The sequence below is a fragment of the Perissodus microlepis genome, chromosome 7 (assembly GCF_051167445.1).
Source record: "Perissodus microlepis isolate ML-2025 ecotype Zambia chromosome 7, ASM5116744v1, whole genome shotgun sequence".
Classification (NCBI taxonomy): domain Eukaryota; kingdom Metazoa; phylum Chordata; class Actinopteri; order Cichliformes; family Cichlidae; genus Perissodus; species Perissodus microlepis.
This window is the reverse complement of record NC_140467.1, coordinates 5,977,514-6,121,692: the sequence shown is the minus strand read 5'-3', so window position 1 is coordinate 6,121,692 and position 144,179 is coordinate 5,977,514. Positions and strand designations below refer to the sequence as shown.

The following is a 144,179-nucleotide window of genomic DNA, read 5'->3' as shown; positions in this document are numbered from 1 at the left end:
GCACCAGCCCTTCAAGGTTATGCAGCAATTTTCTTGCACTACCCTAGCGGCTAACTATCCACTGCTTTCTACATCAGAATTGCAATTAAGCTTCGAAGGAAAGATGATTGGACAGTAAAGCACAAAGATGAAGCTTAATTTCCTTCAAAGAACATTGCAAGAGGAGTGCCCACACTACAAAGTCCAAAACTTCCACCACACAGTGTTGAGATGGGTCTGCTTCAATCATGAAGAGGGCTGAGATGAGGTACTTTTAAGGGTTTTGGTAGGCAACCTTTTCCCTAAGGGATCTTTTTCTAACTTTCAGGAATTGTAGGCTAGCACAATTAGAGGTGCCGGTAAGGAATTTCTTAAGCTGTTTACACGTGACAGGGCCTAGCTACTCAGTTACTGTTTGTTTTTACACTGTCTAGGTCTATATTTGGCTGTCCCTTGATAAAGATGAGAGCCAGGAATGAAAGAGATTTTACATTTCTTCACGTTGACATACAGAATGAAATCTTGGGTGCCCAAATGCATTACTAGATATCTCAAGTGTTCTGGAATACTAAAAACCATCTTCCACTTATCTTCTTCTGGAATTTTTAAGGAAGGGGTTTTAAAGCATGGCTTCTTGAGGAGATGTAAAAGTACAGTTAATTAGTGATGATGGGTACTTGTTCTTTACCATAATGTTGTCGGGGCCTCTGAAGTTGATGAACAGTCAGAGGGTCTTGGACAGATAATCCCTGTCTTTGACATATTTTTCATGGCCACCTGTTCATGTTTGGAAAGGCTTTAGAGGCAGCTGCTAGGGAGGAGTGCATCAGACATAAGGTCAGTGGTACAGTCAGAAGGACTATGGGGAGAAGCACAGTTCTTGAAAGGTACACTATAAAGAACAGGGTGCTAATCCCCAGACTTGCACTTGACTGAGCACAGATTGAGGCATAGCAGACTAAAGACAAAAGTGGCTACAACAATTTCAACAAAGAACCAAACAGTTAGGACATTTTGTTTAATGCCACAGTTGACCAAGGACTACGGCAATAAAAGGTGACTGCACAATAAAGAAACTTTATTTCTCAGGTGCAGTGCTGGAGGTTATTCTAACATGCACACACCCAGATTTGATTACACTAAGATGGCTCACATGAGTGAAAGTTTTCATAAGTTGTCCAATTCTTTAACTACAACAGTATCCAAAAGGATCAGAGCTGCACCCTGGGCTCTCTCAACCACCCTTCTAAACAACAGAGGATGCATGTGGGTTTACAGCCAATGGGAAGGTTGCTTGACTCATCAGTATCCAACAATCCCACTCTTTTTAGGAGGCCAATTAATTTTCCCAGAAGGCCACTGAGACTGTTGTGGTGGGCTGCACCAATGAACTAAACTCAATTCTGCCCTCGACAACATTCTCACTTGATTCAGCAGAGGCAGGGGTAGCTGAGCAAGAAGGCACAACTGTTTTTCACCTCTCTTCTCCCCCCAAAATATTTATCCATGAAGATGGTTTGCAACGTGTTGGCTGACAGACATAGTTGGAACACCCATAATATTAATGAACATGATATTTTTATTTTACACAAATGCACAAATGATACAAATGATTTAAAAATGGTACTCAATACGTACAATTAGGTCTGAAAAATTATTCTCAATTCTTATTATTGTAATAGGACCAGAGAATTATGGTGCAGATACAAGGTCGTACATGTTTGCATGAAAAAAATCACAATTTTATCTTATTTAATTTAATATGAGGTTTGTTTTTGTTTTTTTGTTTGTTTGTTTTTTATTTATTTCTCTGTTGTGCCATTAGCAAGTCAATTGTACAAATTTCACAAAGTTAATTTTGATCACTAACTACAATAAAGAAATGAATCAGCTCCTGGATTGTTATACAGTACTATGTATGAAACTACCTAAAACATTATTGATTATGACACAACACACTGATTAATAGTAACTATTAATGAAGGTAAATTAAATGTAAGCATCAATCAAGTGCATGCTACCCATATAGTCAAAGGAGCTTGCAAAGAAAAGCGTCTGGACTTCTTTAAGTTACTTGAAGACGTTTCACCTCTCATCCGAGAAGCTTCTTCAGTTCTAAGGTCAAATGGTGGAGAGTCCCAGATATAAACCTAGTGGGAGTATCCCCCCACAGAGGGACAAAAGGACCCCCTGATGATCCTCTAATCGCCTGAGCCAAGGTGTGAAACTGGGTGTGAGCGACCATCTTTGAACAGAGGCGGGGGTTTACGACACCAACTCTCTGCCATCTATAATCCAGTTTTGAGATCCCTTCCCAGACGCCTTAACGCCCACTCACATCCTGGGCCATCTGACCTCAGGAATTCGCATGATAAGGTGGGGCCAGGTTTCACAATGAACACACCCGAAACTCTGGCTGATTGGGACCCACACCCAGTTTCACACCTTGGCTCAGGCGATTAGAGGATCATCAGGGGGTCCTTTTGTCCCTCTGTGGGGGGATACTCCCACTAGGTTTATATCTGGGACTCTCCACCATTTGACCTTAGAACTGAAGAAGCTTCTCGGATGAGAGGTGAAACGTCTTCAAGTAACTTAAAGAAGTCCAGACGCTTTTCTTTGCAAGCTCCTTTGACTACGATGACCTGGATGACTGAGAACCTTCACAGACATGCTACCCATATACAACATACAAAAACCCATGCACAATATTATCAAGAAAATAACTAATTAACACACAATATATAAGAGCCTCAAAAAGAAAAGATCTGTGTATGTGCAACCATGGAAAACTCAATATGTTGAATGTTAATAATGTTAACAAAAGTAAATAACTGTGAAATTGTGTGCCACTGTCTATATGAAATTGTCACAAAGGAATGAAGACTCACAAAGGGCATAGTGTACAAAACACATGCAACACGCACAATGTCCAGCAGATACCCGGTGGTCATCAAACATTGTCTCTTTCCTTCAGCTCAGGCAGAAGCTTGTGACATGTTCATTAAGCAGCAGGGATCCCATTACTGCACTCAACAGCCACGCTGTCACAATGCTCATACCTAATTAGTTACACATGCAGCCTCAGGAATGCTAAGTGTTGCTCTCCTCCCCTCACTCACTCATTTCTTTCTATACAATTCCTCACATCCTCTTTCTTTCCCCCCGTTTGATCACTCTGCAGGTGGCATAGTGTGCCACTTTTAGACTGTCAAAGTTGCTCAGAAAAGCTTTCAAATTACAGTTTAAATTTCCCTGCTGAGAACCTATTAACTTTATAATAGAGACAGCAAGAGAGAGACAGAGGGGGAGAATAAGATTCAAATAAAGTTAAAGTTAAGAATAAGAGGGTCGCTGACTTTAGTCACTGTTAAAATTCAAATCCAAATCTTCCTCTAACACTAAATGTTGCTGATTTAGGGGTAAAGGTTAGCAAAATACCACCCCTTTTTTGGGTTGTTTCTTTGTTTGTTTCTTTGTTTGCATTTGAAACTAGATAGCCGTGGAGCATACTGAAACCCGCGAAGCAGCAGGGACTGGAAATGTTTATGTCTGCAAAATGAGTCCTAGTGCTGTATGCAGCCACCATCCCATCTCTGCTAAGTGATCCGTAATGAAATATAGCACTGCTACACGTATCAGATATAAAACTCAATAAATACAGATGACACTATTCTGGTGGGAATATTTATACTTTTAGCAGATAGAAAAGTTATACTGCATTCATAAAGCACTATTCTGACATTACTGAAGAATCAAGCTATAAGGTACATCATAATTTAGTAAAATTACTTGTTTAGTGAGTGTCTTGGTCAAGAAAACCTATCAACATGTGTTGACCTTTCCCAACTATTTGATAACACATGCTTGCTGAGGTTTTCCAGAGTGGGCATTATGGTTCAAACCTCAGGCTCAAATGTAGTCAGTCATGTGGTCTTCTGTAACTGATCATTGATGTAATTCTATTCAGTGCTTCCACGTAGGAAACCTGTACCTTCTAGAACAGTATTTGTATTAGAAGTGGACAAAGATGAGATGCATGCGACATTGTAACCACAACTGCTATATCCATAAATCTCCCCAAACCCCTACTAATTACAATCTAATTACCCCTATTAATCAGACAGTTCATGTGCTTATAGCTTTTCTACTGTTGCCCCCTTTTCACCCCCTATTTTTACTCAATTAATCTGTTAAGCAAAAGCTCTATATTAAAAGATTTTTTTCATATCTCATATGTAAAAGTAATTTGTATGTGGAGCTATGAAGAATGGTTTGATATATTATGTTTGATTTTACTGACAAACCAATGGGTTTAGTACTCTATATCTTGAATTAAACTGCCTCACTGTAAAAGGAAAGAATAAAATACTTGGGAGAGAACAAGTAAATGTCAGCCTAAAGTAGATATAGACTCTTTGGCAAAATTATAAGGTACATTACAATCAAGTTCCAGAGCTTTTTCATAAATTTTAATTTTACAAATCTTATATTAAGGTCCTAGTGGGTAATGGCAGTGTACTAGACAGCATTTGGAAGTATTTCAAACACACACACAAACTTGTCCAAGATATATCTTTGAATCATCTATGATAACAAATGCATTTAACCATTCATACTAATGCTGCTGTAGAAAAGTATTGACAAGGGCATAAGGACTACAACAGCTAAAAATGATGAAGATGGCTTGGCAGATACCAGTGCATAGTTATTTTCCATTTCTGGTCAAATTAATTGTTACGTGTCTGCAGGCTGCATGTTTTCTTTCCCTCTCTTTTTGTTTGCCATTTCCTCAGGTACACAGGCTGCAGGCTGGTGTCAGTTTGAGGATCTCCAGCTAATCAGAGAAAGGAGGCTTTGATTGGACAAACCAGGAGTGCACACCTTGATAAGGAGACTCACCTGTGGCTGGGGGTGGCTTTCTCTTCCTTGCTTAGAGTTGTTTGGCACATGTGTTGAGCTCTGGTGTATTTCTTTTGTTTGAAGGTTGTGGTGGGAGTAAAGAGGACTAGGGTAAGTCTGGGGATATATTCACTTACTCACGTAGAGTCCTTTCTGTTAGAAACACTAGGTAAGTAGGTTGGTGCCACCCATGTAATTTTGAGCTTGTTTGAGTTGAGGATCAGGGTCTTTTCCCCTCTTTTTTTGTTTTTCTAAGAGCTCAGCTAAGTTTTGGTTTTGTCTTTTAGGTGTTTATTTTGGCACAACCTAACTGTCCCTTTCTCCCCCACATTTGTTGTATGAATTTAGGTAATTGTTTTTGTGAGAAAACTGCCATTAAACTTGTTTTTCTTTATTGCACTTGTACCGAGTTTCTGGAATTGTTGTATTACCCCCTCCTGCTCTCGAGGAAGCGTAACACAAGTGGGAGCTCATCCGGGATCTATTTTCCAGAGCTGTAGACAACTCTGATGTTTGGTACAATGTTGCTGCCTTGTATTTAATTATGGATTTCGACTTACAAGATTTCATTCATGCTCCGAGTTCTGAGAAGTTTGAGTTATGTTGTAAAGATGACTTGTTGAGTATTGTGGCACACTTTGATATTCCAGTAAAGAAATATAGTGTGAAAAAAAAACTCGTAAGTAATTTAATAATAACAATAATAATAATGGATTGGATTTATATAGCGCTTTTCAAGGCACCCAAAGCGCTTTACAATGTCACTATTCATTCACTCTCACATTCACACACTGGTGGAGGCAAGCTACGGTTGTAGCCACAGCTGCCCTGGGGCAGACTGACAGAAGCGAGGCTGCCATATCGCGCCATCGGCCCCTCTGGCCAACACCAGTAGGCGGTAGGGTAAATTTATTATATTATATTACATTATATCCTCTTTCACATTAGAGCCACAGCAGGACCCACTAGAACATGGGAACAAGTAAAAGTGAAATATAAGAATATTCTACAGAATGGTAATATTTATCACTTATATTGCTTTTAGTCTCTTGAAAAGAGACCCTGAAATAATCTGTTTGTTTGTTTATAACAGCAACCAAGAAAAGGGCAGAGCAGGTGGTGGTCCTGCACCCCCTCGTCAACAAGTTGGTTAAGTAAATAATACCCTCACGGGAAAATCAATATCTCTCTATGAGCACACTGTCACGCTGAGGATCCTGTCTATCCCGCAATATACGCTGAATTCTGAAAACTCTCCTTATCAATCTTGCACCTTCCGCAATGGGTTGCTCGCGTACAAACGGACAGGACATGGCTGCGTCAGACTTCCCAAATCCACCTTCGCTTTCATAGCCGTGGTCTCTCATCTTGATTACACGAAGTAATTTACTATTACTACTCTAAAATATGAATTACATCTGAAATAATCAAATACATGAAATAGAATGATTAATAGTACATTTCCCTTTTTTTTAGGAAAGGACCTGTATGTATCTGTATGAAATCAATAAAAGAATCAAATACTGCATTATCTTTAGTTACACTGATAATATTTATTTATGGAAAAACAGTGGAAAAATATCGCTGTTGCTTTCGTATACATGAAGCGGACATACCTGAGTGGCCGCGATCTAATCCTGTTTACATAAAGTATGCCTGCTCCCAAGCAGGTTTACGCTTACGGATCTGTTGCTATGACAGCAAGTCCCGGATGAGCTTCGGAGAACCGAACGATCCAAGATCATACGAAATCGTCAACAATCAAATCCAGCTAACTTACTTAGCGAGGTACGAAGAATGGACCCCTGGTGGAGCCTAAGGAGCCTCCCACTCTACCTCGTTTCGATCCTGTGTCCCTAGACTTCAGTGGGTCAAACGGAAATGCTAGACTTAAGATGCGTCTAGCTCGCCTTCGGCTGGAGGCGCAGGAAAGGGAGCAAGCACGTAAGGCCAAGTTTGACCTCAAACTTCAGATATGTCAGCTGGAAATTGAAGCTGAGAAGGAGGTAAAGTTAAAACAGCTAGAGGTGGAAGCTATGAGGCTTGCACAAAGCCAGTCTTCACCCAGGTCACCGGTTACTTCATGTTCTTCACATTTATCTGGCAACACCTGCAGGTTTAATGTGAGCAAAAATATTGCTTTGGTGCCAACATTTAGAGAGACAGAAGTTGATTCCTACTTTAATGCTTTTGAAAGGATTGCAACAGCACTGGAATGGCCAAAAGAAATGTGGGCTGTGCTACTGCAATGAAAGCTGGTTGGCAAAGCACAGGATGTTGTGTCATCTCTCTCTCTATCGAAAATAGAATGAAATACAATGTACTGAAAGAGTCCATCTTTCATGCTTATGAGCTTGTACCTGAGGCCTACCGACAAAAGTTCAGGAATCACAAGAAGTCTAATGGTCAAACATATGTAGAGTTTGCACGTGAGAAGGCAGTTCTTTTTGACAAGTGGTGCACAGCAAGTGAAGTGAGAGACTTTGAAGCTCTTCCTCAGTTAATCCTGTTGGAAGATTTTAAGAATCTGTTACCAGAGAAGCTTGTAATGTTTTTAAACATTGCCATAAAAAAGGTCATGTCATTGCTGATTGCCTTGCACTAAAAAATAAGACTACACCGCCGCAGCCCAAGGGCGTGGGTTTGATTAAAAACATGTTGCCTCCCAGAACCCAAACATCTCAGTGAAATAGATCCCTGTTTTAAACCTTTTATCAGACAGGGTTGTGTTTCTTTAACAGGTGCTACTGTTGACAACCAGTCTGTAACAATACTGAGAAACACGGATGGTTCGCAGTCTATCATTCGAGAGGGTATTTTGCCTTTGTCTGTTGAGTCATCCTGTCAGTCAAGTGTTGTGGTCCAGGGTATTGAAATGACTTTTGTGTCTGCACCTTTGCACAATGTTCATATCACTTCCTCTGTTTTCAGTGGAGTTGGAAAGGTCGCTGTCCTCCCCTCGCTGCCCATAAAAGGAGTTGATTTTATCCTCGGAAATGATTTGGCTGGTGGAAATGAGCTGCCTGTGCCTGGATTAGCCTGAAACAAGCTTCAAAGTTAAACAGCAAGAGTTTGCCAGCATTTTTCCTGCTTGTGTGGTAACTAGATCTCAATCCAAGAAGAATGACTGATTTGTCTGACTCTTTCCTCATTATGAAAGAAGCACCTGATAGTGTTAGACCAGAAGCTAAGCTTAATGATGAGTCTAGAAAGATGTTTTCTCTTCCTAATGCAGACATTACACTGCCCGCTTCTAGAGAGGAATTTATTGTTGCACAGCATTAAGATGACTTTCTTCTGAAATGCCGTTCTTCTGTACTTACTCAGGAGAAAGTTAAGGTAAAGAAGGTGGCGTACATTGTTGATGAGGGCCGCTTCCTACGTCGCTGGGCTGGTGAAAACTTGGATGACTGGCATACAGTTTATCAAGTTGTTGTGCGAAACGTTTTCTGCTTGCAAGTTCTAGCATTAGCACATGATAACCCACTTTCCGGACACCTTGGCATAAATAAAACATATAATAAGGTCCTCAAACATTTTTTTGGGCCAGGATTCAAGTCTGATGTTGTACATTACTGTCGTACCTTCCATGTTTGCCAAATTGTGGGCAAGCCAAATCAAATTAACCCACCTGCACCCAATGTTCCCTCTAATTTTTTATGTGTCTGAGCAAACACACAAACTCCCTGAGCAATCCCGTGGACCACTGTGAGCGACATTAGACGTGTGCACTGTGGTCACGCCAGCGTCGAATCCATCCAAGTTACATGGTTTATTAAAATAATCAAATTACAGCGTTTACATTTATGTTAGACTACTTTTAAATAATTTCTGTCCACTATGAGATAAAGGAGAACAACAGCCTGATACCTGCAGGCCTGACAACAGGAGATGTATCACGCCTGTAACACCTGTAACATTCAGCAGTCGCCTCATTGTTCTGACACACACAACAAAACTATTAACTACACTACACACTAACTACGCAAGATTTGAGCTAAACATTGCAAATCTCTCACATCTCAAAACACCGCCGTCACTCCTAAAACTTCTTCCCGTTTCTTAACAACTAAATGCCATGTTTTGATTGGTCGACATGGTACATTTTTCGACCAATAGGAAAGGGTGGGGTGTTTTGGTTTCGTCTTTGTTCACAGGCAGAGAGTGCTTTCGAGCATTTTTCTTATAAAACGCCATTTTTACCATTTCTTCCCGCAGTAAATATAAACAACTATAGTATTCAGGAAGAAAACCAAACATTGCATATTTTTTTTATCATAACTCTGGTTTTATCAACACAAAATCAAAACTGGTATAAAGTCCACACTTTTTCCGTCAATTGTTCCATCTGTCCTGCTCACATCTCCAATGGTTGTGCACGTTGTCATTAACGTGGCTTCACTCCACATCAGCCATGCCGCTTTGCTAGCTAAAACACCGGCACATATTTACTTTAATTTCAATTCAGGTTAGAATTCTTTTTGTGTGCGCAACACAGATTTTCTCTGCGCAGAGACCGTGCCAACAGTGCGCAATTGCGCACGTGCGCAGCTTAGAGGGAACATTGCCTGCACCCCTGTCGCCAATTCCAGTGATGGGTGAACCATTTAGCAGAGTTACTGTTGACTGTGTAGGACCTTTACCAAAATCAAAGTCAGGGCACCAATACATTCTAACAATGATGTGGGCTTCTACTAGGTTTCCCGAAGCAGTACCCCTGCAAAGGATCACTGCCCCTGTCATCAGTAAAGCTCTGGTAGGGTTCTTCTCAGTGTTTGGTCTTCCAAAGGTAGTCCAGACTGATCAGGGAACCAACTTTAAGTCTAGGACCTTTGCTCAGGCATTAAAAGCATTAGGAGTGGAGCACATTACGTCAAGCTCCTACCATCCTGAAAGTCAGGGAGCACTTGGAAGATTTCACCAGACATTGAAGTCCATGCTCTGCAAATACTGGGATGAGGGTATCCCATTCTTATTGTTCGCTGCTCGTGAAGCAGTGCAAGAGTCCCTAGGCTTTAGTCCTGCAGAGCTTGTATTTGGACATGAAGTTAGAGGACCATTGCATATCCTTAAAGAACAGCTAGTTGTTCCAACTAAAACACTGAAGAGCATCCCTGAGTACGTGGCTACAATTAGAAAGCGCCTTAAATCAGCTTGCGCTATTGCCAGGGACACCTTAACTGCTAGACAGGTAAGGATGAAAAAACACTATGATCGGAGAGCAGTTGCTCTCCGATCATAGTATTCACCAGTTTAAACCTGGTGAATAGGTTCTAGTTTTGCTTCCCATTCTGGGCTCTTCTCTGAAAACAAAGTTTTCTGGACCGTACGTTGTGGAAAAGAAACTCGGTGAGACCAATTATGTTGTTCAAACTCCTGATCGTCGTCGCAAGACTAGATTATGCCAACATTAACACGATGAAACATTATCTTTCTAGAGAGAATGAAGATGATCCCCTCACTCCGCACAAGGTTAAGTCTAGCTCCCCTGTAGCATGCGTAGCTTCAGAGATGGCCAATGAAAGAGCCATTTTTTGGAGCATTTCAAGTTGCTATACATCAATACAACCATTATAGCCCAAATTTTAATAATATGTCTGCATTAAGTGCATAGTAATTACATAAATTGCAAAAAAGTGCAATAAACTACAAAAAAATTTAAAATCGTTTTTGTTTTTTTAACATATATTTCTAGTTAGAGAAATTTAAGAGGCTTATCCCTCAAAACTGTAAATACAAAAAAGTTGCACAAACTAGTTTCCCACCAAAGGAAATTTATTTTAAGTGTCTTCATAGTTTTATTTTTGAGATACACCAATTTTCATATACTGCAGGAAAAACGAAAAAATATATTATAGTGCAAATTTGCAAAATAACAGCATATTCATCAAAATAAAATATTTCCAGCAGTGCAATATGAGTCCTCAGCATCCCAGAAACGACACAGAAAGTCATGAAGTCAAACATAACTTTTAAAAACACAAGTATAGGCTCATAAGGCCACGATGGTAAAAAACTACATTTCCGCAAAATGACGTCACTTTCGGTTTCGGGCAAGTCATGCCGGACATGCGATAGTTCACGCTGATGGACATAGGAAGTGTTACAAACAGCTGATCGGATCGGCAAAGCGTGTTTTTGGAATATTATGTTTTTGTTGCTGCAAGTGCTTTTTATGCAGTTTTTGCAAAGCTATATGTGGAAGGAAACTGTGACCTAGGACAAGCTGATGGCATAAGATGTAAGCACAACTCCTCCGGTTTCACATGCAAAAAAAATTATTGCGCTAGCTTACGTGGTTGCAGTGCTACCGGGATTTAAAAATAGTTACGCAAAATGGAGCGTGTCCGCTCCGACCGGCTTTAAAGGGTTAATAGTGGCATTCTATCTGACTTGCCCCACTATTTGTCTCATCGGTCACTTAATCAGGCTGAAGACATTCAGAACCTGATTGTATCCTTCCAGTGTATGTTTGGTGATGTTCCTACCCAAACAAGTTTGATATCCTATGACATTGTTCTTACCAATCCTGCACCCATTAAACAGCGTGCATACAGAGTCAATCCCATCAAAAGAGAAATTATGAAAAAGAAAGTAGAGTATCTTGTAAAAATGGACTTGCAATACCCAGTTGTAGCCTCTGGAGTTCCCCATGTTTGTTGGACATTAAAGCTAATGGGAGTCCACGGTTCTGTACGGACTTCCGCAAAGTGAATGCTGTGACAGTTCCTGACGCCTACCCCTTGCCTCTCATCGATGATTGCATTGATAACATCAGATCTGCCACATTTATAACTAAACTGGATATGTTGAAAGGTTATTGGCATTCCTTTAACCAAAAGGGCATCAGAGATATCCGCTTTTGTAACTCCGGACAGTTTCCCCCAGTACACAGTCATGCCATTTGGGTTATGTAATGTACCAGCTACATTTCAGAGGCTAGTGAACAAAGTATTGAGTGATGCTCCAAACTGCCGGGTGTATCTGGATGACATTGTTGTGTATTCCAGGGAATGGGCAGAGCATCTTGTTACTTTGTTACAATACAATATAATACAATTTTATTTATATAGCACATTTAAAAAACCACAGGTATGCCAAAGTGCTTCACAGAACGAGTTAGAGCAATAATAAATACAAATACAAAATACAAATAAAATATACTAACAGGCGGGTGACATAACTAACCAATAATACACCAGGCATAGTAGGCACAACCCGAAAGGCTGAAGGTGAAAACATTATAAATATTAATAAAGCGAAAAAGATAACTTACAGTACACCAAAAATGCGGGCTCTAGGAGGCGGGGAAAGCAAGGCTAAACAAATAAGTTTTTAATCGAGATTTAAAAGATTGAATTGAATCAGACGCCCGAATAGCTAGAGGGAGGTTATTCCAGAGGTAGGGTGCGACAGCGGCGAATGCGCGGTCACCTCTGGTCTTGAGCCAAAATCTAGGTCACACCAGGAGCATTTGGCCTGCTGATCTAAGCGCTCTCCCAGGGGTATAAAAGCTGAGGAGATCCGTAAGATAGCTGGGCGCGGTGTTATTTATGATTTTAAAAGTGAGCAATAAGATTTTAAAATCAATACGAAATTTAATAGGGAGCCAGTGCAGGTCGGAAAGAACTGGAGTAATAGACTCAAACCTGCCAGTTCAAGTTAAAAGATGCGCAGCCGCATTTTGAACGAGCTGCAGTTTGTAAACAAGGGCAGAATGGAGACCAGTGTAAAGGGAATTACAGTAATCTAATCTTGATGTAACAAAGGCATGGATAAGTTTCTCCAGGTCCTTACGTGGTAAGTAGGGCTTGGCCTTAGAGATTAGACGTAGTTGATTGAAACTCGATTTAACTACAGAGGACACATGTTTGTCCAACTTGAAGGAACTGTCCAAGACAACACCCAGGTTCATCACAGTGTCAGAAAGGGAGTCAGCAAAGGGCCCAAAAATACCAATTAGTTCAGCCCGAGAGAAGGGAGTATCAAAGATTACAAGATTACCTGTTAGCAGGTTTTGAGCGCCTCTCAGCTGCCTCGCTGACTTTAAATCTTGCAAAGTGTGAGTTTGGTCTTGGTTTGCTGGTCTGATGAATGCCAACATGCCTTTGAGGATCTCAAGGGATTGCTGTTGTGTTCACCTGTTTTCTCTGCCCCAGATTTTAGCCGACCATTCAAGTTGGAGGTCGATGCTAGCGCGGTTGGGGTAGGTGCTGTCCCTCTACAGGAAGATCAGGATGGACTTGATCATCCCGTGTGCTACTTCTCAAAAAAGTTCACTCATCCTCAGAGAAGGTATTCTACAATCGAACAAGAAACTCTTGCTGTTCTGTTGCAACATTTGCGGTTTATCTTGGATTAAGTGTGGAACCCATAAAAGTCTTTACAGACCACAATCCGCTTGTTTTCCTTTCAAGGATGTACAATAACAACTGTCGGCTTATGAGGTGGTCTTTAATCATCCAAGAGTATCATCTTCAAATCTGCCATAAAAAAGGGACAAATGTCTTGGCTGATGCACTGTCCCGTGCCCTGTAGTCTGTTTGTTTTTTTGTGTGTATGAAGGCTTCAAACTTTTTGTTTGAGGGTGGGGGTGTTACTAAGGACTACAACAGCTAAAAATGATGAAGATGGCTTAGCAGATACCAGTGCATCCTTGCTTTCCATTTCTGGTAAAATTAATTGTTACGTGTCTGCAGGCTGCATGTTTTCTTTCCCTTTCCTTTTGTTTGCCATTTCCTCAGATACACAGACTGCAGGCTGGTGTCAGTTTGAGGATCTCCAGCTAATCAGAGAAAGGAGGCTTTGATTGGACAAACCAGGAGTGCACACCTTGATAAGGAGACTCACCTGTGGCTGGAGGTGGCTCTCTCTTCCTTGCTTAGAGTTGTTTGGCACATGTGTTGAGCTCTGGTGTATTTCTTTTGTTTGAAGGTTTTGGTGGGAGTAAAGAGGACTAGGGTAAGTCTGGGGACCCCATACACTTACTTACGTAGAGTCCTTTCTGTTAGAAACACTAGGTAAGTAGGTTGGTGCCACCCATGTAATTTTGAGCTTGTTTGAGTTGAGGATCAGGGTCTTTTCCCCTTTTTTGTTTTTCTAGAGTAAGAGCTCAGCTAAGTTTTGGTTTTGTCTTTTGGCACAACCTAACTGTCCCTTTCTCCCCCACATTTGTTGTATGAATTTAGGTAATTGTTTTTGTGAGAAAACTGCCATTAAACTTGTTTTTCTTTATTACACTTGTACCGAGTTTCTGGAGTTGTTGCGGTACCCCCTCCTGCTCTTGAGGAAGCGTAACATTAATTTTTTGAGTGAATGCTTCTCTTGACTGTTTGTCTGTTGCGACTTTCTGACTGCCACAGCCTCCCTGGCCAACCCCTTTTGTATTTCTTCCTAAGTTTGATTCTGGTTCCACATCTTCAAGAGTTTTGTCCTGTGTCCTGTGGCACATCCATTCCACCCTCATTTTTGAATGCTTATTTTCTCTGACCTGAGTCTTTCACACACTCCAGTCAGCTTGACTACAGTAGACTCTGATCTGACAATGATCTGTTTGCTGAGATCTCATCAATCTCTAGCATGAAATCTCATGGTAAGTGTATTTTCTATCCTGTCTATGTTTGGTTCATGAGCATTTGTTACACACAACCTTACTGCATTGGTCGAGTCATCACCTTGTGGCATTCTTATCGTACATTAACCTGCTCTCTCACTACTCTGCTTTATTTTTAGTGCAGATCGGTTGCACGAATATAAAGCCAGAGAGTGCAGAGCATGGTCGTCGGCAACTGCGGTCTTGGTCTCTCTCCTCTTCCTTCATCCGCATCAGTACCGGCTAGGGCTGGGCGATATGGCCTAAAATCAATATCACGATAAATTGAGCAGTTAACCTCGATAACGATAAATGGACGATAACCACCCCAAGTGCCAAAAAAACAAACGTTTTTTTTTTTTTTCATTTGATGGGGCTGTGGCAGGCAGCATAGTTCCTCCAGTTATTTTGATAATATTATTCCCCCTAGACCTATTCATTGCAATTATATTATTACCACTTTAAAGGACTGTAAAATGTCACTGAAAATAAATGAAGACAATAGTAGTAAGTACTTTTAGTGGTTAAGATTTATTAACTGAATAAAATAAAAAGTGTAGGATACAATATGTAACCATGCTCTCTAAAAAATGTGTATCCCTTGTAAACAAAATAGTTTAATAATAAATATGTTTCACATTGGCTATTCACAAAGTAAACAATGATTGTGCAAATGTAATGCCATCATGGACAAAGGTGCTGTACATGCTGGGAATGATAGTTTTTGAAAAATATTTTCGTGATGGGAGTTCGTATCTCTTGTCAATTATTTTCATGAAGTGTCTGAACCCGTTGCGTTCCACTGTAGCAATAGGAGCCATGTCTTTTGCTATGTGGTAGCCTATAGCATTTGTGATTTCTTGCCATCTTTTTGAAGTTCGCTCATATAGTTGAGTACTAGCAAATGCTTCGGTTATTGACCGCTGCCTGGTGGAGGAAGACGTTTTTGCTGGTCCTCCTAATCTCTTCTCGCTTTGAGCTTTTTTTATGTCTTCGAATTGAATCACATGGTTGTGCTGCAGGTGGTGGAAGAGGTTGGTTGTGTTACCTTGACTTGACGCAACAGTCTTTTTGCAGAGTTTACATTTAACAATTTTTTGATCAATATCATCCTTGTTGAATCCAAAATGTTGCCAAACGATTGATGATGCATTTTTTTTGTTAACAAGCGTCTCCTCTTCCTCCTCCACCAGCTCTACCTCCGTTGCTGCTGCTTCAACATTTAAATCGTCCTCCATTTGTTCACCCGTGTCTCGTCTTGTTACAGGTAGTAGAGTCATGTGACTCCACCCCGTCAAGTCTGTAACGTAGCACAGCGTCTTAAAGGGACATGAACATCGCCAACCTGCACATGCCTTTTCTGCTGGCAGCAGCAGGTTCCTGTAGAGCACACACACTGTTTTGAAATTGTTCCAATCAGAGTGTTATACGTTCCATATCTGTGCATATACAAAGGTCCACTTGGGGCTGAGTGACAAACTTTCATTATCAGAAGGTGTTTGCAAGGCTCTTTTTTTTTTTTTTTTTATGCCCATGTATCCTCCAATTTGTTGTACCATGCAGACTTGTCTGCTGAGACACTACCTTAAAAAGGCACCAACTGTGCATGCTTCCTCTAATTCTTCAAATAGACTGAAGGTAGTATAATAAGAACATAAGGCTACCCTACCTGCTCCCAGGAAGCCTGCAGATTGCCAAGCCTAACTCTGTCTGACACATTTTTCACCAACGCTGTCACCTGGCAGGAGAACAACACCTTTCACTGTAGGATTTTTCAGTTATTTGGTCTAATTTCATGTACAGAATGTATTATCTTTGTCTGCAGAAAATATATGTGAAAATCTTTAAAAAAAAATATGTATATTTTAAACATGGAGTTTAAACAATAAAGTGGAAAAATAGTGGATTATTTACACCTCATGCAGTTGTAGGCATTTACAACACAAGAATGTTGTATATGGAGACCATTTATATCTTTAACCCTCTCTAGGCAGATGTTGCAGATTTGCAACAGTTAAGAACTAACAACCTTATTACCCCACATACATATTTTATGAGTTGTTTTTTTTACTCAGAAGTACCACTGCAGGACTTGGTTGTGCATTAGCAACAAAAAACTTAATTTGGGCCTGAGAGAGTTAATATCTGACTAGAGGTTGCAGCTCAATCTGTCCACTGGATTGCTTTGTGGATGATATGGAACTGGTTGTGAATGACCAATTCCAGCCAGGTGGGAGGTTTGGATTAGTCAGCATGTCAGACTCGAAATGTAGAACAAACCAACCTCAGTAGCTGCCTGGTGGACATAGATTATATGAGAACATAATGTCAGAAGTGACTTATCTTCACATTTGATAACTCATTCTCTTTCCAGGATTTCTGATCTTTCTTCAGTGATCCCCTGCCTTCCTCTTGGAGATACAGAAAAAGCCTAATTGCCTTCCTATTGGAAGCACGAAAAAAACAGGATTGTAGCTACTTCCAGGGAAATAAAGATGGAAAGTAGCACCCAGGTGCTGCTAATCAAATACACTTGATTAACTGATCACTGGAAAGTGTGATTACCTCTATAAAAACAGAGGTTTGGGCAGTTTCCTGTTCTGGAGCATTCAAGTGTGAGTTAACACAAAGCCACAGCTTTCCCAGGAGTGAATGTCACAGCTAATTCTCCCGCAAGGTCAGACTGTGCACACTGTGCTCAGAGAAATCACAAAAACTTCAGGAGTTACATGTCAAACGCTACAGGCCTACATTCATGACAGTACAATAAGAAAACTGAACAGGTTTGGTGGTACTGCTTGTTTGGCATGACCAAGTTTGCCAAGAAAAAGTTTCTTCTTCTTTCTAAAAACAATCTCAGCATAAGATTGCAAAATTGCATCTGAACAAAACACAAGACTTCTAGAAAAATGTCCTTTGAACAGTCAAGACCAATGGAGATCTTTGGGCATATTGCAGCACCACATTTAAAAACAAAAGCAAAAAGCAAACAAACACTGCATATCAACATAAGCACCTCATACCAACTGTTGAGCACAGCAGTGGAGGACAGATGATTTGGGCTTCTTTGGCAGCCACAGGATCTGGACGCCTTGCAGTCATTGATGATGAACTCCTCTCTAAGTGAAAAGTGAGGCCATCTGTCCAACATCTGACACTAGTCCCAAAATGGGTCATACAACAGCACAATGATCCAAAGCTTGTAGGCACATCTAGAACAGAAAGGCTGAAAGAAAAGAATCAAAGTGCTGTGGCAAAACATTCAGAGATCTGTGTATAAATGAATGACCACAAATCTCAATAAACTGAAGTAGTATTATCAAGAAAAGTGACTCAAAATTCCTCCACAATGACATGAGAGACTAATAAAGCCATGCAGACAATGATTACTTCAAATTATTGGTTCTAAATGCAGTTCCAATGCTACTGAATCATGGGGTGTATTTAGTTTTTCACAGGACACTGAACATTTTGTTTTTCACATGTCTGTCAGCTACTGTAATGGCTCATTTTTAGCCTTTATGGTTGTCTTGGGTAGTTGGATGGCACTCAGCAAGCTCTCGTACAAAGTCCTAAAGAAATAGTTAAGGCCGATACTAAGGCTATGTTGTCATGTCATGTACAGCTGTGTTGTTTTGCCTGAACTTCAGTTTGAAGAATGCAAGTGGAAAGCAGACTGGATGTTTTCTTTCCACCTTATCCATCACAGCAACTAGTGGCTGTTGTCTTTTGTTGCTGAACCAGCCAGTTTGTCTCTGAACCTCTTCACTCACTGACTTTATCATTATCCCCAGAAAATCATTAGTTACACATGTTGGTGATAAGAATTGAACATATGTATATTTGTCATCTATTCAGAAGGAGTGAAGGGAACCTCTTTCAGACACTGTCTTTATCGTGGTGTTTTAGCCCACTTAACTTGTAATGCGTACCTGAGTATTGTTCCTGACCACATCCACCCCTTAATGACTACAGTCCAGCCATCTTCTGATGGCTGCTTTCAGCAGCATGACCTGTCACAAAGCTCAAATCATCTCAAACTGGTTCCTTGAACATGAAAATTAGTTTTTTGTTCTCAAATGGCTTCCAGATCTTAACCTAACAGAGCAATTTTTAGATGTGGTGGAATACAGTTTTATAGATTTTGTCACTGTTTAGTTAAAGGTTACTTAGCCTATTGTGTTGTACATATTCAGGAAATCAACATGAACAATACATGAACATTCATTCTGTGTCATATTTCCAACCACCTAATAAATGGTCCCATATCGACTGTCCTGTATGTTACGTTTTGCTTTCTACCAGTTCCTGACAGGAATATTTAGCTCTTTAGCTGCTAAATGGAGCTTTGTTTGCTCCAGCGTTTTGCATCTCTTGGTTGTGTGCCTTTTGAGGCAGAGTGTGCAGTAGGTTGTGCAATGGTTTTTTTCTTCTGGTTTCTTTTTTGGAAAACTACGTTTTGAAATGACACAGATGAAGCCTAGCAGAAGGAACCTTTTAAGTAGGAAAGTGTAAAAACAAAATGCTTATTTTGATACAGCTCAGGGGAAATGCAGAGTCTGGCAACAATAATCATTAGTTTTGTCCCTGTGCACAGCTCTTTTCAGTTGAATACATTATTAAAGACTAACAAGATCAGCTATAAAACTTGTGCCAATTTAAATCATTTTAAACTTATAATAGTGATCATGCTGTACTGCAGTCCAGCTGGTTAAATGCTGGCGTCTACATCATCATTTTGCAGCTTTCATCGTCCCATTTTAAATGACAGGCTGCTTCACTGATGTGTTGCACCGCTGGTCAGAAAAGCAGACAATGATGCCCAAAAAGGACGGTTCTGATAGATGAACTCAGAGATCCATTTATTGAAAGAAAAAATGTTATGTTAAAGCAAGCTTGCCGTGCACTGTTTTAAGTCTTCACTGCCCTCCCTGCATGGTCTTTCTTCTCTTTGTTCCTCATGTATGTAACAAAGCTAATAATTTATGTAGGTTATTCTACCTCCCTCTGTAGACACTGTAGTCAGTAATTGTTAGGCATGTTCCACCTACACTTTCTCATATCACATTTATATTCATCACTCATTCAATAAGCATGATTTCAGAGATCTCTGGCACTACACGGGACAACAGTGTCACCTATGGGCTAATAATAGATCTGCACCCTATCAAGTCAAGTGCAGTTTTGCTCCTGGACAGTGAATGGGTGAAAAAGTGGGGTTTTTTGTGTGTTTTTTAACATATACTCACTCTTGCTCCTCGTATATATTACCTGCAAGATGGACAGAACCTGTGTTCTCAGCGCACTGACATTAATGAGGCCGGGCAGATGTCAAACAAACAGACACGGTGGAGTTCAAAAGAACATGAAAGAAAACTGATTCTGAATAATTCATTTTTCTGTTGCACTTCTCATTACTGTAATTACACAGCCATTGTTCTTTGACAGGGAGGAAATGTAAAATTACAATTTAGGCAGTGAAATTGTCATTTGTAGCAATAATTGACACTAATAAAATGATTTTTCCTTCTTTCCCCATGGAACATATGCTAATCAAAATGTGAAGTATTAAAGATGACACTAACAGGCGTGATAAGCAGTTAATGAAAGATGGGAGGCAAGTGGGACAGTAATAGACATACTCCAGCTAATAAGTTCCTGTTCATTAGAGCATACAACTGTACCCTCCTCCTGTCTTGTCTGTTTCTTCTGACTGACAGTTCTGACAGCCTTTCCTGTCAAAGGGAAACTTTTGACCGCATGCTCAGATAAAACGTTAATAATTCACAGCAGCACTAAGCAAGTTATAAGCCTCTTTATAAATGGATCAGTAGTGTACTATTATTGGAGGATGACATAAGCCTCTACTTGACTCTACTTAAAAATAGATGACACTGTCTATAATGCCAGCATTTTGATGACATTTTCTTGAGTCTGGGAGGATGTCTTCGCTGCGTCTTTCTTTGTTGGTGGGCTGACTCACACAGAGTGGAGCAGAGATGACAGGCTTTGATCTCTCCCCCTCTGTTTCTCCAGCTTTTTTCTGTTCCCCCAGTGGACTTTTACACATGTCGACCCGCAACCACCCTGAAAAAGCAGAATGAAGATCCATGAAATGAGATGACAAATACTAGGCTCTCCTTGTGACACGGCAAATGAAAAGCCTGATGGAGAGAGAACAAAAAAGAAGGCGGTGCGAGGCGGTGCGAGGCAGCCTAAACAGCAGACTGTAATGAGAAGTGTGTGACTTCTGTTCACCGCTGATGGCCATATTAATCTTACTGCAATAAAATCTGGTCAGGCATTCACAACGGGAGGACACCAAATGCAGCTTAGGCCCCAAATTGCACCCTGGAGGCATGTTACCCTTTAAAAAGAGGATAGGAAAGTTCTGCAAAAAATCCAGAAAATAGCACCTGTGTTACAAGTAGGCGGTAGACGGGCTGCCGGGAGGGCTGGAGGCAAGTTATCTGTAACCCATGCAGCTAGGGTGGTGTCGGAGGGCTGCGGGGAGATCAGGAGTGGTGATTTTTGCCATTAGGACTGTAGCGATCTGGCATGCAGATGAGGGGAACTCTCAGAGATAATCATGCTTACATTGAATTCCCTCATTACCTCTGAAGCTCAGCCATGGGCAAGAGTCCAAGTCACACAAAAATACGCATACTGCACGCGCTCAGAGAGCGAGAGCCCCCAGAGTGAGCACAGTATGAACACAGGCAGTATGTTGATCATAAGGATCTAGAAAATTAGGCTATTAAAGTCAGCCTGTTGGGATAACACAATGTTCGGTGTAATAGTGCAATGCATGTTTTACTCTTGAAAATATTGAATATTAAGACTCTGAAGGGATTTTATATGATTACATGCTCAACAGATCAATGTTACGTAAAAGCAAATTAATTTGTTCAGCGTCACCTATTGTTTCCCTCCACATGACTCTGCTGAAGAAGCTCTGAGAAATCCCTGACATCCCGGGCTTTCACTTCTCTCTGCTTCAGCCTATTATATAGTTCAACCCTGCTCAAAGTCACTTCAATTATCAGCATGATACTGTGAGTGCCTCTGGTCCCAAGAGGTATTGTAATAGTACAGTGTTATAGATCCGATTTAGATCCCAGATCAAAGATCCCAGATCAAAGATGTTACAATTTGCCCAAACTCTAATTGGCGTCAAGTAAAAATAGACTTTTTGAACTTCCTCTGATCTTTGTCAGTATGGGCCAACAGCAGATATAAATGGTGACAAAGTTCAGTAAAAATGGTTTTTGTTGCTTTAGTTTTTTTTTTGACACACTAACTTGTGCACGTATGCTGTTTGAACTGTACAGTTGTCTTTTGGAAATACCTGCTTCATGTTTGATGTCAAGTGGAAAAAATAGCTAAACAGGACAAACATGTTTTGAGGAATTTGAAAGCACCAAATAGATCCACTGCCATACATTCTCCTAGTGTACAAGGGCTCATTCATTTAGACACAAGATTTTACGCTTTCCATCTAACAGTATTTCACATTTTTAGTTAAGTCTTGTATGACACATTTTTCAAAAGGAAATTTTGTAAACGTTGCAACAGGGAAATACATAATACCTGACGGGAGCATACTGGCAAATAATTCACATAAATTAAAGAGGCTCACTGTTGTCACAGTGCTGTGATACTGACTGGAATTTGTGGGACACATACCGGAACTAATTGGCATTTGTCACTCTTTACTCAGACACCTGTGGATCCCTGCATGTTGTTAGCTAGTATGTTTACTAGACGATCAAAGTTGGATGTGATTGCAACATGGTGAAGCCACGCATTGCTCTGAGTCAGTCTGAAACAAGCTCGCCCTAATAGTGATCATCACTCAGAGACAAATTTAATATGCAAATTCAAAGCTGAAAGAGGCCACAGTGTAAAATTATAGACATTTATAAACGTCTAACCCCCATAACCCCATTTTATTACAGTCTTTTCAGGCACACAGTTACTAATGTTTCTTTGTCAGTTCCAGCAACTTTAAAAGAGTAAAGGGAACACATTCTCTCAGGCCCTCCTACCAAACTGTCAGCACCTCGTTCATCATGATGAAATAAAGCAAGCAACTGTTTTCCTGCATAATAGCACAGAGGGAAGTTTCTCTAAGGTTAAACACTATTTTAAGAAACCACATGAACTTTGAGGATTTAAACTTTGTGGTCTATTGTATGTGTATCTGTGTATATGTTTCCTCATAAGTGTAAGCTTAACTGCGTGAGTGAGCTTGCGTTTGTGTGCTTGACTCCGTGAGAGGAAATGCTGCCAACAGAGATAATAAAAAGTTTTGTCAGGTGTGTGTGGGTGTGCATTATGCAAATACCTATCTGGTATGAGCGTGAACAGGTAGCCAATTGGAGTGGGATAAGGAAGTTAACAGGATAAAAAAAACCATTGTGGTGGGGCAGCACCTGCAGTTTCTACATGCTTCTGTTAATTCTAAGCTTTCGTTAGCAAAAGGACTCACCTTATCTGACTTTACACTCTAGTAAACTACGGTGTCGGAATCTCAGGAGACTGCTGAAAGCGGATCTTCGCGAGACCTCTAACAGGTCTGGTCAGACTCCATTCTACTGCTCTGGTAGGCTGTCACACTGGTTCTGGATAATCAGCACTAATGACTGGTTGCAGTATAATTAACCCGAAGGCTCAAAGTGTACTAAGTGTACAAAATCCTAATAAGAATTCTCAATATGCTTTAATATGCTGATGTTTTACCTTGTTTTAGTCAGGTTGGCTGTGCATGTGGTATTTTCATTTCACAGTTTGTCTCTTGTTACAATAATTTTTAGCTATGCATTGGCTACATTATCTGTTTCAGTCATACAGGACATCGTCAGTTTTAAAGACACTGAAAGCTGTATTGTGTAATTCACAAAACTTAAACTTTAAGAGGTTCCTCTTTGAAGTTAGCATTCAAAACTGTGCAGAAACCCTAAACTTAATTATATTTGTTCACATTTACTTTGAAAATCTGAAAAATCTTTACAAATCAATTTTATGCAATAAAATCCAAAATTAAATAAAAAATTAAATGCAAAATTAAGAATAAAGACAAATAAGATTTTTAAAAGTCCACCAAGTTACTTTCAGTTATGTTTCAGTGCTACCACAAGGCTTTGGCTCTGACTTAAAGGGAAAGCAGCCAGTCTGGTCAAGAGCAGACAAAATGTTCATGTTAACTTATTCTTCAACTGCTGCTTGTGTCCTTGCATCATGACATATCCAGTGCAATGATTTTTCTCTGTGACTTGGCCGACAGCATATTGATTCATGACTGTGACTTGAATTGCTGCGTGCGCGTTGTATTGACAGAAACAACTTTCTGTTGCAGAAACTACTCTCTTGTTAAGATACGTGCTTGGCACTCGTAGTACTCATAGATTGAAGATAAACACATAAGAGATTCGGGCTGATTGGCAGCTGATGAGATGTTCTGCTTTGATGTGACGAATGTATACCTTATCTTCTGTAGAAATCTAATTCATAAATCTTGGCTTTTGTTTGCTATAAAACTGTTTTGCTAGGTCTTTAAAGCGATAAATTTCTCTAACTGTATGCAGATGTGTTATCCTGGCGACTCAGTGTTTACTGAAGAAATGTGTGACATGGCTTGGAGCTATTTTGTTTATAACCTACCATAAAACTGCAGCCAAGTTTTTCTATGGAACAGTCAGAGTACTGTGTACTACACTGTTTAAGGTGTAGCCATTTAAAACGGGTATCTCATCTGCTAGCTTTTCATAGTTTCATTATCATGTAGTAAGTCAGAAAAATTTAGAATAACAGCACTCACACCTAAGCAGCTCTTCTTGTCATTTTGGGCAGATACAGATTTAAAGAAGATTTTAAGAAAAATAATAAACGATCGTCCCAAAACTTTACATATACAGACAACACTTTATTTCTTTTAACAACAGCAGTATTAGCTGGACGTTTGGATTTCTATGTCTGCCTTATGTTCTGAGCATTCAAGGGGAATTTCAGTGCACCAGTAACAGAAAACCAGATGCTGGCATTGGACCATCGAAGATATGACTAAGCTATTGTGCACATGCAACACTTGTGCTACCAAAACAGTGGAGGTGCTGAAATTCACACTGACTTTATTTACATGGAATGCAAATATACTTGTGGTTACATTTGAAACATGTCTTTATTTACTTTTTATATGTGAACAGCTCACCCTTCAAAAGTAACTGCACCTGTGAATAACGAATCCTCAGTGAGTCGATATTACGCTAATAAACATCAACTCAATGGCGACATATGCTGCTGTACTTTAATTGCATCTAATGATTAAGCGGAGTGTACCTTTCTGTTAGTCTTCTGCTACTTTACTTCTTCAAGGAAGATGCTACAAGCAAACCAAAAATATGATTACACCACTGAAGAACAAATAAAATTCATGTTTTAAGCTGGGTAAAAACAAATAGATTAGACCTTGATTAAAATACAAAACCCAACAGACCCTTTCTTCATAACGAGTACACAACATGCCCAACCTGCCACCTGTGCTGACACAGAATAAGTTTGTGACCACACTTTGATGGTAACAAACAATCAGACCTGTGTTTGATTTTTCTGCTGAGATTCTGACACCTGTGGTTACCACAATAACAGCAAGAAGAATGTAAAAATAAGGGAAAACATTTCCAGAGCAGCTACTTTCCAGATGGCAGTTAGCTCGAATACACTGAATAATGCTACATCAGATATGTAAAGCAGCAGCTGCAGCATTTGCTGTCTGCATTATTAGCGCGTTACTTTAGCTTTGATGCAATGTAAAGAGGACAGCGTCTGTGCTAACATCCTGTGAATCTGTTGTGCTTAAATAAAGTAGATTCAGTCATGCATGAGATGTATACATAACCTTTTAATATGGAATATCATCATCGAGGTCAAAAGTTCAATTTTCTTTACCTTTATCTATGCGAGTATGTGTGCATACATGAGTGACAGATTATTTTTGAATCTGTCTATACAGTAAAGTACTACCCTCCTGCCTCAGCCCCTGGGCCATGGTACATCTGAGCATAGAAGTAGCAGTATGAGTGTAACTACATCCACCACCCTCGACAGCCAGGTGACCAGTGCCTGGGGCCCTGCTAACCCCTATCCTGATGGTGAGGATTATTGCACACACTGACACAATCAGAATGAGGCCTACTGTATTTTTATTCCTACTCTTATATTCTGAAGACTCCAGTTCACTCAGTGGTTACAAAGCTGCAATTCAAAATGTAAATAATTCTACAATTAGCAGCTAATGTATTGTTCACCTGGAGAGCCCAGAGCTCTGAAACACAAAGCCTGAATTAGACATACCCAGCTGAGAAATAGTTTTACAGTAAAAGAATTTGCTATTTAATTGTTGACAAATACCTTTGCTTGTGGGAGTCACGCTTCCCTCATCAGATACACCTTTACAATGAAACTAAATGAAGTCACTGTTAAGTCTAAGAAAAGAGCAATTATGTCTGTGCCTGCAGGTTCATTGGTGATGGCTGGTTACACGAGCCGTCTGTGGCCTCATGAGTCCCAGCCTCAGTTCTGGAGTAAGTACCAAGTGTGGGAATGGCTGCAGCAAATTATGGACATGCACCAAATTGATGCCTCCAGCATCCCATTCCAAAACTTTGACATCGATGGCCATCAGCTTTGCAGCCTAAGCTACCAGGACTTCATCCGTGCAGCTGGCAGCGTGGGACCCATTCTCTTCCACAGCATCACAGAGCTCAAGTGGAGCGGTATGTCTAAAAACTCTGGGAGAGAGGTTTAAGGGGCAGCAAAGGAAGATGATTAGTGCCAATAAAAAAGAAGCTGGGTGATCCGAGTTGTGTCTGGAACGAGGTCTTGATGATGAGTTGTTGAGAACGGATCGCAGAGCTGGTCAGGGGGTCGCACAACATGCTGCTGTAGAGGGGCAAAGGATTGCTTAGAGCCAAGGAGATGATGGATTTGTTGTTTGCTCTTGCTAGAATGGGTTTCCTAACAAAGCACAGAGGGGGTGTGAAGCTGAGAAACAAGCTGAGAATTGGATCGTCCATTGTTTTTTAATTAGAGCTTTTAAACAAAGTCAAAAGGTTTTTCTTTTTTTCTTTTCCATTTTTGTTTCTTAGGCCTAATACTTCATTTTTTGGCATATATCTGTTGCAACTGTATGTATAGCATGTGGCTAAATAAGAAAATAAAATAATACAAATTTATGTAAATTACACAAGCAGACTATATTTTATCTAGCAAATAAAGCCAATACCTTTTCAAGAGTAGCACCAATAGATCTTGCACAACAGGTTTAACCCTGAGGTTAAAAAGAATTTCGAAGTAAACTGAACCAAGAGAACAGTTCTGCTATTGTTGTAACCAACTGTAAGAAACCAGCTCAGTTTCTTGAGATAAGGTGTCACATTTTAATACATCAAATATTGTTCTCACACTGATTGTGATCACAGGGTGTTATTGCTATATGAGTTTGAAGTCACTGGTGGTTATTGGAATTTAGAATACATTTCTGCTGTTACTACTTTTTTTGGTCAAAAAAGGTGTGTTGGTGCTTCACTGTTGCTTTTTCCATTTCTACTGAGACAGTCGGGAAATGGGAGAGAGGAGTGCAGAAAGTAATTTATTGACCAATCTCTCAATACCAGCCATTTTGAAAATAGTGAATGTACTGACTTAAATATTAATTTGCAATTTATGCTTGTATTTCATTTATTTTTCTGTCTTTATCTCTGCACAGGCCAGTACCACGTGGATATAGGGCAAATGGAAAGCAAACCTGAATGTAAGAGTCCTTCACACAAAATGTTAGCCAAAAACACAAACATCAGCATTATAATGAATACATTTTCCTGTTCATTGTACTCATTGTGTTATTGCCCTAATTAAGCCTGCCTCCTACCTATTTCTTTCACAGTAGACTTCTCTTGTCCATTTCCAGATGTCAGCTATCCACCTGGAGGTACTGCTGTGATATTTCTGCTATTGTCTAATCAAGTTTTATTCATCGCAGACAAAAAATATTGACCTGACTTCTTTTTTATTTAGAAATCTATGACCCCTCGGTTCACCCCCTTGCACCTGTTGCCTCTCCCAGGGCTCCTAGTCCAGGTGAAGATTTATTTGTACTATATAGAGAGCAACAAACTGTGTAACTGAAAATTATGTTTCACAATTAATAATCTCTTTCCCAGATATCAAACGATCTTTCAGCCGTCCACATCCAGTCAAAAAACACAGTAAGTAATAGAAAAAATCTTTTTAAACTAATGCCTTTTATGTAATTTTGATGTTTATTAAACAACTACTATCTACTTTTTTGTTGTTTTTACCAAAGACCCTAGGGGGACCCATTTGTGGGAGTTTATCAGGGACATTCTACTGAATCCAGAGCGAAACCCAGGACTGATCAAGTGGGAGGATCGGACAGAGGGTATTTTTCGTTTCCTGAAGTCAGAGGCAGTGGCACAATTATGGGGCAAGAAGAAAAATAACAGCAGCATGACTTACGAGAAACTAAGCCGTGCAATGAGGTACAACCCCTCACAGCTCTCTTACATTATTTATTAAAATATAAACCTTATGTTTGCATACAATAAACACACAATCACAATTAAGACATTGGGATGTTGTTTTTCTCAGATTGGTGCTGTCAGCAACAGAAAACAATAACTTTTGTTTGAATGACCATGAATAAAGATGAAAACGTGTACTTTGTGCTTCTATTTGATGCATTAATTCATCTCTTTGTGTAACTGATGTTGCACCTGTTTTGACTCTTACCTTAACAATAGGTTGTTTTCTTTTTAGTACCTCTTTGTTCTGTTAGTTGATTTGATGAAAGAATGACACAGTACTGTAGACTGCTGAATTCTAAATAGGTTATGGAGAATATTACATGCGTAAATAGGTGTGAACAAACTGGTGTAGGAGTTATTTTTTAAATTAATGGGGTGCAAGAATTTAAACTCTGTCTGAAATGCAAGAAAAAAGCTAAATTAGCACAAGCGAGTATATGTATGAAGTTGCCAGTCTTTTTCTAAACAGAAAGTTAAGAACAAGTAAACTGTAAACTGTGAGGTAGTCCAATGTGATAGAACCTGAATTGTCAGTAGGTTTCCTGGCATTTCCAGCAAATGGCAGATAAGAATCTTTTGCATTTCAACTGTCAGTTGAAATGCAAAAGTCATCAGAAAGTACTGCGGATTATTTTGAACTGACTGGGGGAAAATGGAGTGAAACACAAACAGCAGTAAAACTTTACTTAATTCAGTCAATCCAACTAAGTGAAATATGCAAGACTTTTTTTATTCATATGTTTTTCATAATCTAAAATTACTTGATTTGTCCGTCCTGTCTTACAGATATTACTACAAAAGAGAAATCCTAGAACGAGTAGATGGCCGCAGGCTGGTTTACAAGTTTGGAAGAAATGCAAGAGGATGGAGAGAGTCGGACAAGTGACGGTTTCATTAATTTATGTTTTATTTGGTGTTGTGTGCTTAATGCTTTATTATAGTTTGCATTGACTGTTTTTGATGATGTCTAAACTGTTTTTCTGCCTGTTTTTTTTTTTTTTTTTCAATTTATAACTATGTTGTTATACTGCACTGAAATATTCTTTACTGTGCCTTAATAGCAGTCAAACCTCAGACATGGTCACTTAAAATCTTGCTTTAAAAAGATGAAAAAATGATAATAACCAATTTTTTAAAGAGTTTTCAGATGTTTCTTTTCAAACAGATACTTTTTCCAAGTACCAAAAGAGCACATGTTGATAACACATTCAAAACACATGTGGAAAAGAAATGTATGTAGCGTGTTTTGACACTGATACTGTGAAGTGTACTTACGAAAGGATGATTGTTCACTGCTTAAAAACCAACCAAAAAGAAAAAAAAAAATAGTAAGAAAATAATAAGGCCAAAGCACAGCACTGAATACATAAACTAGTGATGAACTATAAATATTTACAATATAACAATATGGTTTGTACTATTTCATACTTTACATCCATTGAACTGTCCAGAAAGTGTGTAAATGTTTGTTGATATTACAAATAAAGCTTGTAACTGTTTTTATTTTATAAAACTCTTTATTTTCATGAATTCCATGTGTAAGATCTGAATGTAAATTAAGAAACTGAAATCCATCCATCCATTTTTTTAACTGCTTATTCAGTTCAGGGTGTCAGGGACTGGAGCCGGTCCCAGCTGTCATTAGGCGAGAGCAGATACTCTGGACAATCACACTCGCATTCACACCTACAGCCAATTTAGAATCACCAGCTAACGAGCATGTCTTTGGACTGCGGTAGGGAAGCCAGAGTGGACCTCAGGAGCACAGGGAGAACAATCAAATTCCAAATATAAAAGCCCCAGGACCTGAGGCTTAATTCAAGAATTGTAGTTACATGAATCAGCATTAGACACTTGCAATTAATTTAGCATTTGGCTTCAGTCTAATATGCAAACTGCAGCTATTCTTGCCCAAACTTGAACAATATTGATGAGCTACAGAGTGCTGTTTAGATCCACAAGTGAAAGCCTTGTTCCCACTAAATCTGTTACAAGCTTGACTCTGAAAAGCCATGCACTTAAAGATAGTGCTGGTAGTTACTGCTTTATCATGACAGTGTGAAATGCCACACAGTTAATTGTTTGCCACTGTGTGCTGTAGCTGCCAAGCTGGTTCCTGCAGGCAGCAGACAAATGAGAGGGCCTTGATGGCCAGCAAGATAAAGGCAGTGCCAGTAAAACACTGCCTTCTTTGACTTGCATTTGCAAGCAAATCCATTGCTAATCTTCAACTTTGATTTATCTGGCTTATGCAAGCCTTCTTTACATATTGATGACTGACACCACGTTCAGTCGTTATCTTTTGCACTTTCGCACTGTGCCACACTGCATTGTTTTCAGTTTAGTCACTATTCTGTCTCATACGTATGCATCATAAGGCAATAATTGCATGTTGTACACTGAAAGACAAAACATGGCCTGTTCTTAAAGCATAATTGTCAATAGGTTGTGATCAGAACTGATGGAATGCATGAAAGCTAAACAGAACACTCCTTATTGGTGAAAAAACATATCTGAGTAGAGGCGTTTCAAGGATGGGTGAATGAATTAATGTAAAGTGGTACAAACAGAATCTTCCTGATTGGACTGAAACAATAGCTAGTGATTGTCCGATTGTTGTATTACATGAAGTAATGTAATTCAAACTGAAGTGTTTATTCATCAAATCCCATTGTTTGTTTTCAGAGCTATTATCAACAAATCACACTCTATAGTTTCTCTGGAGCTGATCTTGTTACGATCCATACATACATTTGAAATGTATACCAAATCAAACCTAGTTGTATTTAAGGCTCGATGTATACAAAGTTAGATTGTACATGACCCTTAAATAGTAAAAGAAAATGGAAAATGTCAACTATGGTTAAAAAAAAGTATAAAATCAAGTGTCAAAATCAGTTAACATAATTTTTTGAAAAGCAGCTTTGTGTCGTAGCATCCGTTGTGAACTTCCTAAAATTTACTTCTAACAAATAAGACACATATAATTAAAGAAGAAAGAAATGATAATGAAATTAATCTGTGCTGTTTATGTGACAAGAAAATTTCAAAATTAACTAACAAAACTAATGCTTTGGATACTCATGGCGAAAGTCCAACTGTCAAGCAAACACCAAGGCAGATATTGAATTGTGTATTATGTAACCATTACTGCATTTGCTCGTGATACCATACCAGCAAGTGGTTTAAGGCAAACTAAGGCTCATTGCACATGAACGCTGATATACTGTATTACAAAGAGATGAATTGAGAAATTAATGAATGTAATGACCAGAAGCACAGGAATACATCAACAGCTCACATTTAGCCTTAGTTTGACTTTGTAATAATATTAAGCATATTATATCACTGCTGTGAGCTGTGATAAGACAAGACTTTGATGTGAGTCACTGAAGATGATTGAGCAGTTATGCAAATGTTAGACTCACGTAACCTCTGCAAACATGAGCATAATTTTCCTAACAGACCACTGCCCAGTGATCACAAATCGTAGCTTTACATACTTCTGATACTGTGACACGAATAGTGCTGTATGTGACTGAAATGGCTCCCAGAAGCAAGCTGCACGTATGACAAGACAGCATATCTGACGAATTCAAGAGAGCACCGTTAAACCAGCGTGACATGTATTTACAGGACTTGATTCTAAGTCATCGAGTGCTGGTAACGAAAGCATTCATGCAAACATGCGCCCAAACCGGTTGTAACCGATCTGGGAAGGAAGAAAAAACACATTTGCACCTGAGGAGATATTTAATCCATGTGCCTCACTTTAGCACTTTGAATTCTTGTGTGAGTTTTTTGTTTGTTTTTTTTGTTTTTTTACAGACATGCTATTATAATAAGAACAGTCCAGACAATTGTCTAGGAAGATGACAACAAACTCTACGTGGGGTATAATTATCTAGTGGCCTCCTTGTTCTGATTTATTAGACAATGGCTGCCTTTGTTTGGCCAAAAAGCATATGCAATACCTCCCCACGAGTACCTTTATCTCTTATAGTTACAAAATGATTTTCTGATTTGAATAAGCCAAGCAAAGGGTATTTTATTATTTAAAAGGGAGAGCATTAATTCAATCAGATAGATGCAAGAGGAAGAACAGGGAAGTGATAAAAGATAGCCTAAGCATGGGCATGAAGACAGCAAGATGTGATTTTATGTCTGCATCCCATGCCAATAAGTGGGGCTATTGTGTTCTCTCAGTGGATACACTGGCTCAGCTTATCTGGGCCCCTTATCATTTTTGTCTCATACTCAAATGGACCTGTGAGGCGTCCAACCCAACACTGAGTTGGACAGATTAGTGCTCTGTTACTGATGCAGCTTTGCTTTTTGGGGTTATGGGGAGGTCAATCTAGCATTTTATTACCCATTACAAAATGACACACTAGATCATAGTCTTATGATAGGTAAGGAAAGTAGCATTTAAAGTACTTGTGAAGAACGAAGAAATTAAGTATTTTGGTTTTTCTTCTGCATTAGCATTAAACAAAAAATAATTCTGAAATGACCTTTGTTCATATTTTTTGCTGTAACCAAAAACATGAGGAAGTATTCATGAAAATGCACAAATTATTTGTTTCCAGTATGTTATGGAGCCAATTTCCTTTGAAGATTTTGGAGTTCCCATTAATGTTGATTTCCTTGTCTGCATTTGACAATTAATTAAAGCTGTAATTTCCTTGTTTCAACCAAAAAAAAATAAATAAATAAAACATGTCAGTGTCAAGTGTACATTTTTTGCATAAAAGGTGAAACGCATTAGGGTTATATTTGAAATGTATGATAATGTTTTTCAGTGTGAAATAAAACAAAGTTCATTATTTCTGCTGGTTGTTAAAAATTTAGTTTTCAATTGAAATAACGATTTTATTGAGTAAAGTCACAAGATTTCCTAAACCCAAACACAATGGTCATTTTTCTTGGTTTGACTGAATTCGAATTTTCCCTTATCCTCAGTGAAAACAAAGTTCAAAAATAATTTGAACATCAAAATATTAAAAGCATATAAACCAGCTCTACCACTGCTGGAAGCCCAAAGCAGCTAAATAAAACTGTCCATCTTTACCTGTGTTATTTATATTTCATGTTAAAATCAAATGAAAATAAAGACTGCAGGATCAAATGTTCACACTGGTATTTTCTTTTTTCCCCAGAATACTCACGATACTGTCTTGGACACAGTTCGTTATCAGCAGCACAACTGAGATTGATGACAGATGACGATAAAGTTCCGGATAGAACTGACATTTACTCATTTTCTGGGCTTGTTTTCTTTTTAGACAGGTTTCATTTTACAAAAATCTATTGTTTTCAAAAAGTTGCAGTTTCATAAACTCTGGTGTAATCATAAATGTTTCCATTCAGTCAAAACTGTGTGTGAAAGGGTTAGGGTAGGGTATAAAATAAATAAATAAATAGATAGATATACTAAACAGATCAATCCTAGGCTATATAATATTTGTGCAACCATTTGTTTGAGGCCAGAAAAAAAAAAGGGATGACCTGCATGAACAACAGATGACCTGACAAGGAATGACTGAAGACACACGGACTAAATACACACAGGAGGATAATGAGGGGAAACAGAAACACATGGGGAAACAGCTGACACACATGAACATAACGATGTCACAAGGGGAGAGTAAAACTAAAAACATTGAACATAGGAACACAGGACCCCTTCAAAATAAAACAGGAAACATAATGAGACGCAGACATGACAACCTGAACTTGACAATGTAAGACACAGACATGAAACACATGAAGGGCAAGGGAGACTTAACAGGGGTTGGAAGACACAAGGGGAATCTAATAACAAATGAAATAGAAAAACTAATGAGCTTAACCATATACTATAAACATCAAAATAAACTAAAACTCAAAACACTGGGTCATAAGACCCAGGATTGTGACATAGAGTCCTTCAAGTACCTCTGTGTCCACATCCCCTCAGATCTGACATGGTCTGCCCACATTCAGGTCCAGTACAAAAAAGGCTAGGCAGCGACAACTGAGGAAGTTCAGGGTCTCTCCAGAGATCCTCAGGACTTTCTATACAGGCGGTGTGGAGAGCATCCTCACACAGAACATCATGTCCTGGTATGCGAACAGCTGTGTTAAGGACAAAAAACAAACATTCCCATATCATGCCTGATCCTTCTGACTTCTTTGCGGCACAACTTTAACACCACACTCACACAATGTACATGCCCAAATTTTAAAATTGTAAATTTCCAGATTGTTTTATTCTATTTAACTTGTATGTAATTCACTCACTTATTGCATGTAATGTCCTCTTTGTATATATCTACCTACTTTACTTACTTTCGTGGAGCATATCAGGTTTCACTGCGTGTTATACTTGTATAACTATGTGCGTGACAAAAAAAGGGATCTCGAATCTTGAATAAGCAGAATAAAAATGGATAAAGAAACATTTTGAAATATGTCCTTATGTATCTTTGAATGTATGTTGGTAATATGTGTGCAATTTACAATGCATTCATTACAAACATTCTTGTCTAAAAGTCTCTGAGTTACAGAGAGAAATACATAACCAACAGCACACTCTTCCATAATGACAACACTTGTTTTTATAGATAAATTAATAAATGGTTTTGTTGTGGTAACGGGAAAGAATTTGTTCTTCTCAAAGTCTGGCTCTGCGTACATATCTCTCCCCTTCGATATAGTACGAACAACAACAGCAGTTCAGCACGAGCATCGACCCTTTTCATCCTTTAACAAAGTACCTTCACAGCAGAGGGCAGTAGTTCACTGAGTCTATTTAAAAGCGACAGAACTACATTGTAAAGGCACTTGAAGGACCAATATAGGTAAGACTCTTGTTGCCTGATCGTTAATGTCTACACGAGCTTATAATACATTTATCACCGGGGTAAACTTTTTTTTTCATTAGTCCAGTGTTTGCGTTTAAAAAATTTTCTGTGCTTCATGTTTTTCTTTTAAAAATACGGATTTTATGGCAGAAAAGGGCTCTGTCCTTCTTCACCCCACCCCCTCCTTTTTTGTCGTCAGGCATCTGTATGGACACGTCTCGCCGACGGAGGACGATAACATGGCGGCCTCCTTGCGTTTGGGTCGTCAGGGAATGTTATTTGGCCTCAGACTGAATAATTTTAATAAATGTTTAAGGTCGACACACCAATGGCAAGACCAAGTCAGACACTTCTTTCAGTCGCCATGGGTACTCGGTAAGTGTTGACAGATTACCAGGTAAATAGCTGTTGCCCTTTCTGTGCTGTCAATCGCTGGCATTTGCAATCGTCACTACCCTTTAATGGTGCAACGTTACTTTGCTTTCGTTTTGTCAGGGCATGACAAATAGCAGCGGTGTTGGTAAATGAGAGGGTTGGCATGAGTGTTAAGCGAAAAATGTAATGGTTATTTTTTGCAGTTAACTGTATGGAAAGCTGCTAATGCCGCTTTCTAAATCACTTGGATTATCTTGCCTGTCTCCAACCAGTCTTGTTTCTCTCCCTGTAAGCCAACTTGCGTCATCAAAGCTGTCACATTTGTAGCAGAATCATTAGATGTTAAAAAAAAAAAGAGTATTAGCTCCAAAAAGTGCTAACAGTGAAGCGGCAAGGAGAAGAAAGAGTGATGGTAGATGAGTTTAAACACGTAGGGTCAAACAACAAAAGCAATGAACAGTGTATAAGAGAGGTGAAGAGAGTGTAGGCAGGGTGGAGTTGAGTGTCAGACGTGATAGTAGAAAGAGTGAAAGGGAAGGTTTACATGATGGCAGCCAGACCTGCTGTGATTTAAAGTCTGGAGACAGTGACACTGACTAAAAGACAGCAAGCAGATTTGGAGATGCTAAGATTTCCATTGGGAGTGCAAAGAATGGACAAGATTAACACTCAGTATATCAGAGCCCAGATTGAGCGCTTTAAGTTAAAGAGGCGAGACTGAGAGGGTTTGGATATGTTCAAAGAAAGAATCGTGGATATGTTCGGCAAAAGGTCTTGAATATGGAGCTGCTTGGCAGGAGGAAAAGGGGAAGGACCACAGAGGATGTAGTGAAGGAGAAGATGCAGACGGTTGGTGTAACAAAAGAGGGCGCTGGGGATAGGATTCTATGGAGGCACATCTGTTGCCATGACTCTTAAAGTGTTCCAAAAAAGTTCCAAGAGTGTAAATGCGGTGTATCAGAACTTTATTTAAAGGGATCTTATTGAGAAACCTTAAACTAGCTCCTCCAGGATGATGGTGCTTTAGGGTACTGGCACTTCACTATTTGCAGATTTGAAGAGATGCACTGAAGCTGTTCTGGTGGAACTTGTTGTGCCCATGATATGCCCATATGCCCATGATTCCTGCGCTTAATTTTTTTTTTTTCCCCGCTGTGACATGTAAACGTGTCAGTAATGAAAATAAAATGTTCAGTCCCAAATCCAGTGTGAGTATATGAATTTGAAAAGTTACACAGATGTCATTCTTTGTCAATGAATCTCATTCAGAAATAAAACTGCCCAGTAGGCCTGCACAATAAATCGAAAATTTATTGTCATCGCGATATCAGCCTGCGCGATGGGCCCATCGCAAAAGACGACGTAAACTGCGATAATTGGGTACCTTAAAATGTTTACACACGTGCTTTAAAGAATTTACCAATCAAAGAAACCCCTTTATAAATTTGACCAGTCGAATAGAGCCCTTCACGGCATTAACCAATCAAATGGATTTGAGGCCCGCTTCCTACGCAGGTGGGGAGCGAACAACGCTGCCTGCAACGAGTCAGAGTTGTAAAGGCTGAGAGCGAGACGCATGACGAGAACGCTACTGACTATGAACTCGTGCCTAAAAGAAAAAAATAGTACCTCGCTTATTTGGAGGTACTTTGGATTTGATAAAGACGACGTTCTCCAAACACAGGTGCTCTGCAAAACTTGCCGAACACTCGTGGCAACCACCAGAGGAAACACGACTAATCTCCACCATCATCTTCAAAACAACCGCAGAGAACTGTTTGAAGAGTTACAGAAAGACAGGGCTAGCCAAACAGGTTGCTAATGTTAAGACAAAGAGCGCAGCAGTCCAACAGCCGTCTCTGTATCAGAGTTTTTCAAGTGGAACTCCTTAAGAGAAAACGTCGAAGCGCTACAAAGAAATAACAGAGGCCATTACACATTTTTTGACAAAGACATGATGCCTATAAATACAGTTAGCAGAGAGGGCTTCACCAGTCTGATACATAAAGTGGACCGGAGATACCGCATCCCCTCACGAAACTACTTTTCCCATGTCGCCATTCCACAAATGTACGAAACATGCCGCAAGACTGTCATGTTTGAACTGAGCCAAGCTGAAAACTACGCAAGCACTACAGTAAAGTTTCCTCTTCAGTTTTGACTTACATCTTAACTACTTGGTGAGTGGTAAAATGATGAACAGCTGCATTGAGATAATTTGCAGTATAATTTAAGTTATGTTTATTTCAAACTAATTCTAGAGACCAGGAAGGATGTCTTTCAGAATTCAAGCCTCAGAAATTTTTTTATGGGGGCAATGTTTCATTGTTAAAGTGCACTTTGTTGTTACACTGCTAATACAGCAGCTTCCATTAAATAAAACTGTTGCAGTAAAACGGAAATTATGTATTCGGGGTTTTTTGGGGTTTTTTGCTATTTATTTTATCGCAAGTCATATGGTTATCGCAGTTTTGATCACAGTTATCGCACATCGCAGGTTTTCCTAATATCGTGCAGCCCTACTGCCCAGTAAATGTTTTGGGACTTTAAGCATGAAGAAGATAAAGTGTAAACAGACAGATTTTCTGTTTTTGAGTACTGAAACAACACGTATGCCATATAAATACACAACATCTCCAAAGGTTGATTCTGTTCATCTGGACGTCCAGATGAACAGAATCAACCTTTGGAGATTTACTTACCTGGATGATTGAGCGTGCATCAAGATCTTCCTTACACACTGAAGTTTTGCACCACTGCTGAACATACAGCAGGTGGCAGCAGCACACAGTTTGGCCAGAGACCATGCAACATGAAACAAAGGCCATGTTACAATAAATAAAAACTAACACACCAAGAATTTGAATAATTGCATCCCCAAATTATTAAAATTTTTCATTTCTCTTTTAAATTAAATGTATATAGATTTATAGTTATATAACTGACTAACTCGGCTGCCTGACTTTTATTATGTAAGATTAATTTAAAGTGTGGAGTCAAATGGAAAGGGCTTTTTTTTTTTTCTTAGTTTTTGTTTTTCTTTTACCTGTTTGGGTTAATCTTGTTTACTGCTAACAGAAACTTTTTTTTAATATATGTATCATGCATTAAAAAATTCTATTATAAATGACTGTAATATGTGTGTTGTTCAGTGAACATAAAGAATGTGTAAAAACAAAGGGCTATTCATTTTACGTTGTACCGTGTTTGAGCTCTAAACATTATTTTTGTTGCTTTCAGCTTTACTACCATATGTAGTAAAGCCGTTATCTTGGATTTATGTTTTCTTCTGGCAGCCTGAAGCTCTAGTGTGAACTCTGGCCTTCTGTGTGACTACAGATGGTGACAGTTGGGGACCACAATGATACAAATGCCTTTGCATCTTCTGGTCCGGTGTCATCCAGGAGCACAGTTGTATAAGTGACATGGCAACATTTTCATGGTACCGCTGTCTCTTGTGCTCTGCTGCAAGTTGAACATACGGACCCCCAAGGGCTTTATTCGAACTATTCAGTGCTACTTCTGAGTATGTTACTTGATGCATTTTGACATTCAAATATTTTAGATGAAATTGCAAAACCTTACTGGAAGGGCTAATTTTTTTCCTATTCTGAAAGAAAGGGGGGATTTTTGTTTTAAATTTAAACCTAATGAAACCCTTGACATTATGTGCCGTCGTAAATCATATGTTGTTTTCTTTCTCTCCTCTAGGCGTCAGTCCACTCAAAGTGCAGATGCCCGCACTCTCTCCTACCATGGAGGAGGGAAACATAGTCAAATGGCTGAAGAAGGAAGGTAAAGAAAGCACGTTGACAGAAGACTTTATTAGAAAATTTAACAGACACTCATCACACATTTGTACTGAGCTTCTTTGACAGATTTTAAACCTCTTTGCGTTTTAATGTTATCCAAAGGGACAGATGCTTCACTTTTCTTGTACTTGTAATATCCTCCCCTGTAGTGCTCAGTTGGTTTCCAAATATATTCAGTTCTTAAAGTAACAGAGAGAGGCCTGAGAAATGGGTCACCTGAGGGCCTCTGGTGGCTAATTGGCTCAAGGACCATGGCAGTCATTATCAGTCACTGTTTAGCAACTCTGCATAGCCAGGATCCTTAGCCGCACACTCATTTATCAAGAGGCCAGATGCTGAATTCTGATTGGCTTCTCTGCTGTGTTGCTATGTGCTGTGACTTGAGGTTAGATTTGAGTTTGTTTGTGTGTGAGTGAGTAAGAAAGGTGGGGAAAAAACAGATGAATTATTTGAGAAAAATATATCTACACTACTACTTTCTTGCTTTTTAAAAATGAGTTTATGGGAGACTGATTAAAAGCACTCAATTTGCATAAGATAATATGTTCAATTAATCAACTGCTGCTTGAACTGGTATTTGAACAGGATCTACCTGAAAGGGTCAAATGAATCCTTTTATCATTTTTTTTTTTTCAGCAAAACATTGAAACAGTAGTGAGAAGGTTCAGTTTAGGGGAATTTATTTTTACAGGTATTCTTAAGTGAGCCACAACATTAAAACCATGTCTACTATATTATTTACAGTAGTGTGCAGAAATAACAGTGATGTAGACGTCTCCAAAAACGTATTCTCAGACTTTACATAGTTAGGTGCAATAAACTATTAAAGCGTGCAAAGATGCATGGACGCACACTATATGAGGTGTGCTATATTTGTACAATTCTAACGAGCTTGAAAGTCAATATTTGGATTTTTAAGGATTCAAAGCCAGCCATTCAAAACAGTGCTAACCACTGCAGCACCATGCTACACTAAACCTATATAAATTTGAGAAATCGGATAAGCTGGATTTGTGTACTTTGTTGCCTCTGCATCACTGACAGTCCTGGTTGTTGTTAATAGATTTTAAGCTTATCCTTCTATATACCATTGTAGCCGGTGAAATATTGCTTAGAAGATTTAAATTTCTGTGGACTTGGCATAGATGTTTGCTTGATTAGACAGATCAACTAATTAGATTTTGATGATCAAGGATCACACTCACTCTGTTCATAACTCTAGAATAAAGTCCTAATTATGACAGTACACAGTGTTTAAGAGGGTAAATGATTAGGCGATTACATTTATATCTAAAAGGTCACATTGACTATGACATCATAATGTCCTGAAAAAAACATGGTGAAACTTGAATGGTGGTAGATGAATTCTTCAGTAGGGATGGGTATTGATAAGATTTTCACGATTCCGATTCCAGTTTCGATTCTGTTTAAAGATTCGATTCTTTATCAATTCTCTTATCGATTCTTTTTTTTAAAAAAAAGGAGAACACTAAGGTCGATTAGCTTAGAATTTTGTTTTATATCTTCTCTTTGAACAAGATAGAAATTTAGGAGTAACATGGCCTTACAAACCCAACAGTGAGATCTTAAGAGATCCACAGCCTACGGCTCTTCAATGGGGTGTCACAGGGTCCCCAGGAAAAAAAAATAGTAAATGTAAAATAATAAAATAAATATTCTTCTGTAGCAATAACAAAGTATAACATAAATTATTCTGTAGCAATTACAGAAGAATATCCAGTAATGTCCCTGCCTACAATTAAACACATTCACTTACCGAAAATCGGGGCATCTGCTGTGGCAAATGGGTGCAAGCCTTTGACCACAAACTTAGTCACTGCTCGGTGACATTCGTCTATCCTGGCCTGAAAGGAGACGCTACCGGTAAACTGCAGCGAGAACTGCCAGCATCTGAGCCAGCCAGACTCTGTCTCTCTCATCATGGTCACCTAAATGCACAGTAATGGCAGGTTTTGTAATAAGGCAGATCGCGCTAACATAATATGCACTGTTAGTTGATTATTTACCTGCCGCATTAACGGGAGAGGACGTGCAAACGTTACCGCTGCTGCTGGGTTGAGATTCACGAGTCCGGAGCGGAATTAAAAACACGACATTCATTTAAGGTCATCGTGTGTTTTGTGAGCAAATGCTTTTGCATATTCGTAGTGTTTCCTCCCTTAAATGAAATATCTACTTTGCAAGTATTGCAAGTTGCCCTGTTGTCATCCGTTCTCGTAAAGTATAACCAAACTTTTGAGCGTTTGAGCCGCCATGTTTCCTGTCAGGTAAATGACGCTCCGCAACGTGGTGACGTCATTCGGGGCGACTGGAATCGATAAGGGAATCGTTTGCAAAAATGGCAAACAATTCCAAGGAATTGAAACAGTGGGAACCGGTTCTCAACAAGAACCGGTTTTCGATACCCATCCCTATTCTTCAGCCAGGCACAAGGCTAGTTTTGTCATCATGTCCATTGCACTGTGAAAATGCCCAGGGTCACCTTTTTTAATCTTTATTTCTGCACATTGCACCTCACCCCAGGGGTCATGTGGTGTTAAAACCTCATACCAATCCAATCTGCATTAACTCTCAGGGGCTTCCAAGATCAATACTCCCTCTGCTCTTCCAACCTTTCCCCCATTTCTTTCCACCTAAAATTTCCTACCCTGTTTTGTTTTTGTTTGTTTTTTTTTCTTCCTACACCTCATCCTACCTCTAATAAATCCTATACATTTAGAAAATTATTTGCAATTTTGCAAAATATTTTTTAGGCATCCTGTTTTCAAAATTTGCTACATTGCCATGTTACGTATCATCTCACAGCTGATTAAAATGTGACCAGATATCAAATTTGGGTAACCCTTTTTTAGGCCCCAGCCTTTAGGAAACCAGAGTGCAACACAAAAATGAACTACGTTCCTACCACTTCCTGTTATCACACAGCCAATAAGAAGATTCACTCATATTGATCCTGGTCTTGACTGTGTCCATGAAATTGATTGAAATTGACTGCAAAAGCCGGTTTTCCAAAGAACTGACAACATCAATTTGTTTCTGGCTTGACTGAAATACCATTTAAGTTGCAAAAAATTTGAATTTCTTAAGTATCTGAGCATTACAGAACCAGTGGTTCCTAATTGCTATCCTACTTCTTTGCAAATCAGATGATAATGTATTCCAGCTCTTTCATGAAGTGGACTAGTGAGAACCTACTGGGATAGCCAGCGATCTTGCCTTCTATCAGACTTGCTGCATTTTCAGATCTCACATTCTTTCCCATGAAACATTGATTGGTTCTTTCATTTGATATGTAAGCTGGAGGAGAAACTTTTTTTGCATAACCTTTTTGTTCTTTCAGTGGAATTCCTTCATCTTTATGCAACAAATTTGTTCTCTTTGTGTATGAAGTGCGATTCAAATTGCTACTGATGATTGTGATACATGCATTCATGATAGAATGAATAAGCTGCACTTCCACAAAGGTCCGAAACACTCCCAGAAAATATAAAATTTGGTGTTGAAATACCAAACAAGTATTTATTTTATTTTATTATCTGAAAGTTCTCAGATGTGTTTGTTTACATCTTCAGGTGAGGCAGTTGCAGCAGGTGATGCCCTTTGCGAGATTGAGACTGACAAGGCTGTGGTTACCATGGAATCTAATGATGACGGCGTCTTGGCGAAGATATTGGTGAGTGAGCAAAAACACACATGGTGCTGTTCTGACATAGATTATTAGAAATGTGAATTTATTTAAAAAGAGCAGGCATTCTTGGGCCTTGGATACTTTTTTCTTAGATAAGTTATTAAGTGGAAGGTCTGAGGATGTGTTAAGATGTGTGTGCAGTTCTTAATGTTATGTTACGGAATCATTTAAATAACGCAGGATATCATCATCTTTCAAGGCTCCTTCATTAATTTTGCTAATTGGCTGTGCTTATTAAATAGTTTTCTCTTTCCAGTGACAGCAAAGCTTTGACAAGGTGCCTTTACTGACAAATATTTCTTTCTTTCCATCCCCCAAGTCTGCTAGCTGTTTGAATTTTTAATAGGCTGTCAAAGACCAAGCAATCAGTTGTCTTTCATCAGTACTACACCACATGTTTTTTTTTTTCCTAAGAATGATGAAAATATTTTATCTCTATTGCTTTATTAATACATATTTGTGATTTAATGACTTTGTGCAAGGGGAATCTGAGGTAATTTCCTTATTTCATCAAGATTTGCCTTAATTAAAAAAAAAAAAAAAATTAGGTATAGTGGTTGGGTATTTTCTGTGTATGTTCCTGTAAATGCACAAAAGCCAAAATATTCTTTCATGTCACAAAGAGTGCAAGAGTGCTTTATGTAATTATTATACAACATGTTCTCTGGCTATGTAATTTTGGACATGCTGAAGTTGTAATGACGCCTGGGAGCAAGAGGGTTCAATTAGGCAATGTGTTTGAAACCACAACAAAAACAAATATGCAGCCAGTTCTCGCAAGCAGATGTACTCACAAATATACACACAGATATACTGACAATTCAGAGTATACGATACACTAATTTTTTAGTTAGAAATATATTTATGTTTTCATTTGGTTGCACTTTTTCACATTCACTTACTCCATCCTTGTCTTAGCCACTGTGGGGATGAAGTAGTTTCTATAGCAACCATCGAAGAATTGGGGGTAGGGGCTTTAGCTGGCGGAGAAAGATGGTCTGCATTAGATAAGCCCCCAAGCTTTCGTTCTCTCAGTCTGTGACAAAGAACATGTGTATTGGAAAAACCAGCAGACTTTGGTGCCGTTTCAGAGATTTGTATTTTCCTCTTACATGACAAAAAAATGTGGCACTTTGTCAGGGTCAGAGTGCATTAACGCCTTAGAAGTATAATTGTGGCTCTCCAAACACACAGTGGGTTTCTAATATATAGACTACAATAATTACCTGCAGCTGGTGCAATCCTGTACAGACTAAAGCAGACATGAAACTTGTGCACCACAGGGTTTATTTATGGGGGTCTAGTACTGCTATGGCACACTACCAATTTCCAGCCATCAGCCATGGATCCTGCTCGTGATATTGAACACTAGCACCGTGGATTACTGCATCTTATTAAGCGCTTACTGCTTTGCTCTACCCTGACCCTCGCACTTCAGTCCTAAAGTTAGTCAAGCGTACAATGACCCATCGACTTGTGAACTAACAAATATTTTTGAAGATAAAATTCATGTTGGTGCCCTGTGTTCAGGAAATTGAAATAAAAGAGGCCTTGTCTAGAAATTAATTAAAAGGTGACAGATGGTATTTAAAAGTTGATTAGTTGGTGATTAAGACCAAAAGTAAATTGCAGGAAAGATTTAGAGGAAGATTCATGAATCAATGAATTGATAAGGATGTCCAAACATTCTGCAGCGCTAACCTGTCAAGTTTGTCATTTATCACCCCTCCACATGTGTGATTTTATGTGAAAGAGCTTAAATTGGACTGTCAGTCTGTTTGATAAGTGAAAGATATAACTGCCATCCTCTTTTTACATTATCTATCATGCTCTATTGATCAGGAGCAAACCTTGCCTTACTAACTAAACAAAACTGTCTCATTTTCTCTATTTTTGTGTTCCTTTTCCAAGTAAACTGCTCATACACTGTATAATCAGAGGGTCCTTCTGAGCTTTGTGTTCATCTTCTTCTGTACACTGTGTATGCCAGTATAGACTATAACAATTTAAAAACAGACCTGAAATGGTCGTTATCAGGTAACGTATGTAAAACGTTGTACAGGTATAGCATCCAACAACTGTTATTTTGAGATTATTGTCAATAAGCTGTTGAAAGTCTCAAAGGGCTTGTATTGTTGTATAAAAACATTATGTTGAAAGTTAAGCCTCATAAATGGTCTGGTTTTGTAATATCTTTAGCCGTGCTGAAGGTTTCGTGAGAGGTCTCTTAAGGGCTCTATGTAAAATTTATACCTTTTTTCACTGGGCAGTAAGAATAGTGAGTGTCTGCAAAATCCTAAATTGCTGCACCATTGTAAGCTGTAGACATTATTGCCACGTGCTTCACTTTTTTCACAGATAGCCTACTTTTTTTTTTTACACAGGTGCCATGCAAAAGAGAAGTAACTAAAATGAAGAAAAATAGCCTGGATAATAAAACTTGATTTGTGATATTGGGGATAAAACGTATACATGTGAGTGCACTCTCACAGCTGTGGGAAACCTCCCTGTGGCAGTTATGCAATCTCTACTAGTAGAAACTGTCACAGTCGCATTAGATTCAAATGACTTACCTGACAGGCTCTTTAAGCTTCAAATAATGATGCAGATTGCAATAAATTTTCCACCTGGGACATAAGAGCTATACAAAGTGATTTATTAAATATGGTTATTCCCAAATGTGGTCTGAAATAAAAATATATGTATGCCTCCAAATATGTGTAATAGAAAAATTAGCCACAAAATAACTGTCCATGCCTGACCACTGCAACTTTCCATACCATCTCTTTAATAAGTCACAACAGCAGTATTTCTTTGATTGCAGAGATTTGTGGGTCATAAAGATGACATGAGGATATAAAAGCAGCAAAGATTTAGAATTTAACTTGCTTCCAGTGGAGATGGATTTTTTTCGGTTACCTTAACTTTATGTAGATGAGGTTAGAAACATAATTTGCACTTCCCATAGGTTTTGGTGTTCCGTAACTATTTGATGGCAGTGTTGAGTGCCACACCACCGCAGTGCACGAAGCACCTGTTTATGCAAATATCTATAATGCCTGCTGTGAACATTGCATGTGATTTTTACTTCAAAGATCCACTTAAGTGCTTTGGCAATGGTAGTATTTTTTGTGCGTGCGTGCACATGATACACTGTAACACTATTACTTTTTAGCGCTTGAATGCTATCAGCAGTGCTGGTTGTGTGCTTCTGCATAATGTAAAATTGAAATAAATATTAAGCAGCATTTATTATCACTTAAGAAATTATTTGTGTTGGTTGACATAGGGGAGTTGGTGGACTGGCTACAAAACAGCATTAAATCCATAGCCAATTACCACAGAACTGTTGTACTAGACTGCAAATCTTCACCTGCTGATGTGTTTCCTAGAACACAGTTTCAATCTGTTACACACACACACACACACACACACAAGAATTTTGGGTGGGTTATCCAAATGAATGAATGAATGAATGAATGAATGAATGAATTTGTGTTTCTGTCTTGATACATTATGTTCTTTTATTTGGCCTACACATTTTAAGTTGTGTGTTTTGTTTGCATGGAAAAATCCTTTTCACGATTGAAGATGAATATCTGTGGAAATTTGCAGAACAAAATATATATTGGAAAACCTCTTTACATATTACCTCATCTTTCACCTCCCACTGGCCAGCAAGGGCACTGTGGGGTCACTAAATATGAAGAATAAGTCACGCATAGGCTTAATGCACACTTATATAATGCCAAAAAAAAAAAAAAATACATTTTTAACCTGTCATTTAAGGATTATGTTTTCCTTTAAAACTTTGTTTTAAATGAAACTTTAATGTTTTACTATATGGGGCAGATTAGTAGATGTGAGTTAATATTACTTTTTATTTTTTATTTATTTATTTTTGTTAATCCTACTTTGATTTTGCAAGCCTAAAGGAGAGGGGTGGATTATGTTTACAATGTTGGCATTATGATCATAGATTCCATTATTTAATTATTATAATTTTTAATTTTCTTTAATGACTATTTATTGTTCATCTTTCTTTTTTCAGGTCAGGTTTTTTTTTTTTTTTTTTTTTTTTTTCCCTTAACTTACCCGTGGTCTTGTTGAATATTTAAGTAGAACAACATAGGTAGTTCTTCATCCTCCTGATTGTCCTCCTCATCAAATTGTGCTACATGTTTAGGGGCAGCTCAATAAGGACATATGGTTTGAAATGAGATCCAATGCAGTAGTTGAGCACACTATGTTAAGCTTTGGCCTTTCATTTAGATTGATCAATATGTGAGGAACAACACCTTACACAGGCGCTGGAGAGTAGGAAAAAGCTTGCTCTGGATTTAGCTTACTTCATAAGAACATGGTAAATCAATGGTTGACAGCTTTGAAGAGCATAAGACACATCCTCGACGAACCTATTCCAGTAGATGTTGTTGTCACTGAGAAGGTGGCGTCATTTTCAAGGGATCCTCTAATAATTCCTGGCAGGTTCATCTGTTCAGTTACCACAGGTTAAGTGATGAATGTCACTTTCCCACTTTCACCTTCCCTTTATCTATTTCAAAATAGTTCTTCACCTGTGTTCTAGCAGTCTCCGCTGTAATTATGAAATTATTGAACCAATTTTATTAGTACACCTCTCTCTCTACAGATGGAAGAGGGTAGTCGCAACGTGCGCCTTGGAACTCTCATTGCTCTCATGGTGGAGGAAGGGCAGGACTGGAAACAAGTAGAGATCCCCTCTTCAGATGCTGCACCTCCATCTGAAGCTACACCTGCTACAAAAGCAGTTGCTACCTCGGTTGTGACCTCTTCTGCTCCCTCGCCACCTTCTGCACCAAAACCAGTCACATCAGGACAGTGAGTGTCACTTTCATGTTTTTGTTTTTTTGTTTGTTTGTTTTGCTTAGTCAAATGACATCTGTCAAATATTTAGTTTAATAAATCTGATGTAGAGTCCATAGACCTTTATTCACTCTACAGAACAATCCTTTTTAACCCCTATTGGTTACATGACGAGTTTTTCCATGCACTCAATGTGCTTACACAGTAGGCCATTGTGGTTTCTAGCACTCCAATTTGATCAAAAGTAGATAAAGCGATTCCGTAGCCTTAAGATACATAATGAATGAATGAATGAGGTTATCTTTTCTTGTTTAGAGCACATTGTGCTGGTTGGATTGGATTTTGCAGTATCTACCACCATGTAATATGAATGAGATGATCTTTTTCTGTTCACATTTCAGAATGTCCCTATTTACACAATAAATACTGTTGTAAAAGGCAAAGGAACCACTCCCTGACAAACGGAACTTGTTTTGCAAACATTTTTTGCTGAGCACATTCTCATATTCAGATTTGAACTTTGGTAACATCACTGTGGCAGGGCCAAAAGGTCAAGCATGGATATATCTAGAGTGGAGATCTAGAGTGGAAAACAACATTGACAGTTAAAGACTTTTTTATGCATTATTTTTTTCAGTATAAATATTTTTAGATGTGAAGATTTTTTTTTTTTATTTCACTAAAGTTATCGTGTACATTGTTGCACTAGTTAAGTGAACCATATAACTGACTGTGTCTATAGAGCCCAAACGGTATTATGTATTAGCTGATACATCAGTATTGGCCTTTACAAAATCTGAATAAATAAATGAACAAGTAAAAAGTAAAAAAAAAAAAATATGGGGAAAAACATAATTCAGTCGTCATATTACTGGTGATCTTCCATAGTTTATCCACCAGATGGGACTCTACAAATTCCCTGTTGGCAGCACACATCTGTATGCAGAAACAGAACAACCAGCTCTTTTGAGCAGAGCGCGCTCAGGGACTCATGAATAACTGGACGTAATAAATGTTAGAGAAATTTCTTTATCTGTTCATGTTTTTGTGCTAGAAACGAAAAAACATTGACTGATATGTCAGAAGAAAGATGTTAAATTACACTAGTCTTTATAGTTAAGCAATGGAGTTTAGTGTCACCACATGGTATTGGGTAAGCTGTCCCATGTAAAACTCATTTGAAGTTTCTCTGCAACTACCTTGAAGCTACCAGATGAGGTCTTTAAAACTGAAAGTTTTGCCACTCTCTCGTTTTCTTTTCCAGGTTACGTCTGAGCCCAGCAGCACGACACATTCTGGACACTCATGGTTTGGATCCAAAACTGGCCACACCCACAGGCCCTAGAGGAATAATCACAAAGGAGTAAGTGCCTAAATGACACAAGTTGTTTTTTTTTTTGTTTTTTTTTGTTTGTTTGTTTTTTCACTTAACTGGCTTAACTTTCTTTTGTCTTTTTCTTTTTTCTTTGCAAGATCTATCATGCTTAAGGCAAGCATATGGGATATATACCTTCCTATAATAATAAACATCTGTGCATCAGTTATGCTGGAGGTTGTAAAAAGTGCAAACAAGCTGTCAGGCTTATTTATGGTGGCAAATTTAAGACTTTTTTTTTTTTTTCTTATTTTTGTAACACTATAGCCTATAACTGAATGTAATGTCATATGTCACATAACACCCTTATAGCTTATGTTTTAATCTTTGACTTACGGTTGTTTGAGTGTTTGCACACAAACCTTGAGATGGCCAATGATTATAATGTTTGCTAAAATCTCTATAGATTCAGATGCTAGACATAATCATATGCAGGTCAGTCTGAAAGGTCAAGAGTTTAAAGTAAAATTATCAGTCTCAGTTTTTGCATGCACTGTACTGTGTTTGTTTACGCTGTTAGTGGTGTATCAGCTTAAAAATGATTGTTTGGTATGGTAATCAGTTAGGGCTGCACGATATTAGGAAAACCTGCGATGTGCGATAACTGTGATCAAAACTGCGATAACGATATGACTTGCGATAAAATAAATAGCAAAAAACCCCAAAAAACCCCGAATACATAATTTCCGTTTTACTGCAACAGTTTTATTTAATGGAAGCTGCTGTATTAGCAGTGTAACAACAAAGTGCACTTTAACAATGAAACATTGCCCCCATAAAAAAATTTCTGAGGCTTGAATTCTGAAAGACATCCTTCCTGGTCTCTAGAATTAGTTTGAAATAAACATAACTTAAATTATACTGCAAATTATCTCAATGCAGCTGTTCATCATTTTACCACTCACCAAGTAGTTAAGATGTAAGTCAAAACTGAAGAGGAAACTTTACTGTAGTGCTTGCGTAGTTTTCAGCTTGGCTCAGTTCAAACATGACAGTCTTGCGGCATGTTTCGTACATTTGTGGAATGGCGACATGGGAAAAGTAGTTTCGTGAGGGGATGCGGTATCTCCGGTCCACTTTATGTATCAGACTGGTGAAGCCCTCTCTGCTAACTGTATTTATAGGCATCATGTCTTTGTCAAAAAATGTGTAATGGCCTCTGTTATTTCTTTGTAGCGCTTCGACGTTTTCTCTTAAGGAGTTCCACTTGAAAAACTCTGATACAGAGACGGCTGTTGGACTGCTGCGCTCTTTGTCTTAACATTAGCAACCTGTTTGGCTAGCCCTGTCTTTCTGTAACTCTTCAAACAGTTCTCTGCGGTTGTTTTGAAGATGATGGTGGAGATTAGTCGTGTTTCCTCTGGTGGTTGCCACGAGTGTTCGGCAAGTTTTGCAGAGCACCTGTGTTTGGAGAACGTCGTCTTTATCAAATCCAAAGTACCTCCAAATAAGCGAGGTACTATTTTTTTCTTTTAGGCACGAGTTCATAGTCAGTAGCGTTCTCGTCATGCGTCTCGCTCTCAGCCTTTACAACTCTGACTCATTGCAAGCGTTGTTCGCTCCCCACCTGCGTAGGAAGCGGGCCTCAAATCCATTTGATTGGTTAATGCCGTGAAGGGCTCTATTCGACTGGTCAAATTTATAAAGGGGTTTCTTTGATTGGTAAATTCTTTAAAGCATGTGTGTAAACATTTTAAGGTACCCAATTATCGCAGTTTACGTCGTCTTTTGCGATGGGCCCATCGCGCAGGCTGATATTGCGATAACAATAAATTTTCGATTTATTGTGCAGGCCTATAATCAGTCACCATAATATTGCAGAATCTCTAAAGGAAGGAGATGTTAGAAGAACAGGTCAATGTGGACAGTAATGTTGGAGAAATTTCTCTAACATGGTTTGAAGTATCAGGTATTTAAATCTTCATGCAACAGAAAGTGGCAAACAGACAAGGATCTAATGGCTACCTGCTGTCAGTGGGGACTTGATTGAATGCTCTCGTTACCCAACTAACACCCTGCTGAGGGATCTCATTAAGAAACTTCTGTTGCCATAGCAACCCAGTCTCTGGGACACACTGGTGACCATAGAAACACAGACCATATGCTTTCAAGGGTGTGTATGTGTTAGACAGTAAGGGAAGTATGCATGAAGTCTTTTAAACTAAATGCTGTAAAGAATGATTACTCCTAGAACTAGGGTGGGTTTTTCTTTTCTCATAAGATAATCCTTCTTATAATTTCACCACTGTGATTTACGTTAAATGTTTTTAACATGTCACCAATTTTATTAACAAGTGAGTTTAAGGCTGAAAGAAAGCCTAGAAAACCTGTTAGGCACTTATTTTGTTTTAGCAATCCCATTCTGTAGATGTACATCTTGATCGCAAACTAAAAATCATATGTAAATGTTTCTTAACAACAAACAAGCAAGTACGATATGCTGTTCTACACTAGGTACATTTAGATATGTATTTTTATCACAAAGCTACATTAATTTTCTAGGTTATAAGCATAAACATGCTGGGTGCTTTGTGTGTCAACATTTCAAGGTTTTAAATTGTTCGATTAGTGATGCAGTTTTAATTGTATTTCATGTGGTTGCTCAGAGACCTCTTCTTTAAACCTTCAGCTGGGCTCCAGATTTGCTTGAACGCTTTGGCAGAATATTCACTTGATGAAACTTAAGCTCATCCTCAGAAAGGAAAGGCTGAGGCTGAAAACATATCAAAGGAAGAGGGACTCTTTTAATTAAAAATTAAAAGGCTAACCATCCCTCTGTTATTGAACAATGTGCTCTTCAAAGAGCAACCAGAAAATCAAAGCAAACAAGCAAAAAGCTACAAATACAAAGCTTTATTTCTAAGGCATTACCTAGCTGGTATCTACTAAAACTCTGCAGGCAAGGCTGTCACTGCCAGGGGTGATACAAAATATTGGTACAGAGGCATACTATGTTGTTTACTTAGTGATAATATCAGTAAAAGCTTAGGAGGCCCGGCCAGTTTGACTTACCAGACTTACAATTTCCCTACTCATTGTCGTGGGATTTACCAGCTAGAGGAAATGTTTAACAAGTGGTTTCTTTGCTTATGTTTTTAGCCCTTTACTTCCCACCAGTGACTTTTTTGGTTGGAGCAATATCACAGAAAGGCATATTCCAAGTATTTGGTATATATTTAGGAAATGAATAAATATTTAGGGAGACTAAAACCAAATGTTCTCATATCGCTTTGACATAAGCTTTGTACTTTCTTGAGTAAAAACAGACACAAATTGTGCTAGCCGGTTGTGGCGTAGAACGTAGAGCACGTTGTGTAACTGTCAGAAAGTCGGTGTGTTGGCAATATATTCTGCACGAGTTTCCCATGATGTATCCATTAAAGTGTGAGTGTGTGAATGTTAGCTTAAAACGCACTCTTTAAAAAAACGTGATTGTGTGTGAACAGGTAATTGAGGCTTATAGTAAGAAAGCACTTTGAGTGCTGAAATAGATTAGAAAAGTACTGTGTAAGTACTGGTCAATAATCAATAGCAGAGCTTTAAAACAGAAAGTGTAAAGGCAAATGCATTTTTTGCTCTTTTCCACCATTTTTATCACCATTGTCATTAACAACGATTGACTCGTCCAATGCTGTGACAGCTAATTAAAAACCAGCACAAGCTGTGTTTGCTATATTTTCACAACAGGAATATACTAACGCTGTGATAATCCAGGGGAGATATCATTTATGTTCATTTTGATTGTATTAGTGAAAAGGATAGCCAGTAATTCTGAAGCTTTCGCATTGATGTGCATTTGAAGTATCTTTAGTTTGGGAGGCCTATACTTTTAAATTTAACCCCTTTTTGATCTTGTTAACACCTAGATGTAAATCTACACCATTTTTGTTACACCCCGATTTGTAAACAATATTCTAAACAATAATATTGTTGTTTTATTTCTGAGTTTTGTAGTGGTAATGTGCTGTTTAATGTGTGCTTCTGCACTGATGTTATTTTTAAAGCTGAAATCATTAAGAAAACGCTAGTCAGACTACACTACACTTATTTTTTGTAATACATCATTTTAATTCCCTCTGAATTTAAAAGCATTGATTTCTTTTTGTTTGTTTATTTTAAATTCATGATCCCTGCAGTGTGTTCAGACTTGTCTTTTCATGCGTGCATGTGAGTGCTGCTTCTGTGCCTTTTTAATATTCTGGTCACCTTCTCCTAGTCTTTCCACAGCTCCTTTTCCTTGGCTGTCAGTAAGGATATAAATGGTTGGTCTGAAAAAGGCATGGCAGAAAGCCACATTACAAAAAAAAAAAAAGAGGTATCTGCAGTGTCATCTTTTAGTGGCCCCTCCAGGTTGCTGTTGACTTGACTTGAATTTATTCAATAACATAAAGGCTTTATTGATTCTTATATGGGACTTTCATAATACTTTGTGGTATTGAAATTGATAGCCCTCTGTAATCAATAAACACTCTCTGTCGTCCTTTGTGGTTAGCTGAGGGACTTGCAAGCTGCCCCTTTCCCTCCACAAACACATACTTTTATAGGTAAGAGAAAGGGAGGAGTGAATGTGCCAGACGGAACAAATTGGCAGCTGTGGGGCTTTGGCTATTCCTAGCGCTATGCTAGGGGTGAGAGGCAGCTGGTCCAGACAAAAGACCCCTTACATATCCGATGAACTAGAACTAAAGAGCTAGAAACAAGTACACCTGATACCTGCTCCTTCCAGCTCTTACTAGTAGGATCAAAATTATCCAGAGCGGTTTTCTTAGTACCTCCTCTCTTTTATTGCCTTTCTCTTCCCATTTTAGTTCTTAGCATAGCAGTCTTTAATATCTTCAATCACTTTCTCTACAACCTTTATGAAACTGTAGGCTGTTAGAGAAAAATGTCCATATCATGCTCAGTGATTGATGTAATTATAGAGTAAAGATTCTGTGTTAAGGTAATATTATTACCTCAAGTTTCGCAAGTTGTCCAATTTAATCAGCTGTCTTGATTGTCTGATATTGCCCACAAAAGCCTTGCAGAACAAACGTATTGAGACTTTTTTTTTTTTCAGTTTGAAGCAGAGCTGCAAGGCCTGTAAATTGGAGGGCTGCTGAAGGCATGTGGCAGGACCTGTGGCCTGGAGATTAATGTGGAACCATTCAATTTTGACTAAAAGGCCCAAAACAGCAACTTGATTTAAAGCTATATTTATATATTTTTTCATGCTGCCTTTAAATGCCTTCAGTTATTACATGGATTTTATTGTTTGTCCTTTTCAGAATTAAGTTTCTATTAATTCTAGTTTCTCGTGCTGTTTGTTAACTTTTGTAAACCAGGCACTCTTACACTCTTGTCTAAGGAAATGCTATTTGAATAAATTGCTTTAGCTTTTGCTTGCTTTAGCACATTAGCCACATGTTGGAAATTTTCATTTCCTGGGTTACCATAGTGACAATTCCACATCCACATTTTACATCTGCTTGTTCAAATGACTCCTCGAGATAGTTCACCCTTTAAAGTTAAGGATTAAAATCACGCTATGAGCCTTAATGAAGGGACTGTGTTATTATGTTGTATCAAGTTGGTGCAGGATGACTTGCAAGTTGTATACAAACAGTTCTTTAATGTGAATGCAGTGTTACATCAAAATAATTAGTATACAGCATTTGATAGTGGGGTTTTTTTTATGGTTAAAGTCAGGCTGTCCATGACTCACTATGCTAGAGGGAAGTCCACTTAGACCAAAGGTTTTGAATAAGCTTTCCTGCAGTTGGCACCGGATCCTACCCGTGCTGATGGTGTTTGTGACTAACGGATGATTCTCATGACTCCTTTTCTCCAGAAGAAACTGAATGTTACCTTTCCAGAAATCTGACACAAACAAAAACCAGATGACTGTTACTTGTAGGGCAAATAGAACGATGTGGATAAATAATGCATTTTTATACTAACTTTAGTTATGTAAGTGTTGTTTCACACAGATGAAATTGTGTTAATAGCAGTCAAGGCAGAGATAATGGCATTGGAGCACTTTTTCATGAAGAAGAAAATATTTTGATTTGTTTTTTACATAACAAAATTAGGTCATTTGATAAATGAAAAAGAAAAGGATTATTAGAGGTATTAAATGATGTCTGTTATCTCTTTAACAGGCTGGAACTGAAAATCAGGTGCAGTTCAACAAAGACTGAGCCAACTAAAGCTGAAAAATAATCATGATTTCTTTCAAACGAAGCATGTTTTCATTGTCTATTTGGATTGTCATGCGGTGCAATCATAAATATTGATAATTTTATATAAAGTTTTATCCTGAGTAGTATTTGACAAACTTCTGACCCAGTCCAGTGTGTTTAGTGCCTAGTTTGAGTGTCTGGTTTTTCCTGCATCCAAAACAGTTTTGACACTCCTCCAGGTGGCCTCAGTGAAAATCACTAGGATTGCTGTTGAAGCTAGGCTAAGAGGAGCAGCAATGATCAGTGAGCAGTAGTATGGCTTCATACTTAGAAAGAAGAAAGAGACAAGGCTGAGATGGTTTGGTCATGTTCAGAGGCAGGATAGTGTATATGTTGGACAAAAGGTGTTGAGTATGGTGCTTCCAGCTTCAGTGGAGGTTCGTGGATGTAGTTTGTTTTTGTTTTTTTTCTTCTAAAAGTGTCTTTCTCACATTTAATGTTAAAATTGTCCCTTTTTTTCTATAACAGGGATGCACTGAATCTTCTGAAAGCATCTCCTGCTCCCAAAGCAGTGCCATCTGTGGTCGCCTCAACTCCTCCAAGTCCCATCTCTGCTCCAGCAGCCAGTCCTCTACCTCCAGGAAGCAGACCAAACATACCTCCATTGTCTGTACCGGGAAAACCAGGAGCACCGGTGATCACTCCTCACACATTCTCTCAAAAATACTCTTACATGACGCAGTTTCTATTTCGGGTCGTACTAAGAAACTGCCAGATATCATTCAGTTACTGACTCAGATGGAGCATTTACATTTGGGGATTTGTCGCTTTTGGCTAAGAGGATGTAATGGGATTGTCTCATCTCAAACAATCACTATTTCTGCATGGTTAACTTTTACATTGCTGCTGTAGATACCCACCATATCAGTGTTGGCTCTCTCAAAAAAAAAATTTTTTTATCCTTCACTGAATTATTTACCTCCCCTTCTTCCTCCTTCATATCTCCAGGGAACTTTCACTGAGGTTCCAGCTTCAAATGTCCGTCGTGTGATTGCTCAAAGGCTTACCCAGTCAAAGACCACCATCCCCCATTCATATGCATCCATTGACTGTGACATGGCTGCTGTCATGCATCTCCGCAAAGATCTGGCCAAAGGTAAAAACAATGAAATGAAAAAACTTGTCTTTTCATTAACACTGTTGTTGTCCTGCAAGTGGTATCTCCCTTAATGCATACTGACAGGTACATTTGTAAGACAGCTTATCTGTGAAGTTGTGGATTTCAGAAGATTAATGTGACGCTTCATTCAAGCATTCAGCTCGTAGTTCATGTCCGTTCCTGTGTTTCAAATCAATACACACATCTGTGTTCCACAGGGGTGGTGACTTTTGTTTTATGGACAGAGGAATTATTGTACTTGGCAAATGATTTAGCCAATTGTGAAGTTTAAATGCCAATCCTTGAAGCAGTACCCCACAAGCAAGACCTGCAGTATATCTATGGCTGCAATAGAGCCCTGTTCTCAGTATCACAGAGACAGTATGGCATCATAAAGAGAAGTCATTTAGACAAACTAAATCCAAAAAGGAATTGCAGCCAGTTCCTCTTGACGAAGGGCACAACTTGTAACTTTATTTCTGTTTGCTGTGCTTTTTGTTAAGCATCAACAGTATCACTATTTTTTGTGTACTTGCCACATTTTGACAACTATAAACGCTGAAAGAGTTACTCAGCATGATGAGTGTGCACATGCTGTATGGATTCTTAAGAGGGGATTTGTGAATGGCTGAAGTTGGATTCACAGGGCTGACTTCTACTGATGTGATCTAGGAAAGAGCCATGTCTACCAAAGCCATTTCTTAATTTTCTACAGCATAGTATTAATACTTAAACATGTTAAATCTGTTGTTGTGTACCATGTGATAAATGACAGTATTACTGAATTTAAAAAAAAATGGTATTAAAGGCCTCTAAATACAAGTCAAATTTATTTATATAGCACATTTAAAACAATGGCCGTTGACCAAAGTGTTGTGCATTTCAAATAATCAAGTGACATTTAAGAAATGAAGTATAAAATGAGAAAACTCGAGTAAGAAATGACAAAATAAAAGTAGTCAGAACTGAAAGCCAAGGAATAAACGTGGGTTTAACAGTAAATGTAGGGGCAGTGAATACCACAGGGAAGATAGATTGTTACAATCTTATAATCTTTTTAAAAAATACACACTATACACATTGAATACTGTAAGTCTGATGCAATTCTAATATCAAATGAAGCATTGGTTGAAACTAGCAGTGTGGGCATTACTTCCTCAGCTTCACAACCTTCCCTAACAACAGTTATTGAGCAAACAACCACTGCTTGTGAAACAGAATTTTGGGTGTGTAATTTGAAGGACAGTTTCCACCACAAACGATTCACTTTTGCACATAAAAAGAAAAATATCTATCCTTAATGGCTTGATTTCCTAAATGGATCCTGTGATTACTTCGGGACATTTTTTCATGTTGATTAAGTAAGAGTACTATGTCAGATTCCAATTTTAAAACACTTAGTTTAATGCTGTGTCACGTAATTGGCCTTATTTAGCTTAACTTTTCAGCACAGTCAAACAAACAGTAAATCTCTTTGGGTCCTGTCTCTGTGATAGAGGAAATGGGATGGCCATTCCAGACCTATTAGCAAGGTTGTGTGTGTACGGAGGGATTCTCTCGCCGGTTGTTTTTGTGGACTCTCATTGTTCTCGACCAGTGCGATTTCACGGTTAGCTCATTAATCATACTGCTCACAGCATTCAGAACTGTCTGGTACTGCATTATTGGCCACTAGTAAAAGTTGGCTCTGATGCCAAGCCTGACTGCCCCAATGTGTGTTACACATCAAGCAGGGAATGAACCAAATTCGCATCAGTGAGTTTGGCATAGAGGGGCCTCTTCTGATCAGCTGGAGTGAACAACAACAATATATTGCATTTTTCCCTATGCAATAGCATGTGTAATGTCATGTACTTGAAGTTTGTTTACATGGAAATTAATTCATTTAGAATTTCCCCTCTTTAACTGTATGTTTTTTGATAACTGAAACATTGCGGGTCTTGTACAAGATACTCAACTTTCACTGTGCCTTGGCATTTGGAACCATAGGTTTTTAGCTTATCCAGCTTTCCGCTTGGCTTAGATCTGATAATAATAAGCAGAGATTAGGTTATTCTCATAAATCCTCCTTTGTCCTTTCAGAACAGATTAAAGTGTCTGTTAATGACTTCATCATCAAGGCAGCAGCTGTTACACTCAGAGTAAGTACTCCTCATTTGTTGTCATTTGTTTCTTCAGTGTGTGTAATTGCTAAAGATGGGTCATCTGTTCATCTCTAACCCTGTATTTTTTTAGAACATTGCAGTGTTATCCATAACTTTAATCTCTTCCAGTGCTCAATAAACCATTTGGACACATGTGTCTAAGATGTGTTGTTAGATTTAAAGAATATGTGCAAGGCATAGGACGTTGTGGACAATGTGGCCCTCCTGGTAATGTAGTTATTCCAGCAACATTTCATAAGAATATAATGACTTACTTATTTTACACTCTAAAATACTATTTTATTATATTAATATAAAATATCGTGTCACATTATTGCCACTTCCCATCCTCATTTTCAAGTAAATTTCATGGCAAAGACACACACACCTACACTCGACACTCTCTCTCTCCCTTTCTCTCTCTGTCACACACACACTCCCCACAAGAAGAATGCTGATTTATGTACCCAGTTTTGAATTTTTGTGTTCCAGATTATTGTTTTTTTTTCTTACAGGTGCGGCAATTGGCAATAAATGCACTTCTGTTTGCATGCTGTCCTTTTATTATGACTTCATGTCCTGCCTTAGATGTTGTCATATTCTATGCCACATATAGTGTAATAATTTTAATAACACAAATAGAAATGAATAAATAAAAAGATGAACCCTCAACGAGAGGAGCCTACAGAGAATTTATAGAGCTAATGTCTGTGCAGGTTCTCAGTCATCCAGGTCATTGTAGTCTAAGGAGCTTGGAAAGAAAAGCGTCTGGACTTCTTTAAGTTGCTTGAAGATGTTTCACCTCTCATCCGAGAAGCTTCTTCAGTTCTAAGAACAAATGGGTGAGAGTCCCAAATTTAAGCCCCATGGGAGTGTCACCCCAAGAGGGATAATGGACCCCCTTATGATCCTCTACCTAATTACACGAGCCGAAGTGTGAAAATGGTAGGTGTAGGTCACAATCAGCCAATGTTTTGGGTGAGCTCATTGTGAAACCTAGCCCCACCCTATCATATGATTTCCTGAGGTCAGATGACCCAGGATATGAGTGGGCGTTAAGGCATCTGGGAAGGGATCTCAACACTGGATTATAGATTGCAGACAGTTGGTGTCTACCATCTAAACACAAACCTAAACAGAAACTTAACAATGTAGTGTATGCTGTACAGTGTAGCGAGGAATGCTCAGACCTCCATATTGGAGAGACCAAACAGCCACTTCATAAACGCTTGGCACAACATAGCAGAGCCACCTCCACGAGACAAGACTCGACTGTCCATCTGCATCTAAAGGATAAAGGTCACCCTTTCAAGGATGCCAATGTTCACATTTTGGACAGAGGGCTTAAATCTGGGACTCTCACCCATTTGATCTTAGAACTGAAGAAGCTTCTCGGATGACAGGTGAAACATCTTCAAGCAACTTAAAGAAGTCTAGATGATTTTCTTTCCAAGATCCTTAGATTATAGAGCTAATAAGATAAGATAAGATACCTTTATTAGTCCCACAAGGGGAAATCTTGAAAAAGCAAAATGTGTTTGGCACAATAGTGAATTCATATCTTAATTTTGATTACAAAAGCTACCAAAGCAACACAGGCACTGTCACATTCACTGTGTTTTACTGTTGGTCTAATGTATTTGTGTACCTCTCAAATGTCAAGCTCATTTGCATTACCACTAATATTTTATTATAGGGGCTCCACTTCTGATGAGTATTTGTTAAAAACACTCAAAAGATTCCCAGTTTAGAGCGGGAGGAGATACAAATTCAGCCCCAGGGAATCACAAACTAATGGTCTCCTAGTGCCAGTCACAAGCCCAGATAAAGTAGGCGGGCTGCATCAAGAGTGAGATCCGGTGTAAAATCTGTGCCAAATCAAATATGTGGATCCGTAGCAACCTCTGTAGAAATAAGGAAGCAGCTTAACACACCTCGACTGAAGAGAGCTTATCTCTTTTTGTCTTGATTTATCCCTGATAACATGAGGACATGAGGTGACCTTTGACTCCTGTTTCCTAGGAAATGCCAGAAGTGAATGTGACGTGGTCTGGTGATGGAGCCCGTGCACTTGATTCAGTGCATATTTCTATTGCTGTGGCAACAGACAAAGGTCTCATTACTCCAATCATCAAGGATGCTGCAAACAAAGGAGTCCAGGAGATCTCATCTAATGCTAAGGTAAAGAACTTGAAAATAAAAGAGTTGAAGGCAAAAAACAACTATGTGTAATCATTGTTCTGACATGCTATGAGTTAATGTGAGATTTAGACTTGACTGGACCCTAACAGATTCTGGCTGGAACTTTAATTAATTCAGAGTAGCATCATTAAATCCTCATTTCCACTCCTTCAGGGAACAGAAGTTGTAGTAATAACATTCTGTTCCCTTGGAGTTGATTCACTCAGTACAACAAATACAGTATGGAGTATATGTACACGCCCTGTAGAGTAGCCACTGAACCAGTGTCAGAGCACCAGTAATAGATCTGAACAAGAGTGTGGTAATGACTAACTAGCTACAATACAAATATCATTCACAGAAACCTCCTTAAATAGGGCTCATGAGGTTGCCCTGGTGGACTATGCTGTCACTCCCTGAGGCGAAGACTCCACTTCAGTGGAGGTTCAGTGGGGCAACCCCTGTTTAGACAGTCCTTTACCTCTAGCTGAATTAACATAGCAAACAAACAACCGGTCATATTCGGAGTGCTGTCAGTGAAGGTGTGTAGCACACACACCAGACACAAGACAAGCTCCTCTATTCCTCATAGGGGGGAAGTGAGAAAACTGAGAATCTCAAAATCCATAGAGTGCAGTGACACGTGCAGACGTTGTTTTCTCCATGTGGTGGTTAGTTCTGAAACAAAATCTGGGAACATGGGCAGATGGTTTTTGACCATTGTGTACTCTGGAGCTTGGAAAACCCCTTGAAAGATGATGTTTCCTGAACAGAATATTTCTTCTTTTCTTGCTTTGGTAAAAATAAATAAATGCAAAGCAAAAAGTACTGAATGGAAAAGTCCAAATTAGCATTCTGGGCAACCTACGCACCAGCTCAGTGGTGGTGGCTAAAACAGTATTTGTAGTTAAGTTAGCTTCAAGTCAGCAGATAGCAGAGCTAACTAACCAGATGAACCTGATATCTCCCAAGTGTTGTACAGAGTTAATCAACTGAAAAGGAGAAGCACTTTATATCTAATATACAGGCCAGTAGATTTGGAATTTGATTTTTGATATCTGGAGAAGAGATCGATCAGATATGGTATATGAAGTAAAAATGGTCTTTTTTTTTCTTCTTTTTTTTGTTTTGTTTTTTGCTTTCTCATAAACACCTGGGAACAATAATTTGTTTCCAAGGTTGCTCTGAAAATGTAAAGCACCAAAAAAGATACTTAATGATAAGAGCCACACACTTCTATCAAAGACGCATGCATCACAAATCGATGAATTATAAATGACTTTGAAATAGATGATGATAATAAAAAAATATGATGTTTGATATGTACGGTGACCCCCATGTAAAATTCCCTAAAGTTCAGAGCCTGTTTTTATGACTGTCTTATCTTTGTACACATTGATGTTGGATTCATCAGCTATCAGTCATAAAACCTAAAAATGCAAAACTCTTTCCATAATCAAGAAGTAGAGCTGACTTTTAGAACACTTATGGCTGTAATGACACATTGTTGCTTGCACATTATCGACATCACAGCTCAGTGTCAGCACATGTAACCTTAGCTGTTGCAGTGACAGTGGTGGAAACCATATTAGTATAATAGCATTTGTTCATGCAAGAGTGCTAATTTAAACTTGGGAGGGGTGAAAGTACGTTTGATGCACTGTGCATATCTGTGTATGCCAGTGATAGTCAGCAGGGTGGTGGTTGGATTTAGCAGTGGGTGTGTGATTAGGTTTTAGACATACTATTACTGTAACTGCCTAAACCCATGTGATCAGTTTTTGCAACAAATGTGATTGCTTAAGATCGTGTGCTTCTGTTTGTGTCGACTTTCACTTTGACTTTGACTACCAAAACCAGAGGTGAATATGTGTAAACAGTTGTGTACACAATACAATTTTACATTTTTCATCAACCTATTGAATACACATAGCTGCTTGCTTTGAAATATATACATGTATTATTATATAGTTTGTCTCCACTGGCTGCCGTGGTGGTCCAGCTCAGACCAGAAGCGCTGCTATGTTTGTTAAACACTTTTGCATCACAAACAGTTCCTTTTTTTATCTTTTGTTCCTTTTTGCGTTCCTTCCTTTTTCATTATATTGAAAAACAATTGTTTTCGTTTGGTTTTTTTCTTTAGAGAACTGAAATTAATGTGGTCAAAGTGTTCTGTTCTTTCTAATTATATTGCTACTGATTTGTTGTGACTCCCAGAAGACAATGTATTACTTTTATAGTGATTGTCTTAACCTATTTTGATTATTTTAGTTCAAATAATATAATATTTGTCAGTTGTTCAGATGCCAGATCAGAATGTTTCAGCACTAACATACTTGCATACACAACAGCTGCTTTAAAGCATGAGTAGTAACACTGCACACATGTCAGTCCACCTAAGCCTTCAAAATGCTCTTTACCACCCACAGCTATTCAATTTATTTGTGCTGCTGCTTTGAGGTAAATGTGCATTTGCTGGTTTTCATAGGTCTCGAATTAAAATTGACACAATGTCTGAATAGAGCACTGATGGCCGTTGATTTGATGCAGAGGAACATGACTGTTTTTGCACTTAGGGCTCTTATCATAATTGTACCGACCATACTCTATTGTGTCTTGTGAGTCACTCTCAAGTTTCCGTGATGGTTATATCCCACCATTAACCTTCTAAGAACATTTCTATTCAAATAAGCCAATAACTTAGAAGAAGATAAGTTCAGTGCTACATTTTAACAATAAGCTCTTCATTATTTCAACACAGTCTATGGTATAATGTGGAGCATGTACTTGTATAATGTTTTACTTCTTGATATCACCATCCTTCTTGGAGAAGGTTGAATGAGCCATGTGTTTGCACTAGAAACAATACCTTTTTCACGCTTTGTTTCTCAGTTATATTGGGTTTTCTCCAAGCTTTTCAGACAGCATTCATGCTGTGAGAGAGCAAGGATTCACATAACCTAGCTGAACTAATGTATTACCAGATGCCTCATCTGCAGTTCTGGGTGCTTTTCATTCCCGTTTCTTTAATTTACCCATGCACATTAGGATGGTAATCTATTTCTGTGAGGACCATGGTGAACATTTTAAAAGTGCAATTTCAGTTTTGAATTCCATTTGCGTTTCTTTATTCTGTCTTTTTGTTTTTTCAATGTGAAACATTGATTTTAATATTATTTTCATTAGTTGCATTTGTGAGGAGCTGAACCTTATTAGGAAAACATTCTTTTCTGTATTTTGTGTTGCAGACTGTACAATAACTAACAGTTAATTAGTACTGCACATGCTTATGGTTTTATCTACATTTCCAAGTCTGTTGTGTATATCACACATGTATTCTGGCTATTTTGTATTTGATCTATTTTATACATCAAATGTATTTATTTCTTTAAGAATATCCATCTGGTGTTTTTATAGGCTCTGGCCCAGAAGGCTCGAGATGGGAAACTGCTTCCTGAGGAATACCAGGGAGGCTCATTTAGGTAAAGTCGTTATTATAGTCAGTATTTTTTACCAGGTTTTCCTTTTTATTTTTAGTACTGCTGTCTCAGTTAATTGCTATTCAATAGACTTTTTTTGTAATGTGTCAAAAAGTGGTTCCTGTGATCTACTAATACTATTTCCCCAATGTTCCTTTGAAACTCAGTTATAAGAATAAGCCATTATACATTTCCGCATTTATGATTAAAATCTGGTTTCACAGTGAGCCAATATATTATGCATATTCTACATTTCATGTGAGCCTGAGCTGAATGTGTTCTTGGGCGACAAAGACCATCAGTTACTGTTCATCAATTGCAGAAGTGTGAAGGAGGGGGGCTTTTTAACTCATTAGAATTAATGGTGTCATTTAGAAACAAATGGGGTTTCTGTGTCAGGCAGAAGCAATGGATTCCTACGGAGACCACTTTCTTCGTCCTCCTGAGGATATACATTATATCTATATTCTTCACCTATTAGTTTTTCCATTCCCCTGAACCAGAACTCCCATTAATGCAAACATCAGAAAGCCCTCAGGTCAGTTTTGCACAATATTTAGGGGCAGTTCTTGAGCTGAATTTTGCTGTAGTAATCTTAACTGCTTAGCGTTTTATTTTAGCAGCTGTCTATCAGATGTTGACAAAAAGTCATTCACTAAAAGTGATAATATTCTTATGTTTTTTTTTTTACATAAATAAATTTGTTTTATAGCCACTAATGCCTGCTTAGTTTTTATTTATCGTCTTGACCTTTTATTATCTTCAGCTAAGTTTGACCACTGATGTAATATGCGTGCTATCTTTTTCTCTTTTTATCCCACAGTATATCTAACCTAGGGATGTTTGGAATCAGTGGCTTCAGTGCTGTGATTAACCCGCCTCAGGCATGTATCCTTGCTGTTGGGACGTCCAGGGCTGAACTGCAGCTCTGTGAGGATGATCAGACCCTATGCACCAAGCAGCTGATGACAATTACGTTGTCCAGTGACGGGCGACTAGTGGACGACGAATTAGCATCACGGTTTCTTGATAAATTCCGAGCCAACCTAGAAAAACCACAACGCATGGCCCTGGTGTGAAAAAACAAACAGAGAGAGCTTTATAAAAGGCACTTTATAGATACAGGAAGAAACACCTACATGACAAAGCCTGGCTCATGATTTTCACAGCCAGAGAGCTCGTAAACGGTTGGTTTCCAATTAAGGTTTACAGAGTAGAATTGTACATAATTTAAAGTTCATTTTTTGGACTACTTCTGACTGATGATCAACCAGGCTTTGTGATGGAGGAGTTATGGGGACTCAGCTAGAGCGGAGGAACATTCTTGGTGCCAAATTACCAAGAAAAAGATTATTCTGCCACACTAGTGTTGTGTACATAAACTGTTTCAAGTCCAGCTCAACTGCTGTTTCGCAGTCAAGTGTATCTGCTCGATGTCACTGTTGGTAAACATGCAAATAGTTCTCTCAAAACTTCACTATACATTTCTACAACAAAGCTATACATTACTGAACAATACAACTGGCAGTAGAATTTCCATTTAGATTGCAAAACCCACGTAAAATGGTTTCTGTTACAAAATCTAAGAATCTAATTGATTTATTATTAATTTTCCAATTAATATGTTTTAACTTATTTAAAATCCACTACACTGGAGAACAAATCCTTCAAATTCAGCTGTATACAAATCAAGGTTGCCAATAAAACACATTGTTCAGTCTTAAAATGTTTGTGTGTGTGTCATTAATGTTTTTCCCAGATTTTCAGAAAGTAGCAGATTCACAAACTGGATTACACAAGTGTGTGTTTCTGTTTAATTAGAATCCGAAGAGATTACATAGTAATTATTTTTTAAAAGCCAATTAGGATAATTTGCTGGGTTGAGTGTACAGGTCAGGTTCTGAAGGAAGATGCTTATCTTTGCTTTAAGCGTGGGAAGAACAGCTGTCTCTTTATATACTACCAGTAAGACAAAGCTTATCCTAAATATGCAAAAGCATATTCTAATATTTTTAAAGCAGGAGGAAAAAGCTGTGGTTTCAAACATTCTCTGTGGGTTAGATTTCCATTTTATCCACTATCAGCCTTGAAAGGGTTAAAAAAAAAACAAAAAAACGGTTGCCTTGCACCTGCTCAGCTGAATTCAGATAGATTTCAAGTCTGAATGTAAATTACCCAAGGTGAGTTGTGGAATAGGCAGGTTGCAACGGTACCAAAGCAGACTTGATTTGATGTTGCTATGGCCAGGATTAAAGACAAAGAAGGGGGAAAAATTCAATTTTATTTATATCGCGACAAGGTGTAGGCTGCTGGGAATCCCCCAGCAGCCTATACCTATCGCGGCATAACTAATGGAGGATTCAGGAGAACAGTGAACACAAACTCTAATACCAGCCTTTCCTTTCTCATTTTTCCTTCACTGCAAGTCTTCCGGCCCTTTACAACCTTTTCCTAATAACAAGCAAGGACATTTCGCGCTATGGTTGCTGTGGCATCAGATTGAGAGGGAGACATAGACACAGAAAGGGGTACTTAGGAACAGGGGGTTGGTTGGCATAGCCCAACTGTTTTATCCACTATGCTCACCTCTGCACACACACACCTTTCACTAGTTACCAAGGCAACAGAAAATACACTTAAGCACAAAGAGAGTATCAGATAAAGTGGTAGTTGTTAACATTTCTTGTTTCAGCATGTGGATATAAACTTTTACTTTTCATCAACATTCTCACAGAGATGTGCTAGTCGTGACAGTCAACATTAGAATAGAATTGAGTGGCCTATTGTTATTATTGTACATGTACCATAAAATTGTGGGTGCTCCACACCAACTGTGCAGGAAACATAAATAGTAAAACAACAGAAATAAATGACATGCAGGACTAATATACAAACACTATTGACTAATTTAGTTTTGTCAGTTATATTTAGGTTATTAGGAAACTGAATACTATATCACCACATCTGATAGTATTTCAGCCTCAGTCAAACCTATTCTTCATCTCCATTACTTTTTAATGTATGAATGATGATGAATATAAATAGTTTTGCATGTCAGCTGTGCTGATCTCACTGCTGAGTATTTATCTCTATGCACAATTTACCCGTATGCTGAGAAGAGATGATGTGCCTTTACAGATCATTAAATATCAAGTCCAATGCAGCACAACTGATCCATAAAAAGCACCAGCATCTATACAAATATTTGTATAGAATGAATGCATTGATGAATTGGACTATAATATTATGATGTATCTTTTTATATGTGCCTCACTGTTACAGAACTGAATGTCAATGAGGGGAAATCTTGCTGTGTTCGGCCTTCATGCTATATATCAGATTGCGTTCAGTGTGACAACTGCTGGATCTGTTAAATAAAGCAGCTGAACAACGCACTTCGAGATATCAGCTCTGCAGCAAAACAGAGTCTGACATTTCCTTGGCTTTCTTTGCACCGTTTGACATTTAGTCCTCTGATAGCCACCCCGCCAATCTCTGCCCAACGATCTTATTATATGTAACAGCTGGATAAGGGAGCTGCATTGACAGCAAGAATTAGATTTGTTCCCACTAAGGTTTTGCTGAACAGTTTTCAGGGTCTTGAAGATAATACAGGGGCTCAGGCATATGTGTAGGTCAGGCCAATGGACACACAGCATGGTACTGAGTGCTGGAGGCAGTTGCTATGGAGACCAAAGAGAACAAGTGTGCACCTCTTGGATGTCCTTCAGGCACTTGGTCCAAAAAATGTGTTGGTCCAAAAAGCTGTAATGGCTGAATTCCATGTTTGAGGGTTTTCAGCTGCATATAATGAGGGATTGGGACCAGATCTTGATTATATTAGAAAAAAAAGGCATAGGGTGAATTGCAGTCTCTTCAGTTTGAATCCCACCCTTTCCCCAAGCCATTCAATCCTGGAGATGTAGATTTCTTCATTAAGTCAAGAAATAGATAATTATTGGAAGTATAAATTAAGACTTTTTTTTTTTTTTTTTTACCAGAAACCATGATTTAAAGCAAACCGTTGAGGTTACATCTTCTGTAATGCACTATTTTATTGCCTGCTTTATTCTGGTCATTTATATAGGGAGGGCCACATGCAGTGCAGATTTACATTGTACAAGCAGGCAGGCTAATCACCGCAGCTGGCAAGAGGGTTGCTCTCATCCACATTATCTCATGCTCAAGTTTGTTCAACCATTGTTGACAGGATTTCCTCTGGTCTCCCCATTTCCCCGTACGACCAGGACTTCTTTATTCAATCCTCTTTTAAATATGATACATTTTGTTTGCTTAACCCAGCTGTAACACTACTACTGTATACTTCCCCTTCCTTTTTCTGAGTTATGCCACATTTAGCACTTGATGTCATTTCTTTCGAAAGGTGTAAGTTGCTGCTGAACTTAAAGCATCCTGTTTGTTTCTTCTGAGAGGAAACACATGTAGCGTTCCCAGAAACCGAGAGATATCTGCAAACATTTTGAATGAGACTTACTGAGGCTTATCTTTATGCAAACTGAGGGTACAGGTGACACAGGACATTCCATTTGGCTTTACAGTATGCTGTGACACTCACTATCCAAACACAGTCTCTGCTGTCCCAGCACCCAAACAGAAGCGAGGCCCTTGCTTTGTTGTTGTTGCAAAGCCCAGCCTTTTGAAGCGGTCCAGTCATGGTCCCATGATGCTGGGAGAGCTCACTCAGCTCGACTCTCTGCAGGATGAGGCAGAGCTCGGCCAGAGATACACAACAAGGACACAGTCCTAGCAACCTCCTAACTTTATTAAGTTTATTAGACAAAGGGAAAGAATAGTTGTTTTGGGGAGAATTGGGTTAAAACACAAACTTGCTATTTTTGTTACCCGCAGATAATTTGTACAAATATTCAACAGTTGCAAGGGGATAACTAAGAAAATACTAAATATATAAAAGCAATATTGATAAATGAGACTGACAGAACCTTAGTGTCAAAATAAGCTGTACAAAAAATGGTTCAACATATTACAAAGTGGTGGTACCAGGGATGAAGGGCCCTTTTTGACTGCAGAATGTGGTGGGCCTTGTATAGCCTTTGGTTATTAGCAAGTTGCTTTTTGTTATTTGACAGAGTTTAGCTCCAGCCAACCAGGAGATGAGCTTCATCATGCTGAGACAACACACACAAATATAGAAAGAGTTCCTGTGGTCGTCATAGTGTACAGCCTCACTACGCCACATACTTTACATCACTCATATTCATCACATGTTTAGACTGTGAATGTTGAATGTTTGTCTCACTACTCTGCACTTATTTGGACATCTTGCAGTCTCTTTTAGCTCAAATTCCAGTAACGGCTCTGGAAAAAGGCACGCTGCCTAAAAGGAATGCTAAGGAGTCGCCAATAGGCAGCCTAAATTACCACAAGGATTCCCAAACACGGTGTCAGCGTATGTGTGTGATCTCATTTAGTTAACATCATGGGAAAGTTCCCTTTTTTTTATAATCAGTGACTCAGGAGTCTGATGTTTAATTAGGGATTTACTCATATATTGTATTCCCCAGTGTTCCTTTGTGTTCTTTGCTTTTCTTTTCACTGCCATACACCAGTAATAGCCACATGATAACCCTTGAAAGTTATCTGCAATTTACAACCTAAATCACGGTTGAATGAGAAACATGACCCACTTAGTCATTAGCCCATTTTCATGTTCATACGAGCTCTTAAACACGATGGGTTCAACTAGGAAGAGCAAGTTTATTTTACTTGTATAAACTGACGGTGATTGAGAGTTTTGTGCATTCCATTGTGCTGGAGTGTTGACCAAGTTAGCCTCTCCTTGGCTCAGTCTAACTTATATGGGACTGTGTATGTACAGCTGTTTAAGAGAGGCTTCAGCAGTCATGGCAAATGTTACTCATTGACCCAACTATTCATTAAAGCAGTGGATCATCATTTCAGTTTAAATCATTGTTGTTTCTCCTGTGAGGCTGGGGCAGACATTGTGCTGAGAAGGAAACATGCTAGACAGCTCTTGATCATTCTATACAATCATTTGGTCTTCAGAAGCTTGTCATTGTTTCTCCTGTTCTTTTTCTTTCTTTCTTGTTTTGGGGGGGGGGACCTTTTTCAGATTATTTGAGTGATATTTCATTTTTTAAATGTCAGTATAGCCCATTTCCAGTCAAAGGTTAAGAGCACGATATACTAATCACACCAGGGAAGGCAGGAAATGCGTCTGTGTTATGAGGTGTAAAAAAAAAGTTGAAATAAATAGGGGTTTTTATGGTTTCTAGCATTGCAAACATGTTTACTTGCATTCTGTCTTGTAGGATAAACTGTCATGTCACTATGGCAACAGTAAAACAGGAAGTAAGCTATATTTGTGCTGTAGGAGTGTGAATAACTCAGATACCTAGTTACATTTGTTTATTTATTTATTTTTTGCATAGATAAGCAGCAAAAACTTAATAACTTAATAATTTAATTTATATATATATTTTCAAGCATGGGCTCAGTTCTCAGCTTTTCTCCATCAGATGTAGCAGTAGCATTGCTCAAAAATAAGTCCAATTGATGTTTCTCTTACATGCTAATCATATACAAATCACGAGATTATACCTATACAAATCATTTAATACAAATCATGAGATGTCGTTTAGAGATTATAATTAAGACTTTGAAGCAGGTATTTGTGTGTCCTTGGTGTATTCTGTGCTTTTGCATATGTTGGACACTTGACTCTAGGGATGGCAACATCCAGTTGGTTGATCACTCAGCTTAATTGCCAATTACAAAGATATTTCAAAACCTATTACATGAATGGCCATGAACTATGGGTTCAAAGCACAGGGTGATCGTGATGTTTACTGTATGTTTTCTTTTGCACCTCAGTCTCCTTTTTCACTTAACTTGAACTATGGGACAATTCCAAATGGGGATCGCCCTACTCAGGCACGATGCTCACATATTTGGTATGTCAGCCAACTCCTAAGAACTTCTTTAGTAATCTCTTAACTTTTGAGTTAATGCTGTCTCCAAGTCAGTATTTCAGATATACTTTATATGGTTCTCGAATGCAAGAATAACTCACAGGTGCCTACAGTGGACTGTGTGTTTTGTACAATGACGGTACGAATAATGAGCTGGTTAAGATGTAGAGTTTTATTTCAGGCATGTTGGAATGATTGGTGAGCATTTTACTCAGTACACCGTGTTGCTGTGCCAACTGTTGCCTCACTTGCACCCTTACTAGAGCTGTTGACACTTAACCTTGGTACAATGGTAACCTTACACTTCCTGTCTTGGACCGCTAAAGCATGTAAGGAGTTTCACATTGAAAAGCATATGTAAAAGAGTCTGCAAGTCAACTGTGAGACAAATTGTGATTTAAATGAGTGGGAAAATGCTGAGATGTAAGATATAAAAGCTAAAGTAATAAAGTAATGCACTAATAACGGTTTTCAACTGAAAGGCCAGGTCACTTATTATTTGAATTCTGTTCCCATGACTACAGAGTTACTGGCCATGCTGAGCCATTAGACATACTTTATGGTTGATATGGAACTCCCGGGAACACAGACAGTCACTTGTGCTTTCTCACCGCACTGTTTACTTGAGATATTGCGCAATCACATGCAAAATCACAAGATGTGTCACTGGGGAGATTCCGGTAACCTGAGGTGGCTTTATCCATCATCCTGATGAAGTGAAATGTTAAACCTAAAGATAGATTTGAGACAGGTTCCTCATGATGGTAGTGAAACCTCTAGTTGTTGAGATAGCACCACACATTGTTCTGCGTTAACAGGCACCATTGCATGAAAAGTGAAAAGTTTCAAGGTGCTTTCTGTACGCAGATTTTTAATAAAGTTGTGTCTTAAACACATTTCCGTTGATGGATCTGTATCTTTGCAGTGTTCAAGGCAGATGTCAGACACACACAGAGAGAGATAAAGGTGCAGTAAGAAGTTGAAGCTGATGATGAGGTGTGTCTGTGAAATGGATTTGACTTCTTATAATTGGTCACGCAGGCAAAAAAAAAATAGACATAGAGACAGAAAAAGTGCAAAGGAGCACAAGACAAAAAAGAAAGCAAAAAAATCTGATGACAATAGAGTGAGGATTAAAGAGAAAACAGATGGGCTCTTTTACAACTGTCAAGAACACGAAAAGGGGAAGTTGGGGGTGCTAGGAGACAAGGCAGCGGAGCAGTAGGGAAGCAGGGAGAGGATAAGCAGCCAGACAGAAGAAGAGATGACGTTCATCTTATTCATTGCAAACTGTAGAAACGGGAAGCAAGTGAGAGGAAGAGAGGGGGAGTCTGTGTGAGGTGGGGCAGCAGGGGGGTGGGGCAAGTGTGGGAGAGGCACAAGGGTGTGTGCTCAAATGAATCACTCTTCTACGTGGTGTGCCACTGGTCTCTCAGGCAGAGAATCGAAAAGTTGGGGTAAAATCTGAGTCAGCTCCACCAGCTACCGGACACTCACAGCAACTCTCCTCCACAGCACCAGGTTTCTTCTCTGTCTCTCTTTTCTGTTCTCTTACTCATTTGCTCTCTTTTACTCTGACACACACCCACACGCACAAACACGCACACACACCAACCGTCACTCCTGGCTGAAAGAAGACGGGACCACAGGAGAACTGTTAAACACCTTTACTGCTACTCACCCAGCTCATCAGCAATCGCAATGCCCAGGATGTGGATGCTTATCTTGGGGGTCATGTTGGGATTAATGGCCTCCTCCAGGTCAGAAATTCAAGGTGAGGAGATTGTGCCTTTTCCCAGTGGATTTCCCTTTGTATGGGGATTTTTTTTTTCTTATTTTGCCTAAATTGTACCGGTCTCTCAGGCAGCAGGAGTTTCTGAAAAGATTTTAACCAGACACTGTTATTACTCTGTGGAAAAAGACAACACTTAAAAGAAAGAGACTCTGTTCTGCTGCTTGTAGAATGCATGTGTAGATGCCGGCGAGACATTGTGAGCAACACCAGCACAGACAGTCTGGCAGTCTGAGACTCCTGATAGACACAAAGGAGATAGGCGCTCTTGCTCACTCTCTGTTCGCACGGTGGCAAGTGAACCTTATCGGGGTTTTGGATGACCAGTTTAGCTTTCAGAAGCTTTAAAGTAGAAGCAGAAGGAGATTTTTTTTTTTCTTTGCTGCCACGCTTAATGCTACATCCTCTAACACAAAGGATGTAATCATCCTGGCAATGTCTCTCTGTCTGTCTTTTTTTTCTTTGTCTCTGTCACACATGCTATTTCTGTGTAAGGTTTTGATTGGATTTGTTGCTTGGAGCGGTATATCTCAGGAGGTGAAGCTGGTACAGAATCAAACAGGTCTGGGGCTTGTCTGGCTTATTCTCTCAGGAGCTGGTGGTGAGGTTGTTCATAGAGACTGCCTTTGGCACTGCACCAGAGAACAATCAACACCAAGCCATGAATTTGACCCGGATTTGAAGGCAAATATGAGTCTACCTACCTGAACCGCTCATGTATGTGAAGTCAAGTGCATGTAGGAAGGAGGAGGGGGGGTAGATCCACTTTCCCCCATAGTGCTTCAACATGTGTTTGCCCCTCAAGACTCATTGTGGATTGTGTAGCTGTGAGCTGCGTGCATGTGTGTCTGCATCTGTATCTCAGCGTCTGAGTGTCAGAGTAATTGGTGTCTGGAAACTTAAGTGTCCTGCAGTGGTTACTACTCATCCTGATCCAGACAACATCTTTTTTGCCACAAGCACAGAAATGAGAGCAGGTCTTGTGGACCAGTGACCACCCCAGACATCCATAAGATATCTAGATAGTTTTAAAGATAGTTATTGCGTGGCTTCAGGAAATGGTTCTGTGAAGATTTATAAGTAATATATCATATAAATAGTCCATAGTAATGCCTGCAAATGCCCTAAAGGTTGTCATATTAATTTTTTACCCAGCAGTTCATGTAATTTATTTGATCAGTTTAAATTAATATATAACTGCATGGCCTTTTGCCAGGGATGCAGTAAGACCCATATTTAGATTGAATCAAATCTATTGCTGCTTTTCAATAATTCATCCAGCGGTGAGAGTGTGTGAAATCTTTCATATGTGATCATTTGTAAATATCTATCAATAGGTAAAGATCGATAATTGATCCTAATGAAACAATAAGGCACTCAGTTAGAGAAACACTGTAGCCTTTGTTAAAGAGCAAGAGCAGTCTCCATAATGTACATGGTCTTGGCCTAAAGTGGATTGTGGCTGAGTATTTGTCTCTTTGGATTAGAAACCCCTGCTGCAGTACTTGTGTTAGGTTTTGAGGTGAAGGATGGTCAAAGCTCCAGTGCAGGCACTCACAAGAGGGCTTGTAATTTGTAGGCTCTGAGTACCACCAGACACGTGTCTCTTCCACCAATATAACCTCTGGTATGAATGAGTTTCCGTGTCCATGCATCATTACAGTTTGTTATAAGTTTTAGAGTTGCTCACCTTTTTTTTCTCCTGTTGTTTTGCATGTTTCAACCTTCCTATTAGTATGTGCCCTCTGCTCTTTGTCTTTCTTTTATGCATCAACGTCTTTGTTACAAGCATGCTTTCTTAGAAAAAGTTCTATGTACACAGGTAATCTGTGGTTCAGCTGAAACTTGTACCACACAGGAAATGGAAATATGAATAATACTTGAATCTGAGATTTTGAGAGATAAAGTAAGTTATGCCTTTGCAAAATTGGGAAATAAGGTTGATGTGATTCTTGTTTGCTGAGTGAAGCTAGGCTAACATTTCATTAAAACAAAAAGAATAACTGATAACAGTTATTTCTTGACTTTTAGAGGAAGCTAAATGAATTTCCCTGTTACATCATACAGTTTGTAAGCTAAGAAGTGACTTCCACTTACTTCCCATAATGTGAGACAAAGGTTGTTGTTTTTTTTCAGGAGTAACAGAAAGCTCTTGAAAAAAGCTCAAGTAAAACTCTTGAATGAAAAATAAAAATGTGAATATTCATGAAAATGTGTTTAAAATTTATCTTTCCTCTTGTAAATGTATCAGTTTGATGGTTTATACCTCTGTCAGCCAATCAAAAGGACTTCTGCAAGAGATAATGTGGTACTTCCACTTTTTTAACTTTACTATTCAACTTTATTTATTTGTTTTTTATTTAGATTTAAAGTTTAGAAAAAGGCTGTGAAAGGGTATGAAAGTACATCTGACAGAGTTGATAAATCTGATAAATATGGTATTTTTGTTGAGAAAAGTAAAATGAATTGGGTAGGTGGTGCAGGAAGCCTGGAGGTGGGAAAGGAAATGACAGTTTAGAGTGAAAGTCAGATAATAACAGTCCTTGTGACCTTGATTTTGTGTTCTTGTGTGTTTGTGTGTGTGCATGCGCACAGGCATATTTTCATAAGAGCTTGTGTTTCACCTGTCCCACTGGCCCATTGGACCTTTGTTGTGACGAATGGAGGGAAAGACGCATCTGCTGACAGAGCAACTTCACTTTAGTGTGAGAATGTAGGATACTGGAGCATTGTGGGAGCTATAACCTGAAGGACCCTCTCTCACAAATAGCTGATGAATAAAATGGATGTTAATGTGGTCGTGGGACACGTGCAGTTTTTCTGTTCAAGCATTGAATTCCCACGTTTAAATTAATATTTTTAGAAATGTTGTGAGTCATACTTTATGTGCAAGGTTTCATTACTTATCTCACTTAGGATCACAGGAGGCTGGAGCCTATCTCAGCTGTCACAGAGTGAGAGGAAAGGTAAACTCAGGACACACCGCCAGTGTGTCACGGGCCTCTCAGTGAAAAAGAAAACTACGGCCAGTATAGAATCACAAATCAACCTGTCGTGCATAAATTTGGACATGTAAACTCCACACAGAAAGCCCCCAGCTAACCACAGTGTTCTTGTTGTGAAGTGCCAGCGCTAACCACTGCACGACTTTGCTGCTTCCCTTTTCAGTAAAGTGCACCTCAGAAAATGTGGATAAGAGAATAAAATTAAACACAACCCGTGTGCGTGTGTTCCTGTTTTCCATGGCGTGCCACGTGAAACCAAGAAGAAATTATCAGTGACTGCTCCTGCGCACGTGTGTCTGTGATGCGCTTGTCTGTTTGCGCACCTGTGCGCAGGGGGCAAATTGTACTTTATTGCTGCCCTAGAAAAGACAAGCAGAGAGTAATGAAAGAAAACAAGACAGAATGAGAGCGAGCAGGAAAAAAAGTGAGGGTTGAGAGTCAGGCTTGTCAATTACTTCTACAGCAGCTGGAGGTTTTGGCAAGAAGCTGTGCTAAAGCTCTCTTTCTCTTAGGCTTTGTATCTACAGACTTCACAGTCTCCTTGGTTTCAACTCCATTAGGTGACAATAGAGCCTTTGGGAGAGTCAGTGCCTTGGCACAACAGGTTTCTGGGCTGTATAAAAACACCCATGACTGTTCTCTCTGCATACTAATGCTTCTAAGATTCATGTCAGCCTCTTTTTCATCGCACAGAGCCATGCCCGCTTTGATCTCTCTGGGCAGGGCAGTTGTGTGTTTTTGCGAGAAACACAGTCCCATGTGGCAGCAAACGTTGAAGTTCTTTCAGGTGTGTGTGCATATGTGTGAAAGTGAGAGATAAAAAAGTGGTGGTGGCGAGGGAGTTAGCGAGGGCAAAGATCAGAAATTGCTCTGCAATAAAAGTTGCACTGCCTTTTGTTTTTTGCCTAACTGCTTATAACAGCAGAGATCTCAACTTCCGTTTGTTGCTAGTGCTCTGTTTACTCATAACAGCCAGTGGAAAGTGGGTGGACCTATTTTTTAATCATATCTGGCGTTTTATAAGACTCCTGTCTTTATTTCAAGGAGATGAGCATGCTATCAAATTAAAAATAACATTTTTATATGCATCTCAATGTTTGGAGTGGAGAAAAGGAAGATTACACTAGAGCAAAATTAATATTTGTCTTTTTGGTAACTCTTTACAGTACGGTTACATGAAAAATTGAATGATTAACATGTTCTCTTATCAAGCATGGCTTAGAATCAAGTTGTTTTAATGAAAATGATTAATGAGTTATATAACTTTATAGTTTAATGCTGGTTAATGTTTGCAGATATACTCCCTAATCATTGAACGTATTGACATTAGGCTACTTATGGGCAGTTTACTCCAAATGATTTGCAGATGCAGACATCCCATTTTGCTTCACTGATAAAACATAAAATAGAATAGGAATCTGATTTATGATTATTGCTGCTACATTAAGCACTGCATCAAGTATTATGTCTGAGATACTGTTAATCTGTGCACTCACGTCACTATGAAAGATAAAGCTTGATTGATTATTGATTGATTATTAATGTATTTCAATTAATAATCATCAAGCTATGGTTGATGAGGTTTCACATGATGCCTTTCGATATATTTTGAAGAATTTATGTACCTTAGATATTTCCTGGTAGTATGTCTTTTTCTGTTTATATACTGCAATATAAGTCTCAGAAATCCTTACAATTATTCTTTACTGCCTCTAAATAAACAACTTCACTAAGTTTTTCATAGTACAGCAGAGGTGTTCAACTCTAGGCCTCAAGGGACGGTGTCCAGCAGGTTTTAGATGTGTCCTTGATCCAACACAGTAATTTAAATGGCTAAATTGCTCTTCAACATGTCTTTAGGGTCTCCAGAGGCCTGGTAATGAACTAATCTTTGATTCAGATGTGCTGACCCAGGGTGAGATCTAAATCCTGCAGGACACCAGGCTTTGAGGCCTGGAGTTGGAAACCTCTGTACTACAGCTAAAATGTGATCTGGTTTATTTCATGTTGTATTGATTGCAGGAGAATTGTATTGCTGTATAAAGACATTTTTAAAGTTGCATTTTTTGTTGCCAAAGACTGTTTTAGAGTCTATCCAGAGTATTTTACTGATTTTCACTATAGAGAAGATTTTCTGGTTTGTCTGTTTTTACCTTTTTACTTTTTTACTCCAACTAACAAGGAAGGTGTGGTCTCATTTTTAGTTTTGTGGAACAGTTTCAACAAGTTTCTGATCAGCTAACTTTGGTTATTGCATATTTCTCCTCCAAGAGACCCATTTGCTCTGAAGGAAGGAACAAGGAGCAACAGTATGATCAGTTTTACGCTTTCACACTTGACTGCAGGAAGTTAAGATAGTAAATCATGTGCGTCATTTTCCTGTGTGATGTGTGATTAAGGCATTATGAAACCTACCATGGCAACAAATTTAAACAAGCATCAAACAGAAGAAAAACAGAAAAAAAAAATTCCGTACATGAACAACATGGATTTAAATAGATACTGCATTCGTAATTTGTGAATCTTGCTGCACAAATCTCCTATCTTTTTTTTGTTGTTGTTCTTTAGTCTGAATCAGCTGTTCAGGCTTTTGTTTCTCATGGTGTTGATGATTATTTTGATGTTGAGATTGTAATTTCTCATAAACAAAATTTCAGGCTAACTTTCAAAAACTTACACAGGAATTTTTGTATGCAAGTATCTCCCTCATTATCAGTCTTGCTTATGGCAGGAAAATCTCCAGGTGCTTAAATTCTAAAATTGATTTCTTGCCAATACCAACGGTTACATTGTGCGTGCGTGCGTGCGTGCGTGCGTGCGTGCGTGCGTGTGTGTGTGTGTGTGTGTACACCGTGCACCTGTGGCTCTATGACAGGAGTAGCTATGTGTACACAAACGTCTGGTAGCTCATTGCTCATTTGCTAACCCTAGTTTGCATGTCAGACTAACTTACACAAATTACCTCACATGACACAGAACACATAGTGTGTGGCACTCTGTGACACTTACTTTTTTGTGGATTCATTGTAAGGACATAAAGCATGTTTATGCCAAAAAAGTGTTCTTTTAACGAAGTGGTTACTTAATGATGTTTTTGTTTTGTGTACTTTCCAGGCGTAGGAAGCATACATTGTGATGTGTGAACTCTTAAGCTAAAATCTATAGTTGTGGTTGTTTGTACTACCTTAGTCATGATAAGTATGTATACAAAAATATTATCATTATTATCAGTAGTGTAAGTATTGTTAGTCTTAGTAGTTTATTATTATTATCACTACATGTTGAATTGCAATTCTGTTTGATTTGCTGTAATTTTCTCCAAATCCCTTCACCCAAATAACAAGTCTTCTCTATGTGTTACTGCAAGTGGCCTGTGTAGTGAATAGAGATCAAACCAGTAAAACCGATTCAATTTTTTTTTCTGTTTCTCCCTGTAGTGACTGCCCGAACCTGCAGCATTGCTGGAGTTTTCCGGGCTGAAGGAAATGAACGTCACTCTTTGGACTTTGACATGGCTGAAAAAGTGTGTGAGCAACAGATGAGCACCATTGCAACCCTAGAACAAGTCCAGGAGGCCTATAATGCATCTATGCAAACCTGCAGGTGCATCAACAAGCATTTTTCTAAAAATGTGTATTTGTATTCACGGTTACGAGCTAAATTGTTGTAACTGAAATTTATTTTCTTCCTTCTCGGATCCCCCCTTTTTGGGGATTTTTTTTTTCATTTTTGGTTTTGATTTTGCAATATAGACCCTAATTTAAATCATGTGATGCTTTTGGGTCCTCTTGTGTTTTTTTGTGTGTGTCCCTTTAGCTAAAATGTGCACAAATAAAAGTTACCACCATTGACCATCACTGACCCTTCAGTTGAGGAAACCACCTTCCCATCAACTCTATTAGTTGTGGGATGTGTTTTAGCATGATTTAATTTGATAGTTTGCATCCACCATTAACAAATGTACAATCATTTTAATATCAGAATATTACTAACAATATTATTGTATCTGTTTAGGAACGGCTGGATCAGCAATATGAGCATCGTCATCCTCAGACAGAAGCGCCACGAAAATTGTTCACGGAACATGATTGGTTTAATTATAAATGCAAAAGTACAGCCTGATGAGAAATATGATGTCTACTGCTTTGATGAAAATGGTAACTTTACCAAAATGAATTAAGCTGTTACCCAGCTGCAGTCAAACGATAGCATACAAATTGTCTTGTAAATTTTCAGTCTAGATTTAATTGAACTTGCCTTTTTGGTGATGTTTTCAGCTGGATCAAAGAAGAACTGCACCAAAGAATTTGATTTGAAAAAAACCAAAAATCTACCAGGTAAGCAAAGTAAACCCATCCCCTCTCTCCTTGCTTTAATACATCTGGCATCCATAGTTTAATAAGGAGAGGTTATTTGCAAAAAGTGAACGTGAACATTTTTTATGATACAGAATTTAATTAAGATATTTGGTGATTAGCCTCCGATGATCCATCACAGCAGAACAGAATCCCATTGGTGAAAGGAATTAGGAGAGGAACCCTCAGAGTGTAGAAGCTGGTGGTGATGAAGATGAAAATGAGGTGGTGAGGTGTGGTTCCGAGTGACCAGGGTGAGGAGGAGATTGGGAGGAGGCGGGTTGCATTAATCAAAGTCTGAAAGGCAGAATGACAGAAGAGCACTGAGATTTAAAGAACACCTATGGAATAAGGGTGGGATGTCACTCAAGTTCATATGTATGTAGACAAGTGAATACTTTTGACAATATAGTGTATAATGACCAAAGTCATATTAGTAATGCTATATAATGGTGAAGGCTAAATCATTATTGCCTTGTATGATAATCTGTATCTGGAATGTATGATGAACTCAAGAACTATTTAATTAGGTACAACTGTTCACCTGGCTGCCCATATCAGTAATCACATGGCAGCAACTCAGTGGATTTAGACAGGCAGAAATTGTCAAGATGAAGTTCAAATTGAATGAAGGTGGAATGGTTGCTGGCATCAGACAAGCTGGTTTTCTGGGATTTTCCCACACAACTATTTCTAGGGTTTACAGAGAATGATCTGAAAAAGATGAAATATCCAGTGAGCGGCAGTTTCCCTGGGCAGAAATGTCTAGATGATGTCAGAGGGCAGATGAGAACAACTGCTTTGAGATGGTAGGAAAGCAACATAAAAACCAAGGAATGCACAGCACATCAAACCTGGAAACAGATGGGCTACAGAAGCAGAAGAACACCCCACGTTCCACCCCTGATATTTTCTTGGCACTCTGGGTCCTTTGGTACCAATTAAGTATTATTTAAACACCACAGGCTACCTGAGTGTTTTTGCTGCCCATGTCTATTCTTTTATGACCACAGTATACAGATCTTCTGATGTCTGTTTCCAGCAGGATAACGTAGCATGTCGTTAATCATCTTAATCTGGTTCCTAAGCATGGCAACGAGGTCACCAGTCACCGGATCTCAGTCCAATAGAGCACTTTTGGGATGTAGTGAAACAGAACAATAGAATAGAATGCCTTTAATTGTCACAATACATTTTGGCATATATCATTAGCATCCAATCATTCACCAATTTTTCCACTTATCCAGTTAAAGGCACTAAGGAGCTTGAGACCATCCCAGCTCCTATAGAATGAGAGGCAGGATACATGTGTGAATGTGGGATATCATTAACATGAAAGATCATTTTGTAGCATTGCATAATTATTTGAAAAACTGTAAGCAAAGAAAATTGAAATCCTCGAAACAAAACGAATATTCTTCTTGCTTCTTGCTAAGTCACTTTAAGTTACTTTTGATGTCCATTAATACTCAATATTATCAAAGTGATCCCAGAAGAAAAAATGTAAAAATTATGTTTTGTTATAACCATTAAACCATGCATGACTCTTTCTTTTCTGATTCCTCCCTGCATCCTGAAAACCCAACATCAACCACAGTTAAAACGAAGACAACTACACCTCAAGCTCTTGAAGATGAGACAGACCCAACTCTACCAACTTTTAATACTACAGAGGATTTCTTTAAAGGTCCTGATGCAGAGACTACTGAAGAGACTGAGACCATCAGTATGAGTACATTTCCAGTCCAGTCCACTTCCAGTCCTGCAGAAATTGACAGTGGATCAGGGGGGATGTCGAATGAGTTGGAACAGTTTACAACAGTTTCAACAACTAAGGAAATGCAAACTCCTCTTGGGGATGAGACAGAGAGTCATGGCGAATATTCTTCCACAACAAAATGTAAGAAAAACATACAGCACAAAACTCAGAACAAAGAGTTTTGTATATGAATGCAGTTCAGTTCAGGATTGAGATGTACTCTTCATGATTTTGATAATCTATACTGATAAAATATAATGACAGCATAATGCTTTGCCATAGTATACAAGGCCTATTTCTCCTAGAGACTGTATTGAACTCAGGTCATGTGTTATTTGCCCTACATTCTTCTATTTTTGTATATTCCAAAGATAGAATAATGAAAAATGATAATGTTTAATTTCAATAATGTCAAATTGTTTATAATTTTATAACTTAACATAGAAAAATACTGTCATAATGCACCATAATGACATCTCATGCAACAGGTCTGGGGATGGCTAAAGTAAGTTTTAGAACTTAGGATGCCCCCTTGTGTTAGTTTGAGTTGTACAATTTAATTTGCTGAAGGCACTGACACCTTAACTCAAATAAGTTTAATTAAAGGCCTAATAACAGTACTATAAGTGACACTTTGGGAGAGATAATGCAGAGGGGGAAACAGCTTTATTGATATTTTTGCAGTTTGTAGTATCTAGTAATGCACACCAGTCTGGTCCACTCACAGAGAAAAGGAAATTAAATGGGAATGGTAATATTTAAGATATATTTATTTTTGAGACATCTATATGCCAATAAATGGATTATTTTTAGGATGATCTAAACTGAATATCTCTTGTTTTGTTGAAATCAGTGCCCCCAAAAGATGGCAAAGGCCGCATGGTAGTTTCTACTGAAAAGCCGAAGTCACCGAGCAACAGTGACTCAAGTAAGCAAATTATTTCACATATACCATATAAAAAGTCATTGCAGCTATGTAATACTATGCAATCCTATTTACACTCTGGACTGACAGTGATTTTTACCCCTTTTAATCCTAACTTTTATGTCTCCTTCTAGATTGGATTGTTATTATTCTAGTGATTGTGACAGTCATCATTATTATTCTTCTATGTGCAGCTGTCGCCAAGAGAAAAAGGTATGACTTGGATTACCATCATAATAGGACTGACAATTAACACCTAGTAAAACACCCCTCTATATACTACACAGTGAGGCATTGCAAAAACTGAAATTAATTATATATGTATCTAAATGTGCTTTTGCAGCTTGTGCGGCAAGACGCAAACCCTGATGATCACAAAAGACACAGGTGAAGGCAATGGAGCAGCGGCATCTGGCTCCCAGAACCAGGAAATGGTGACCCTCATGAGCAAGGAGAAGGTCCAAGAGAACGGCAACACAGAGGAGTTCACTGTCATCACTCTGGGAGAGTCGACAGATAAAGAGCAGCTGGCATGAGGGATGAGCGCATGCAGATGATAGTCAGTTAGAGGAGGAGTGTCAAAGTGAGGAGATGATCGAGACAGTACATGGGTGGGGGCAGGGGCTCCAGTTTCTAGGGGATAAATTGCTTTTGGTGGCAAGCACTGAAGGGTGTTACAGAGACTGTCTAGCTGAGGCTTGGCTTCAGTACTCCAGTGGGTCTGAAGCAGCTGCTTCTAGGTAGGACCATGTCTTTTACGGGCAACATTTTGTCTGGTAGCACAGACTGAATGTTGCTCAGGGGTTGTAAATTTATTTTTTGTTAGTTTTCGCGTTTGTACATTTGTATGCTTTATTGATGATAAAGCCATAGGCGCAAGTGTTTATAGGGGGCATGAGGAGTGACAGCAAATTTAGATAATGTTCACCTCTTTTAGATAAGGTGGATCCCAAAATTTGCAATTCAGCCTAAATGGAAAAGATGAAATCAGCAATAAGAACTGATTTACCTTCTTTAACTTACATCAATAATGTTAAGCCACCAGCCCCCCAAGTATTTAATTTATTTTCTTCGCTATTGTTAATGGCTTGTGTATATTTCAAACATTTCCTGAGAACTGAAAAGTTATTTTCCATGTTCAAGAAAACTGGGGATGTCACTACCTTAATTTATGCAGCTTTTTCTTGATCTCTGTATATAAAGTATGTATATTGAAAATGACTTAGCAATAGCTCCATGTGTCTTTTTGTTTATTTTGTTTTTTATAGTAAGGGTTTAGTACCTGTTTTAAGGAGGTTTCCAAGGGTCATTTAATTAGAAGCTGTATCTCAGAGAAACACTGAGGATGCAATTATGAAACAATTGTGATTTTGCAATAGTCAAAGTTAATTTAAGGCATCCAAAATTTATGCATCACTGAAGTCAGTTAAAATAATGTACATTTATACTGAGTTGCAAATATGAGGATACCTTGATGTTATCCTGACGATAAGAAGAATCATAGTAAAGATGTAACCATACTATATACACAGTGTGTACATTCACTGGGGCTAAAGGACAGCACAAAAGAAACAATTTGACTCTATCTATAGCACATTAACCATTTCCAATGCCAAATTTGCCACACAAGTGACAGGTGCTTGTCTTTGGATACTGAACCAAATTGCACATAATAACATATGCTTGTACTGTATGTGAAAGGTTGTTTCAAGAGAAAAAGACTGCAACAATACTGTCTATGTGTTCCCAAGAGAGGGGTTTGTAATGATGACACTTATGTGCTTTGCTCAAGCCTGATGTGCCAGTTGCTCAAACATGTAAACCAAATGCTGCATTCTTTTCTACTGACCTTCTCAAAGCTAAAATATACATTGTTTCCTATCGAGATCAATTCCTGTCCGCCAACCTTTTTTTGAATTGTAAACAGATTTAGGTTTGTGAATTCCTCCTTTTTTCTCTAAAATGATTTGCTTTGAAGAGAAGTAGCAAATGTATTAGAGTAGCCAGCTTTATGACAGAATAACGCATGTCATTGAAATAATTTCTAAAGTCTTGAATTAAATAATAAATGTGTACATAAACAGATTTGCTGGAATGGGGTGTTCCCTCTGTAATTACTGTTGCTTTTTGTGTAGTGACAAGGGGAGCAATCGATCGGTGTAGCCAGAAAGGAAATGCAAGTGGTTACACTGCGCTGCATAACAGGAAGAGAAGTTTCCATGGTACCAGCACTGTGACGAGAGAACATGTTTACACAGAAGTCAGAAAGAGAAAAAGACGGCCATTTTGAAAGGCAGAGAAGGCTTCTTTCCTGGATTAAAATGCAAGCAGTGTAGTCACAATGACAACAGAGAAGTATTACTGGTTTTTTTTCATGCATTTATTGCACAGTACACTGTCTAATTCACTGACACTGATGGATAATGGAGAAGCCCTTGAATCAGAATTAGTTTTAATAGTTAGCAAGGGGTGGTTCATCTATTTACAGTGTTGATTTCATTTTTTTTTTTTTTTGCATATTTGTTACACTTGCATGTTTTAGATCATAAAGCAAATGTTAATAACAGACAAAAATAGCCTGAGTAAATATTAAATGTCGTTTTTAAACAATGATTTCTTTTTTAAGGTTGTAAAAAAATATACTATTCAAACCTACCTGTACATGTAATATCTTTTTATTAGTCTATGTTCAAATACTAGACAGAACAGCTTGATTACTTTTTTCATATTTTATTTACCCAGCCCGCAAATAATTTTTTAATGTCTTTTCCCATTAGAAATACTGATACAGGCCAATGAAAATTTCAGGCTTTTATCTTTATAGTCCTTGAAAAGTAAAATTTCACAGCAACTTGTTTTATGATTTTATGCAAAGTGGAGAAGGTCGAGCAGAAAATGTTCTAAAAATTTGCTGATTGAGATGGAATAACCCATCTAGCAGTCTGGAATGTGTTACAAAGCAATTTCTAAGGCTCTGGGACTCCAGGGAACCCTGGTTAGAGGCATTCTCCACAAATGGAGAAAACTTTAGTGAACCTTCCCAGGAGTGGCCAGCCTACCAGAATTCCTCCAAGACAGACAACTCATCCTGAAGGTCACAAAAGAATCCAGAACAACATCTAAAGAACTTACTTCTCTCAGTTAAAGTCAGCATTCATGAGTCAACTTTAAGAAAGACAGTGGAAAAATGGCATCCGTGGGAGAGTTCAAAGGCGAAAATGTGAAAAAGTTTGCTAGTTATCACAAATACTTGATTGGAGTTTCATGTTGGTGGCACGAGTTTTTAGGTTATGGGGCAATTATTGATTATGCATAGGGCCAGGTAGGATAGTTTTTCCTCCTGAAGACATGAAATTATAATTTATAAATGGCATTTTATAGTTACTTGGGTTATCTTATATCTTATCTAATATCAAAACTTGTTTGATGATCTGAATCATGTAAATGTAATGAATATGCAAAAAGAAAAAACATTGAAAAGAGGGGAAAGACTCATTCACAAAAAGTGTTCATCTTTTATATACAGTCTATGTTTATTTGTAGTTAACCATTTCTAGCCTTAATCAGGTGCATTCTCTTTTTCTTTTTTTAATTCACCCAATATTTAAGAACAGAGAGAGAAATTGTGCCACATTCTGCAACACAAATGTCATATTTTATGTGTTTAATGCTCTATATTTCAACAAAAAAAAAGCCGCAGAAATCTACTGTCACTCTATTTAATGGCCAATTTTCAAAAGTAATGACTTACTTATAAAGGAACATACAACATTTCTCTATGTAAAACCCAATATGGGACTAATGTCTATAAAGACTATTGGGATGTGGGACTGCCACCAATAATCTTCTGCCAATGATTTAGCTTTTCATTAGCTTTTATCACATTTATCTGTATTCAGCTGGAAGACAAAAACTGGCATAAATTGAAATCTTGGCTCCAGACATCAGCTAGTTATACTGGAAGCCCGACAAAATCACCAGTTGCCCAGAGGCTAATTCAGTAGGCTATCTGATGGATTCCCACATTAGCTTAGAAGCAATGACGCTTTGGAGTTTGTTCACAATGGATAATGGGATCAACAAATCCGTTCCTTTTTTTTCTTTAGCAAGTTCACCACCTAAACAAAATGTGTACCGTTTGTTGCCTTAATCTGAAGATTAATACGATCAATATTAATAGCAAAATGGGATAGAGTAGCTTAAAACAAGCAGTAAATACTTCACTGTCTGTTTTCTCCCTTACCCTCTTAATCAAAAATAATAAAAGATAAAATCTACTAGAAATGTTTATACAGTAATACTACACTAAAACAACTAGTTAATAAAAACTAAACACAAAATAGCATACATGTATTTGTTTTTTGTGCAAAAATTGTTGTAAAACGAAGAAAGAAAGTCTCAAAACAGCTGCAATTTAGTTATCAATCAACATTTATTAGTTATATTTGTATATGTACACCAAAGGTACAACACTTATTGATATGTAGAAACAGATTTTTATGTATACCATAAACTGAGAAAAGAATTCATTTTTTTTTCTCAACAGTGAATTTCACCCACACATAACCTCTGCCTTTACATCAAGATAACAACAGCTTTACAAAGAGGGAAGGCCTAGAAAAGTAAAATCTGCAAAGCACATTGTAGGCAGGAGTGTAACAGGTTATCAGCTCAGTGTATGAGTTTCTTCAAAAAAACACATTTCAGGAGAAAAGCACAGGCTTCAAGATATACTGGCTCTTTGCTGTGCCAATTATTTTCCATGTAGTCAGTACCATTTAGGTAAGCGATTCCAGGTGTTTGTGTGTGCATATCATTTCTGTGCAGAAAGTAAAAAGGCAAGTCAAGTGAAGGCAGCTTACTAAGTAGTATTCCTAAAAACATCCTAGACTGATGACATGACAGAGTTCAAATGTGTGAAGATGTGATTTATGGAAATGCTAACATGGAATCTAAATGATATAGATGTCCATGTCTTCAAATGCACCAGGTAAACAAACATGTCTGAGACTAAACCATTTTTTTTTCCTTTGTAAAGACAAAATGTGTTTAGATGAGTCACCTGAGGAATGTTGCTGTATCCTGTAACAGGCATTTGAATACAATTGAAGTTTGAGCTTTCTCTTATATCAACTCTTAGGCTATGTTTGATTCATCACTGTCCTACACACAGAGCAAATCTGACCTTTTCCCCTGTTTTTGTGTCTTATCACTAACCTTTATAATAATAATTTCCCACCCAAATAACTCGTGTTGGCCCCCCTCATCAAACCAGAAACTTCCTCATGCCTATTTTTATCTCATCTCACTCTTTCTCAGTCTTTTTCTTTCTCTTCTTCATGCAAATAGAATTTTTTTTTGCAGGATTACTATAATTTCCAGAGAATTCTGCATTGTCACTGAACAGAACAATTATATATTTATGTATGTACAATGAAAATGAATTCACACTGCTTATATCTTCATGGAGGAAACATTCAAAACACTTACATTAGATTAAAAAAAAGATATTTATATGCTGGAATGTGACAGTTAATTAAAACAGCTAGTTAACAGGTGTTAGAGAATAAAAAAGAACAAGCAATTTATGACATATTTTCCTCTCTATACATTTTGTCTAATCTAATTTTACTCGTGACATGGATGATTTTTTTCTCTCTAGAGGATTACATTTAGAAATGTCACAGCAATGAAACTATATTTCTACGTATCATTTTGATACCCCCACATCCCCTGGAAAAAAAACCCCCAAACAAACAAAAAGCATCTGTTACCTACAATATGTACACAAAGTGCAAGGAGGCACTTCAAAATATCATGCTTTTAAGATAGTGGTGCAAAAAATAATTATCATATTATTTTAATTCATGCTTCTAAAACCGTGAGTTTGAACATAATATTGGTCCAACACACAATCCCCATCGGTGACACTGTCGGCTACTCACTGTATATGTATATAAAGATATATATGTGTATGTGTGTGTGTGTGTGTCATGAAGATCACAAGAGGTTAGAGTGTCAGTGCTGTACTCACTCATAACAATTACAAATGTACTGACCTTCCATGTGTTTGTTTGTTTACTTATTTTTGCATTTTTGTTACGTGTGCATTTGGAGAAAAGTGTGAAGATGGTGCATATATACATCATTCTATGCAGTATGTTGAGCAGAACACTGCACGCTCATCGTGATGTATAAAAGTAGACAAATGACAGAGCGCTGCACTAGATGTTGTGTTAAGTTTCCTACTGTTACTTTAATTGGCATTTGTTTGAATCGAACACCTTCAAGGCAAGGTCATTCAGCACGGATGAAGAGAAACAAGAGAGGAGAGAAGAATACAGTGCAAAGAAATCAAATTCACATTGACATCAGTTTCACCTCCCTCACACATGCACCCAGAAAACGATAACAGACAGCATTCCTGCTTTGTTTGTGTATTTGCCATATATTGTTTTTAATCATTTAGTTCTATGAGATGATTATATGTGTATTACCTGATAACTGGAACATCCCGGCATATAACTGTGCGTGTCCGTTCTCATATTCTGGTTTCATCAACTACCTTCCCACTTTATGGATAAACAGCTGCAGCATTTAGGGTTTGTAGAAACAGTCTTGAGCTCTGGTGGCAAAAATATATTGTTTACCTTTTTAGATCTGGCTAAAACAAGAAGCTGGCAGGTGTTCCCAGAGAGGATCTGTCTCTGTTCGTGCAAGCCAAGAATCCATCTGACAGCCGAGTGCCGCTCTACTTCCTTCTCAATTTATTTTTATAAACGTTTCTAGCTGTTCACCTTTTGTGCTATGCCAGTGTTTAGTAATAACTATGTCTGTGCTTTCTAGTACACTGGTTCACAGGCTCACTCAGCCACTGGAATGTAGTTTGAAATAATAAACGTGTGCTCACTGTATTTTCATATATTATAGAATAACTTTCTTTCGACAAAGACTTTTGCTGTCATTTTTCATAGACAAAGCTTTTAAAGTTGTGCTCTTAAGAGGCCATTCTCAAGGAAACACTGGTCTTACAAACAAGTAAACATTTTAGGATTAAAATATGTTTCCCTGTAAGAGTAAACATGACAAGCCTGAGTATCTTTTGATCTCACTTATTTTAAAGTAGTTTCTTTTTTAAGTTGGAAAGATTATTGTCTGCACTCACATTCTGGCCCGATTTGTGCTTTAAAAAATATATATTTTCAATATATTTTATTCAATATTTTATGTAGGTATGCCATTTAGATTTACATTTAGTTTTAAACTGATTGAAATGTCTTTTTCATTGGTATTAAAGAATTACTATTTTTGGTGAAAACCGATACTCTATACATTTTAATTTTAGGGCAACGCTTTAGATTTTGAGGTTTTATCTCTTGTTGTGCTATAAATGGATAGTTTAAGAAAATGGATGTCATGGTGACAGTTCAAAGGCCTCTGTGAGCTGATTGATTTTCTGCCTGTTTGGTCCCTTTAATTGACTTGGTCATGTTTTGACCTTAGCACTCTCTCTCTCTATCACACACACAAATTAGCTTTAAATATCACTGAATGCGTGACACAAAGAAAAAGATCCCTTTTCTACACAGTAGACAAAATAAAATAAAATAAAACCATTGGGTGCTTTGAGGCTCAGCATGTTTTTCCTGTTCACTATTGTTCTCCCTGACCCCTTTATCAGTTTTCTGGTCCACAGGGATACTGAGTAATATTGGGTAACTATAATTGCAGTAAGAAGCACTTTAGAGACACTTTTGTTCTTAGATGAGAGGCTGGGATGAAAACAAAAAGCAGTGGCCATGTGCACACATTGTGATAGTACTGACAGGGATGGAAAGAAGGGGATTTCATTACAAATTGCATTGGCTGTCGTGAATAATGCTCCAACTCCCACTTGTCTTTGACACTATAATAATGTGTCACCTTTAAGAAACTTGTAAGATACTCAGTGCATCTCCGCTTCTTCACTCCTCATACAAATAGGGGACCAGGATGTATTGCTAAGAATAGCTTATCTAACCTTTGTTTTCCTCCCTTCCTTCACCCTCCAAGTCTTGAAGTATGTTGTGCAAGTGTCTGCTATACAGGACGTAACTGCGCTCTAACATGTGAGGTATGCCTATGTTATCCTTTCACAATTAAGTGAATTAGTATCATATATATCAGTCAGATAGACAGTTAAAATTTTATAGGGACTAAATTTTTTTTTAAAAAGAAAAGAAATGTAAGCTACATAAAAAAGAACAATTAGTAGTTCTGTTCATGTGATTTTTCATTCATTCTTGTATATCACCAGACAGGAAAGCTTGTGGAGCCCAGAAGCAGGGGATCTCTGTGCTGCCATTATTCATGTTTCCATGGTTCCTCCTCAACAAGCGTGCACTCCGCAGCAGAGCCATTAGTGGCTGAGGTTACCTGTAAGAAGTTAGCAGAAGATCTAAACAGTGGATCCAAGAAAAAAATAAAATTCTGGTCAAAAGACCTTAGAATAACACCACATTCTTAAAGCCTATAACGCATCAGATCAACTACTTTTTCAGTCTACGTTGCTATATGATGTCTATAAACTAAAATATTGTAAACAACATTCTTATTTAAATTTGACTACTTTTAGCTATAGAGCTTTGTAGGGCTGTAGTCTCCAGAACAACTAGTTAACTGACCAAATAATTACTAGTTTTCAAATTGATGTTACTTTCATAAGGAGAATGTCGTTCCAGTACTATTCCCTCATTTTTAATGGTTGGACCAAAAACTTCCAGTTAGGATCACTTTGGATAGAGACTTTGAAAATAGTAGCTTTTTAACATTTGCTCAGCATTAGCTCTGTAATACCTGTCAAAAAGGTCAGCAGTGTGGCTACATTTTTTATTAACGCTAAATTTTTCACACATCTTTCATGTTAAATGTTTGAGACTATAAGTATGTTAGAAACTGTAACTGGTATGTCTATTAAAGCAAAAGGTTTGGGACCAGCATCTGCCAGTTGCAGTAAGACCAACAAAGCAAGACCATATTCACCAAGACCAAAGCAAATGTGAATCTTTTACTTTCATCAATACAGTAGAATTATATTACAGTTGGAGAGGTGTCAAACTTATTGGTCAGAGCATGTTGCTTGTTTGCATTTTTGTCCTGGGATCACCAGTTAATATGGTTTGAAATCATGTGGATGCACACTGGTATATGCTGGTTGGCTGCAAATCAGTTGTTTTTATTTTAGTACAAAATGAAGAGTTTGAAATAATTTAAACAATGTTTTGTTTAATAACATTTTTGTTTATCTATAAATAACTTTGGCTAATAAGGCAAAATGCACTCAGTACAGTGGAGCTGATTTAGTTCATCTAGAAAAAGATTATTCTCCGCAAGACCAATGAATAGGTTTTAGGGTAGAACCAATTTCAGTTAATGGAGATTTTCTTTGGTTGACTACAGCCCTCTTTAGCACTTGAAACCTACAAAGACAGAATTGCTATTTTGCAATAAGCGAACACTGGAACTGCAGGAAAACCACTGATGTTCATGCATGCTCGTGGTAGTCCTAACATGAGTTAGACAGTTTCTTTTAATGACCTGGGAATGGACCACAAATTTATGATGAAAACCAACTTAAGAGGCAGTAAAAAAAAAGACAAATGAATACATTTTAAATTCAAAATATACAAATAACACAAAAAAGGAAAGAACACTACCAAATGAATGCATAGTTAGGTTTTAGCTATTCTGCAAGCATCTACAGCTTTTCATTGGACTTGAAATGGGTTAGAAATGTATGTGAGGCAAAGCAGAACAGAAAACAGGGAAAAGTGGTGTGGAAGGTACTGGAAGCAGCAAGGTTTTGTGTAACATTCATATGTAAGTGTCCATTAATAAAGCAAGTCTGAGAAAGGAGGATATAACTTTTTGCCATGGGCAGATTGCTTGTGCGACAGATTACCAGCGTTGCTAGGTAACGCCCTTCATCCTTTAATAAATGAATACGCTCATCAGTAGACCTTTGCCGCCCGTCTGTGTGTGTCAGAGAACAAGCATTATGAACTTACATATAATATTCTAAAAGACTGGAATACATTCAGATATTAGATTTAAAATGTTTTACATTTCCAGAGCTCCTTCTCCCCTCTAGATTTCACAGAATATTTCTCACACTGGACAGAAATAGATGGTGTCAAAATGCAAAAAAAAAAACCCTTGTAGGGAATGACTCACTGGCAGTTTTGTAGTTGGTGTGTAGGGAATATATGAACTGCTAATTAGCTCTAGCACTTCCCTTTCTGTATCTTAAAATCCTACAGAAAATGGGAAACCTTTGGAAATGTTCCCATTTAACAGTTAAAATCTGCTGTATTCTAAGAAAAAGCAGAATACGCCACACTGGACAATAATTTGAACATAACCAATATTTAAAATTTTGTCAAAAGACATTTCTTTAAAGTGTTTATTAATACATGTATTCTGAAGTTTTGATAAAGGTGGCTGGTAAATAATTCCTCTGTGTCATAATGAGGATTATCTTGCGCTGCCTTTTGAACTGGAGCCAACCCCCAATTGGCTCCAGTAATCAGATTAGGCTAACTGTTGAGGGAGAGAAATTTGATCCTTTATTCATATGTACCGATGCTGAATAATATTTTGACATAAACTATAATTTTTTGTTGTAGTTTTTCAACAGCAAAGCTGCTATTCCAGAGAAATGAACACATGCATACATCCAACTATTGTTCCATTGCTTCACTTCTGAAATAAAATAACAGCGGGTGTATTTACAATGATGTAAACAAAGATGCAATGCTTAAAACTCAAACAGATTCAAGCAAGGTGCAGGGTGAGCATGCAACACGAGAGAGGGTTATATACAGGTCTCTATGTTTGTAAGCATTAAATGTACCTTGCATTCATCTACTACAACAGAATTGTTAGCAGTGGCGCTAGCAGTTGTGGTATCGGTAGCGGTTAAGACGCACTGGTTGGAATTATTTTCGTGGTGGTTCTTCATGTCATCGTAATAAGACTGGGTCTTTGTCATCATTTCAATGTCATCCGACTTTGCCGTGTGTGCATCCAGCTCATCCAGCTCTGCCTTCGACATGTGGTACACGATGCCTGCACCGTAGGAGTCACCCACCACGTTCACTGAGGTCCTGAATCGATCACTGATGAGACACAAATCAGCATGAAAGATGGCTTTGCATGCTAGTAAAGGGTTTGCAAAACCCTAATACAAAAGCAAAGGCAAAATTACCTTGTACAGTGTAACCACAATATAATTTTTTCTTTTATCAAACTCACAGTAGCCAGTCGACAGCAACCAGGAGACTGATATCTTGGGTTGGCAGGCCTACAGCAGTTAGGATCAGCAACATAGTCACCAGACCAGCACTGGGAATACTGGCGGCCCCGACACTGGCCAAGGTGGCTGTCAGACTGGGTGAAGAAATGGGAAAGCGGCACTCAATAACATTCTCCAAAACCACTTGCCTAACCTCATTCTTCACACCCTGATGCACTTCTCCAAACACCAATGAACATTACATCCTCTGCATCTCACAGTTAAAAGGAGGCACTCAGTTTCTGCTGTGCTTAGGCTGAGGCGCACCCGAGTAGGTTCTTCATCTTTATGAACAGAGGCTCACAGAGATGAAAGAGAGATTCGATGTTTAATTTGAAGGTCCATGGATTTATAGCCAATAAAAATGTCAGAGCCAAGGTCATCTATCTGCAGATCACTGGATTATAAGAGTATTTTGGAAAGATTGTTACGATGAAAACAGCGAGTGACTGGTAATTCTTGCTTAGCTTCCTACTTAGCATGAGACAAGGGACTGGGGCATATGGCTGCTTCCTCTGGGTGCTTAATTTGCTGTACTCTAAATTTCTTTTCAGCTCGCCACTAAATGCCACAACACTTCTGCTGAGTTTGTCTTTATTATAATGATCTAACTGTGGGAGCTGCATTTATCTCAGTTTAAACAATTTAAACAGTGGGAACTGCAAGTCTTACTTTGGTGACTAAGAATAGCTTCAATGGAAGAACTGCACACATATGCAGCCATTCTGTAGGACTCCATTTCTAAAACCCATTCTTATATATATGTAAGCTAGGATGGGATGTTAAATATTAAGTGCAAAGCCGTGTTCTTTCTGACCTGACAGTGATAATCTGACCAGGGTCAAGGTTGACACCGTTCATCTGGGCAATGAAAATGGCAGCCACAGCCTCATACAGAGCAGTTCCATCCATGTTGATGGTGGCACCGACTGGGAGCACAAAACGAGTGACTCTTTTGTCAATACCCAAATTCTCTTCCAGACAACGGAAGGTGACAGGTAGTGTACCAGCACTGGAGGGGAAAAGCAAAACAAGTTGGATTATAAATGTATAATAATTTGCACAAATATTAAGACAGCAATTCCTTTTCCATTCTGATGCTAACCTGGAAGCTGTCCCCAGAGCAGTAATCCAGGCCTGGAAGATGCCCAGGAAGAAGGTGAAGGGGTTTTTCCTGGTGATAACGAAGTAAATGCTGGGGAGGAAAATTGCTCCGTGGATAATGAGGCCAATGATCACTGTCACCATGTACATGCCCAGCTGCCTAGCCACGACCTCCAGATCCTTAATGGAAATGATCTTGCCACAAATCAAACAGGCAATACCAAAGGGAGAGTACCTGATGAGAAGAAAAAGTATATGTTTAATCATTTAGCAACATATTAATATAGTTAACCCTCATAAAATCTTCCTATTACAAGCAAGCCTTTATCTTTTAAAGCGTTACAGTGACTTGACAAATAACTTGGAATGAACAACAAACACATTAAATTAAGTCATTTCTGATTCAAATGACTTAAATGAGTTTTAAAATGAGTCAATGGGAATCTTGAGTGACACTAACCACATGATCATGATGACAAGTTTCATCACAATCTCATTGAGGATATTGAAGAATTCAATCATGAGCCTGGCCTTCTCTCCCATCTTGCCCATGCAGATGCCAAATGCAATAAAGAAACCAATCAGACCTGTGACAAAAAATCATAAATGTGTCACATTTTGAATGCCACCAGTGCTGAAGGGTGAGATGTGTCCAGCATCAGGGAATTCTTATAAGATGATAGGGTTTCTATTTAAAAACCAATAGGCCTGTCCAGATATTTGCAACATTCAAAACCGATTCCCAGTCATGACTCTAGAGTATGACTGGAATATCTGAAATACCTGAACATCTATTTTCCATGATATTAAATCAATATGGTGCCGAGGGAATTAATCTAAATGACTTTGATTATTCCCCGACTTGTTCTCTTTGCATTGTGGTTTCGATGGAAATGTCTCAACTGCAAAACATTCAGAACATTTCCATCAGGCAGCGATCTGTATTTCTGTGTATTGCGCTAGTTAGCAAATGCTGTGATGGTGATGGCTAAGCTGGCTAAGATGATGAATGTTCTCAGCATGTATACATGTTCTGTTACCTGCTACCAGCTTAGCATTTGCATCTTAGCTTCATCATTGTCTTCATTTTAGCATGCTGATGTTAGCGCTTAGCACCATTTGTAATATTGCTCAATGTTACTAAGCCACATACTGCAGCTATATTACTATGTGTTTTCAGTTGCAGTGAGTTTTACATACCCAAAACATTCATGCCACTTTTGAACTGCAGTGACTTTTTGATGACGTACTGAGGCTCCTTTGTAATGTTAGCCACTAGGCCCTCCATAGTGGTGGCATTGACATCCTCCTCAATAACCACCTCCACCTTCTTTGTGACTGTCTGAATCTGAAAGAAATTAAGCATTAAGCATAAATATTAATGAGCTAATGACATTTAAAATATTTTCCTTTAAGGTTCTGAATCAGATCTCTCTAAAAGACTCCAGTTTGCTCGTGTAAATGGAGAGTCCTCTTCACACACTAAGGTTAACTATGGAGTTCCACAGGGTTCCATGCTAGGACCAATTCTGTTAACATTATACATGCTTCCCTTAGTCAGTATCATCAGAAGGCATTGGCAAACATTTTCACTACTATACAGATGATACTAAACTTTATCTGTCCATGAACATGCACCATAACACACACCAGTTAGTTAAACTGCAGGTATGTCTTAAAGACATACCCGCAGCAAATGCTATCCAGAGTAAGCAAATTCTCACTCTGGATAGCACTACCTTGACCACCAATTCTTGGAATTGTTTTTTACCAGGATATTCAACACGTATATTAAACAATTATGTAGGACTTTTTTTTTCCACTTGAAGCATATCTCTAAAATTAGAAACATGTCTCAAAGTGATGTTGAAAAACTGTTCATTCATTTATTACTTCTAGGCTGGATTTGTTCGTTATTATTCGAATGTCCTAAAAAAGCCTTTAGTTGATCCAAAATGCTGCAACAAGAGTATTGACAGGGACTAGGAAGATATATAGCAACATATATATATAGCAAGATATATCTTCTACACTGACTTCTCTTCATTGGCTCTCTGTTAAATCTAGAATCAGATTTAATATCTTTCTTATAATGTACAAGGTCTTGGATAATCAGGCCGCATCTTATCTTAATGACCTTATAGTACAATAACATCACATTAGAGCACTTTGCTCTAGACTGCGAGCCTACTAGTTGTTCCTTTAGTATTTGAAAGTAGAATGAGAAGTAAAGTCTTCACCTTTCAGGCCCCTCTTCTGTGGAATCAGCTCTAAATTTGGATTTAGCAGATAGACACTTTTCTTCTTTTAAGATAAGGCTTAAAACTTTATTTTAAAGTATATTTTTAGGGCTGGATCAGGAGACCCTGACTCCTCTAGCTCTAGGCTGCTGGGGGATTCCCATGATGTGTTTCTTCTTCAATAACCTTTTTCACTCACTATATGTTTATACACCACTCTGCATTTAATCATTAGTAATTAATTAGTTATTAATCTCTGGCTCTCTTCCAACAGATGGCTGCCTCTCCCTGAGCCTGATTCTGCTTCTTCCTGTTAAAGGGTAGTTTTTTCTTCCCACTGTCCCCAAACGCTTCCTCGAGGAGGAGTTGCTTGGATTTTCTATGTTTCCTTTCTATTATTGAAAGCTATTTACTTCACAATATAATAGCATTGGGGCAACTGTTGTTTTGATTTGGCATTATATAAATAAAATTTGTATTGTGTGTGCAATTGTTTTGGTTTATCAGGCATCAACCCCTGTAGTTCTCTGTTGGTAGCCTCTTCCGAACACTTTATGAATGTAAGCCTACACATGTCCCAATACACAAGTTTATTTTCTATGACTTTATGTAATATTCCCTAATAAGTGATGGGATGGCATTCATGTGTTCAGATATCTCACAAAGATTTTCAAACTGTGAATAAATCCTTTTAATCTGTTACCTGTTGGAAACAAGCCTGAACAAGATTCTCTGGGAAAAGGTTCCTGATCAGATCAAAGAAGGCATCCAGACTAGACACATCATCATTTTTCTCGCCCTCGCCAAGATTCTCCTTCAGTTTGGGGTTGCCAGGGTGGATGACTAACACCAGGATAACTCCCAGGATAGCAGCAATAATTGTGGTTGTCATGTAGTAGACCATAGCTCTGGTGCCCAGGCGACCGCTAGATTTGGCATCAAGACCGGCTAGACCTGCACCCAAAGCAAGCAAGATCATGTTTGCCTGTTAATTGCTAGGACGTATCCAATGGAAATGTTGACTCAATGCTGCAAGACATGAAGGCTGTGCTATGCAAAGACAATTAGTAGATTATATAAGGGTATTTTCTTATTGCATTATGACTTTTTCACCAAGTCTATTTTAGTGTATTAGAGCAGCAAAAGGTGTAAATCAGGAACTTAATATTCCTAATATATTTGAGTGTGATAAATTACACTGCACCTGTGATTAAACTGGAGATAATGAGTGGCAGGATCAACATCTTCAGCATCCTCATTAGGATGTCTCCAGGAAAAGCAATCACCATGACAATGTCTGGGTGGATTGGGGAAGCAACACGAAGCAGCATCCCTGATACAGCCCCCAAGATCACACCTGAAGTGCAACAAGAAAAATAAAAAGGTGTAAAATCCCAAAATATGAAATTGTGTGAGAGAAACAAAGTGAAATACAGAAACAAAGTGGCCAAGCAGAGCCAACTTTAAGTAAGTCAGATATTACATGCAAATAAAGCATAACAAAATGCTATGATTTTAATCATTTGCTACTTGAAAATAGTATCAATTCAAACTATGAAATAAATAATTCTCAAATGATTTGTTCTCAAAGACATCGTATTAACATCTTAGTAACATCTTAGCTTCCAGCCTTATAATTTCAGTTGTTTGGTGAGAAGGAATCTGCTGGATACTTAGGGAGGGCAGTGGGTTGTGAAGATAAAATGCAAACCTGCTGACAGTGAGCAAAGCTCGTGGAGGATTAAGATCAGATTCCTTTGAAGCAGAGAGGAGGAGCAGCATGTCAGACTCACTGGTGAAGCATCTGTCATCTCAGCAAACTCTTTTAAAAATTTTATTTTTTCAAAAGCTTCAATAAATGATGGATTAAAAAGATATGTTTCACTCTAATCCCAGGCACAAATTTTGTCTCACTGAGATACTTGGATTATTTTCACATTATCTTTTTTGCGTGTGCAACCTTACCTTTCCTCTGATCTCCATTCTTTAATAGCCTGAATATTGTGACATTTGAAAGATCATCTATTCTCAAACAAAATCGTTGTTGATCCTTAAAGCCACAATGTCTCTTCTAACCAACAACTCTTTTCCTGCCACACACTGTTCCTGCCATTAAGTAAAGCTGACCTCTGTATGCTCCCACCCCCACGCCCCACTCCCCGGCCTACCAGGCCTGGTGGTTGGCCTCTGTGTCTGTCTGTCTTAGGCCAGACAAAACTCCAACATCCTCCTGGGGCTGCACTTCCGCTGCCAAAGATAACACAGCCCAATATATTGTTTCATAACACAAACTGATCACAAGGCCTCCAGCATTTTTTGTTTTGTTTTTTTTTTTTTTTAAACCTAAGTTGTCTTCAACGCTTTAATCTCTCCCCCAGTCTAACAGCATCCTGTGGATTCTGCACACCCGATGGTTTTGGATGGCACTTGATTTCCTGTGCTTTCCCTTTGGAGCAATTGCAAGTTCCCTTTCAAGGTTTCATCTGCCAAGTGACAGATGATCAATGATCATGCTGGCTCACTTGCTTTGTGAGCGTCCAGCCGGGTGCCATAGGATGTACACAGTATGCATGCTCATACAAGCCCACATACATACAAGCGCAACGCAGTAAGAAATGTACACACATTTTTTAATTTACAGTTTAAAGAGTCCTGTAATTATAGACTGTATGACTGGGAGAGATGACATAAAAACAAAACATCAGAAAGAACTACAGCTTAAACAAATCTAATTTAAGACCTTACATCTCTTACTTTATTAAAACCTTTTTTGCTTTGCACCCTAATCAGCCTGTGGTAAGATGACAGCACTTTTCATGCATCACCAGAGGCTGTTTGTATGTCCAGTACAGCACAGAGCTTTTGATAGCAACAGGTGGCACAGAATTGGGAAAGTTCAGAACACTCAGTCATCTTTCTGTCTGAGCACAGATGGCATCTCCTCCACACATATAATTGAGCTAGCATAAGACTGAACTCAGTGGTAGTTAGTATCTGTGTTTAGCCCGCCTTGCTTTTTATTAGGCTCTCGAGATAAAAAAAACAAAACAAAAACATAATAATAATAATAAAAAGTAATTGAAAGAAAAGAAAACAGTGTGAGGGGGCTTACCAAGGACAGTGAGAGTGAGAAGAAGGTTCTTGAACATTTTGGAGCAGATTAGGGCACATTTCGACTGGGGCCTGGCCTCAATGGGCTCCAGGTGACTCTCGTGCATCCTCACCTCCACTTGTTTAGGCATACTGTTGGCACTGTGATATGAAGAAAGAACAAGTGATATTTATTAAAATCAAAGCCATCAAGCCAGACAATGTGAAAAGTACACACTTGACCACAGAACATGATGACCATGCTGTGGCGATCATGCTGTGGTCATATTCTGTCATGTGACAGTCACTGTGAGAAAGAAGACTCTGTTGATTCCACAACAACATACAGGAGCCTTTGAAAACTGTTTATAGCTCAAATCAAAACACTGTGTGATGAAAAATGTTTAGCATTCAAGCGTTGCCAAGCTGTCACTCGAACACTGTTTGTTCATGGTTAAGAGAGCATTCCAAAAGATGCAAGCTGACTACAAGCTGCTGCTTCTGAAATCACAGTCCTTTGGGGTATCTCATCTCAGTTTACTGAAGGGCGATTGTGTAGCCCCAATTTTCTCAGAGCAGACTTTTGTTAGATTTTTGCAGAAACTGTGAAACTTTTTTTCTGATAAAATTAATTGTGGAAAATGTTGGTAGACTTTTCAGGAATTGTTACAATGCACAGATTAAACAGAGCCTTAATTTTACAATGTTGTTGCACTGAAAAAAAAAGAGTACGAGACAAAAAATGCCTAACTATCAAATAATATATCTGTTTAGACTTTCTCTTTCTATCTCTCAGTTATCATTTCAGTTTTCACATTCACAGGTAATACTTTGAGAGCAGCTTTGTGTTAGTCCCACTGAGGTGTTAATGCATTTGTTTAATGAGAAGGGAGCCAGCTGTGTCTGTCATGTGACAGTTAGGTATGTGTTTAACACATGTAAGAAAAGAGAAAATAACAGGCACTATAGCTTTATGCTAATCCCTCAGCATCAAGTTAAAGAAAAAATATACAAAATTAACTTGCTTGGCTTGATATATCTTTTGTCTGCTTATGGACTTTGTTGCTATTCAATGAGCCCATTACAAATTCTGGTGTGATGGATAACCAAGAACAGAAAAAATGAAATAAAGTGACCCTCACCTTCCCCCTTGCCGTGGGGTTCACAGTCTAAAAAACACAAATGGAAGCTTCAGTGGTGAAGATTATGCTATTTGGAGATATTAATGATGATGTCAAGTATTTTTTTTCTTTCTTTGTCAAAGCTAAAGCTTTTACCAAATGCAACAGAGAGCTTGAATCAAGAGGTTGTTTGGGAGAGGAACCTAACAGCCAGCCTTGTTATTATTATGATTTTTTTAGGTTTTAGTTTTTTGTGTATGCATACAATTCCACATAAAACACACACTTTCTAAGTTACACGCACCTCCCCCATTGTGTGTGCATTGTGATGTTGAAAGACTATAACAAGACCACCTGGTCACCTTCCAGGCACACAGATGGATGATTCCTAGCTCCTCTTATTAATTTCTACGTGTGAAATACAGAAAATACATGCAAACAGCAGGCAAGTAGCAGCCACATTGCACTCTATCTTGGTGTGATTTCATACTTTAGATAAAAACTCAAGGAATTCATAAAACCCCAGAAATTAAAAAATTTCCATTATATAAAAATCCTATTCCACGGGAGTGATGAGTGCTGCTAATTGAATGTCCCCCTTTTTCACTCCCTTTCATTATTTTTAGCACTATGAGAGGAAGCAGGCGATACTCTGCCGTAATCCTCTCATTAACACTTCTCTCACCAAGTCAGAGACAAATGAGAGAGCAGGTTTGTGTGACCCAGTGATGGATGAATGTGAAAAAATATAGCTAAGAGTTACAGCCACTGCAGCAGCTGCATTATTTATTATCAATTTGCACCAGGAGGAAATAGCAAGGTGTTTTTGTGTTATAGAGTCATTTTGTTGGATAGAACATTCTTCTTGTTATTAACATTTCATGAGCTTCGAATTAATTACTGTGCCCTAACAAATAATTCTGAGAAGCTTCACACTTAAGTCCACAATCAGATGGGACTGGGCATCTTGTTTTAGGAAGTGTAAATGTTAAAAAGTTACTTTTGTTTCAGTATAATCAGATTTTACTAAATGTTCAGTACAAAACCACATTTCAGACCTTCAGACCTGTACAAGCCCACACACCCACAAACAGCTTCTTCCTCTCAGTCACTAATGGGATCATGTTGTAAACCGGTTAATCTTGGCTGAGAGCTTAGTCAGATTAATTGCATTACAGGACTGTAAAGCCATGAAGAGTTACTGGAGTTGTGAATAAAATGAAAACTATAAAACTATTTTTTTTTCATTGTATATAAAAACAAAACTTAAAAATCAATAAGTGGCTGGAGTAAAAAAAGAGAAAAAAAGTAAAAGGAGTAAATATTTATGATATAAATGGAAATACATAGTACTTACTTCATTTCTGGGGGAGTTGAGGTAAGTGCTATATACATTGACCAGGATCAAATCTCCAGTCTTTGGTATTTAAGAGGGAGTCGGCACATGAAAGTGTTAGCAGGCGTGCAAGTGCTCCATCCAAATATGTTGCCTGATGTCAGCAGATAAGATCCCAGGTACAGCCGGTGGCTAAAAAACACCTCTGCTCTGCTGACGGCAACCTGCTTTCAGCTGTCCACAAACTCCTCCGCAGCATCCAGAGAGGAGCGAGTCAACACAGTCCAGACGGCAGACTTAGTCACAGACACAGCAACCTGAATGGCTCATCCTGATGTCTGCTACATCCCCCACCCCCCTCCACCACCACACCTCCTACCCCTTGACTCCACTGCCACCAACACCCACGGCCAGCTACTCATGAATCTCACACGTGCACACATATCATACGCAGACGCACAGCCAACAAACCTAAAAGTAAATAAATAACTAAGAAGAAGAAATGGAGGGAGGAGCTAGTATCAGAGCCTATGTTTCAAATCCCTCAGGGTCCTTAACAGTCCCTGAACACTGTAATCCCCACAGAGACCATGCTTCTAGACACATCCAAGTACCATGGATAGTGCATGACAGGCTAGACTGCTGGAGATGAGCATGATCATGCTGGCACAATATAATAGTGCTTTGTAAGTAACCCTTTTGTGGGAAAAGATGATTAAAGAATAAACGATTAACATACATAAATCTGCTGTTTAGAGGTTTGAGGACATCCAGATGCATATGTGGTTCACCACATTATACACTGGTTAATCAATCAATCTATCTATCTATCTATCTATCTATCTATCTATCTATCTATCTATCTATCTATCTATCTATCTATCTATCTATCTATCTATCTATCTATCTATCTATCTATCTATCTTATTGACTATAGTCAATAAAACTCCAAACTGAACTCCAAAGCACAATTGACCTATGTGATTCATGTGAGGATGCTGTCACGCTGATTTCCCTCTAGTCTCCCAGCAGCATGAGACTTCACATGGCATTGAGCAGTATCACATTATTCTAATTAGGGAAATGTGTTGGAAAGCTATTTCCTCTTCAAACAAATGACCAGCTACACAACAAAAGCAAGAGGAATGCCATCTCTGTCTGTAAAGGTTGTGTCATGAGAAATCACTCATCCTAAATCCTTTAACATGTCATCCTTATTCAAAGCGCTCTCCCGGGAAAAGAGTGCAGTTTCGGGATGAGAGCAAGGGGCTAGGACAGAGAAGAAGGGGTTACAAGGGGGTGTAAGAGGGACACTAGGGGAGAAGGGGGTACTGGGGTCGCACCAGCACTTCTCAGCCAAAAGAGGGGCCTGTGAGGGGAAGGCCGAGGCAGCCATCCCCGCTTTTGGCTGGTACCATGTGAAGCTCTCTGCTTCCTCTCTCTTCCTTCTGAGGGGCTTTGTTTCTCACGCAAACAGTGGCAGTGGCCCCAACTCGTCCGGCCAAGCGCTGCATCCAAACTGGCAGGAGCAAGAAAAGGAGGGGGGGGGGGATTCAGATGAGAGGGGGTGCAAGGGTATAGCAAGAGGGGAGTGCAGTGGGCATGTCCAGAATGCCAGTTCTTTCAGGCCACTGATGTCATGCCTGTGCCCACCGTGGGAGAGCAGCGGAGGGACCAAGGCGCCCCTTTCTCTTGCCCCCCTCCACAGTCTCTTTTTCCAGGATGAATGAATCTTTCAGAAGCAGCAGCTCATTGTGTCCCATAATCGACGGCGATTATCCCAATTTTATGCAGCCTTCCCAGTGCGAGGAGGTTCCCTCAGCGCTGGCATTGACGGCTGCTGCGATGCAGCAAGGACCACGAGGGGTTGTCCTGGCAACACTCTGTGGTTTAGAGAAGAGGATGAAGGGGAAGGAGGAAGCTCACAGCCACACACATACATAGCATACAAACACACAGCCTGCACAAACACACTATAAAGAGAATGTATGGCTCAAAAGATTGAAGTTTTATCTTTATCTCATAAAAGAAAATTCATTCAAATTCATGCATTCAAAAAAAATTTAAACAAACTTCATGAGGCGTTTTGTGCTGCTTCATAATTTTTGAGCTACTGTGGTAAGTGTGGACATATGGTGCCAGTCATAAAATATGTCTACCTAATAACTAAAGAAGTTTGCATTAGAGGCTGGTTGTGTGATTACTGGTCAAATTCAGGCTGTTATCATCCATGTGATAGCACAGACGGCCCATTATACACATTTCCCACTGGTCTCTCGAGGAGCCCGATCCCCGTTCTCTTGATTGGTGCATCACAATATGTTGTGATATAAAGGCAACTGGAGCAGGGCCAGGCTCCGGATATATCTGCCCCCTTTGGGCCTCACAGTCACTTGCATTACAGTGGGAAGAAATGAGCTCACACATACTGGCTGCCTAGGAGCTGTGACCACCACCAGCCCCTCAAAAGGAAGCTCTCAGCAAACACTCCAGGTTGTGCTGTGCATAAGAAGAGGGAGATAATTTCCAGGACTCTAAAGAAAGAGAGGCTTTATCACACTGCACCTCTAGATTATGCATCCCTACATGGTTGGGATTAATATGTTTAGGGACAGGTATCGATAGAGATGTCCACAGAGGGAAAAGTAATCAAGTGGAAGTTCCAATAAAACAATACTGATGCAAAACTGCATGTGTTAAATATCAAATCCCAAATCACAACTGACACTGTGCTTTCCTTCCACAGTCAGTATGCTATTCTCCAACAAATAAACATTTTTAAAGATTATGTATTTTCTGCATAATATCTTTATACATTGTCTTTTTACATATTTGTGTCTCAGCTGTTTCTGAATGTTGTTTTCCAAAGCATGCTACACCTCTGACATTCCCATTTTAGTGTTGGTGATGCTAAATTTTCTCAATTCTGTTAATTTAAGAGAGTAGGTGTACAGTCACTCAGTGGGACACTTAAAAAGTTGTGTTAGGCCTATTCAAAGTTAACCCTAGAGTGAGCTTATAGTCACAAGAAAGACACAAAGGTAAATGTATGTGAACATGAATAAAATATATTTATGCTGAAATTCATCAAAGTCACTAATCACTAACTGGAAAGCAGGTGACGTGTTCTAAAGGAAATTCTGAGGAAACTTTTCTGCAATTGTGAAGTTTTACTCACAGTCAAATAAGAGAAAAGTAACAGAAATTTAAAGCGTGTTGTTATCAATATAGTGCTGCAGATCTGGTGACAATAACAGGGGTATCCTTAAAAACATAGGCATCCTGCCTTTGTAGGCCTAAGCACTGGTATTCAGTACCACGGTCAGTGACCCAGCCTCCGGTCTTAGCACAGATCTCCCAAATACTGACAGACTACCATGTACTTACCACAGCTGACCCTGCCTGAGATTGTCACATGGTGTTACTGCCCATACTGAAACTACTAGGAGCTCAAAAAAGTCATACTTGTCATAATTGTACCATTTTTTTTACATGAATTCACAGACTGGAGCTTGTCAATTTTGTCTTTCAGTGCTTCCAACAAATACAGTGATGACTCTCCTCTTCAATTAATGTCCTTCCTGAGAGATACAATTCTCAATTTCTTGTATTCAATAGCTGTAAGACAGATTTTCTCTTTTCAAATTTCCCATTTTTCTCATTATATTTTAAAATCACAGTGTATCGCCATCTTGGCAGTGCATAAAGGAGCATTCCCTAAGGTTTCCTTTTGTTTAGCACAACTCTGTGTCCATAATGAGGCAGTCATTAGAGAGTCTCTGAGAATCCCGAAGCTTGTGTTGGAGTCTCTATAGATCGCACATGCGAAAAAGTCCCACTGTAATTAAGTCCTAATGGCCCATTATGCAGAATCATGGTTGTCACAGGAATGAATGAGGTGACTTCAATTCATCTGGATAATATCTGACAGGGAATTTAGTCTGATGGTATCTATTTCACCACAACCTCTTTACTGCTGGAGCTACAGGACACGTAGTGACACCCCAGAGTATGTTGGATTATTTTTATTATTTAAAAAGGCCGAACATCAAACAGCTATTCTCAAACCTCTCACATTCATAACCCAAGTCTCAGTTTTTATGACTCACATTCTTCTTAGACTCTTAACTGTGAAAATTTCAGCTATGTAGTGACCGCTCCTTCAGTACCAGCTATCCAACTCTCCAACTCTTTTCTAAGTTCACAAAAAAAGAAGAGTCACCTGAGATGCTCTCACTCTACCGCTCCAAACCTCCCTAGCAGGTGATGGGTTACATTTCCCGCCTCCCAAGAGTGTTTCTGTGTTCATGCTGTATATGAAGTGATGCTACAGCACTATCATTAGCAGAGGCGCATCTGTTTAACAGAACATCCCATTTTTCAACACACAGCTTTTCATGCCGTTGGTCCGATCCCCACCGGAGCTCATTAAATGAGCCAGTAAGGCAGGACAACCCCACCCCCTACTACAAACACCGCTATAATATACCCGCTACATGGCTGAGAGGCAGATGACAGGGAAGAGGGGAGGGGTTAAATGGCAAGAATGCCACATCGAGATGGATCCATAACAATGCAGTGGGGGAAGGGCGAGGGAACGGGGGGCGTCACTGATGGAGGTAAGGATGGAGACAAAGGAAAGGAATGGCAAGCGAATAAGAAAACAGTGAAGGTGAAGGGGAGAGTAATCACTTGAAGAGCAGCATGTCTCCACATTTACTGTAGGCAAGGGGCTTTTTGTTATCACGTTATCTGTGGACACATGACGAGTTGACATCTGTGTTAGGCAGCTGGCCCTGTGAAATTGGATTACTGCGCAAATCATGTTTCATACATCACTAGACTCACCTGACGCACTCTAAAATTGAAATGAATTAAAATGACAGGATGCACTTAAAATTGTTTTTGAATATGGAATGCCATTGTCAACAATGAAAACGTCTGCTGGTCATGTTCCATGAATCAAAGGCTGGGTGAGGGGGGTTAAAGTCCGGGTCTGGATTTGCCAATAAGAGGACAAAGGAGGATGGATGTTCTCTCACTAATTAAACAGTGCAGCCTATAGGGACTGAGCATAGCCTGAAACAGTAGCCATTACCCTGATTTCCCCACACCACCCTGCAGCGTTGCCTGAAAGGGCATGCCTGCACACATACAGCTCATTACATCATCCAGCTCAGCCAAGATACCACATGCATATTTTGTACCTACGCTAGCATATGACTCAGTCCTAAAGACAAATATTTTGTGTAGATTTTTATATGTTATATGAATTGGATCATTTAAATAACAAGCAAAGTCTGGTTAAAATTTTACAAGTCTATATTAAATTTTGCTTAAAAACAGCATGGAAATCATTTTAACCTCTAACAGTAAGATAATAATACCGCAGGTATAACTATCTTCAACAATGAAACCAGTGCCTAGTATCTGTGCAACCAAATGAAATGCTTGTACTTCTTGGATATGTGCCATATGTTATCTGCATATAAAACTTGAAATAGATGTATGTACACATGGCCGTTACAGTGTTCTTAGCAAAATCACATTTCGGTAAGATGTGCTCATTAGTTGAAAATGTAATAATCTACTAAGAACATTCTATGTTTGTGTGTGTCCTGAAGAAAATGCACATCATCAGGGACGCAATATGGAAGCGTATCAGGAGAGCAGGGAAGTGTGACCGAGCTGTCAGCTGCTCACTTTCAGTGTCTCAGCGTAAATCTGTTTTCCTGTTCATCGCTCTCTGTCTCTACCTAAGTTTCTCTCTTCTTTTCTTCCTCACACACATACAAGATACTGATACAGTACGGGATATTTTCAGCCAAGGCAGATTATCTTGAGCTTTTTTTGGTCCTGGTACCATGAACTGGAGTATTTTAGGTCTTTTTTGAAATAAACAGAATTTTACAAATTTACAATTACTAAAGATAAAGAAACACTTTACTATCGCTATTCTTTCAGAGCCATGTCTTTGAATCTGAAAAGCAGGAGCCAGCTGTTGCTTACTACTAACACTTTTTACACGTGAAGCCACATGGAGTCTCCTGCTACTCTTTGGTTCATCTTTTTACCTTTAAAGTCATGCACACTTTGTCAAACTTATGTAAATATTTCTTCAGTCACAGGTAGCAAAGGAATGCCGTAGAGGGCGAGCACTCTCTCATCGACTTTTTCCACAACCTAATTATTAAAGCCAGCATATAGTGGCAGTCAATCACAGGCTCTGGGCAAAATAATTTTCAGCAATTTTCCACTGTCATAAATCCCACATGCATAAAAATCGTAGCCTGCGAGAAGATCGTAAACTTGCTTTGGATTTCAGGACGAGGAAACAAGGATTCCCAAAGATGTGAGTGGGAATGTACCAACAGGTCTGTGTAATCCATAAATGTTACATGGTAGACGTTAATTTCAGGGTATATGTCTAGATATCTAGAAGACTGTATAGATAGATAGATAGATAGATAGATAGATAGATAGATAGATAGATAGATAGATAGATAGAGCTCCTAATTAACCAGTGCATAATGTGGTGAGCCAAACGCTGCTAACAAAACCCTCTCTGTGTTCATCGGCCATTGAGGCAATCCGCTCTTGGAACACGCCAACCCTACTAGAATAATGGGCCACTTTACAGGCCTCCAAGTTAGTTCACAGAATATAGAGCTGGGAAACCGCTCGCACAGGGTTCATGGGGAGGAGAGAAAACTTAATTGTTGCCTCCATTTTTGTTTTTTCATCCCCCCCCACCCCACCCTCTCTTTCTCCTCTCTTAGTTCTGAAAAGGGGGCTGACAAACAGGCAATGAACACAATTGTTGTGTGTTCCGCTGGACAAGTGGGTGAGGTAAACAAAACTAGACTGTAGGGTCTATCGACTGGAGCTTGTCAAGATGGGATAGGCTGAGCAGTGGGGAGCAGCACACATGCAGAGGAAGGATTGGTCAGGGAGCTGTGTAAGTAGGAGGGGTGAGGGCCACTGCCAGGTCTGGGGGGGAGTTAGGTAGAAAGGGTGAGAGTAAAGGATCCTGACGGAATCAGGAGAGAGAGAGCAAAAAAAAGAAGGGGGGGTTCCGGAAGAATTGGGGGGTGGACATGGGTGCTGAGGTTACTCTTCTAAGTGTGGGTATTGTATTTAGTGCTGAAGTTCTCATGCATGTCTTGCTTCAGCTCCCTAAAATGTCCGAAAGTGATGGAGCTCGCTGCGATTAAGTAGACAAGTAGCAGCTCTGCTTTGCGCTCCCACAGCTCAGGCTATTTACATACTCAAGAGGAACATTAATGCCAGTCGATCCCCCAAGGCTGAACAAAGAAGCACACAAACCTGCCTCTGAGGCCCATTACGCACTTAATTGAGGATTTGTGGAATAGTAAAAAGGGGCAAAGGAAGAGGAAGGTGGGTGAGACTGGGAGGGGTAGTGGGTGAAATGGGCAATTAGACAATTTCTTTGTTGTTTTTGTGTTATTTTTATGTTTTTCCCCCTTTGAGTTTCAGTAAGATTTGATTTCCAAAACATGGATTTCAAGTATCAAACATAGAAATGATAGGTAGACAAATGTAAACAGCAAAAGGAGCATCCAGTGGGATACGAGAGACTTTTCCTAAACCTAAAGACAGGTTAAACAAAAACGTTTGTTATTAATGTATTTTAACAGTTCAAAGGCTCTTTGGCATATTTTTAGTTACACAGAACTGTTTTTGAAAGTCTCAATCTACAGATTAATGGAATAGCTCTATTATTGTTATTGAAAGTAGAGCGTTTTTGCGATTGGATGCTACTTTCTGCAAAATGCAAAGGCATCTGACATCAAGTTAACAAAGCTGTTGTATAAACCAAAAGGAGCTCCATCTGATAATCAGTGTGAATCTGTCACGATAAATCACTGTTCAGATGAAGTCTTTTATTTGTTTTGAGCTCTAAATCTGCTTCAATTATGTTTCTTTTGTCGCCACACAATGGGATGATTGTTCATAGTGGCATGGTCTTTGGTGCCAGGAAGGAAAAAAAAGAAAGAAAATGAGACCCCCTCTATCCTGCCTCTTCTTCCCTTTACCAATCACTATTGGAGTAATTTTGTGACTCCCCCTGCTGACCTGAATTGCAGTGTAGCAGGTGCCAATGGGATGTGGGTGGTTTGAAGTTTTGCAAGGAGGAGGACAGTGGCATGAAGCGAGTGGGAGGGATGAGGCCTTTGCTGTACCAGTAAATGCTGACTCAAACCTCATGTCGCCCCCCCCCAGCTAGTATGGTGACCTCCAATATTAATTATGAGCAGTTATCTAATATGATGCAGAATATAGGTCAAAACAGGAATCGAACTGCAGATTTGCATATAATAGGCAGAGCAGATCAAGTCAGTATGTGAGGGAAACTTATCTATATTTATGTAACTTTCAGAATGTGATGGCACTGGCAGGCTTTCAGTACACATCCTGGATAATCTTAACAATAACTTCTGACCCATGTCTACCAGATGGGACCAAACCCAAAATTCAGATAGTTTAGTAATGGGCCACAGGGCCAAGAACATTGCAAGCACTAAATTACACTAAAAGGCTAAAATGACATCTAATTACATGATATGAATTTTAATAAGCCACTATTACAATTTTTTTATTTCACAATAGTGTAGCAATGAGGCAATGTACCAGCCTGCAAAGCACAAAAAAAGTACATAAAGTAGCACCATTTTACTTTGTTGCTGTTTATGAGTAGCCTATAGAGCACCTTTCCAGCACATATACAGAGGCCTTACGCTGTGATGGCAGAAATTCCAATAATACTGTACAATTAATTTTGTTATATTTAAATAAATGTAAACTTTTTTCACTGTATTGTTTTTGTATAACAGAGTTAAGGTGTCTTTCTTTACCTCTGCTGTCAGAACCCTCATTAAGGAGAATTCTAGTCCAGCGGTACAAAATATTATTCTGAGACAAAATTTACATTATATGAGATAAACTGTAAACTTAAATGGCACCACGTGGGTGGTTTTGCTTCTTCCCTGGCACATCATCAGAGATTAATTGGGCAGTTTATATTGGTGTCTTATTGCAAAAATGAAGAAGTGCCTCATTCGTGGCCAGCAGAGATCTATCATTTTGCCGCCCAGCAGCAGTCCCGCTAGTGAATGCCTATGATTCTGTTCCTGTGCAGTCATACAGAAGTGAAGGGAGCTGGGCTCTTTGTTTGGTCATCCCATGGGAAAGGCTTAACTGTCCAGCTCTCTGAGAACCAAAACATTGGTGCTATAGGCAGAACTACAAGAGGGAAAGGAAAAAAAACAGATGATGAATCACCTTCTTCCCCATATTGGGGAGACTCACAGCTGTGATAGAGTCACAAGAAAAAGACAAATCACGATTCAAAGCCCAGAGAGAAAAGTTGGCAAACAAATACAGTAAAATCGAGTAAAAAAATGAAATTGGGTGATATTACTGTAATTTGGAAGGACTGGAATAAAAGCAACAGCTAGAGAAAGAAAAGGGGGAGTGCTGAATGAGTGTAAAAAGAGAGATAGAGAGATAGAGATAGACAAGCATGGGTGGTAAAGAGTGAAAAGAGGAGCTGGATGACACTTTGGCAGCTTCTGAATGTTCCCAGGAGGATTACTCAAGCACTAGATGCCACAGACTGCCAGCGAGACCACAGAGAAGCTGGGTGAATGGAGACACACAACCACACATGGACACAGGTACACATCTCTGTGGATGTCCTCCTGCTGTGGACTGGTCTCTAGTTCACCTGTTTCCTCTCTTTCTTTTTTCTTCATCTACAATCAGTTTTCCTTCATTCTTCCACATTTCTCATCACGTTCTCCACCTCCTTTTTCATCCCATTCTAAATCACACTTGTTCTCAGTGTCTTCAATCAAGCCTTTCCAAACAGATAAGAGAACAGGTCTGACTTGCCCAGCCCCAGACAGGTAACATGGGCCCCATCTTCTAAGTGCTTCTGGCCCCATCTTCTAAGTGCTTCGGTCTCAAGGAGGGGAAACAACCCCACCTTCTCCCTTGCTCACCCACTCCATCATTTATCAATTTAAAAACAAAGAGTTCTATATATTGCTCTCTGTCCTCCCCAGCATTTTATCTTTCAATTACTCCCACATGTTAACTCTCTCACACTCTACCTCACACTTCTCACAGTGTAAAACCTCAGTTTGTCTGGCAAAAACTAAAGTGCTTTGGATTTCAGTGGGTGATTTTTCACCTGTTTGTTTGTTTGTTTTTGTTTGTTTTTATTTATTCCACCACTTAGCTTGAATTTTCTTTGAATCAGTTCATGTCTAAATACTGCTGACTGCTTAGTTGGTCCACTGTTCCCAGTCAACTGAGTACATTACACAAATCTATCTACTGGATTCCTTCTCTAATAATTCTGAAGCACAACAGATCTTTATCAAGTTTCAAAACTATTGAGATTGATTGGTGGAATTTAATTTGCACTAAAGAGGATAGTCCCTGAAGAAGATATCAGTCAATCGACGCATGGATTTTTTGACAAGGCGCCATGATTTGCCTTCAGCCAGTTTCTCCACAACAATGTGAGCGCGTATGTGCATGTGAGTGTTAACCTAAACATCTGTCCTGCCCTGAGGGCAATGAATGTTGTCTTCACTAATTAAAGTAGCATCTTGACAGATGTTAAGGATAACAGCTTTGGCAAAATATACTTTTGACTTGTTTCACTTCTAGAGCAAGATTGGCCATGCTGCAGGATCTTTGATGTGCATGTGCGTGTCTGTACTGCGTGTGTTTTGTGTGTGCGTGCACATGCATGACAACTGGCAACTCCTTTGTTACATGTTTTGAGCTTCCAAACTTCCAAGAGTTAAAACATATTTTAAACATATTTATTAAAATTTTTACATTTTTGATAGTCATTGCAAAATTGTCTTTAAAGTTGCAATATTTGTCTTTTCAACAGTGTTACTTTGACCATTTCTATAAGCTGAAAAGCACAGAAAGAGAGAAAATTCCTTTTCTGTCTTGTAACAAAAAATCATAAACACCCTAGAAATAATTAGTTTTTGATCCTAATTAATTCCTAACAAATGCAGGAAAGGAAGATTCAAAATTGAACTGACAGATACAGTGCCTACAAAAACGTGTTATTAATTTCTTCTGTATAAGTGGATGCTAAATATATGCATCATACAAACATTGATGTGGATGCAAATTTTCATTTATGTGAAATGCTATGGCTGCACTTCACAGTGTGAAACCGCATGACATGATAAAGACATATGCTTGCAAATATAAATGATCCCTCCTCCCTCCCCCAGCTGCATGTGTGGATTTGCCTTGAATGTGTGTCAGGTTCAGTCATGTAAGGCAGAAAAATGCCACAGTGCAATAGTTTGCCAATATGAATCAGCTGCATGAGCAGTTGCTTTACAGATTCTCGTAGCAATTACAATGAAGGTCAAGACCTCAGCGATCATGTCTCCTCTCACAAGGCCCACCGATGGAAGAAAACATGCCCATTAAACCCAAACATATAGACTTATCTGCACTCAGGCGAAGCGCCAAACCCTGTCTAGGTTTGATCAACATCCTTTTGACAGAAGCATCCATAAACAACCCTGTAACCGTTTTCAAGACCATCCAAGACTAATGCAGAAGGCGATCAACTGAGAGTGCCAAGAGAATTGGTTTCCATGGTGACATTGATGGTGCGATTGGAAAACTGTGTGTTTGTGTGTGCTCACACCCCAACGCCCATGTGCATTCCTTTTAATATCAAAAGGAAGAGTGCTGCAAGGATTGGTTTCAGATGGGGTGGCGTTTGTAGCCAAAGGTAAGAAGAGGGGAAAGGGGTGGGAGGCGACAGCTCGCTATAAGATATTTTCGGGTTTTTTGTTTTTTGTTTTTTTTTTTTAAGGGAGGAGTTCATATATTACTCAACTGCATGGTCGTCTTGTAAATGCAAGAGGCTGCCGACACCTGAGACCTCTACGAGGCTACGAATAGATTTTCCACAATAAAATACTTTATGAAAAGCTGCAACACAGGCTACAACTTGTTGGCTTCATCTTCAAAATCACTACACAGGTCACACAAGAAAACAGGATTTGTTCATTAGTACGCAGTTACACCTGGTGTCAAACCAAAATTTATAATGGAACTGTAAAAAATATGTCACAGCACCTATTTACAATAAAATCTACTTTTTCTTTGTGATTTGCGCTTAACCCATCTGAATTTCTCTAAACAATAATAAGATGGGAATCGTTTCGCGTTTGGATGAAGGAAAACAAGGACAGCCACCTTCACAGAGTCCTGCTTTTGGCTCAGCTGCCAGTTAATTAGAATAATTATTATTATAATAATCACGGGCCATCCTCAGAAAATGTTAGGTATCAAAGTGTTGACCATCGCAAAGCCGGGTTTATTTTTAACCGTCCACTGTAATGTTTCTTTACGTCGTTTATCTACATCACGTCCAATCGACTTTCATTTAACATTTGCCATTTTCGCGATCCGAAGAGAAATATGAGCATATTTAGCACTTTTCACTGCTGCAATTTAATCTGCAGCTCAAGCTTATTGTTGACGGTCGGCCTTGTGGGACTTTTCACTGCAGGTTGTCACTTTACCTTTGGAGTAGCTGCGATATGAATGTAAAAACAAACAAGAAAACAAACAAAAATGTTAATTAAAAGGGGGAGAGATGGAAATCTGTGACCCAATTAGCTTTTTGAAATGGTTTACCTACTAGCATGTATATCAGGTGTACCTGTAATCGTTTCTCAAAGCAATAACTTATGTTTACCTGTAAGTTGTGGTGATGAACAACCAACTGGGTGTGACGCCAAAGAAAAGCCACTCACTCGTTAATAATCAACCTGTTTGTGTTTACGTATGCTATTTGCATGTTTAAAATAAATGCCAATCATTGTCTTACCTTTGCAGCAAATCGCGGCGAAAAAAAGTTTTTGGTGCTGTCCCCGTACAGGACCTTATTTCATCAGCTTCAGAGAGGGTCTGCCACCGCGAGCTTCAGAGCGCACCGCGTTCCAAGACAGGAGCGCTTCACAGACCAAACAGGGATTTTCTGTTAGTAAAATCCGAGGAGCTCCGCAGCTCAACGATCCCACTGAATGAGCTCTGCCTCACCTCACTCTTCGGCGCTTTACTCCCCCACCCACCTCCACCCGTTTCCCCCCTCTTTGTTCCTTCTGCATGGGAATGCCAACTCTCGTTGGCTGAAGATGCAGCCTATACCGTACCCCTTTTTCTCTCCGTGTCTCCCTGTGACCCTCTCTACCCCACTCAGTCTCTAGTTTTCTTTCACGCGTATGCATAGGAGCACGCGCACGATTTACCGGCAAGGACACGCAAAACCTTCCTCATAAGGACATTGGTTAAGTGAGCTAGATTTCCTTAAAGTGAAGCCCACTAATACCAACCTAACCTCAAAAAGTGTCCTAATTAAGTCATTCTTTGATAGCCATAAGGTGCTCTGCGGATTTTTCTGATCTACACCAATGGCATTATTGGTGATGTGAGGTTTTATTACCTATTTTTACACAGGCTTGAGGTTATATTACACCTGCACTACATTTTCTATGTTGTCGGTCTAACTTGCAGCATATTTATTAGATAAATGAAAGAAAATGGAAATATATATCCAGTCTAAGTCTAAAGTAAGAAGAAGGTGTTATTAGTTAGTATTTAGCTTCATGTAAGATTCAAAGAATGACGCAGAGAATCTTCAGCCCAAAGCTAAAATTAAATTTAATATGGTAGTAGTATGAGAAAAAAAGTATACAATCGTTACAATGGAGTACACGATGAACTCTGATTTTCTTTCTCTTGAAAATGACTGCAATGATCAATTGTTGGCAAAGAAGTAGTCCATTAATTTTGAGTGGGATAATACATTTAAGATGACCCTGAAGTCCAAATCAAAAATACTGCCTTCATTCTGGTGATGGATATAAAGTAGTGTGTGTCATCTGGCTTCATGGATGAAATCTGGGTATCATCTGCATAGTGAAGATGTATATTTTGCCTTCATACTGCCTGTATAATGTAAATAGAACTGGTTCTAGCACGGAACCCTGTGGAACTCCATAATGAACCTTAGCATATGAGAAAGACTCACCATTTGCATGAACAAATTTGAGTCTCAGATATAATTCAAACCACTGCAATGTAATACCTTTAATATCTATGGTATGCTCTAATGGTTGTAAGAAAAAATCACGATCAACAGTATTGAATGCTGTGCTGAGGTCTAGCAGGACAAACACAAAGATAAGAGGCCATACGAATATCATTTGTGACCGTCACTAACATTGTTTCTATACTGAGATGACCTGATTGAACTGCTTTAAAGCCCACAAAGGTGTCAAGTTTCCAATTATTCATGAACCATTCCAGTTTGGGCACAGTGTTGTAAAAGTGATATCTCCCACACTGATTTTCAATACTAAAATAAACCTCTAAAGTTACAACATAGCTAAAGAAGTTAAATAACTCATCTCAGACTTAACTCAGACAGCATAAACAATTCTACCTTTCTAAATGTTTTGATTATGCAAGGTGGCGTGAGACCTTTTTCTGAAAGGAATAAAGAGTTAAAATGTCAGAAATGCTAAAATAAAATTCTCCTATTGATTCCATTGAAAGACAAGACATTATAGAAATATAAAGTAAGTAGGTCAATATTTTACTTTCACAAGGCATCGTGACACATCCTCAATTTAATGTTTTTGCCTCAGTGTAGCTGATAAAGACGTATAGTTACAGTGTTCCAGACCATGGGCTATTAACGGTTCTGTGGGACTGTCAAACAGCAACCTTTTTCACTCTGGAATTTGAAAACAGATTTTTCTTAAACTCTGTCTTTCTCTTTATTTATCAAGATTTCTTGCTTTCATGTACAATTTTTAGGGGGTTTTTTTGGTTAGATTTTTTTTCTTTGCTCAGCTTCAACAGGACTCTATGAGAGAAGGCTTTTCACCCCTCCATAGGTGTAGCATATTTCAAACATGATGGCAAAAACTGGCTTTGTAACAAGTTTGTTTTCAAAGCCAATGAACTTTCAAAATTCACTGGCTACAAAATACCATTGAGATGAGTTTGCGATCAATGGACTGATCTTTAAAGAGTGGGATTTGACTCATGAGAGTGCTGTTTGCATGCTGTTTCCTGTCAGTTCAAAGCCCTTGAAATCCATAAACCCCCTTTAAGCTGATCTGTTAGGGAATACTCTAGTTTGAGTGGGGACATAGTGATGAAGCAGTGCTTAAGGTTACTGTTTCTCTGACAGCATGTGATAGATCACACTGAATTATCATTGAAGTTACTGTACATTTAGATAAATATGGTCTTTGCATTTAAAGCTTATTAACCTCTTAAGCCCCAATGCCCCCTGATACGGGGGCAAAAGGCAGGAGATCAGTTAGGCTTGAGGCTTAAGAGGTTAAGCAACAAATAAGTGCATGTGGCGTAATGCAAGAAAAATCCCAAACGCAGAGTGCTGACCAAGCATTGTCAGGTATGAGGGGTTGGTGGAGCACTTTTTCAACTGATTTGATATTACACTTCTGCACACACGACTCAATACAATGATTGCATGTTTTCAGCTGAGGGACCCTTTCGGTATGTATCCAGCAGCCCACTAGCTTGGAAACACAAAGGCATTTGTGTGAGCAGCACTAATTAGTCTCTACAAATTCTATTTGCAGCTTTGCCACCATGGATGTGGAAAAGTAAAGACTAATTGAATGGAAATAACAGAAATACATTTTTGATTTTTAACACAGGTAGTCTTAATTTTAATATTTCACTTTTCACATCTTCAAATTGAAAAGTGTAGGGCAAACTGAAGATCAAAAAGAGTGATCTGCTGGAAAATTCAACATAAACCAGAAAACCATTAAAGTTACACCAAGACTGTATCAGTATTATCTCTTCTATTGTGTAGATATAAAAAAAGAGAGAGCAGACAAGAAAAGAAAATGTGTCTGGGGTGTCTGATGAGCAGCACTGCTGACAGGAACAGAATGAGCAGTATGGACAGGGTGATAGCTTTGAGAAAAATAATAAGAAGCTTGTCTCTTTGGGAGAGCCATTGATGATATTGACAATCGAGGGGCTTACCGCAAGAAACTCACCAATCTTTCACAAATGCATCATGTAGATTATGTGCAATATGGTATTCTTCCTTTTGAAATTAGCCCCACTTCTACTAGCTGTGGGCTCTTGGTTTCTAGGAATGCCATTTATTTGAGTTATACCTATGTAATGTAGGAAGGCATGACAGTGCACAGAGTAAGGGATTCCTGGCTTAAACTCACTGGCCAGCTAATGCCCTCCTGTGTGGCATTGCCAGTTATCTCCATGTATTCAAGGTTTCTCCTATAGTCAAAGATATGCATGTCAGGTTAACTTGTCCATAGGTGTGATTGTGAGTGCAATATACCTTATAGAAAACAAACAAACTCAAAGACTTACTCAGCATTAGGAATGGCCCAAAAATTGATTATCCCGAGTCATATTTGGTATGGTTATCTTTTTTCTTGACACAGCCTAAACTCGCTTAAGCAGGCTTTCTTGTACTTCCTTAAAGTATATGAATCATTTCAAAGTTGTTTGAAGAGAGCCTTTTTGCTGACTTATTTCCCGTTCTCTGTCAAGATGAAAACATGCTGCTTGAATAATGTACTATTGAAAAGGTTCCTAACTCAAGGAATGAACCAATGTTGCTTCAGCCAAATCTATGAAAAATGCTAATGATGACACAATTAGTCCAACATAAAATATTATTTTTGCATGAGTGATGTGATTCCTAATAATCTATTATTTGAAAACTTAGCATATCTCTTATTTTTATTTATTTGTATCATACTTTAAACACAACGATTTGTTAACTACCCTGTACACAGTATTGTATTGACTATTTAGGCTGAAGATGAAATAAGATTTGATAGAGAATGCATGGTAGGTTGTGAAGTGCAACATTGAGTCAATAAGACAAGTAAGCGCAATTCAGCTTTCCATCTTTATGCATCTATTATTGTTACAGATACAATAATCAAAAACACAGAAGTTCAATGTTTGCACTGGTTGACATGTAACTGTTGTAGTGTGTGGACACTGCAGTTTAGACTGAGTGAATCATAAATACAGGTGGAAATAACGGTTTAATTAATAATAGTGTAACATTAGCGAGATTTGTTTTAAACATTGACAAACATTTTTCAAATTTACCTTTAGTACCAGCAAATAAGCTTTATGACTGAGAGCTAGGGAGGTCTATGAGAAAAATGTGAGGAGCAAAGCTTGAACTGTAAATGCAGAAGACATTTCTGGACATTACAGAAGAAGTCCCATTTTGTTATGACAACAATGCTAACAGTGGAGTATGCGGGCATCCTTTTCAGCTCAAAGGCTTCCTCTCATGCTGAGAAGCAAGCACAGAAAGCTCATCAGCCTAACTGGGAAACTGGATCAACACCTAAACATTTTCTTTAAGTCTGGTGTTAAGTATTTTACCCCTCCGGCTCTCCAGTGTAAACTATTTTCTCATGGTAGCATTTTCTCATCATTATCCAAGTACTTTGTTCAGAGCTACACCTCTGTTCCCAGGCCAGTCAGCTTATGGTTTAACGTTGCCTGTGTCTCCATTGATGATGCCCTGTGAGCTTACAAGGGCCTGTGAACAGACGGTCTCCCAGCACAAGTGGATAGGACTGTCCTCTGGGAAACATGGGACTATTGCTAAGCTGTTGTTCAGCTTTGGTAAATGGTTGAAGAGAAGACAGAAAGTCTTTGATAGAAGATGTTCCTGTGAAGAGAAAAAGGGAATTCCACCAGTTCGGCATTCCAGTTGTGACCTTGCATTATTAATATCTCCTATTGAACTGTAAAAGGCCAAATAGTTTTTGAACAGTAATAAGTAGATGTTATACTAAACACAAACGTGTTTGCTAAAACATTATATTGGGTGGAATGACACAAAGCAATTGCAGCCAGCTGGAAATGAAAGCTCAGGTCATTTTTGTCTATGTGGTAAGACTGCAGTGTTTCACCAGCTTCACCGTGTGCATAAATGGAATAAAACTACAGTAATGCATTGCTTACTGTCCCGTTCTCTAACTCATTATAAGCTGCAGGTCTTTTGTCTATGCAAACTCACTTGGAAGTTGTATAATGGAGAAAAGTCACAATGGAGGTAATTGATTTGGGAAATGATCTGTGAATAACTTGCTATGTTTATGGTTGTGAAAATGGTGCTGCTCTGACCCGGATTCATTCCATTGTGTGCTTCATGAAGCAAATATAAGGTGCTTTTTCAATGTACCTGAAGCTGTCTATGGAATATATTTGTCATAAAGACTTTTACACCTTGTGAAAGGATAAGAATAACCAGTCTCACAAGCTTCACCACACCAACCTTTCCTTTAATAAAAATGTCATGATTTTTCTCTTTCAATAAAATATGTACATCTCTGGAGTCACTTGAATTGATATAATAATTCAGTACATTACAACATATATACATAACAGAGGTTACAGTCCAAACCATTAACAGTCAAATACTCAGATGAATGATTTTCTTATCAGTTTCAAGTGTTTAATCTCAGGTTGAAAGACCTGAACACTAAAGTCTTCAGATAAAGGGCCGATGCATCAGCACATCTAATGTGCTAGCACCCCCTTCAGTTTGAGCACTGTGATGTCCAGTGTTGGTTCTGCGTTTAGTAGGAAAATGCCCTTGTGCATAAAAATAGATTAGACAGAATGAATTCACTAAAATAGAGATTAAGCAGAGGAGAGGACTGTAAGATGTTTATTTCATATTGCTCTCAATCCAGTCTTTAAAGCTGGCTACATGTGTGTAGACTGTGTAGAGGTCAGGATCACACTCCCCTTGGTCATAGCCAAAGCTCACCAGTCCCAGGAGTCTCCACAGCCCTTTGCTCTCCCCTTGCACCTGTGCATAACCAGGCTTTCGGTTATCATTGACTTGATTCTCAGAGAGGGCAGGGAGGACAAGAATTCCCCCAGTGTCAGAGGGACATATGTTAGATGGTCCATAGTCTGGCTTTTGGCTGGCACACAGCATATTGTCTGTTACACTGACTGGCACACCATTACGAGCGTATTGCTGCTCACATGGGACTACATCAGCAAGGTGAACGAGCCCAACCCTAGCCTTCTCATCAGGGCCTAAACTTGACTCGGGCATTGGAGACCAGCCCGTCACAAGTCCTTGAGTTGATGTCAAATCTTCTTCCTGGTTTTCTGACAGGCACAGAGGCAGGACTTTTTCTCCAATCCTTGCCTTGTCCAGTAATTTGATCACAGCAATGTCAGAGTCAAGAATATTGGGATCATAGTTTGGATGAATAACAATGGAGGCCACCTGAAAGGGGGAAAGACATGCTTAGTTTTATCAAAAGGGATTGTGTGAATAACAAGACTTCCAAGAGCTTACCCGCAGGTGTTGAAGACCTTTGGTTTCCCTGTCATCATCACGATAGTGCTTCCCCACAACCACCTTTATTGTGGCAGTGTCCAGGGGAAAAACTTTGCCCAGATCTGTCACACAGTGAGCAGCTACGACCAGAACCCTTTGGTTAACCAGAGCTGCACTGCAGACCAGCTGCCAGTGAAAAGCCTGATTGTGTTTGCCAGTTCCTGCTCCACCATCCTTCTTCAGGGACCCTGCCTGGCTGTCTGCCTTGGTCACCTTGGTCTCTGTACCCTTGGTGGAGCGGCGGTAGATGGCAGCCAGCCAAGGCCAGTGAGCCTCTTCTGGCCTCTCTGTGTCAAAGGTTGGATGCTTCCCACACACTGCCAAAGAGGATGAGAGGTGAGACCATTATCAACGGGACAGCAGGAAAAACAAGACAGGAGAAATTGAAATTGCACTGAGGTTAAGTCAACATTTTGAGCTGTGGGACTGCTTTTATTTAAAGTAGTAGCATTGATGGAGCAGAATATAAAACACTTAAAGGCTACAGAGCCATGTGAAATGTGACTCCCTGAAAGAAGAAGTGAGAAAACGTCATCTTTAAGTACACAATTTGCACATAACATAGAATGGTACCTTGTCTGTATACACTTAAACACTAAACACTAATACCAATTCACCAGAATTACAAAATCAGACCAAAGAAGCAGACTATTCAAGGATTTTATTCATTGATCTGGTGTTGTTTCTTAGCTCAGTACCATATAGCACCATATAAAAATGAATCTTCCTCCAGTATTTATTGATGTGTTTTATTTAACAGTGCTCACAACATTGCTTTTTTTCACATTAGTAATAAGGAAAGTTGTTTAAAAAAAGGGCAGTCCATTTTGTGATTGTTACCGTACAAATCTCATATCCCATAGAGAGGGAATTCGATTTAAGAGTGCAGTAAAGAAAATAAAGAGTAATAATCTTGAATAGTAACATAATAAGTTGTTTATATAGGCGTATATTCACTATATTCAGTATTTAATTAACAGCTAGAAATATTAACAACTTTAATAATGCATGATACATATATATATTTAATATAAACAGCTCATCTTCACTGTTTAATATGATGAAATAATAATGTGTAGATAGCAGCATTACATCAGCTGTGTTTTAACTTTGCTGTTATAGTATTCTCCACTCTAACTGTTTATGAAAACAAGAGGCATTAGTGCTACATCTGACATCTTTTATTGAAAATTCTATCATTGCACCGATGTCACAGCTGTGCTGTACATACCAGCTTATGAATTTGAGCTTAGGTTCTTAGCAAGCTTTCACTGAAGAGTAAAAAGGCTGTGCAAAAATGCTTTAATCACTGTCAGCAATTAGAGACAAGAATGCTTTTAGAAGGTGCTTTTGTATATGATCATCAAATATTACTTCATTATATAAATTGCCATCAAAACGCTATGTCTAAGTTACCACATCATCATTTTTAATGTCTGCACAGGATTGTTATGTGGGTGTAAATCACTGTATTAAAAATGTCTGACAACTAGTGGTCCTCTGCTGCCCTCACCTGGTGAACAGGAGACATGGCGCCCGCTCCATTTCCCTGTCTTCAAGCAAGTGCGACGTGGACTGCCAAAGTGCTGGTAGTACTGAGATGCACACTCATATTCTATATGTGTGTAAAGATGGTGGAAACCCTGGGGCAACTGCGAAAGCACCAGGGGGGCTTTAGTGGGACTGTGCAACTGTGGCTGCTGGCCCATGACTGAGGAGTAGAGCTTGTGCACGGGTGTCTTTCTGAGGGGGAAAATATGCCAAAGGTATGTAGTAAATGCATTATATGAGTCCTTGATATTAATTCTTCAGCTAAATGGCATACATACCTACACAATACTATATATTTCTGGTTGTCAGTTATTCTATATAAGATGATGTTTTAATAATCATACCTGGATGGTACCTGAGGGGGCAGAACTTTTTGTTTCACCAGCTCTGAGACTTTGGGCTCACGACATGCTGCAAATAAACAAATATGTTTAAAAAACCCATTCATATGAAATATGCACAAAAAATTGGGAAAAGTGACACTACATGCAAGCCAACCAGCTGCTGATTGCAGTATTTTTTCTGCTAAAGATGCATGTGGTATCTATCTGTATATGTAACACTTGGCAAAAATAAAATAGGAGCTTTTCCCACAATGTTAAACCATCTTCTGAGAAATTCATTTCTAAATGCTTTTCACCTAAAATCCTTTAAATTGTATTAATAGAGGCATGTTTTGCATGCTGTTTCACATGGCCTACTTTGGCTGTGCCTGTTTCTTTAATTTATTCATTAAAGCCGTGCCAGTGGACAGTTCCTCCACTTATCTCTTGGCAAAGAGCTACAGGGCACCCAGGCCAAAATCTATTAAGAACTAATTAATATTTACAGCTCTAGCCCTGATGGATCATTTTACTGCCAGAACCCTTTCATTAATAACATTTAGCATTAGCGTTTATTCAGCATTTTCAGATTATTGACATACAAGCCTGTATATCTACAACTTTAATAGACTGATATAACATCCACAACCATCTATTAACTGTTCATTTTGTTCTCAAACACTACAGTGTCTGCTAATGCTTCAATATGTCTGAAACCTACACACCAGTCCAGTAAAAAAAGAAAGAAAAATGCTGTTTGTATATGCTTAAAAAAAAACATTTCACAAATCTCCAAACAACAAAATCTTAATAATTAATTCCATAAAAAGACAAAGCAGGCACTGGTACCTCTGACACAGAGGGGCTGTTTGCCACTCCATGTGCCATCCGGCTGGCATGTGCGTCGGTCATCACCACTGAGCGCATAAGATTGATTGCACATGAACTCTACTGTTTCAGGCTCCAAACCTGGCACCACCTGGTGGTAGCCATGGTAAAGGCGAGGTAGAGGTGGGCAGCTTTTTTCTGGACAACAGAGAGCGGGTGAGAGTGAAGGCCAAATAAAAGCAGATAATTATTCACTCAATTATTCATACTGTCGTCATTGATTCTCTTACCGGTGAAGCTTTGGTTGTCTTCTCGCTCCCTTTCTTTCTCTTTTTCTTTCTTCTCTCTTTCCACCTCCTCCTTTGTTTTCTCAGTTGAATCCTTCTCCTTTTCATCCTTCGCAGTTGTTGATTTTTCCTTCGGTTTCCCACTTTCTGCTCTGTACAGGGTGATGTTGACACGAGTTGGAATTATTTTCCTCCCTGGCGGTAGAGACCCTATGGTGTTATTTTCTTTACTTGTGCTCTCGGTATCATGTGAAACAGTGTTGTTCTTTGTCATTTCCAGTTCAGGCATTTCCACTGTGTTTTCACCCTCAGATATGACCGTCCTGAGCTTGGTGTCATTGGGGCCCACTTTGTCAGGATCTCTTTTCCCATTCACCTGTTTTTCTTTTCTTTCACTTTCTTCCTGTCCTTTGTCTTTTGTCACAGGGATCTCTGTAACATCTGTCTTTCCCTTGTCAAAGTTTGTGTCTTCTTTTTTTTCAGGTTGTTTTGGCTCTTTCTCTTCAACCATGTAATCTAGGCTGTTATCTGGGCTTTCGCTAGTCACTTTATCTTCCCCACCTCCAGATGGCTTTTCTGGGCCAGTATTTCTCTCATCTACCTCTCCTTCATTCCTGCCCTCAACCACAGTTTTCCCAGAAGTGGTCCCATTATATTTATCTTCCCCGTCGACTGCTGTTGTGTTCTCCTGCTCAGTGTTTACATCTTTTCCGGCAACACTTTCGTTTTTGCTAGTTGTGTTCTCTTCTTCTTTCTCTTTAGTTTTACTTTTATCTTTGTTACTGTAAATATCTGTCTCTTTGCCCTTTTCTTTTACTTTGTCCTTTTCTGCTTCATTAAGAGTGTTATTCACTGTGAAGAAAAACATAAAAGAGATTATTAAGAGCTCATAGTCATAGCTATTCATTGTACATTGGCCTGTACGATGAATAGCTCTAAGGCATTGAATCATTTTCTCTCATCTATTAACAGCTTACTATTAAAAAAAACCCCAAAATGACTCATCCATCTCCAGTCTACAGTTATTAAGACATATTTTCCAACCTTTAATGCAAACAGGAGAAGTCCCACTCCAGGTGTTATTGGGGAGGCAGGTTCTCTGAGAGCCCCCACTGAGTTCATATGGCTGGTGGCACAAGTACTGTAATGCGATGAGAACATCATTGGGCCCATAAACCAAGAAGTGGTCCCCATTGGCTGGCTTGGGTGGCAGAGCACAGACTCTTTCCACTGGAACTGAAGGGAGAAAGGAAAAAAAATCATATTTATTTTCCATGAGCTGCACCATTTCTGAAGCAATATGTATGGCATCCAGATGCAAGCTAAAGACACGCATACTGTATGACTTTCCCAGATATGAAATTGTAATTATTTTGAAGAGGGAAAAAACCTATTTGTATTATTATCCTACCACAGTCTGGAGCAGGCGCACTCCATGTTCCGTCACTCAGGCAGATGGCGTGACGAAACCCCTTCAGCTCAAACCCAGGGTCACAACGAAAAGTGATGCGTGCACCAGAGTGATGAAACAGACCCTCTGTAGATCCGTGGGTGGGCACCGGAGGCCTGCGGCAGCCCACCACTGACGAGAAATACAGACATGTGGGGTTTATTTATATACACACAAAGTTTCCCTTTTTCCAAACTAAATGTCCAGTCATCAAAATTACAACGCATAGGAGGCATCTCTAACATACCTCAACAATCAGTTGAGACCACACAAACAGTTTCAGCAAGTTCTTTCTTTTCCTTTCTATTTACAGGTCAGACAGGTAGTCCATAAAGCAAAGACTCAATTTTTCTAATTCAAAAGGTTCCTGAGATTTAAAAGCACTGCCTGCTACCTCAGAGACTCATTAATAAATAATTTCACTCATCATCGCAAAGTGTGAACAGTTAACAGCATGACTTTAACACATGGCTTGTAAATAAGGAAGAAATAGATGCAATAAAAGCCCTTTTAGTCAAAATGTTCAATTTTCCACTGCTGTAAAAGAGATTTTTACGAAGTCGGATAGTAGAGACTGGTAATGTGTTTATGGAATACTGTGTGCAACTGTCCCATAGAAGAACCTCTTGCAAAAATAAAACAGTCCGGGGAAAACTCTTCTGCATGTGCACTGTAATCCTTAATCATTAAGCACAGCTGCACATATGCACACAAATGTTGTGATAAAGGCCTGCAAATGGGTTCGCAAAACATGTGTTAAGACAACAGTTATCATATCTCTATGAGGCTGTCTCGGGAGATTTGTTATGTTGTTGACTTTAAGTGGGATCAGATCCATGAAATGCACTGTCTGTGGTTTTTAAGCTCCAAACCAAAGAACCCTCCCTATAATCTTTATAACTGAATGGCATTTCCAACCTTCAGTCTTTTAGGGGATAAGGAATGCGCTTGGCAAACCAAAAGTAGAGAAATAAACTGTAGCTGACCTCCTTTGAATATGTATGAAAAACCATGAAGTGCCCAGAGGTGCCGTGTGCATTGTTGCTCTTTTCCCATGAAATGATTTGTCTTTTATATGCGAATGTTTTCAAAGACAAATCAAAATAAATGTGGAGTCATTAGAGTGGAATGCTAACATATTACACATCACAACATGTACTGTAAGTAAATCATCGTTTCTTCCACAAGTTCTCTGGAAACTGAGTTACTTACTGCATACTGAAACTGATTATTGTCAAAGATAAATTCAACTGACGCTGAGAGGGAAAAGAAAAAGAAGAGAAAGCATTTCCTGTTTTTTATGATAAAGTGTCGCACTGTCTCATACCAAATGAGTTTTTAGCTTTCGACAGATGACAGGGTGATTACAGAAGGCATAAAATATGGCTAAGGTCAGGTTCATATTTGAAATTCTCCATCTGACTCTCAGGCAGAAATACAGACTACATTATCACCACAAAATGTGAGGCATTAACGTTGCTGCAGCTCTTTTCCATTCAAATTAACAGCTGAGGATTCCTCGTGAGAATACAGATGAATGCACGCTGTGTGAAATCAAACAGCCTTTTTTTTAAAAAAAAATGGGTGTCTCCTCCAGTGGAAAATACTGTCTGTTGTTATATAAGTCGAATTGGACTTGAATGTAGCCCTGAAAAACAACACCAAAAGAAAAAATGTGGAATCCACCAAGTCTGCTTTTGCAGAATCTTAAAAGAGGTGTATTGAATACAAAAACACACCAGACATCTATAACTAAAAGACCTTGTAGTGCCTTGTAGGCAAACTTAAGGTCTGGTAGCTTTAACCAGATCCATAGGGGAGCAGTTCCCCCAGAGCTCCAGGGCACACAAATATTTAAGGTGGTATAAAGTGGCAGTACAGTAAAAAAATGTCTTGACAATTGGTCCTGGAGACCAAGAGGAAGTGGACAAGGAGAATTGTTTCTTCTCCTTGTCCACTTCCTCTTGCTGCCTTCTTTCCTCATTTAGTTTCTTGTCATTTACCCTATTTATCTGTCAACAGAAGAAAATTGCTTAATTTTGCACATCTATATGTGTTAGGTGGCCATTTGGGTTTTGCTGTTTCTTCCAGTGAAACTTGAAATCAACACATATGAACACAGACAGTCCTGACCGTATGACTGTAGCAGGCAGCTGGCCTGATCTCAGTCCAGACCACAAACCTCTCCCTTGTGAAAATGAATCACTGCCTGCCTTGGGGCAGCAACAACAGTAAAGAAAAGCCTCAGGGAAGAAATCAATTCTTTGTAAATTTGTTGTGACTAGGCGTGCCGATTTTCAGATGAAAATTGCTGAAATAATTTAGGGATTTTGTAAGCCTCAGTACAAGACACATGTCTTTCCAATGCCTCATAAGATGGAAAATAGACTGGTTTAGTCTTTCATGTGATTAAAACATGCATGGATTTTATTTTAATTTCCAACTTTAATATATTTTCTCCAAAATATCAGTATTTTGCTCACCAAAGTCCCCTATTATGTTACAGACTCACCATTTTCACACCTCTTGCCTGTATAGCCAGCCAGACAGGCACAGTGGTAAGAGTAAGAACTGTCTAGGATACATGTCCCATCATGCAGGCAAGGGGAAGAGCTGCAAGCTGTGAACATACAGGCAACATTAGGGTACAAACAGAAAGACTGTCTTTATCAAAATAAAAACATAGAAAGCTGAAATGTGTGGCTGGAGACGTCAGGCTACATCCAGTGAATCATACTCAAAGCTGAAATAATTAAAACTTCATTTCCAAAGCCCACTGTTTAGTTTTACTACATCTGGCTTAGGCATTGGTAACATGTGTGTGTGTCTGTTTTTGAGTTCTAGACCTTGAGAATGAGGGCATTTCTGTGAAGTGAGGGCATTTTGGTTTGTAAACAGGCTGTTAACAGACTCAACACCCATGACAAAGTCTTTTGCCAGAAAATGTAGGTGCTAGTCATGCACTATTAGGAGCTTTTATTAGGTACTGGACACTAAATACCATGGAAACGTCTTTCTTGTTTGTATTTGTTGTGATTCCAAAGAGCCCCGTTGTTCATGAAGAATTTATAAACAACTTCTTATCTATTCCATATACAAAAGCAAAGATTCCAGCTCAATCTAAATATCAAGATTTTGTTTTAGGTTTAAAGAAAATAGCTTTCTTCCATGATGGCTCATTTAAGAGGGCTTAAGATTTGCAGCTGGGAAGTATGGTACATTGGCAAGGGTACTTTAAAGCAAAGGAGAAAAGCACTGTTCTTATAGTAGAAGAGATACTACTTTGTTATGTAACCTACCTGAGTTCTCTTGGAAAGTGGCAAAGAATCCATCAAAATTCTTGTAACCATCAGACACAAAGAGAACATGCAAACTGTTGCCAGAGCTGTGAACTGGTGCAGGTCTGTTATTCCCACAGTATCTACCGATAACACGCGAGTGGATACTGTCTCCATCTCGGACTTCCACATAGTCATAATGACAAGAATGGTGAAACTCCAGACTCAGCATCATGAACCTGCAAATACAAGAATCGTGGCAGATTGAAATGGCAGAGAGTAGAACAAATGACTCAAGGCTATCCAACCATCTATTCTCTTCTGCGTATCCAATCAAGGGTCGGGATGTGCTTCAACATTAGACTTAAAATTTGCTATTTATTATTTTTGTCTTGATGCTATTTGTGTCCACATGATGCTGATGATGTGAATAAAGTTAACAAAATAATTACAGTTCTTAATGGTTTTCCTTTCCATCTCACTGAATCTTATTTTTACAAGGTAGCACAGCATTTAGAAAGCTAGATTTCTGAATTGTTTTTGTTTTGTTTTTTGTTGTCAGATGCAACTAAGTCAGATTAAAAAGCTTTGTTGTAGCCAGTGTTGGATTTAACGCTTTCCAGAGTAACACATTACTGTGTTTTACATTTAACTTTTCATAAATACAGTAATTTAACGCATTGCTGTACTGAATTCAGTAATCACATTACAGTTACAAATCTTGCTACTTGTGTTACAATCTTGTGTGAAAAATCTTCTTCAGTTATTTGCATACCGGGCAATTAAAAAGAAGAAAAATCAACCAAACATGCTTTTTTCTCCCTGCACATTTTTGCTACAGTCAGCTGATATCAGGACCAGAGTGCAACAATAAAGTACAAACCACATCCAGGACAGAAGCAACTGCATTGTACTTGCTAACAGAACTTCAGCTCTTTGTGAGCTTCTGTACAGACAGCATGCTAACACAAAGCTAGTCAAGAACCCAGACTGATGATAAAGCTGAGTGCATGCTGACCCTAGCCCAGCAGCCAGAGCCTGAACGTCAATAGGCAGCAAAGGCAGCAATGAGCTCACAGCCTACATTTCTTCCTGTTCATTTTTATACCGTAGAATCACTGTGGCATTTGCTTTGAATTATCTTTAGGCTAGTTTTAAAATTTATTTTTGTGTTTTCATCTTTGTGTTCATGCATAATAACTAAAAAAAGATTTTAAAGTAAAGGGATCACTAGAGGTCATGTCGGATACAGGCAAAAGCAAATCAAATGAGATGCCTATTATTAACTTTGTGGTTTGGGTGAGCCTTGAAACCTCTAAAGAATGTTTGAAATAGTAAAGTTCAGTGTATTGTGAATGCTCATTATTTGCATATATCAATGCCTTTTCATTATTGTAATAGGCAGGATGTATTGCTAATAAACAGTGTAACCCATTCCATTTCAAATCAACATAATGTTTTGTTTGTTTGTTTTTTTCAGAGAGGAAATTACTAAGTTGGTCAGGCAGAAACACATTTTCCAACAGTCGGTTTAAAAATAGAAACGCACTTTGGTTAAAGTTATTAAAATGTGGCAATGGCTGCACTTATATTGCCCTTCAAGAAGGATTTGGCCCTTCTCTTTAGTTTGTCACATGCATCATGGCTGTAAATTTTAATGAAGCACTTCATACATAGCTTTAAAAAAAATCCTTGCAATCATTAAGTCTCTTTCACACACACTTCAAGCCTAGACATCAGGAACTGCATGCTCGGTCTGAACCTAGCTGTATGGAGCTTTTGTTCTTCTAAAAACCTGCACAAACACTTGCCCATAAAATCTGTATGTGTAATGGAGAAAATGACAGAAATAGAAATTTATCACAGGACTGAGAGGCCATAATCTTACCAAAAAAAAATGGTGTTATGGTTTCCAAACCTCGAAACTCTTTGCCATCAATCCTCAACATACATCTTCCAGCTGAGTGGAAATTTGACTTAACCAGGCCAGTTGATAATATTTACTGCAGATGGACAATGAAGATAACTGAGGATTGAGAGCCAATCAGACTTGACTTGACAGACTCAAAGCTTTTCTGTATTTATAATCAATGGTTAAATTGATATTAATTATTTTGTTTTACAAGCTGGTGTGCAACAGTAGGATGGTTTTCCAAGGACTTTCAGGTAGGAAGCACTTCACTACTGTTGACAATCTGAAAATTATTCATAATAACTGGGTCATTGTTTTTTGTTTTGTTGTTCTTGTTGTTCTTGTTGTTTGCTTTTTAACACCTTTGCTTTTGAGCCCTTAAATTTAATATTGCAGCACTGCTGCAGGCTGTCTCTAGGAAGGGTAATTATGACCCGCCAACAATCATAAATTCTAAAGAATTTCAATTCAAATCAGAAGAATTTCATTTAAAATGTATTACTGTGCTTGGCACTAATGTTGGCACATTATACAGATTTTAACTGCTTAAAATCAACATATTAGCATCTTCACGATAAAAATGTCACTATGTTTATCAGATACAGTATTTATGGAAGTGAAGCTAAAACCAGGGCCACCAGTGGATTTACAGGTCATTATTTCAGATGAATAAGACTGCCATCACAAAATATAATCACAACCTATCTGAAAAAGTCTCGAGCCACCCTTTATGTGGCTAGAAAAATGGAAAATAGGTGCTGCAATTTATTGAAATTTGTACAAGCTTATAAGGAAATACAGTGTATAAGGCAAAAACAATGAGAGTAGTTCTCCAGGCTTCTTGAAAGACACTTGAAAGCTTTTATTTTATTCTTTTTTTTTTTTTTTTGATGTTGGCTACCTTTCTCTGTCAAGATGATCACATTGCAGCAATAAAATTGAGGTCTGGGCCAATCTGTGACTGATAGTGTTTCTTTGTGTTTTATCCAGGTATGATTTTACTGTATTGATTCTGTTTAGGAAAAATGCTCAAAACAACTGCCAGTCAGATGTTTTCCAAATTCTGTTGCACGTGTCTGGTCTTTAGTGGATTTGTTCTTATCCCTTAAGACATGGACTTTCCAGATACTGTTCATCTGCTGCAGAGAGATTTCTTTTTAGGCCTGCCACTTCTTTTGCTGCCCTCCACTTGTCCAGTTTCCTCATTTTTTAGGACACACTGCATCACGCTGAGGTTTGCCAGGTTTTCTGTAAACACCTCATAGTTGATTCTCAATGAACCAACTTCTAAACCAACTATAGTTGGTTCAGAAGCTCTAGCTTATGCCTGAAAAACTGTGTTATCTTTGACATTTTTCATATATTCAATTAAATAAACCAGTTGTGTGTTTTTGCAGCAGGTTGCTAGTAGGTGCCATAAGATACGATTTAAAATGTTTTCTTTGCTAAGTTGTCTGTTATAGATAAACACATAACAGACAACTTGAGAAAGGCACCAGACGCATCTCTTGAATCTGGTGCCTACTTGAATGATTCATATGTCGGTGTTAAGTGGCTTAACAAAAACATTCCTGTGAAAATTAATCTCTGGCTCTCTTCCACAGCATGTCTTTTATCCTGTCTTCCTTCTCTCTCCCCAAATGGTCGCAGCAGATGGCCCCGCCCCTCCCTGAGCCTGGTTTCTTCCTGTTAAAAGGGAGTTTTTCCTTCCCACTGTCACCACTGTCATATGATTGTTGGGTTTTTCTCTGTATGTATTATCATAGGGTCTACCTTACAATATAAAGTGCCTTGAGGAGACTGTTGTTGTATAAATAAAAACTGAATTGAACTGAGAATAGTTAGGTCGAGTGACTGGACCGAAAAAATGAAAAAGTAGCCAATGTCAAAAGAAAACATTGAAATGATCATAAGAAAGCCTGAAGAGCTTAGCCACAAAATACAAAGAAGAGTAGCTTAAGGCTTTTGCATAGTTCTATAACAAAGGTACTACTAACTATTCTAAAATAACACAGAGGAAAATGAACACCAGTAACTACCTACAGAGGAAAGTATCTTAATATCTTACCTGAGTTCAATAGTAAATGGCCTGTCCACCTGTATGGTCCACTCACACCTAGCATTGTTGGGGTAGCTCTCCAGGACCAAGTGGCCCTGTCGTTTATGGATCACCCCTCCACACTCTGGAAAACACAGAAATTTCATTTTGAAAATATTGATTTGGGCAGCTACTTCAGTTGCTTTAATTATTGATTTGAAGAGCCACTTTCAAATGCTTTGGTTAGCATTAAGACAACAGTAATTGCATTTAGACTTTCAAAGTCACTGTAGAGAGCCTACACAGCAACATAAATAAGGATAATCACAACACACACACACACACACACACACACACACACACACACACACACACACACACACACACACACACGTTGAACAAAGGCATTCAGCAGCTTTGGAAGGTTTCTGCTTTTAATTAAATGTATGTTTGTTGTGCCCGCTGGTAGAATATTTGCATTTAAACGCTAGACCCAGTGTCCAAAACTAACATCTTAAATAGTTTTATAGGATTCCTGACTTGTCATTTAGCTCCTTATGGAAAACCTCCTGGGCATGACTGCATTCCAAGTTGGCACAGTTTTCCCAAGATGGAGATAAATCAGCAGAGATGGAAAAACCATATAGTACGTGGTATTCATTTCACTTAAAGTAAAACAAATGATTTAGAGTGAAGCCGTAGGATCTGTTAATGGGAAGGATGAAAAAACTTACTCATGCAGTCTCCACCAGACCAGCCAGGTCGACATTCTGCGCAGTATTTGCCATTAATGAAGAAATCATCCCTGGGGCCCCATGTCCCATTGTTGCAGCGTTTACAGTTCTCAAATATGCTGCAACCTGAAAGAGGAGAGCCAGAAACAAAACTACAGTAAAGTAGAAGATAAAGGTGGATAAATGAAAACAAATAACATTAATTATCTCCCGAAGATGTGTTTGTATGTAAGAATAAGGAAGCCTTTATCTGAATGGCTTATGCTGTATTGTTGAATTTTAACAAACCCACCAACCCCTAAAATGTTCCCTTTGCATCAACTCTGCTGAACTCGTTAAGGTCCTCTTTCACTGCAATAGAATGTGAAAACATATCGCTGCTTCCTGAAATAGAAATGTGGAGAAAACCTGTTGAAACAGTTTTCTTTGAGGCTGGATTTTCACTTAAGAAGCTGTCCCGTCCATGGGGTTGTGAAGAGCAACATCTGACCCAAGTGGAGGCATGGATTTTAACAACGCACGGGCCGGGGATGTGCATGTGGAGATTTATGGTCGTACGCTGAGGTTGGAACACTTTTTTGTGTGTGTTCAACAGTTAAAAAGTAATGTACAGGCATCCATTTAATTCTGAACAGCTGCTTTCTTCCCCCATAAAGGAAAAACTCTGCATGCTTGAACTATGAAAAAAGGCATGACATACCTCTACAGGCAAATGGCATGTAAGGAAAAAAGAGGATTTGGAGCTGCAGCAAATGCAAACTCATCTATGTGAATAAAAAACAAAAGGATCTAGTCTGATTTCATTCACAAATCAAAGCTTTGAGTGTGCTCATTCACTCCTGAATCCTGTCAGGTTTCAGAGGATTCTGCCAGTCAGTCAAGAGAAGAAGCCAGTGTGAAGCTAGCCTGGAAACAAATTATTTTACACACAAATACAGAAGTTCTTTTCAGTCTTTCTGTCACACTGTCATGCTACAGTGCAAACAGCTGACAGATGATAGATAGCACTTGGTCTTGCACAAACAACATGGCAGATACTCAAGATATTCACGAAGGTCGCTCCAACAGATGCATACTTATAAGGCAATGCTCGATATTTTAACAGCTTCTTTCAGTGAAAAGAAATAATTTGAGATTTTATTAGATTCATAGTATTATTTAATCAGAATGACATTGGTTTTACCTGGGTGGATAATGCAGGGATCACACTCGTTGATGGCATTCCGGCAACAGGGTACTGCATAGCCTACTGGAGTCCCTTGGAGGGGACACTTACAGCGAATCACATCATACTCGCAGCATCCTCTGCACATAACATTCCACTCCGGACCTGGACAGTGGTTGTACAAGTGCCTGTAATCTAAAGAAGACGATATCTCAGCAAAAAGCAATTTGTTTCTGTAACCTTCATTTCATTAGCAGTGACGATGAGTCAAAATTAATAGTTCACCTTTTTGCAAAATGTGAGCAGAAATGGGTTACTGGAAGGATTCAGTTTAGTGTTTATTTGAGCCACTGTCTCTCTAGTTATTTCCACTGTCACACGGTTTCTCGCTCCTTTTTAGGAAACCACAAAAGTCTCGGCAGTTTACCACCACTGTGTGTTATTACGTCAGACGACATGCCAAAATGGTTAAATCACTGTCATGGAAAACAATACCAAATCATTAATCAGTAAGTGATATATTAACTCCAGTGTAAACAACAGCCTTCTTCTTTGTAAAGTTTTTACCTAATAAATGTGACGTTTTATTGGACTGGAAAACACTGATTCAAAGACCTCTGAGTTAGAGCGGTTATGATTATGTAATAGTGGATTTAAATGCTGAAACAGACAAGTGGAAATTCTCTTGTGGCAGATGTGGAGAACAAACCAAAGCTGCACTTTAAACTTGGCACATTGTCACTACAACATTTTGTGCCCTCTCCACAGCCTGCAGTCATAATAGCTTCTTTGCTCTCAGTCACTGACTTTTTATTTATAAAGTGATAGCTGAACACTGGCTCTAATTGTTGTTTATATGTCAAACTGGGACTCTAATACACAGACCTAAGTGCACAGACACACAAAAGCAACTACAAGTGTTTAATCTCTCAGTGGCTGGCAGTCGAGAGGCAAGAAGCACAGATGTTTAGACTCGTCTCTACTTTCTTTTCTCTAATGATATCATAAAATGTCGCTCTGTCCATCACCGGTCTGGCTTCCTCTCCAACTAGAAGAGATATGGCATACATGGTGATATTAATCAAACAGAAAGCAGGTTGGGCAGTGGAATCCCAGCGGACGTTTTTAAAGGACAGAGTTTCATCTTTATAAAGCCATTGCAGTTTTTTGACTCTTTTATGTTTTAGTATATGGGCTCAGCTGGATTTGTGTATTAGAAGTGAAAGAATGTTCAAAAGTCCTGAAAGAACATGGTCTTCTGAGGCCTACTCAAACTGCTACAGATCTAAAAACAAAGATAATAAAAATGTTTGGGCCACTGGGCTCATTTTCAATCAGTCCTTTGATTGTGTTACCACTCCAGCTACCAATAAAGCTTTCTTGAAGAAAGAATGCCAAGTTCCATCCCTTCAACACTGTCCTTGTAAATCAAAGCTGATGTTTATGCATGATCTTCTTTGTTTAACTTGGACTGTCACCCAGAGACAAAAAGAAAAAAATAGAAAAGGGGGAAAAAGAAAAAGTCTCCTTCTTTCCTCTCAGACTGACATGTTTGTGGATTTCTTTTGACCAAATGTGAGAACCACAAAATTCGATGGGTTTAACACTCATTAGGACAGTGACAAAGACATGTTTTTAGCCACAATAAGCAAACAACTTTATGATACTCTAATTGAAAACTGCTGTTTCATAAGAATGTTTTCAAAAAAGGTATTGCGCATGTTTTATTGGGTAGCTTTTGCTCAAACGCCCTTAAAAAGAATCCGAATTGTTTCTTTCATTTCCTGCATGCTTGTTTTTTTTAAACAAAAACTGGAACGAATCACCTTTATCGATACAAAAGTTCATCCTTTTTTTTACTGCATAAGAAGGAGAACCTTCTAATTCCTGTGAACTATGGTTGTTTAAATCAGCGGAGATCCCCAGACACTTGATCAAAACAACTGAAAAGATTCGCAATGTGATTGGTTGTGTTGTTTATGTAGCCTTCTGTGAAAATAAATGGCTATGTTAGAAGTATCTGTAACCTTCTGCATTCAGTAGCCAATAGCTCACAGCTGTTGCTACTGCATAACACGACTCCGTCCAAGCTATAAGTAACTATATTTCAAGAATCACTTCAGTTATGATTACAATATGACCCAAACCACAAAATTTAATTTAATTAAAGTTTAATGCCTGCCACATGTAGATTAAGAGTTGCTGACACTATCACTCCCTCTTACAGGACAGCTTTTCTGCTTTCATGTTAAGGACAGTGGCCAAAAAGACCGTGAAATCTGATTCACAGGACATAAACATAAAAGAGACAGAAGTGCTTATGAGTGGTCTTGGTAATGTCATTACATGGATCACTGCCATTTGTCTTGCCTTTGATATACTGTAGAAACGTCCGTCATCTGCCCTTAGCGCACTTTCACAAGAATACAATCATTTACAGTGGAATACAACAAAAATATTTTTTTATTTCTTCAGCCAAGTCTGGAAAACATTACTCCCTCTCACCTCCGCAGTCCAGTGACATCACTGTGCATGCATTTATGACAGGATCGGTTCCCAGATTTCCATAAGCTGTGTTCTTTCTGTGTCTACTTGAGGAAACTAAACTCGGGCAGCCATGTTTTCAGTGTTTATACACTGTGACTGAATTCAGTTTGCTGACCTCCAGCTTTGTTGATAAGGCTGTTATGTTTTCACTGAACCATGACTCAGAGGAATCTCCTGCGGGGGTAGGACACATGCTGGAAAGCATCGATATTTTTCTGGACTGCTATGTCCTTTCTTTAAGATGCATTTACCAAAGCTATTTTTTACATGGCTCTGAGATGAATTTGTTCATTTTAGCAGGGAGCCAAAGACTCAAGAGTAAAAATTTAATGTGTTTTTTTTATTTTTTAACAGCAGTTTAGGAAGGTCTGAACAGGTTTGGAAGGGTTTTACTAATGTCTTCCATTGCATAATCCTGTCTCCTCTGTTTTACACAAACACAAGCAATGAATGTTGCAACATGCAAAGACCCCTATAATTAAACTCAAGACTGTGGTTATTTTATCTACCCCTTGTCTCTAATCACAAACTGTAGGTGCTGACAGTAGTTGTCAGAGAGGGTAGGAAGTAGGAATCTATCTGAAAACAAGGTTTGCTTTTGTGTAATGCTTTAAGGCTGCCTTCCACAATTTTCATCCAGCGTGCCAAATATGTATTATGGTATTTTCGATCATTTCTACATTGTTACATATTTTCCCTGTGCATAACTAGCATTTTCTGTGACAGAAGATATGCAGACATAGAAAGACATTTTAATTTGTTTTTTCCATCCCATATGTTAGGCTCTTAAATGTACTCTCCAACATTTAGCGATGCTACAGAAATAAAAATAGTAATAGTTATAACAATAAACAGTCATAACTTTATGTGTCATATGGCACTTTCAAGTGCTTTGCATTTTCAAGGAAGCTGACTCTGCTGCTCACTGTATTTATGTGTATCCTTACAGTGACAGCAGTAAGATCAGGGGCAGAAAGCCTTCCTGTGACCTTGCGTCTGGACTTAATGCCCTGCTGGCATACTTACCTGAGGCTTACCCACAACAACCTGTGATTATTGCCACTTAGAAAATATATAACTGTGATGATATTGTTCAGTTTCATTCTATGTTTTACATTAAAAATATATTCACAGATTTTAAAATGCAGAACCAGCACGACTGATGGCTCGCAAGTGACTCAGAAACCCCATCTGCTCTTAAACTGTTCCATGGTTTTGGAAGCATTTTCCTTTGACTTGAGCTAAAAATAAAAGCATCTACATTTGTTGCATTAAAAGCGTTTCTTGCAGCACTTTTTTATACTCTCGTTGACATGAACAAATTAATTGCTGCCTTCAGAGTTTCAGATAACTTATCCAATAAAGATTTAATCTGATCTCAAGACACTATCATAGATGCAGCTGGGCACAATGCTAGCTGTGGAATTTAAGCCAATTACTGTCTATTTTTTTCCTTTGTTTACTACTCAGGAACTCTTATCAGCTTGAGTCTTGCTTCACTCTGTTTTCATTCTAAACCAAGCAGGACCACAATACAGACGGGACACCAGTTGGGAACTTCAGGATGAATCTGACATGCTTAGGAAAATCATTGCATAATAATATGGGTTAGTCACATCTGTTATACATGGTATATCTTTACTCTCATGTTTTGACAGATGTTTTTTTAAAAGAATAGTTTAACATTTGAGCAAAGGTAAAGAAGATAGAATGTGCTGATTGTGTTTAAGGGTGGCAGCATTAGTTGTCAGGCGGTCTGCAAGTTAAGCTAACCTGCTATTAGTCGCAGGGCATCTGAGTATCTGTCAAACAAGTGTATTAGCATTCATTTCAATCACAATACAAAAAATCTACTTTTTTCACAGGCCCCTTGTAGAATTGAAATGCACATACTACTGTGCACAATCCTACCTGTAACACAGTTAATTCCTACATGTTCCTTTTGATTATCTAATAATAAGTTTTGCCAACATCAGAAAACATTTCACGGAGTAAATGGCAAGTTACAGTGTTTACGTGAGAGTAAATAGTTAGTTTCCTCTTGACAAAATGGAGCTTATTTCACACAGCAATAACTTGTTTCTACAGCAGCTGTGAGTGTATGTGCTATGTATGTACAGTATTTGTGACTGTGTAATTAATTTGCCTACTGTCCACAGCAGCTGTCTTTTTGTATTTTGAGGTTGGATGCATTAAGCTATCATGGAACAAGGAAACTCCCTGGGGAGCTCTGTGGTCGCTGTGACCTTGAATGCATCCTGATCCTGGAGTGCTGATCCCAGTGGTCATTCTGGAAATAGCTTTGAATAAACTTTCCTATAATTGGAAACCACAACCCCAAAGAAATACACTATTATTCTATTATCAACAGTAGTTTTCTGAAAGTTCAAAGACATTTATAACTATACAGTTAGTCCTTTTTTTTACTGCAACTACAAAAAAAGATTTGACCATTACTTACCTAATCTAATTTAACCCTCTCTGACAAGCCTCACTGCAGTGTGCCTTCACAACTATCCAGACAGTTGTGAAGGCATGCACAGGCAATACAGTTGTCAGGCAACCACTACCACACACACTGTATGGTACATGTGCAAAAAGGGTGGGTGTTGCTCATTTGCTCCCCAAACTTGCCCATCTCAGCCTGAGAAAGAACCGCTTAATAGGCGACAGTGACACGTTTTGAACACGCACTTACGAATAGATGGATATTCTCCTTTTTCTAAATAGTTTTCTAAAATTGGACTCCTTGGGGTAGTTTTGTTGTAGTTTGACCTTTTCCAGCATGACGTAATTGGTAGTTTGTAACACAACTCGTGCACTATAGCCCGATCCTGTCATCAACTGTGGTGAATGGTACTGAGTCTGAGGTGTGCACATTTGTTTTAAGCATTTAACTATGAAACTTGAATCTGACATGTCACACTAATTTTCCAAAGCCAGAGGCCAGTGATTTTCATCATGTAATTTGAAGTTTGTGCCATATCCCCCCCGCCCCCCGCCCCCACCACACCCCCACCCCTACACACACACACACACACACACACACACACACACACGAATATGAGTTTTACAACTGCTTGCTTTCGCCGTTATGTCCTACTGCCCAGTACTCAGAAGCTCTTAAATGTTCTATGTTTTAGCTTAACACACAGTAAGGGGAGGGTGTTTGGTGGACAGAAGATCCTAAACAGGAAGCCTTGCACAATTCAGAAACATTCAGAGGAAATGCCAAAACATGCAAAAATAAAAAATACACTCACGCACGCATGCGAGCATGAGTGTAAACAAACCACAAAGACAGGACTTGCATGCAAAAATCTTGAAATTATTTTAGGTTTCTCAGTAGAAAACATCTCTCATCAGCTGATTAGACACGATTATGTAACAGGCCGTGCTGACAGTGATTCAGCTGACTGACAACAACAAAGTTGGTAAATCAGTCAGTGGAAACTCTTTTAATCACTACAGCACAATGCAGCTGCACTCTGCCAAGCCCTTTGCCACATTTACCAATATTACAAATTGAAGGGAGTGTTTTACTGCATGAGCCACGCAACGAAGAATCAAACAGAGGGCAGAGGTTTGGTTTCGGAGCCTTGGAGACGGCGTATGGTATACACATTACCACGGTCAGCATGATTGTCTCAAACATGACTCATGTCTTCCTGCAGCAGTTCAAGGGTAAACACGCAGAGTAAATCTCAGTCTCTAGGAGAACTCCCTCAGATAACACTTTAAAGGGAAGCTTTTGCACAAAGGAGAAAATATTGGCAAGATTCAGCTGCTCTATTGGAACTGCAACAGTCTCCCTTCACCACAAGGAATGTGTGGCAACATGCAACTCTTGTTTTGTTTTGTTTTTATTTAGTAACAAAACAACAACCACAGTGAGAAGGAAAATATATGAAGACTCCCAGAGTTTCCCATTTTTTATGAGACAATAAACAAAGCCACACAGGACAGTGCCTTCCTCTGTATTTCATAACAAGAACTTTAAAAACAAACATTACACAAGCTGATCAGCTGTGTTTTTCTTTGCTTGCCTAAAAAAACGGTATAAATCACTGGGTCGCTCTCTGTCACTGTTCAACAAATGTTGCTGAGCGCCGCTGCACTCGGAAAGGAAGAGGGGATGGCAAGAGTGCTGATGCCGGCTTTTTAAGAACAAAGAGCCAAGAGGCTGCGCCAAACACAGAGATAGGAGAGGGAGTAAAACGGAAGAGTGGTGAAGGTAAATTAATTGCCATTCTTTACCGTAGGGCCAGGCTGTCCCCTGGGGCAAGGAGATGGAAATGAAGACAGAGATGAAAAGAAGCCAGTGCCCCTTCCCAGAGATAAAGGTGGTGATCCAGGGGATTGTTCGGATACCCCCATAGGTTTTCCCCAGCTGTAATCTCCGTCCCGCAGAAAGCATGCTTCAGTCTGGAACTCTGTTTACTTTCTGAACTCAGCTGACATCACCTTCTCTCTGCCCCTCATTCCTCCCCCTCCCTCCATTCCTCTCTCTCTTTTTCTCTTAACTTTCTTTCTTCCTCAATTTCCCTCTCTCACTTCTCTTAGGCTTCAGGTTTCAGCCCAGCCTTGCAAGGAGTTCCACTACCAGTGGTCTCCTGAAAACTCCCCTCGCCGCACTTGGGAGATGACGTCACTGCTCATGAATGAAAGTGAGCGTGAGTGTGTTTTGCTCTTTCTGGTGGCATGAAATCTGACAAACAAAGTAGTGATCAGTTATGTCGTGCTACAATTGATGTCAGCTTCACTCAGGCTCAGGCTTAAAAAATGTTGATGTCATTATTATCACACCTAAATAAATGGGAAAAACAGGGAGTGTGGGATTGTGAGTGTGAGGATGTGATTGAAGGGAAATTTCACTTCTGTGACACAATAATACCCTAAATATTCTAAACACAAGCATCCCATTTCTGTGTTGTTTGGAATATTGGGCCCATATTAATACTGTTTTTTGGGCTGGATAAATCTTGTTACACATCCCTACTTTAAACTTTCTGATTGTTGAAATTATTCGGAGTCTGCTGTTCTTAGTTTTATGTGTTGTTTGGTTTTACATTCTCAGTTATTCCTAACATTTTGAGTTTTCAGTTCTGATTATATTTTAGTACCATTTGCATTTGTTTCCTGAGTGTTTTCAGTCTTATCATTATGTGTCAGTTCCCCTAGTTTATTTATGCATCTACATTTCCTATTTAGTGCTATTCTCACTCCTGGTTTTATTTTGATAGTCTTTTGTATCCCACCTCTTGTATTCAGTTTTACTTCCTCCAGTGTCTCATTGTATTAATTGCCTTCACCTGTGCTTGTTTGCCGAAGCTGTCTCCACTTCCATTGTTACTTTTATCAAGGTTTGTGGAC

At 38.8% G+C, this 144,179-nt stretch overlaps 5 protein-coding genes across 8 annotated transcripts; 3 read left to right on the top strand and 2 right to left on the bottom strand.

The window, feature by feature from the left end:
• The first annotated feature begins 22,941 nt into the window (after positions 1 to 22,941).
• Positions 22,942 to 29,054, top strand: ehf (ets homologous factor). The gene is made up of 9 exons (XM_084932500.1): positions 22,942 to 23,078; positions 25,485 to 25,623; positions 25,990 to 26,247; positions 27,240 to 27,284; positions 27,417 to 27,461; positions 27,548 to 27,610; positions 27,694 to 27,738; positions 27,837 to 28,032; positions 28,864 to 29,054. Exons 2-9 carry the CDS (start codon positions 25,548 to 25,550, stop codon positions 28,961 to 28,963), a joined length of 828 nt encoding a protein of 275 aa, XP_084788626.1. The 5' UTR covers positions 22,942 to 23,078; positions 25,485 to 25,547; the 3' UTR covers positions 28,964 to 29,054.
• Positions 29,055 to 35,125: 6,071 nt separating this feature from the next.
• pdhx (pyruvate dehydrogenase complex component X) lies at positions 35,126 to 65,888 on the top strand. Its single transcript, XM_084933007.1, has 11 exons — positions 35,126 to 35,297; positions 39,009 to 39,092; positions 42,703 to 42,803; positions 47,470 to 47,678; positions 48,928 to 49,026; positions 55,728 to 55,893; positions 56,208 to 56,355; positions 58,441 to 58,499; positions 60,525 to 60,683; positions 64,101 to 64,165; positions 64,986 to 65,888. Exons 1-11 carry the CDS (start codon positions 35,162 to 35,164, stop codon positions 65,239 to 65,241), a joined length of 1,482 nt encoding a protein of 493 aa, XP_084789133.1. The 5' UTR covers positions 35,126 to 35,161; the 3' UTR covers positions 65,242 to 65,888.
• Positions 65,889 to 72,521: 6,633 nt separating this feature from the next.
• On the top strand, positions 72,522 to 85,054 carry cd44b (CD44 molecule (IN blood group) b). The gene is made up of 8 exons (XM_084933008.1): positions 72,522 to 72,907; positions 79,368 to 79,533; positions 79,945 to 80,087; positions 80,208 to 80,267; positions 81,883 to 82,185; positions 82,898 to 82,972; positions 83,104 to 83,182; positions 83,313 to 85,054. Exons 1-8 carry the CDS (start codon positions 72,835 to 72,837, stop codon positions 83,503 to 83,505), a joined length of 1,092 nt encoding a protein of 363 aa, XP_084789134.1. The 5' UTR covers positions 72,522 to 72,834; the 3' UTR covers positions 83,506 to 85,054.
• A 2,328-nt stretch (positions 85,055 to 87,382) lies between these two features.
• On the bottom strand, positions 87,383 to 116,482 carry LOC146382388 (excitatory amino acid transporter 2-like). Of its 4 annotated transcripts, XM_084933005.1 has the most exons (11): positions 103,214 to 103,526; positions 100,758 to 100,897; positions 98,850 to 99,002; positions 98,349 to 98,599; positions 96,606 to 96,753; positions 95,866 to 95,992; positions 95,407 to 95,640; positions 95,119 to 95,313; positions 94,262 to 94,396; positions 93,861 to 94,125; positions 87,383 to 91,384 (listed from the first exon to the last, which is right to left on the bottom strand). In XM_084933005.1, exons 1-11 carry the CDS (start codon positions 103,249 to 103,251, stop codon positions 91,313 to 91,315), a joined length of 1,758 nt encoding a protein of 585 aa, XP_084789131.1. In that variant the 5' UTR covers positions 103,252 to 103,526; the 3' UTR covers positions 87,383 to 91,312. The 4 variants fall into 4 exon arrangements, with proteins under 4 accessions (XP_084789131.1, XP_084789130.1, XP_084789129.1 ...); XM_084933004.1 differs by lacking the exon at positions 103,214 to 103,526 and adding an exon at positions 116,106 to 116,482 and having other exon boundaries at positions 95,119 to 95,640; XM_084933003.1 differs by having other exon boundaries at positions 95,119 to 95,640; positions 103,214 to 103,528.
• Positions 116,483 to 121,593: 5,111 nt separating this feature from the next.
• pamr1b (peptidase domain containing associated with muscle regeneration 1b) lies at positions 121,594 to 143,340 on the bottom strand. The gene is made up of 14 exons (XM_084933002.1): positions 143,064 to 143,340; positions 136,278 to 136,454; positions 135,095 to 135,220; positions 134,391 to 134,505; positions 130,432 to 130,649; positions 129,645 to 129,752; positions 127,094 to 127,264; positions 126,727 to 126,918; positions 125,686 to 126,534; positions 125,417 to 125,593; positions 124,589 to 124,655; positions 124,207 to 124,436; positions 122,652 to 123,010; positions 121,594 to 122,579 (listed from the first exon to the last, which is right to left on the bottom strand). The coding sequence occupies exons 1-14, from the start codon at positions 143,221 to 143,223 to the stop codon at positions 122,004 to 122,006; spliced, it is 3,525 nt and encodes a 1,174-aa protein (XP_084789128.1). The 5' UTR covers positions 143,224 to 143,340; the 3' UTR covers positions 121,594 to 122,003.
• Positions 143,341 to 144,179: the final 839 nt, after the last annotated feature.

Coding starts and splice junctions, on each gene's coding strand:
- ehf (XM_084932500.1), top strand. CDS start 25,548: ATGAGTGTAACTACATCCACCACCCTCGACAGCCAGGTGACCAGTGCC. Junction 27,739..27,836: donor ACATCCAGTCAAAAAACACA/GTAAGTAATAGA, acceptor TTTTTACCAAAG/ACCCTAGGGGGACCCATTTG. Junction 28,033..28,863: donor AAACTAAGCCGTGCAATGAG/GTACAACCCCTC, acceptor CCTGTCTTACAG/ATATTACTACAAAAGAGAAA.
- pdhx (XM_084933007.1), top strand. CDS start 35,162: ATGGCGGCCTCCTTGCGTTTGGGTCGTCAGGGAATGTTATTTGGCCTC. Junction 42,804..47,469: donor GCGTCTTGGCGAAGATATTG/GTGAGTGAGCAA, acceptor CTCTCTCTACAG/ATGGAAGAGGGTAGTCGCAA. Junction 55,894..56,207: donor CGGGAAAACCAGGAGCACCG/GTGATCACTCCT, acceptor TCATATCTCCAG/GGAACTTTCACTGAGGTTCC.
- cd44b (XM_084933008.1), top strand. CDS start 72,835: ATGCCCAGGATGTGGATGCTTATCTTGGGGGTCATGTTGGGATTAATG. Junction 72,908..79,367: donor CTCCAGGTCAGAAATTCAAG/GTGAGGAGATTG, acceptor TTCTCCCTGTAG/TGACTGCCCGAACCTGCAGC. Junction 79,534..79,944: donor GCATCTATGCAAACCTGCAG/GTGCATCAACAA, acceptor GTATCTGTTTAG/GAACGGCTGGATCAGCAATA.
- LOC146382388 (XM_084933003.1), bottom strand. CDS start 103,251: ATGTATATAGCACTTACCTCAACTCCCCCAGAAATGAA. Junction 98,600..98,849: donor TATCTCCAGTTTAATCACAG/GTGCAGTGTAAT, acceptor CTTTGGGTGCAG/GTCTAGCCGGTCTTGATGCC. Junction 95,993..96,605: donor AAGTGGCATGAATGTTTTGG/GTATGTAAAACT, acceptor TTTTTGTCACAG/GTCTGATTGGTTTCTTTATT.
- pamr1b (XM_084933002.1), bottom strand. CDS start 143,223: ATGCTTTCTGCGGGACGGAGATTACAGCTGGGGAAAACCTATGGGGGT. Junction 124,656..125,416: donor ACAGCCCCTCTGTGTCAGAG/GTACCAGTGCCT, acceptor GTTTATTTGCAG/CATGTCGTGAGCCCAAAGTC. Junction 123,011..124,206: donor CCATGTCTCCTGTTCACCAG/GTGAGGGCAGCA, acceptor CCTCTTTGGCAG/TGTGTGGGAAGCATCCAACC.